Source organism: Ursus arctos, unplaced genomic scaffold (genome assembly GCF_023065955.2).
Source record: "Ursus arctos isolate Adak ecotype North America unplaced genomic scaffold, UrsArc2.0 scaffold_16, whole genome shotgun sequence".
In the NCBI taxonomy this organism is placed as follows: domain Eukaryota; kingdom Metazoa; phylum Chordata; class Mammalia; order Carnivora; family Ursidae; genus Ursus; species Ursus arctos.
In genome coordinates, this window is record NW_026622830.1 from 25,593,231 (window position 1) to 25,709,575 (window position 116,345).

Below are 116,345 nucleotides of genomic sequence, written 5' to 3' on the forward strand. Positions count from 1 at the left end.
TGACATATATACCATGGTCTCATTTTATATACATACATAGATGTGTAGTTCTTTTAAAAGGTGGGTATGGTAGTGGTGGGAAGAACACATTTGGGAGTGTTTCTGCTGAATAATACTGCAGCTCACACCTGCCACGGGACCCGCAGCAGGCTACCTCAAGCGTGGATACCTCAGTTACCTCCTCTGTAAAAGGGGGCTATTATCAGAACATGCCTTAGAAGATCATACTCAGGAGTAAACGGGCTAATACATGGGAAGTGGAACAGCGTCTGAGCACTGAAAGTATTCCATGAATGGCACCCAGCACCCTTCTCACCGCAGATGAGGAAATTGAGGCATGGAGTTGGAGGGTGCGGGGTTACAATAGGCAACTGCTGTTTTTGTTTGCTTTGCATCCCTTACTGTGGGAAATTGTTCTTTCCACACATTCCGAGGGATTTGGGTGAGGCTAAAACTCAGTATCCAATATCCTTGCAGTATGGAGCCTGTAAACAGAACTCTGTCTTCTTGGATATAGTGACTGGTCCAAGATGTGCGAACAGTAATCCAAGCTGGGTCCATCAGAACCGTCCTCTGGGATTTAGCTATATTACATATACTGAAGTAGGGAAAGAGAGATCTTTTTCCTCTAGGCTTTCCAAGCTGGCCAATGTAACGTGCCCTCACCCCCTCCTCATAAGGAAGATTTTTGACAATGGAACAGAATGGGCCAGAGAAAAGCACAGTGGAGAAAGGAAGAATCCTAAGACTACTCCTTGAGCTCCCAGATCTATCCAGACCCGAAACCAAACCACTCTTTTCCTTGACGACTTATGAACCAATCAATTTCCCTTGGGACATAAGCCAGTGTGACCTATGTTTCTATTTGAAGGAGTCTCAGATGACGAGAGAGGTGAAGAGAGTTGGCAGTAAAGTACTGGAGCTGGGAATCTAAAACCAGGTCTCACTGCTACCAAAGCTCACACCTGACCGCCCCTTCCTACCCGCGGGAGGGGCGCAGATGCTTGTGATTCAGGATGGAGGGACTGAGCGGATGGGAGAGGTTCTGGGCTTGTACCACACAGGGGAATAACAATGGCCGAGCCCTAGAAAGCCTGACAGAAGACTGAATTTTGAGGGAAACCCCTCGGCTCAACCCATTTGGGGAAGTTGTCTCACCTCAGGCTCCTCACCTTTGCAAGAGATTCTGGAGACATGACAACAGGACAATGGCATATTTATTTACAATTGGACCAAAAAAAGGCATACAGGCATCTTTTAATTAAAAATAATAACGATGATGATTAAAAAAGTCAGAAAAATCGATGATGTCTGAACCTTCGTGAGGAGTCCATCCCCTACTCCCCCCAAAGAGAATTTCTTAGGGAAAAAATCCGGGATTTGAGTGAAAGCCTGCAATATCATTCTCTACTGCTTGGGTTCCCTTTTCTCCAACCTGATTCTTGGTGGACACCGCCTGGCGATACGGAGTCACTGTGAGCAAGGTCGAAAAGTTCACTGGTTTGACTGGTGGAGCTGGTAGGGGCTGCTGGGGGGAATGTGGAGTTGGGGTGCAGGGTGTTAAGGGAGTGGGGTGTGTTCCTAGCTTAGCCAGCATCCTGAGCTTTGTCTTGTGGTGGGAGTCCCAAAGGGGCCGGAGCAAGGGTGAGTGGCTGTTACTTAAACCCTAATCCCAGGGTGGGTTTGGTCTCTTGCAACTTAAGAACAAATGTTTGGGACATGCATGGGGTGGGCAGGGACAGAGGAGCCAGGCCTGCCACGTTAGCTCCCTCTTTCTAACTTGGCTCCTTGTCTATTCCTGGGAATTGGGGACAGAGCGACAGACCTGACCTTCCATCTCCCTTCCCACAAGCAATATTCTGGTGTCTCCCAAAAGAGGCAAGAATCAGACGGGAAGCAGAGGGGATGGGACTGGCTAAAAGAGCTGGGTAGGAGCACTGGGGCTGGAGGATGTCAGGGAGAGAACGCCTCTCCCCAGCCATCTAAAGGAGGGCATGTGAGGTCCCCCAGCCTTGTTCTGCCCTGGAAGGGGGGGGGGGAGAGGGCCCACCACCAGCAGACTTTGCAAAGAGCAGCAACCCCCCGAGGAAAGTACTGGGGAGCAATCCTGAGGGGTGAGGACCCTCATTCCAGACAAACATGTGGATGCTTGGCTTGACTCTGTGAATACTTGGCCCTGGATCCAGGGTTTCTTGGCACGAATAGTTCACTGCAAGTCTCTTCTCTGGTCCAGCAAACTCCCACTGCTCTGAGCAGGGGTGAGTCCTGCTGTCCTGGGAAACGTGGCCCCGACTACTTCCAGGGGATTTTCCTTGGAGCAACCAAGACTTGGTTGACCTGGAGGCCTGGCTGGAAGCCCTGCATTGGGCCGCCCTGGGAGGGGGCTGGGGAGAGAGAAGAGCGAGGGGCAGGGCTGGCAGAGGCTGGTTGGCACTGAGGATGCGTGTCCGGGCTAGAGCTGTGCTTTGTCGTGACATCAATGGTGAGCACGGGCTGTGAGAGGCTCGGAAACCTCACCGAAGCCCCAGAAGGCCAGACATCTCCTCTTCCAGTTAACCGTGGGGTGGCTAACAGCCTGAGGAACCGAGGTGGAGACAGTGACCAAAACCCAGCGTCTTGGTGATTTATCCATCCTGGATCCGTATGTTAAAAAAACTAAGAAGAAAACCCCCAACCAAAAAAAATAAACCTGAATAAACAGGTCTGAGAGTTCCTGCTGGAGGGAACTTTCTTAGCACTGAAGAAAAAACAACCCACAAAAAACTCATCCCCCACAGAACTGGAATAAAATGATGAAGAAAAGTCCGAGAATTATCTACAGGCCCTCCCGCCCCCCACGCAGCCCCAGGATCCAGGAACACTGTGCCAGGAGTTACATTCCAAACGAGCAGGAGTTATTTTATTTGCGTGCCTGCAGTTCCCCACGCAGAGTGGCTTCCTGTCCGTGGACGGAGCGGGCCTGGCCATGGTCCACCCCCATCAGTCTATCTTCACAGCAGCGTAGATCTTGCGGACAAACATGTAGGCTGCATAGAAGCCGATGGTGCCCGTGAGAAGCCAGAAGGACAGGACCATGAGGGCCGTGTAGCCAAAGTACAGGAGAGAGGGAATGAACTCAACGATGTCCAGCTGGGGCACGAGTGGAGAGAGAAGGGGGGGACACTTAGTGTCAGCCTACTGTGGCCAATCGGGGGCCCCCCTGACCTTCTCACTGATCTTGTGGCAAAGCTGAAGCCTGGGAAGGGGAAGGGGCTCGCTCCTGGTGGGCAGTGAGGGGCAGGCAGAACTCATAGCCACGGCGAGCCTTCGTCGGCACCAGGGCCCGTGCATCGCCGTGAGTGCTCGTGACCCCCGTGGTAGCTTATTAATGGGACAAAGATGGGGCACAGAGCGGTCCAACCGCACCCACAGTTACCCAGCTAGGAAGCAGAAGGACATGGGATTTCAAACTGGGGCTGGAGGGCTGGGGGATCCACGACCCAATTCCACTGACTCGGGCCATTTCTTGAGGGGGGAGGAGCGGGCAGGAGTCTTCCTGGAGCTGGGCCTGGGAGCTCACTGGGAGACGGGGGGACTCCAGGGGCCAGGGCCAGAACGCCTTAGACAGGAAGGGCCACAGCTGTGTCACTTCTTCACCCTCCACAGTCCCCAGAACAGCACAGTGACATTCCTGGGTGGCTGGAGCGGCAGCCAGGGAGGGGAGTGAGAGAGGCACCCAAGGCTCCCAGCTTAAAGAGCAGAGAGCCACCATAAGCGAGCCTATGGTCCTCACCTCCTGAGAACGCATCTGCCACTTCCGTTAACGTCTCCCAGGGTTTCATCTGGGAGCACACTGGACTGTTCTGTAGAGCTTAGTGGCCTGGCAGGGATGCCTGGGACCTGTGCTGGGTCGGTGTTTGCTGGGTTAAGTGGAGCTAATCTGGAACCTTGCTATCAAGACCTGCTCGGCACACCAGGCCCCAAGGGAGGACTGTGCCAGGGCTCGTGGACACAAATGTCAGGAGCTCAGAGGAAATCAATAAAGACCTCTCCCTAAGGTCAAATAGCCTCCAACTGGGGGTGAAGGCCATGTTTTCAGGCTCAACCCCCCTCGTTTCACAAGCTTTCTCAGGGCTGGAGAGGGCGTGAGGGAGGTAGGGGACAGGGCAGTGGTGAGTCCAGTGGTGAAACCGGGAAAGGGACAAGGCAAAGAGGCATGGCCAGAAAGGCCCTTAGAATTCGACAGGCCACGGCCATCATTTTACAGACAGGCTCTGGGACTAGCGGTGGAGGTTTTTAGAACAGAGAGGAAAGACTGGGGCACAGGGAGGAAGGACCGGAGGTCGTGATATGACCCCGGGGGGTAGTACAGGAGACCGTGTAGCTAGGTTTTGTTTGCCCAACACTGTCTCCTGTCTTCCATCTTCTGGGGTTTTGGAATGCGCACTCCCTACTCTGTGGTCCTGCGGGGCTGTCAGTTTTAATATAATACCTAAGGTAGCTGGAGAGGGCACCGTCCCACCAGACCTGAGGCACAGTGAGGGATGGCATGTAACCTGGGCTGATAAGCAGCTTCCCTGGGACTGATCACTTGACAGGAGAGGAAAAGATGTTCTTTTAGCTCTAGAGCTGTGAGGCTGAAAAAAGAAGACTGGCTGCCACAGGCATCTTTCCACTCTGAGGCAAGATCCCGTGTGCAGATTAAAGCCAAGAAAACACGCAGAACTGAGGTATGGATATGGAGCCCCAACATCCTTTGAAATGCTGGATCGAACCATGCCTGAAGCTAGGACGCCAGCTTCTTAAACTTTCCAGCTATACCACTCAATACATTCTCTTTCTGCTCAAGCCAGTTGGAATTCAGTTTTAGTCACTTTCCACTCAAGAGTTCTGATGAATATGGTCTATAGAGGAGGGAAATTAGACTTGTTCTGGATGATTCTAGGACTAAGACTATGGCCTATATAGAGGAGGGAAATTAGACTTGTTCTGGATGATTCTAGGACTAAGACTATGGCCTATATAGAGGAGGGAAATTAGACTTGTTCTGGATGATTCTAGGACTAAGACTATGGCCTATATAGAGGAGGGAAATTAGACTTGTTCTGGATGATTCTAGGACTAAGACTATGGCCTATATAGAGGAGGGAAATTAGACTTGTTCTGGATGATTCTAGGACTAAGACTATGGCCTAAAGATGGAAGTGACACTGGGCTGGTTTCAGTGTGAATCAAGGAAGACCTTGATAATGACAGGAGCCAGCCAAAGAGCATGAGAATGCCAGGAGGGGGTGTCTTCTGTCACCGGATGTGCCAGAGCTGGGGTCAGCAAACTTTTTCTTAAAGGGCCAGATTATATACAGTTTAGCCATGTGGCCTCTGTCACAACTACGCTACGCTGCCACTACCGTGCGAGCCGAGCTACCGAGCAGCCGTAGATAATATGTAAATGCACGAGCATGGCTGTGTCGCAGTAACACTTTGTTTACAGAAACAGGCCCACCAGCACACGGGCTCGAGTTTGCTGAGCCCGGAGCCCCACGCTCACTTGCTGGGACGGCAGTCGGCAACCTGGCAGCAGGTGGAGCACCATCTTAGGGTGACCCACACCGTGCTTTCGAACCTGACCATCTTGCGGAAGGGCGTCCCAAGTTTCCGCCAAGTGGCTTGTGACTCTGCTTTGGGAACACGCCCTGGTTGCAAGGAGAGGACTTCCTGTCTCTGGGTTCTGGAGACCTGAAGCCCAGCGGGGGAGACCGACTCCAGTGGTAGCCTTGGCAGTACGGGTCCACCAGAGCGAGCCTGCACTCCCCCCAGGGCCCATCTGGCTTACGTGTCACGCGTGAACCTACCACAACTAGCGTGGCGAGTGGGGAGCTGCTTGTATTCTTCCTCATGCCACCCCGGGGGGCAGTGAGCTCTGTGCGTGTACCTGACTTCCTAAATTTGGCGCTAGAGGGGATTTCAGAATTTTCTGCTTGTATTCTTATTGACTCCTTCTCATCTTTCTTTATTCTTTCATGTTATTGCTCTCTTGTTCCTAGCTTGAGGTGAGCACTACATTTTCAGTCTCTCTTATTTCTTATGAACAGCACAGTTAAGGTGAGAAATTTCCTTTAAGCTCTACTCTGGCTGTTATCTCACAGGTTTTACATGCAATGCTCTGTCACTTATCCTAAAGGCTTTTGTCTCCCAAAACACACAGAACACAGATCCTCTCTGGCCTAAAAAGATGCATGTTCTAGAACAAAACGGCTTTGGTTCTCCCCGCTCTTGGCAGGAGAGACTCAGACACTTAGGTTTTTCCCCAGCACCCTCCTCTCCACCAACCTGCCCTGAAAGGGCTGGGGGGCTTCCTCACTTAGGGCAGTACCTTGTTAACAAAATAAAAGATGGCATAGACGAGGACGTAGAACGCAGATCCCCCGGAGACTAGGAAATTCCTCCACCACCAGCGGTAATCCTGAAGAGGAAACAGAGCAGAGTCACTATCTCCAGGCCTAACGTCTTCCCCAAGTTTCGTGGCCGCCTGAGGCACTAAAGACCATAGGCAAGAACAATAACATTTGGGGTGATGGGAATGTTTTATATCTGGACTGTGATACTGGTTACACAACTGCATGCGTTTCTAAAAACTCACTGAATTGGAGACTTAGAAAGGGTGAACTTTACTCTTTATAAATGAGATCTCAATTAAAACAAATCATCGAGGACCACAGCAAGAGAACAGCAATAACAACTACTAACATTTCTTGAGCAAATGCTCACCATGTGCCAGGCACCATTCTAAGTGCTACACATGAATCAGCCCATTCACTCCTTGTAGTAGGCCCGAGTCAGGCCCTACTGCTGCCCTGTCACGTGACGAGGGACGGGAGGCACAGACACGTTAAGCAACTGCCGACCAGAGCTACTAGCGGAGGAACTAGGGTTTCAGTCCCGGCTGTCTGTCCCAGAGTCCTTGTCAAGGAGCGCTGCCAAGAGCTAGTCCCCAGAGGGAGGGAAGGTCGCCCAATCTGCATCAGCTACTGGAGAAACCACTACTGGAGTGGACTCTGTACTGACAAATCTACTGTCCTTCTCTCACGTTGCTGTGACTACTTCACGTGACTATGCTGTGAGGTAGGGATCATTAACTCCAGTCTACGGCTGAATAAATGGAGGCTCAGCAAAGTGGTGTACTTGCCCAAGACCTCATAGCCAGAGGAGGGAGGCCCACATAGGAAACCCAGACAGCTTCAATGACCCATTCAATGCTGGACCCAGCTCTGCTCACCCCCAACTCCGGGCCCCATTCCCCTCACCTCTGCACAGAGCTGGAAGTACACCATGACGATGCTGATTTGTGAACACGACACCACCAGGATGATGAAGACAAGGAACAGGAAGCCAAAAAGGTAATAGAACTGATTCTCCCAGATGGCCTGTGGACACATCACAGCTGGCCTTCAGCAGGCCTGCCTCCACCCAGCATACACTGGCTGTTCTCAGAAAGCCATCCCGTAGTTACGACTGCCACACCACCGGCCACCAGGGCAGGAATGGAGACACCACCATGACACCACGGGGGCCTGACTGGCCCTTTCTCTCTGGGTGAGCCAGGCTGTTCTTAGGGAGGGGCTAGGGCATGGCTGACCCTGCAATGAGTGGGCCCCAGCCTGAACTCAACAGCTTGTGGGAAATAATGAATCCCATCCCAATCAAAATTACACAGAAGTCACCTCCAGTTAGGGGCAGCCGGCTACGTGCCAGGCACGGGCTTCAGGCTTTATGTGCACCTCCAAACGTAAGCCCATGAACATGCGGCCATTTACGGACGAGGAAGCCAAGGCTCAGAAAGACTGCTGACTGGCTCAGGGTCACACAGAGAAAGGCGGCCTCCTGTGCGTGGGGAGTGGGGGGGGGACAGCCAATCCATCCTCTGACCCTTTTCCTAGGCAGGACTGAGTGGGCAAGTGGGTCTCAGGAGGGAGGGCTGGACCGCTCAGAGCAGTGGGGCACCGAGCTGGGTCAGCCAGGCACAGATGGCTCTGAGGAGCCCTTCTGCCAACTTCCATCTTGGCACGGCTGGGACAGGAGTCATCATCATCACGACAGCCACTATTTAACAAATGCTGCCTGAAAGCCAAGCATGTGCCTTTTATAGACATTCTCACTCCAGCCTCACAGTGATCCTGAGGATTAGGAATCACTCCCCCCACTTTCCTGAGAGTTCTGAGTAGCAGGTCAAGATGGGGGGGGGGGGAACCTGCAACTCAAAGCGGAGACCGCCATATGAATAATGGTGGACTCTGGCCACAACGTCACTGAGGCAGCCCCTACTTCCTGAGCGCTTCCCACATACCAGACCCCATACACGTGGCCTACCTCATGTTTCCTTCCAAGCCGTCCCGAGGGGCGGGGCCGTTAGCCCCACTTCGGGGTGGGGAGTGGGGACCCAAAGGTGGAAGGCCCTGTCTGAAATCTCACGGGTGGTAAGAGGCAGAACACCAAGTGCAGGGATGTGGACCAGGCTAGTGGGGCGGGGGGGAGGCTGTGTGTGAAGGGGCAAGGGAGCACCCAGCCCCGGGGAGAAGCAGTACTCACGCTGAAGATGAAGAAAAGCTCGATGAACATGGCGCCAAAGGGCAGGATCCCGGCCATGAGAATGCTGCAGCAGAAGGGGAGCGTTAACGCCGCTAGGAGACCCAGGCCCCTCCCAGGCGGCGCGAAGGACAGTGCTCACGCAGCTGCGGTGGCTCTAGTTGTCTGGCATGCTTTCGTACCAATACAGCCTCCTGAGAGGGTGGCAAGATGGGCATCACTGTCCCCATTTTATTGACGGGGAAACTGAGGTACAGAGAGGTAGGGTGAGTTGCCTCGATCCAAGTGATGGTCTTAACCTGTCTCACCGGCACTTTTCCACCCGGCCCTTCCCTGTCCCGGATCCTAGGCCCACACCAAGTCTGGCTGCAACTTGGTCCTCTGGAGCCTGGAGTGCAGTTGAGCTTTCAAGAAGTTTACTAGAGCCTGCGGGAGCTGCGGAGCACCAGTCACAACGGCCCTGGGGGACGGGACCCGTTCCATGTCGTCCTAAGGAAATGGCTTAGGGCAATGTCCGCCTCGCCCACTCCAGAAGTCCTTGGCCTGCCCCTGCCGGAGACTTACCCGACAAATCGGTTCATGTACCACCGCTGCTCAGGGATCTGCCGGGGAATCTGGTTGGTGCGCACAGGGTTGTCATATGGCTGCTTGCGGAAGCCGAAGTAGTAGCCCAGGTAGACAAGGGGCAGGGAGATCCCGAACCACATGCACAGCAGGGCCACCATGGTGGGGAAGGGCACCTGTGGGCACAGCACCATGAGCTCCCCCGCACAAGGCCCAGGGGCTGTGCAGGGGAGAGGGGACCCACTGCGTCCCACAGAAGGAGGGCCACCATGGTGGGGAAGGTCCTGCAGACACACCCCCACAAGGCTCCTGGCCAGAACCTCCTGGGCCTGAGCCAGCCCCGGGGAAAAGCGGAGGGCAGATGGAGGACCATTCGGGCTGTGAAGTGGAGAAGGAACCAGGGCCTCTCAGAGGAGCTCGTCGGCCAGGGAGGAAGTGGGGAAAGAACGAAGAAGGACAGAGAACAAGAGGGGTAGATGAGGCCAGAATGAAGAAGAATTATGTGGTATGTGAACTGGAGGCAAAAGGGAAAAAACAAAAGAGCACAAATCGTGTGGTTCCGATTTTGTCAAAATAAAACACCATATATATACCACGAAGTAAAAAAAGCAGGTTATAAAATTGTATGTACAGGACTCCATTTTAAAAGAAGCATCCCAAAATTTATGTGCCTACAGGGGGCTGTGCCCAGAAGTTAACAGTACTTCCTCAGATGGGATGTAGGGGTTAGAACTGACTTTTCATTTTCTTCTTTATCCTGTTCTATTATTATGTTTTTAGAAGAATCATACAAACTGGAAGAGGCGAATTAATATATGCAAAGGGTTTAGAACAGTAGTTATTCCAATGTAAGCACAATATATATGTTTGCTATTTCATTATAATTTTAAAGTTACATCATTCTATTTTAAATATAGCTAAAAAGACCACAAAAATATACTAAAGATTACATCAACTTCTCTGTACTTTCCAAAATTTCTATGATGAATGTTTATCATGAGCGGTTGGTAACTGGGAGGAAAATGCTAAGAGAGAGAAGGAACACAGGTAGAAAAGAGGAAGTGAGAGGAAGAGCATGACTCTGTCTTTCCTGAGGGCGACTTCCCTGACTGCTGCAAAGAAGCCAGCCCGCCCGCACCCCAGACTCCCAGCCTCACCCGACGGCCTCTAACGAACGGCACCTGCAGTGAGGGGACGCAGCTCTATCCACTAAGGCTGAATGGTGAATGCCTGCCCCACCTCCACTGCAGCCCTGCGAGGGATCGAAACCCCATCTCTCCCCGCCCACCCCCCCGCCCCAGTTCACAGTCCTACTCAGTGAGTCCTGGGCAGCTACTAGCAATGACTGGGGCTGGCAGGATCCCCACGCTGAGGGCAGGACACCCTGCGGGGGCTGGTGCCAAGGGCCAGGGCCAGGACGAGGAGAGCCTTGTTTGGGATACTGACCCAATACACTCGCACCAGGCAGCCTTCCCTTGGCGGAGGCAAAGGGAGATTCCCCAGCTGGCCCCTGGACTGTGGAAATCTCCCTTTAGAGAAGTGAGCTTTGGCCAGCTGTCTGCAAGAGCCCACAGGAAGGCCAGGGCCGGGACATGGGCAGCTGGATGGGCAGGGAGGGGGAAACCCCGGGTAGCCCTCAGGCCCTGGGGCTGGGAACAGAACCCCGGGGATTCAGAAAAGGGAAGAGAACAGCAGGAAGTGACCTGCCGGAGTGGGACCGAGCACAGCTGGTTCCCCCCACCCCACCCCACCCCCCCCGCTGGCCCGTACTTACTGCTCCTGATGAGTGCTTTCCCCAGATGAAGCAATTCAAAACGAAGCAGATGCCAAAGACCACGCCAGGGTAGAGGGTTGCCGTCTGGAAGCAAGGGAGACCAGGCTAGGGAGCTGCCACCTCCTCCAGTGGGACCCCCAGACTAGAGGCTCTCAACCCTCCTTGTCCTTCAGGAGCCAGCTCCAGGATAATTCCTTCCAGAAAGCACTCCCTGAACTGCCCGTTGCCTGCCCTCATCCCAGTCTGTAATTATGTACTGTTAGCTGGTCAACGCCTGCCTACCCCCAGAGACTGTAAGCTCCTTGGGGGAGTGTGTCGTCGTGTGTCGCCCCCCCTCCGCCCTGTTCACTGATGTACACCCAGCATTTAGAACACAGTAGCTGCTCAATAAACATTTGTTGAACAGGAGTGAAAGAATAAAACTTTTACAAAACATGTATGGGCCCAACCCAAATTGCCTACAGTGGTGAGTAAGCTTTAAGTGAGTCTTTGGGGTGGCGGGTGCTGGCCTCCGCACACATCGGCTCACCTAATCCTCTACAGGCCTGGATAGAAAGGATTATCATTATCCCCTTTTAAAGAAGAGGACACTGGGGTGCCTGGGTGGCTCAGTCAGTTAAGTGTCTGCCTTTTACTCAGGTCATGAGCCCAGGGTCATGGGATCGAGCCCTGCATTGGGCTCCTTGCTCAGCGGGGAGTCTGCTTCTCCCTCTCCCTCTGTGCTCTCTCTCTCTCAAGTAAATAAAATCTTTAAAAAAAAAAGAAAAAAGAAAAAAAGAGGACACTGAGGCCCAGCAATGTTAAATACACACCCCAACTTCATACAGTTAAGGGGAGATCAGAGGTTCAAACACAAGCAGTCTGACCCCAGAGGCCAAGCCCCTGACCCAGTGCCCTGTATTCCATCCAATCACAGTCTCTCGGGCTGGGGCCCAGGCACATGGAGCCAAAGTCCCGGACCTACAGGAGCTTTCTTCGCTGCTGCGGCGGCCTGAGCACCCAGGGGGGCCGCTGAGCACAATGCCTGGGGCCCCCTGCAATCTGGCACTCAACCTCCGATGCCAATTTCACCTTTGGCCCATAGCTCTCCCACACCCAGTAACTGGTCGCTGCTCCTGCACGTCGCTGTCCCTGGGCTGGTATGTAGGCAGAGTGGTCAACACCTCAGGGTACCTGCTGCCTGAGTGCTCGTGCGGTGCCAAAGGCCTTCCCTGAAGTCTCTTTCCATCCACACAACAACCCTGAGACGCAGGTGTAACCATCCCCCACTGGACAGATGGGGAAACTGAGAAAGAACAGAGCCAGGACTGGGATCTGGGAGATTCCAGAACCCCAGGCCACCCCACTGGCTGCTTCGGTCCAACTTAAACCCTCCTCTGTAAAGCCCAGCTCAAACGTCATTTCCTCCCCGCCTGCATGTTTCTGTTTTTCTCTGCTGGATAGCAGGGCATTCATCTGCTCTCCCAGCAGAAATGTACAGACTAGACATAGTGCTAGATACCGGGAGTGAGAGCAGGAAGAATGTTCCAGTGCAGCAGACAGACCCACAAATGGAGAACCGCCTCCATGGCACCGCTTACAGGCACAAGGCTCTGCCTACCTCCTCCGGGCTGCCAAGGACACGGGGCTGGAAAGGGGGAAGAAGGGGAGGAGGCTTCTAGAGGGTGACGCTGGAGCTAAGAGGGAGTGGTGTGCCCGGGCAGAGGGGAAGACAGGGGCTGGAGGAGAGCGGGGCAGTGCAGTCTCCGCATCGCTGAGGGCCACAGCACACGCCCACCGTGGGCGGAGGCAGAGCACCAGGGAAGGGTCAGAATCTCACAGGGACACCAGGGACGCCTAGGACAGTCAAGGGTCTAGGTGAGGGACAAAAATGCCCAAAACCTGGGCAAGAGCTCTAGAGCCAGAGCTGGAGCTCGGAGGGAACTCATGGACTATTTGGTGGGAAAACCCTTAACACTTGCTGTCTGAAAGGAGGTGGGCAGAAGGGAATAGGCGGTAAGGAAGCAACCCAGCGGCCTGGCCTGGGGTCCAGGTGAATGATGCTGCCACCGGATGCAAGGAGCAGGTGCGGGGCAGAGAGGTGGCGTATGGCGTGGGGCCTGCAGAGGGAGGTCCTGGGGTATCTGTGGGAGGCCCCCCAGGGAAGAGTTGCACAAGGAGTTGCCTGGGTTCCACACCTCTGTAGGTCCCCGGCTCTCAGCACACAGTGGCCTGAGGAAAGTGCTCAATGCATCAACAATTCAGGACCTTTGATTCTTCCAGAATAGTCACCTTTGCAGCTCTTCTACAGCGAGGGCTTACTCTGTGCCAGGGGTGTGGCAGCCAGAGCTGAGAGAGCCTGGGCTGCCCTGGGGCTTTTGACAGTGAGAATGGTTTCAGAACGCTGGACTACAGGCTTCTTCGAGTCTGGCACCAGGGGTTTCCCGGGGCCTGAGGGGCCTCGCTTGTCTGGGAGAGGGGCTCAGGGCTCCCTGGGAGGTAGGGTCAAGTTCCAGGCATCCGCCAGTTTCTTTGGTCTGTTCTGCTGCCCAAAACTCTCCTGACCACCAGCAGGACAGAGAAGGGCAGGAGCTGTCCTTTCTGAAGAGGAAATGGAGGCACCAAAATCCAAAGACGGGCTGAAGGCAACATGGGCCTGGCCTCTTCTCCCCTGGCACGTAGTTCCCTCTACTCCACTGGGCAGGGTGTCCTCCCAGCAGCCCTGCTGATCAGTTTTTGGCCTTAAACTTGGACACCGGGGCTTGGTATCAAATCTTGTTATTCTGAATCTTCTATTTCTTCCCTTGTTTGAGCCGTCGGACAAGGTAGGCTAAAAATCACCTAAATTCAACCCCCTCTTCTTATGGATGCAGCAGCAGGGGCCCTCAGAGGTCCCAAGGTGCCTGTGGTGAGAACCCAGTGTTCCCTACGCTTGGGTGTGTGTTCCCCCCACTCTATCACACTGCTGCTCTGCCTCTGGTCCTAATCCCCACCACAGACTGCCTACGCTGCTGAGGAGCCCAGGAAGGAGCTTCTCAGCTCCACGCCATCACTGGGAGGAGGTGAGGACACTTACACAGAAGGCTCCTTTCTTCCACCGATGGCCTTTCAGAGTACGGTACAGACGGCCAGCAGAAAATCCACCAAACACCCTGTGGGGAAATGGTAGGGATCCAAATGGAGGGGACTTGTTAGCTGGAGGGCAGGCCGCCTGTGCCAGCCCCGGAGTCCACGCAGACACACCTACCCCATGAACATGAAGAGGAAGCAGGCTGTGGTCATGAGAGCTCCCCGGCTGGAGGGTGACAGCATCCCGAGCATGGCCACGACTGTGGAGGGCGGGGGAGAAGAGAAACAGTCAGGGCGGCTGACGGCCAGGGGCCCAGGGCAGATGAGGCTAGATGAGGCTTCCTTCTCCCTTGGCCTTCCTGACAGCATACTCCCTTGCTCTCTACAGAAGACTGGTCTTAGCTGGGGTTCACTGGGGAGCAGCCGCTGCTGGCCGCTGGCTGGCCCCATCTTCACGGCAGCTTCCAGCCCACAGGCCCCTTGCAACCAGCCTGGCCGAGCTGAGAGCATTATGAATGCCAGCTCACTGCATCTGCCTTATCAGCCCTACGACGTGGAGGCCGGTTATCCATTTCTCAAACGAGGAAACTGAGGTTCGCAGAGGTTAAGTCAGTTGTCCAAAGTCACAAAGCTTAGAGGCATGAACCTGAGATACAAACTTAGGCAGATCAGCTGCTAAGCGATTAGATCTTAATTATGTCACTATGTGCGGTGACGAATGCTAACTAAGCTTACTGTGGCAATCACTTCACAACGGATACATACAGCTGTACACCTTAAACTTACACAGTGTTATATGTCAATTAAAAAGTAGTTAATATGGTAAAAAAAATTTTTTTTAGGCAGACTGACTCAGAACGGTCTATAATGACTATATATTAGGATTTTGGGGGGTTGTTTTCTGAGAAAAGACCTGATTCCCCTCCCAATCCTGGTGTTGACTTGCATAAGTCACTTAACGCCTGACTGCTGCGGGAGGCCAACCTCACAGCACTGACGTGTGGCTTTGCTGACGGAGTGGACGTGGCAGGTGATCCATGGAGCCGGAGAGCTCTGAGGGGGCAGCAAACCACCAGAGCCCAGTGCTGAGAGGAGCCAGCCTTCCTGCTGCCATGGACGACCCTGTCTGGCTCAGTAATGCCGACTTGCCCCATTCTCCGGGGGCGGGGGGGGGGGGCGGCCACTCCTCTCTCAGACTCAGGCCTGTGCTCTCTGGTGACAGGACCCCACCCCCAGTCCCCCCAGGCCCACTCACAGATGACGATGAGGATCATACAGAAGAGCTGAATGCCTGAGCCCAGGAGGGAGCTGAGGATCATGGGATACTGGGGGGGCCTGAAGACATCACCGTGCACCAGCTTCCACCCAGACTCTTCCATGGTGTCTTCCTGCAGCAAAGGGTCAGAAGTGAGGCTGCTTCTTGGGGTTCAGAGGAGGCAGTCCGGCAGGGACCCACGCCCCCTGACCAGGGCTGAGGGTCCCTCAGCGGTCAAGCAGCCTCCACTCTGACAGGATTGTGAGTGACATGAGATAGTACTCCTCAGAGAAGTGTCGCATGGAAAAGGAGGGCACACGCACGAGGCTTACAGCTGCATAAAAGGCAAACCTCCTCCCCAGATTCCACAAGCCTCGTACATGGAAAAATAATGTAAACATCAACACACTGAAATGTTAACTCTGAGAGTTTTTGAGTGGTGAAATTTAGAAGCATTTTTTTTAACTGATTATGAAAGTAATATGTGCTCTTATGTAATAAAAAAGTGAAAAAAAATTTTTTAGCACATGGCATGCTATTCAAATGAATGAAAAGTAATAAATGTTTATAGTAGATAATTTCTTAAAAATCCGGAAAGACTGAACAAAAGTCTAAAACTCATAAGAAAACATTCAAAAAATTTTTAAAAACCCAGAAAAACATACAAAATACAATAATTTATACTCCTGGCATTTAATGATACCACTGTTTCGATGCATTTCCTTTACCACTTTATGTGTGTGTGTGTGTGTATGTGTGTGTGTGTGTATGTGTGTGTGTGTGTATATGTATATATAATTTTTAAACACTAAAACTGGAACCAGACCCTATTTACCGCGTACTTTGTTATTTTCAGGTGATGTTTGATCATGAGCATTTCCTCATCTCCAATAAGTACTCTTTGCAATTAGTATTTTAATGTCTGTGTAACTTTCCATTGTATAACTGCACCATAACACAACCAATCCATTATTATGGAATATTAAGCTACATCCAGTTCATTTAAATTATAAATAAAGCGATAATAAATATTTCTACACCAAGTCTTTGTGGTTTAGATGGCTTTCTTCAGAAAATTCTAGAAGAATTACTGGGTCAAGGCAAGTTAACTATTTTATAGTTCATGGTGTGTACAGCCAACACATAACTTTTCAGAAAACTACCAATTTATACTTGCATGGGTGGCATGGAAAAGTGCTTAGCTCACATCAACCTTGCTGCCAATGACTACTATATGAAAACACACTTGGACTGATGTGAAGGTCCAAAACTGTCTTCTCATAATTGTGTGAATCTGTATGGGGGGGGATAGCCATCCCTGAGGTAAAAATTGTTTTTCACACGTTTACTAGCCATGTATAGTTCCTAGTCAGTAAATTTTTTGTTCATTCTCAGATTAGAGATTTTGGGAGTTTTAAAAACCAATTCTTTTAACTATTGCCTCTTTTTTCAGGTTTGTTGCAAGTACTGTTTGGCACTTTTCTGTTTTGTCTATATATTCTGACACGCAGAACAGTTTTTAGATTTTTTTTTTTTAATAGGCCCCACACCCAAGATAGGGCTTGAACTCACAACCCTAAGATTAAGAGCTGCGTGCTCTACTTGACTGAGCCAGCCAGGCACCCCCAGTTTTCAGATTTCAAATGTCATATTCATTAAGTTTTCTTTCTGTGATTTCTCCCATTGCTTTTAAGCTTAGAACTCAGAACACTAATCCCTATCGTTTTGGGTCATTACACATTATTTTTTCCTTTTCAAACTACTCTATGAAACACACACACACACCTCACTCCCTGACCTTCAGTCTGGTAGGCCCAGAACGCGACTGCTAGTCTGCCCTCCCTCTCCAAGTCCACCCCCCAGCCAAGACCTCGTACAATGTCATCCTCCTTGTTGTAGTTGGCGATGTCCTTCCGGAGGGTCCGGATGATGATCATGCTGAGGATGCCTGAAACGAACAGCGTGGGGAGAGAGGCGTGAGCACTGCCAGCGGAGTCTCCTGGGCTGCGTGCCCTCCTGGGCCTCGTGCTTGGCTGAGTGACGGCTGGCAGGAGTGGCCTCCTCCAGTGGGCGGTGGCCAGGCAGCTGCCTCAGGCCCTCTGCCAAGCAGAGCTCCAGCCCGGCTATACAGAGAGGGGCACACAGAGGGTCACTCCCCTGGTAGGGGAAGGAAAAAGCCACCGGGATGCGTTTGGGCAATCAAGGGACACTACTTTGTACTCCAGGGAGAACAGCGTCCCGGCACCTCCATGTCTTGTCCTCCTGACCTCTGCAGCCTCGCTTCCTCCCGTGCTTACCTCCCCCGCTGCCCCTGCTTGCCTGTTATTCTGTCACCAGTTCACAGCCTCCGTGCCTCTACCAGGGCTGCTTCCTGTTCCCTTTGCCCTGACGCCCGCTCCCACTTCAAGACTTACCCCAGGCATATTCACCTTTCAACACCCCAGTGGTTCAGAGGCCCCCCCACTTGTACCTCCACAGCACCCTGTCTCCCCTCCAGGCAGATAGTAATAGTGGTTAAGACAATGGCTGTATGACCTCAAGCTAACTTAAACGTTTTAGGCTTGGCTCACAGAACTTGAAGGATCAAGAGATTTATAAAGTGCTTACTAAGACAGCAGCTGGCCCCTCAGTAAATGTCTAATAAAGAGCCGCTAGCATGAGCTCTACTTCCCATGATACTGCAATGATCGGTTTCATCCACCTCTGCCCACTACCCTCCCCCTGGCTCGCCAGCCGGTTTCTCACCAAGCTCGTCCCACTGCAGGGCCATGGCCTTTGCTGGACCAGTCTTTCCCTGGGTCTCTGAATGGTGGCTCCCCCCGATTCAGAGAGGTCTTCTCTCAAGCAGCCTTCATCCTTTCACGAGAGCTGTGTATCTGGTCACCCTGTTTATCTGCTCCACAGCACTTACCCTATCCGGACTCAACCACTTCTCTGCTTGTCTCTCCCACCACCAGAACAGACGGTGAGGGGCTGGGCTCGCTCAACACCACATCCCCAGCAGGTGGCCCAGCACTTGCACAGAACAGGCAACGACGAAATCGGGCTGAATGAGTCAGTGAAGGTGTGCACGGAGAGATGTATCTGTCTTTCCCTAGGGAGCTCTCCAGAGCAGAGACTAAATCTTGTTCACCTTTGCATACCTGATGCTAGCACAGACCCTGAGGTCTGTTTCTGACCTACACTTGGCCCCGAGGGCACCCTTAAGTCATGTGATGCCTCAGACCTTCATCTGTCACCCCTCCTCTCCACCTCCCATCCCACAGATGTCTCACCTGATAGGAAGAAGACCACCACGACAGAGTTAATGATAGAAAACCAGTGGATCTGCACGTCACTCATGGTCAGATAAGTATCCCAGCGAGAGGCCCACTTGATGTCACTTTCCTGGAGGGGGAGGAAGAAGGGTGGAACCGAAGCGCTTGGAGTCGGGCCTCTTGCTAGGTAACTCCTGCCCAGACTAGAACCCTCCTCCCCTGCCGTGGGCTCCAGCCCCTTCTCACCTCCCAGTGTACAGAGTAGGTGAAATACAGCTGATTCTCCTTGCTGGGGTCAATTTCTTGGGGCGAGGAGTTGGTACCCTCAGGCAGGGTGCACGAACTCTTCTCATCTGCTTTGATGTCTGTGAGAGACAGAGACTCAGTATGTTCCTGTGGGGACCCGTGCCACTACCCAGGGCTGTTCGGGGGGGGGGGGGTTTGCCCTCAGGGGTTGCCTGCTGCTGGGACCCAGGGTCTGAGTGCAGGCAACAGAGTTGTAAAACTTCCTCCCCAGAGCCCTGACCTTCCTAAGAGCCTTTGGGGCTGCTGGGTGTAGAGGAGGGGGTCCAAGTCCCTCATGTGATCTCTCTTCACTCAATTCAAGCATTCATGTATTTACTCAATCAGCCCCGCTGAACAGGAAGAACACCCCCGAGTCCTGCTATCATGTTTACTCATTCACCCGGTCCCCAAAGTCCCAGCACATCAGTTAACTCAATCACTCAGATGCTTCTTTCTTCATTTGCTCCTCCGTTCATCTTGTGATCTGTCCATCCATTCAACCAACCACCATATAAGAAGCACCTACTCTGTGCCCAGTACTCTGCTGGACAGAAAATGGTGAGAAAGGAGACAGAGTCTCTAAACTCGAGGAAATGGTCGAGGGGAGAGATGATGTCAAAATTATCACACAATAAACGTAAAGCTGTGCTCACAGCACTCACCAGGAGGAGAGGCAGTACAGTGCTCTGAAAGCACAGGATCTATGTCTTCTGTGAGATTTTTGGCTATGATTTTGTTTGAAAACTAGGTTCCACAGCTTTAAAAAGAAAAAAAAAAAAGCCAGAAACCCATCAACGCTGTGGACAAAGGCCAAGCTAAACTGCTAAACTGAAGTGTGCCCAGGGGTGAGCAAGGGTGGACAGGTGAGAAGCCAGACCAGCTCCTATCAGGGCTATCGGGCTGGGCTCTCAGATCCCCGCACAACTGTTGACCCTGGACCAATTTTCGTCTCTCCCAATCACTTACACAGAGGAAGACAAACACGGAAACCCACTGCCTGACCACTCTGTCTGCATCCCTGCCCCTTGTTCTTCAGCCCAGGGGAAGCTGGCTGGCTCTTCTGAGAGGCCCAGCCAAATCCTAGTCGCTGTTTGTTCTTGGCCAAGTCCCTAACCTCTCTGAGTCTCCAGTTCCTCATCTATAATCACCACACACTTCCAGGGGTTGCGGGGGGTGGTAAACGGGGAAGGTGCCAGGCCAGGACACAACAGATGTCAGCTCTCCCCTTGCTCCCCACCTTCTCTCATGGGAATGCAGTGATCCTACCCTGGTTGGGCCATTATGCCACACTGTGGCCTATCAGCCATCCCAGAATCAAGTGTGAGAAGACCCTGGGTGTGAAAGCCCAGGCCCATCCAGCCCTGCCCCTCTGGTCATACCTCCCCACTCACCCTCCAGCCTGATGCTCTGGGGAATCACCTCGAAGCGGACGACGCGGTACGTGTGCTCCTGGTCCTCTTCCAGGTCTTCCCGGTGGTAGTAAAGAATGAACGAGAGGTGATTGTGCAGGTAAATCTAAAACAGCAATGGAGAGAACAAAATACCTAGTAGTCAAGAAACAACCAGAAAATCATCCCAGTCCTTCCCCTCGTCCAGCAGACTCAGCTGTTTCAACCTGCCAAAAACACTCTCACAGCACTCCCCACTCAGAAACCCTCCAGGGCTCCCGGGAGCTTACTAGATAAAAGCCCAGATCCCTTAGGCCTGGCATTCACGGCCTTTTTGCATGTTGTCAGACATCGAGTTTACCTGGTCTCCCCCAGCCCTTCCTTGCCCCATGAACAGTTTCCATACTGCAGCTCTGTCCCTGGCATTCACTCTGGCTAGAATGCCACCCCTGACTCCACTCAACTCAAGCCTCCCTATTTTTCAAGGCCCACCTCCTCCATGACAACCCGAATGCACAACAAGCTCTTCTGAGCTCTGCTGGCATTGACTGTCACGGCACTAGCACATCAGTGATGGCAACTGGGACCTAGGATGCAGGGTCCTACATGGTCAGTTCTCTTCCCAGCTGGGACTGGAAGCCCTTTGAGGTCAGGGGCTATGCCTCAAAAGAAATGGTTTGTCCTTTATTTCCTACGTAGAAGGTGTTCAGTTTAGAAAATCAGAAAGACAGGAGAATCACTGTTACTGTCAGTGCCATTACTAGCATATCTCTCCGAGGCTGGCTATAAAATAGTAGACACACAAATCATCTCCTTTACTCTGCGTAACAAGCCCTAAGGGCCGCTGTGGACACTGCATACACGTTACAGATGAGGAATCAAAGCCTCGGAGAGGAAACAGGTAGGCTCAAGGTCACTCAACAACTAGTGGGTGGTGGAGGCAGGAACCAACCCCCAGGGGGCCAGCATACTCTTGACCACTAGCCTATCTAGCCCTCTCTCCTACGTACTGTTGACATTCCGTCTTTTTTTGTTTTTTGTTTTAATCTTATAAATATGGAATCTGACTTTTCAGGGACTGTGCCTTCCACTTCCTGTGTAGCATCTGCCAGTCTTGCCCGAAGAACAGACTCCCACAGACCACGCCCAGGGCCACCAGGAGAAACCTGCCTTGGCCAGCCCACCTTTTGTTATAAACCTAGAGCTAAATATTCCCCCCTTCCCCGTGGCCCCAAGGGCTGGTGACTTACCAGGGGAAACTCCCCCAGCCCTTCGAGCACGCCGAGACACTCTACCTTGTTGACATCCGTGAAGCCGAGCCGGTAGCCGTGTTCAAACTGCACATCTTTTTCCTTCTTCTTGTCATCTCCTTCGCGGTTGGAGTAGAGCTCCAGCCGGGTGGCCACAGGCAGGTTGTCGGCAATGCTGGAAACCCAAGGCCCCGCTCAGTCCCCCTGGACTGCCTCTCCCACCTGTGTCCCACCCCACACCAACTCGGGGGCCGGCAGGGAGCCGAGGACAACTTACAGGTGGACATAGTAGTCTTCCGTGATCCGCTCGGCCACAAGCCGGCTCTGTTCCACGGTCAGGGTCACGGGCTTGCTGGACTGACTGCACAGAACCTCACACTTCTTTTCGCTGTTCATTAGCACCTGGAAAGGGGTGTTGACAATCCGGTCCCCTCTCAGCACCTCTCCTGCCGTAAGAGAGACACATGGATCTCAGAGCTTCAGCCCTGAGGTTGCTGAGGTCAGCAGAATCGTGGAGACATTGCTGACTCGAAGGGCAGTTCTGCAGCCTGGCACTCAGTGCTCTACCCTACCTGGAGAGAGCTGGCCCCTCCGACTCCCACCTGTCACCCTCTCCGCCCCCTCTGTGACACCGCCACCAGACTCTACAGGGCCCATCAAATATGCCTCTGCGCCTCATGTGCCACTTCTCGCCCACGTTCCTGGGAAGCTCCCCCTCACCCTGCGAACCCAGCTTCACCCTCCGGGAAGCCCTTCCTGACCTCTTCGGCCGAGCCTGTCACTCTCTCCACTGGCTCCCCTCTGTGTAGAGGCAGTGCCATACAGCGGTGAAGACAGGACCGGCTACTGAGCCCTGGCTCTGCCGCTTACTATCTTAGCAGTCTTGGTAAGTTATGTAACCTCAGTGAGCCTCAATTTCTGTATCTGTAAAATGGGGATAATGACAGTAGCCATCTCACAGGCTCCCAGTAAATCAAGCGTGAGGCACAGAGCATGCCGGCAACAAATACGAGCTTTACTGTCAGCATCGCCTCTGCACCTTCTCACATGCTGACCATGTGACTTTGCACCGTGCGCTGCCGTATTAAGTGCTTGCCACCGTGACTATGAGCTCTTTAAGGACAGACAGTGGTTCCCATTGATTTCTGTGTTTTCAGATCCCACTTCAGGCAGGGAGGGAGGTGGGGTAAAATCCAGCGCCTGAGATTTTTAGCCAAAACAGGTTCTTACTTAATGAACTGGCACAGTCGCTGCAAGCCTACCGCCTCAGAGCGGCCGGGCGCCAGGCGTGTAGGCGCGGAGCTCAGGGCTGCCAACGACAGCCAACGGCACCGTCATCCTGAGCTCTTCCAACGACTCTACCGGGATGATGGGGAAGCCGGGGCAGGCTGAAGACTGACCAAAGCCAACAGGCGGGACTAGCACCTGCACACACACGGGGTCCCACACGGGCTTACCAGCAGGGACCTGCCTGGACACGGCGCTCTCTGCCTAGTCAGTCATCCCTTCATCTATTCACTCACTCCCAGCGTCTACCTGGTACTGCTTATGGGCTGGGCCCTGAGGATGCGATGCTGAACAAACTCACGGAGCTTATGGTCTAGGGAAGACAGACTTGGTGGAATCATCACGTAACAGGAGGAACCTGCTCTAGACCCGGGGAGCAGGTCTAGGAAAGTTTCTCTGAGGAAATGATGTCTGACGTGAGCTCTAAAGGAAGAGGGGCATTGACTACGTAAAGACACAGAGGAAGAACATTCTAGACAGAAGGAACAGGACGTGCAAAAACTCCTGGGGGGTGGGAGATGTGTGCCGAGCTGGAGAGGCCTGTGTGGTTGCGACGCAGAGAGCAAGGGGAAAGTGACTTAAGTTGAGCCCAAGAAATGGGCTGGAGCCGGACCTCGGGGCCTGTGGGCCGTGTTGGAAGTCTGATCTTTATCCAGAGAGCAAGAAAAGCCCGTGAAGGGTTTCTTTTTTTTTTTTTTTAAAGATTTTATTTATTTATTTGACAGAGATAGAGACAGCCAGTGAGAGAGGGAACACAAGCAGGGGGAGTGGGAGAGGAAGAAGCAGGCTCCCAGTGGACGAGCCTGACATGGGGCTCGATCCCACAACGCCGGGATCAGGCCCTGAGCCGAAGGCAGACGCCCAACCGCTGTGCCACCCAGCGCCCCCCGTGAAGGGTTTCTAACAGGGATGGAGGAAGACATGATCTGATTCTGATGACAGAAAGATCACTCTGGCTGTTTCGTGAAGAAAACACAGAAGATGCAAGGGACTGGCTGGGGCGATGCCACTCAGTCATGCAAGTGAGTGAGGACGGTGGCCGGACTGGGCGGTGCTGAGGGTGAAGCCAGCATGTGGATTCAGGAGCCACTGAGCGGGGGCAGGACGAGTGAGCAGTGGTGGGAGACTGAGGTTTCTACAATAGGGTGCTAGGTGGGAAAACAGAAAGAGGAGCAAATTTAGAGGAAGGCATTTTTTCGGTTTGGATACGTCAAGCAGGCAATTAGACACCCAAATTCCAGGCTCCAAGGACAGGTCAGGGCTGCGGACAGAAGTTGTGAGCTGCTGGCGTACGAGCAGTTAAGTGGCAGGGTGCTAACTGCACCCTTGGGCAAAGCAGCAGCCTTGGAAGGTGTGGACGAGGCACTCAGGGGAGAGGGAGAGGGAGACGAGGGGCTCCCCTTCCCCCCATTTTAGAAGCTGAGTAACGCAGCCGAGTCTACAAAACCCAGGGGCGGACTGGCCAGTGGAAAGCAAGGATGCCAGTAGGACATCTGCACGGTCTGCTGTGGAAACGATTCGGGTCCCCTTCTTCATTTCACGGAAGACGACACTAGAAGCAGAGAGGGATGGTGACTTGCCCATGACCACACGAGGGGACTGTCGTAGTGCTAAGCTCTTGGGCTCCTTCCTCCACACCAAGCCCTAATGCCCACTTCTTAGTCTACAAGGAGCTTACTTGAGGAAAGGAAGAACACACACAGAGAGGAACAAGGCTGTAGACCAAGTAAGCAGGTATCTCTCCTTGATATTTAGAAATTAAATTTACACCAAGAAACAAGGCATGCTGGTCTGGAACGGCTCATCTCTAATACGCAAACGTTCCTTTTAACTTTTTATAGCTGGAACAGATCGCCGGCCAGACTAAATGAGCAACAAGCTAGGAATGTGGACCCTGTAAGAGAGTCTGAGGCTGTGGCCCAGTATGTCTGCCTCAGACACTCCCACACACGCCATGGTACAGAGCTCCACGAGCTCTGCCCTCAGCCCAAATCAACCTCTGGAGAAGGCGGTCTGGACAACAGAAAGAATTCTGTCTTTAGAGTTAAGAAAAACCCTGGGTAATATGTCACTTTCTCTACCTACTAGCCATGTGACCTGTGGAGCAAGTCTTAAACCCCTGATGCTGCCGTTCCCGCTACTACGAAATGGGAGCAATCATATTGGTGAGTGACTGGGACAAGGAATTAGACCTTATACCTCCTTCGCCTCACTTCCCTTCCCGACGTTGAGGGGATGGTAAAAAGACCTACTTTGTAGAGCTGTTGTGAGAATTAACGAAGTTAAAGCACAGAAGTGCCTAGAACAGCACCTGGCTCACAACGAGAGCCCCGTAAGTATTAATGGTGGTGATGATGAGAACAGAGTACAAGGCTTGCCATCCATCAGGTATTTAACCAAGGAATTTTCTCTTCCATTTAAGTAGGACACTAACATTGACTGAATCCTACCGTGTCAGACACTGGGTCAGAAGTGGGAGAGAGAGAGGAATATAAAGCATGATCCCTCCACTCTAAGAACCTGCAGGCCATGAAGGGAGGCACTCCACAAAGACAGAATGAGATACAATACAGCAAGGTAACTTCTGTACATAAAAGTTTCCACTTCTGTGAGGCAGAACATTCCCCAGCTTCACGGAGGATGCAGCAGAGACTCAGAGAGGTTAAGGTCACCCAGGGTCACACCGAGGTGTGCCCAACTGTTGAGCCATGGGCTGCCAACGAGTCCACACCAGCTCCTGGGCAAGGGAGGAGATGTTCTGAGGGTCCTTTGACCAAGAGGACAAAGCAAGTCCAGTTTCTCAGGCAGAGACAAGGTGGTCAGAACACGGTGTGGTATGGAAAGGGAAAAGAAGGGTAAGTGACTGGCAGGAGGAACAGCCCAGTCAGTCAGGGGAAGTCAGCCCCGGCCCCGAGACAACATTACGGGGCAAGATGAAGAGACGGGAGGTGCTGCCTGCTTTCGGTTAAGCTGACTGCAAGCCTGCCTCCAGCTGGTCTGGGACACCCAATACCTGGTCATAGACACACTTGTCAGCTTAGGGGTTCTGGAAACATCTGAGCCAGGGGTAGCTCTGTCAGAGAAGGCAGACCTTTTGGAGGCCTGCTCAAGAACCAGTTCTCTCCTTCCTCCTTTCTAAGCTCTAAGAGGAAAGTCTCCTAAGTTCCTTGAGGTCAGGGACAGCATCTACCCACATTTTTATCTCCAGGACTCAACACCAAGATGGGCACAGGGTAAGTAGTAACAATCGTGTAGGGAATAGAGGCTTCCGAATGTCTTTTGCTTTAAGCCCGAAATTCTACCAAACGGAGAATTATCTGAATTAGAATAAAATGGCTACTATTTATGGAACACATATGCCAGACACCGCGCTGGGTGCTTCACACATTATTTGAGGCAAGTCTTGCACAGTCACTTAGCAAGAACCATGGTGATGTCTCTGCTTCCTTTAGGGCCAGAGGTAACCACTCGCTCTCCTAATTAAAAGCAGAGTAGGTTGCAGAAGCCATGAAAGAGAAATCAAGGGAGAGCTGGTCTGAGCAGTAGCCAAAGGCTGCAACGCTGAAGTTCGACTACGTGGACTCCACGCCCAAGTTAGCCGTCAATTAAAAATATAACCAGAGGCAAGTCACTGAACCTGTAAAATGGGTATAAAAACAGCAACTGCCTCCCAGGGCTGTTATGAGGCTTGAATAAGCTGCTATGTGTGCAGCACACAGTGACGTCAGGGTTAACTGCTGCCATCGCCATGTAAAGATGCGGCTTCCCCTCGGGGACAGGCTGACAGCGAGAGAGGAGAACTTACCCAGGTTCTCTGCCTTGTAGGTTATTTTACTGGGCTGGCAGAAGGGCAGCGAGTAGTATTCATAAGGTAGCTGGGTTCGAGAGCTGGTGAGCTTCACAGCCTGGTGGGAGAAGAGAGGCTGTTGTTCGTCAATCCGGAAAGCCCGACGGCTGTTTGCATAATCCTCCCCGGTACCCACACATTGTTGGTACACTTGGTAATGCTATCAAACTAACTCAGCAGACCACAGCTGCAGGATACGAGATACTACCCAGTCTACAATTCTGCATTATTTCATGTTTCATTCTGTTTCAGACTACGTTATAGATTTTGTTTAAAATCATAACCAAATTCAATATAGACTGAGAGTCTGATATCCCTTGACCCTATAATTTCATTTCTGGGCTTCTTTCCCAAGGAAATAACTCCAAACGAGGGTAAACTTTAGGAACAAAGAGGTTCACTCCTTCCTCATAACCACAGTGCTCTCCCGCCTGCAGTTCCTCAAGGTCGTCCCGCTCTCTTCCGCCTCGCTCCACGCCTGTCTGGCGCCTTTGCACATCCAGGTCCCAGCTTACGCCCCCTCGCCTGGAAGTCCTCCCTAACTAGCTCATCTAAGGGAATGCCCCATTTGCTCTATTCCAACACGCGCAGTTTCCTAGGTAACATGTCTGATAAAACATAATTATTTTGTTTACCTGTTGCTTTAAAAAAACAGTCTCCTCCTAGAATTTAAGATTTAGGCTCCATGAGGACAAGGACCTCTTACAGAGCCAGGCACACAGTAGTGCTCATTAAATGTTTGCTGAGTGACGGAAGAGAGGAAAAACGCCCCCACAATGGGAAACTGGTCAACAAACCATAATATACTCATTCAGTGAAATATTACGCAACCATTAAAAACAAGGTTTAAGAAGACCATGAAGGAGAATGTTCAGGAAGTGATACATGCATACAGAATACAGTTCTGGAAACGGTGACAGTCATAAGCAATGCCAAACCACAGATAAACAGAACTAATCAAAATGTTACAAAAAATAAATTCTGGTCCACATGCAAATACAATTATCTTTGCTATTTAGAAACTACCAACCGTTCCCATGCACCATCTAAAAAACTGTCAATAATTTTTAGAATGCAGGTCCACAATCCTTATTTAAAACTCATACTTTGGAATTTTTTTGGTTTTAAAAGGGGAGTATGGACAACACTCCCTAGCTGGGTCTGGGGCAGTACCCCATATTTAATGACTATTTGTGCAAAGAAATGCAAAAATATTCATTCTAAGTGGGACAAATAAAATCAAACATTTCAGGCCAAGTCTTGTCTATGAAAGCTTAGAAAACTGGGTTTCAGAGGTTTTTAGATGTTGGACTAAGGGACTGAGGACTACTATTAAGAATTTCATAAACCGCTTGAGCCAAAATGGCCAAAAAGTTACTGCCTATTATAGCAGCCTGTTATTTTGTGTTTCTTACATTCTCTCTTTCTGGATCATCAAAAAAGAATCCACGTTACAAAGAGACTGAGGTCCCACCTTTATGTTCCCTCCTCCCCTCCCGCACCTCCCCCACCCAAAGTGTACCCTCTCACACCCCCAGCCTGGCAGGCCTGGAAGCCAGAACCACCCTCTCCTCCTTGTGCCACAAGCTTTGCTCTGGAGGGGGCTTTCAGCAGAAGCACTGGGAGGAAGGGTACTGCAGTAGGTAAGAGATGGAGTAGTTAAGGACTACCCTATGCCTTCCTCACCACAGGACCCTGGGCAGTGGTTTCCTTATCTGCAAAATATACAGTAACTCTGTGACAAATACACAGTATCTGCTTCAGAGGGTTCTTGGGGGGCATCTGAGTTAAGTCACCCATAATGCCTGGTATGTAAATAACCCTCAATAAATGTTACCTTCAATACTCTTCCTGAAAGTTACAAGTCTGACTTGGGAGGAAGAGATATGCTCACAACAATGCAACACATGTAATGTTGCATTTACTCATTAATCATTGCTTAGTTCTAAATGAACTTTTACAAAAGATTTTATTCATTCATTCATTCAGAATGAACAGGGGGAAGGGGAGAGGGAGAGAGAATCTGAAGCAGACTCCATGCTGAGCACAGAGCACGACACAGGGCTCGATTGCACGACCCCAAGATCATGAACTCAGCCGAAATCAAGAGTTGGATACTCAACCAACAGAGCCACCCAGGCACCCCTAAATGCAGATGCTTTTTAACAGCCATTCATCACACATATTTATCCACCCTGCTATGTATTAGGAGTTCGTAACACAGCAATAATTGGGACAGAAAAGATCCTAGCTCTTTTAGAACTTGATTCCTAACAGTTTTCTTTTTCTTTCTTTCCTTTTTATTTTATTTTATTTTTATTTTTGTTTTTTTTTAAAGATTTTATTTATTTATTTAACAGAGATATAGACAGCCAACGAGCAAGGGAACACAAGCAGGGGAGTGGGAGAGGAAGAAGCAGGCTCCCAGGGGAGGAGCCTGATGTGGGGCTCGATCCCAGAACACCGGGATCATGCCCTGAGCCGAAGGCAGACGCTTAACTGCTGTGCCACCCAGGCGCCCCCCCCCCTTTTTTTAAACAAATGTATTATTTACATATTTATCCTCTTAACTGGTTAATTCCCCCTGGATAATCACAAGTTGCTTGTATGTGATGCCCCAAATAAGCATGACATGTAGCCATCTGTAATTTCACTAATACCTAACATGTGACGGCAAACGAAGGGGCGTGAGCATGATGGCACACCCTGAGGCTGGTCCTCTGTGACCCTGTCTTCTGCTTCTCCTTTTGAACACTGTGATGCTCAGGAAAAGACAAACACGTGATTTTCACGCACTCTTCCTGCTTTGCTTTTGCACAGACCAGTAAACACGTGGTTCAACACAATAATGAGGCAAGAAACGTATCTTTATTTTAGGAGAATTTATTTCCATAACCTTATAAGTTTTGTTAGCCCTTTTTACACACTCACTAGGGACTGAAGGACTACTTAGAAATTTCAACTACACATTACTTTGCCAAGGGAGGAACAGTGTGGTAGTCAAGTAGCGGGGGATTTACGGAGGTGAGAGAATGCCAAGTGTCCTACACTGTAAACACTGCACAGGAAAAAAACCCCAGAAAAACACCAAAGTATTAAAAGTGGTTATATTTGGGTGATGACAGAGGAGAGTCCCTTTGGCTGGGAGCCCTTGTACAAGGTTACGCCCCTGCCCTGGTGGTAGTCTATATCCAATGACTGGTTCACGGAGGGATACAGAGAACCAGTCCTCTGGCTTCAATCCGGAACAACTCCAAAGGGCCAGCCATTCCCGTTCCAGAGCTTCCCACAGGCCTATGCTATACCACAGCTCAGTGTCACCCTCTGCCCAGTCCTGCTTCCCTCACTCCCTCCCGAGTGCTGACCCTGAGGGCCTACCCAGCCAGCCTGCACCGTACCTCCCCTCTGGAGTTTGTGCCCTGGGAAACCAGGTCCGAGAAATCCACCACCAACCCCTATCCCTGCTTGGGGCTCTGAGAAGGCCACCAACACAGTGCACTGTTAAAGAGCCATTAATCAACATGCCAGCCTGCCTATTGTCCCCGATCAACCATAGTTTAAGTGACTCCTTCCCCACCTTTGCCAACTGATTGACCCACAGTGGGCATCTAGCTTGAAAAGGTGCCTGGTTAGATGGCTTCTCTCTAGACTTGAATCATTCGTGCACCAAATTGCCTCATCTACCTACCACTGATCTACTCTTTATCTGGATCTGATTCATTTTTAGGGAAATACATTTATTTAAGGAGCTAATACTCTATCACTATTAAAAACTGAAAACCAACAGCAGCCATAAAATCATGAGTTGAAGTAGCAGCTATATTTCTTAATACACATTAAAAGAAAACAGGTATTAAAATAAAATAAATTTGTCAACTACTTAAAATCATCTCCTATACCACCATCAGACAGGCAGGACGCAGTCTGGAAAACCCGAACTAGAGAATCCAGCTGGTGGCAGAAGCTGCGAGTGAAAACACAGAGGCCGTAATAGACTGTGTACGCACAGACAATCTGAGTCATGTGGACAGAAGCTGGGAATAGAGAGGAGGATGGAGCCAATGAAACAGGGAGGCAGGCTGAGAGAGACAGACAGACACACAGACATACACACCTAGAAAGAGAGACACATGTGAGGGTGAGAGTGAGAAACACAGATGTGGAAAGAACCAGAACCAGAGCCAGAGCCAGAGCTGAAGAGAAAGAGAGGGACACAGAGCGAGAACACACGCACACAGGCAAAGCTGCGGAGTGGGAGAGACAGCTGAGGAGGCAGAGCTCCTGGAACTGTGGGCTCCCTAGAGCACTCCCCTTCCAGCCACCCAGCAGGCTGCAAACCCACTTTTTGCCACGGTGACTGGCACTGGCTTTTGTTCTCTGTAAGCACGGGATGGACAGGACCATCTCGCCAGGGTCCTCCAGCCAGGCTGCCCAGCACAGAGGCTCCAACAGTCCAGCAATGCACCTACCTTGATTTCTACAGGGTCGTTCTGGTGGAAGTTGATTGGTGCAACCCCAGGGACGTAGAAGGCGCGTGTATCATATGTGAGAGAGAGAAGCAGCAGGGACCACGGCAACCAATCCTGCTTGGAAGAAGAGAGGTCGTAGTTGGAATGGGGTAAAGAAGTAAATGTCTCTCTAGGGCAGATCAAGTCATCGCACCCTCACATGTGCTTTAACTGACCCGGTCTATCCCCACTCTGTAAGTGCTGTCTTCCAAAGGCCCCCAAGAGTCCCGCAAGGCACTGATTCTGCACTTCCAGAAACAAGTCACAAAATGAGTGAAGTAATTAATGTGGGGGCAAAAGGGAAGACTGTAATACAGTAGCCACAGCTCCCCACTTCCAGATAGATGTTCTTTTCACCATTTCACACTGTGTCACTCTCCAGTATAGCTAGCAGGAAACAAAGCTCCATGATGGTCCCACCAATTCCCTCTTCTCTATATAGCAAGAAGCTCACTTGGTCAGGAAGCCCCTATGTGACCAGTATATTTTCCTACAAGCCCTCTCCAGATTGTACTGACCTCATCATCGGCCACTCTCCTCCTCACTCAGCCCCAGCTACACTGGCCTTCTTGTTGTCTCTTGTCAGCAAGCCCTTCTCTACCCCTCAGGGCCATCACCTTTACTGTTCCCTCCGCCAGAATGCCCTTCCCACAGATATCTCCGTGGCTAATCTCATTCCTTATTTCATTCAGGTCTCTCTCAAATGTCAGGTCCTCAGAGAAGCCTTCAGTGCCGATCCTAATATAGCACCCTCAGGGCTCCCGCTCCCCATCCCCCACCCCTGTACTCCATTTCTCTTCATGGGCTTATCGACGGACACGCACAGTATGCATGCACACGCTCGTATCATGTACAATATGCATTTGCTTATTTGTGCAGTCTGTCACCCTCCACTCGAATGTGATCTCTGTGGGAGCAGGGACTGTGTGTCCCCAGGGCCTGGCCCCCAGCGGGCACTCAGTAAATGACCTACGTGCAGGATAGTCACCTGGGAATTAAGGCAAGAAAGACCAATTACTGGCCTCAAGAAATGCACTCCATCAAAACATCTCTTTCCCTTAGTTAGCAACATGCTTCACCCCCTCAAGGAACTAGAAGAGCTTCCTGATTCTCTCTCCCCATCTGTGTGAACAAGGAACTCATATCCAGACACCTGGATCCCCGACTCACTAGCGCTCCTGCACCTGCCCTCTCTCCACCCCCTGCAGCCCTGCAGACCCTCGTTTCACCCACCCGTCACTGGCCACAGCTTCTGACCACCTTGCCTTCACAGCCCCTCCATCCTTCAAGTTACTGCACCCCCCCCACACACTCACTCTCTCTCTGTCTCACTCAGCTGATTCTTTCTGGAACTCAGTTTTATACGGAATCAGAATTACTCAAGGGGCTTGCCAAAAATGTAGACTCATCTGCATTTTTACCAGAAGCACAAGCTGGCTTTAATAGTCTAAGCTTCTTTTTTTTTTTTTTTAAAGATTTTATTTATTTATGTGACAGAGAGACAGGCAGCGAGAGAGGGAACACAAGCAGGGGGAGTGGGAGAGGAAGAAGCAGGCTCCCAGCGGAGGAGCCCGACGCGGGGCTCGATCCGGGAACACCGGGATCACGTCCTGAGCCGAAGGCAGACGCTTAACGACTGCACTACCCAGGCGCCCCAGTAGTCTAAGCTTCTAAGCTTGGTGCACTTTTTGTAGATACATAGCTCGGTCAGAGTCTTTTATTTATTTATTTATTTATTTATTTGAGAGAGAATAAGCATGAGCAGGGGAAGGGGCAGAGGAAGAAGCAGGTTTCCTGCTGACCCGAGAGCCCCATGTGAGGCTTGATGCCAGGACCCTGAGATCATGACCTGAGCCTAAGGCAGACGCTTAACCGACTGAGCCACCCAGGCGCCCCCCCCAAAAAAACTTTTAAGTTTAAAATAAATTTAGATTTACAGAAGAGATGCAAAGATACTGTGAGATTTCCCATATACCCTTCACTCAGCTTCGTCTAATGTTAACATCTTACATAACTACGAGCGGGCAAGGCTTTTAAAAAATAGCTTAAAATGTTTTGAAAAAGTAGCACATACACGGTAAATAATTCAAACACAGTACAAACGGGTATACCATGAAAAAGAACTCCTCCTCCCACTTGGGCTCCCCACAGACACCTGCTCTCACCAGTTCCTTGAAAATCCCTCTAGAGACATCTTACACATTCACAAAGGGAAGGGCTTAGTTGTAGTATGGGTTTGCCTTGAATACAACAACGAACAGCATTTCTTTCTGTGACGGAAAGCCTACTGACTGCGGGCTGGCTACAGCATCTGCATCTAATTTCCTCTCGATCCGATAATTTCCTCCAATTGACCTGCTGTCAGAAGATTCTGGCCCTCCCTCCTTGGAACCCTGTGCTAGGCCTCACTGGTCAGTCTTTAGAAATATGAGCGCTTCGAGTGACAGAAATAAGCCCTGTCCTCTTCATACATAAATTCCAGTTAACTGAAGTGCAAGGAAAACCAATCCGGCAGTATTGGCATAAACTGCTACACAAAGTTTGTTTAAATAACCACCACAACAATAACGCAACTCCGAATTTTTGAAAAATGATGCAGGAAACAGATAATCCTCTCACAAAGATACTATCAACAAACCACAAATCAATTGATTTTAGAGGAAGGATCAACAGATGAAAAATGGCAAAGGATATTTCATTAATGTGCTACATTCTTTGAATAATATAATTGGCAACCAAAAGCAATTCAGAAGTTCAGTTTAGAATTCATGACTGCATCACAATGACACTGTCAATTTTAGATATTAAAATGTCACTGTTTTGATATTCTCATATCGCTAGAGGGATAATTACAACACTTCTGGGGGGGGCAATTTGGCATTCTATCAACCCCCCCCCAAAGTGTATACTCTGACCCTGCAATTCTACTTTGAGACATGTTAAGAAAAATATGGCAAATATCCCAAAATGTACATAAAAGGGTGTTCACTACAGCATTATTTAAAATAGTGAAATCAGGGCACCTGGATGGCTCAGCAGGTTAAGCGTCAGACTCTTGGTTTTGGCTCAGGTCACGATCTCAGGGTCGTGAGATCAGGCCCCACGTCCAGCTCCGCTATCGGTGCACTCTGCTTGCGATTCTCTCTCTCCCTCCCTCTCCCTCTGTCCCTCCTCCCCCTTCACACATGTGTGTGCCCGCTTTCTTGACCTCTAAAAATAATAACAGTAAAATAAAAATTAATAAATAAACAAAATAGTGGAATCATTCACTACTTTTAATAGTAAAATATCCAATATTAGTGGAATGGGTTAAATTACCCATTTATGTACTAATTAAAAAGGAAATATTTCTAGAATAGGAATATTTAAGCTTTAGATTTAAGTAGAAAAAGCGGGGGATAGAACATTGCATAGCAGGATCCCCCCCCTTTTGAAAAAAAGTTATCTTTGAGAAAATGTTTAGCAGGCTAAATGGGTTATCTAAGTGACAGACTTTCTTTCTTTCTGTATATCTCTATTTTCTAATTTTTCTTAGGGGATTATAAAACATTTATATTACTTAAGAAAAACAATAGAATAAATCAGGCAAAAAAAAAAATCACCACTCTAAACACCTAGGTTACAGGAATTCTAGCTCAGTGGGGAAGGCCCTCCACCTGCCGGCCCCAAGATACCTTTCCATCAGCACCTTCCACATTTTCCTTCTAAGCCTTCAGGAAGATCCCAAGACTGTCTTGGCCTTTGGTGAGCACACTTGGTCAGGTGAGGCTGCCTTCAAGCTTCTGTTCAAGCTGGTTTTGAAACCTGCCCTCACCTTATTCAAGTTCTACCTAGCCTTGAAGGTCCAGTGGAAATGTTTCTTCCTTCAAGAAACCCCTCAGATCTCCACAAGGGGAATTATTTTTCTCCTTTCTTTCCAAGACACCTTGTAAATATCTTGATGATGTCACTAGAGGAAGAGAATGGAAACTACCCAATACCCAACTGAGTTTTCACAGCTATATATGTTCAAGGATTAGTGCTTAAGTTAGTTGACACATATTTAAATATGCACTTGTCTAAGGCACTGCTATAGTACTTTTTTTTTTTTTTAAGATTTTATTTATTTGACAGAGACAGCCAGCGAGAGAGGGAACACAAGCAGGGGGAGTGGGAGAGGAAGAAGCAGGCTCCTAGCAGAGAAGCCTGATGTGGGGCTCGATCCCAGAAAGCCGGGATCACACCCTGAGCCGAAGGCAGACGCTTAACGACTGCGCCACCCAGGCGCCCCAGCTATAGTACATTTTGTGTTGAATGATGGTCATCTAAGTTTCTGCCATCTCTCCACCTGCATTAATTGCTTGTCTAGCTTTGTTATGGGAGTACTCAAACAAATTAATAAGCAACAAACAACCCCCGATCTATAAAAATATAAAACCATCCACTCACATAGGACTGAGTGCTATGGTTTGTCTGTTTGTTTAGTAAGCACTACACCTAATGTGGGGCTGGAATTCATGACCCTACGATCAAGAGTCACACGTTACACAGACTAAGCCAGCCGGGCGCCCCTGAATACTTTGGTTCTTCATCTTCGCTGTATCCTCTTGAGAATGACTTTTTTTGCTTCTCAAATTCAAGGAGTTCTTGATACCTCCCACCTTTCCACCTCCAAGGACCTAGTTTGAGACTCCCTGAGAACATCTATTACCCCTATACCAGATCTGTACATCTAGATAGTGGTTCTCAACGCCGACGCATATTACAATAACCTGGAGAGTAAGTAGATTAAATTCCCAATCCAAATGCATAGAGTGGCTGAACGGATACAAAAATAAGATCCAGCAATACACTGTCTACAAGAAACTCACTTTAGATCTAAAGACACACATGGGCTGAAGATGAAGGGATAGAAAAAGAAATTCCACATAAGTGGTAACGAAAAGAAAGCAGGGGTGGCTAAACTTACATCAAACAAAATAGACTTTCAGTTAAAAACTGTGTCTACGGGACATCTGGGTGGCTCAGTCCATTTGGGTGTCTGCTCTTGGCTCAGGTCACGATCCCAGGGTCCTGGGACCATGCCCCACATGGGGCTCCCTGATCAGCAGGAAGCCTCCTTCTCCCTCTGCCTGCTGCCCTCCCTGCTGTGTGCACCCTCTCTCTCTGATAAATATTTTTTAAAAGATTTTATTCATTTGAGAGACAGAGAGCACAAGAGCAAGAGAGACTGAGAGAACAAGTTGGGGGAGAGGCAGAGAGAGAAGCAGACTCCCAGTGGAGCAGGGAGCCCAACGTGGGACTCGATCCCAGGACCCCGAGATCATGACCCAAGCCAAAGGCATCTGCCTTAACCAACTGAGCCACTTAGGCGCCCCAAATAAGTAAAATATTAAAAAAAAAAAAAACACAAAAAACAGTGTCTAGAAACAGAGAAGGCCATTATATAATGACAAAAGGGTCAACTCAACAGGAAGATATAAGAGATATAAATACATACATACCCAACATCAGAGTACCTAAATGTATAAAGCCAATATTGACAGATCTGAAGGGAGAAATTGAGAGCAACACAATAATAGTAGGGAACTTGAATATCCCACTTAAAATAATGGCTAGAACATCTGGACAGAAAATCAATAAACAGCTGACTCAAAAAAAACTGCAGACCAAATGAACTTAACAAACATATATAGAACCTTCCACCTGATAGCAGAAGAATATACATTCTTCTCAGGTACACACAGAACATTCTCCAGGACAGATCACATGGTAGGTTCACAAAATAAGTCTTAACAAATTTAAGAAGACCAAACCACTCCATCACTCTTTTCTGATTGCAATGGAATAAAACTAGAAATCAATAACAAAAAATGGGAACTAGGCAAATATGTGAAAATTAAACAACACACTCCTGGGCGCCTGGGTGGCTCAGTCACTGGGCGTCTGCCTTCAGCTCAGGTCATGATCCCAGCGTTCTGGGAGCCCCACATCGGGCTCCCTGCTCAGTTGGGAGCCTGCTTCTCCCTCTCCCACACCCCTGCTTGTGTTCCCTCTCTCGCTGCCTCTCTGCCAAACAAATAAATAAAAATCTTAAAAAAAAAAAACCAAAAACACACTCCTAAACAACCATTGGGTCAAAGAGGAAATCAAATGAGAATTTAAAAGTACCTCAGACAAAAGAAAATAAAAATGAAACATACCAAAACTTACAGAATGCAACAAAAGCAGTATCAGGAGTAAACTGCTACATTAAAAAAAAAAAAAAAATCCCAAAAAACCTAACTTAACACCTCAGGGATCCAGAAAAATAACAAATGAAGCCCAAAGTTTGCAGAAGAAGGAAATAATAAAGATTAAGCAGAAATAAATAAAAAGAAGAATTTTAAAAACAGAAAAAACCCTACAACAGAGGTGAGTTGGTTTTTTTTGAAAAGATAAAAATCAACAAACTAAGTGAAACGAAATGAAATTTAGCAGCACCAACGAGAGAAAAAGAGGGAAGGCTCAAATAAAATCAGAATTGAAAGAGGAGGCAGTATAACGGGCGCCAAAGAAATAAAAAGGATTATAAACAATCATACATCAACAAATTGGGTAACTTAGAAGAAATGGATAAATTCCTAGAAACACGTATAATCTCCTAAAACAGAATCAAGAAGAAACAGAAAACCAAAACAGACCGATAAATAAGGGGGACTGAATCAGTAATCTAAGACTACCATTCACAGGTGAATTCTCCCAAATGTTCAATAAAGAATTCTTCTTAAACTCTTCCAAAAATAAAAGAGGGAATACTTCCAAACTCATTTTATGAGGTGAGCATCACCCTGATACCAAAACCAGACAAAGGTACCAAGAGAAACCTATAGGCCAATATCCTTGATGAACGCAGATGCAAAACTTCTCAGTAAAATACTAGCAAGCTGAATTTAACAGCACATTACAAGAAGCGTACACCAAAATCAAGTGGGATTTATCCCTGGGACACAAGGATGGTTCAATACATGCAAATCAATCAGTGTGATACACCACATTAATAAAATGAAAGAAAAAACCACACGATCATCTCTATAGACACAGTGAAAGAGTATGACAAAGTTCAACATCCATTCATGATTTCAATTCTCAACATAAAAGGTATAGAAGGAATTTACCTCAACACAATAAAGGCCATATATGAAAAGCCCACAGTTGACATCATTATTTCTTGCTAATCAAAATTTTTCTCTCCCAGAAAGCCAGATACCAGGCCTTTTTGCCTTATCTAATATGTGATTTGAAGCCAGGGCAGAGGATTACAATCTGTAGTCATCAAGCCAATTAAATCTAAGAAGTTACTCCAATTCTACCTTCTTGTGAAACAGAATCCTCCAATCTTAGCAGAGAGAGGCTGCCCTGGACAGTTGAAGGGCTCCCTGACAGCTTAGACAGTTGAAAGACTCCAAGAGGCTTCTGTTCCAAACTCTCAAACCAATAGCATGAGTACACACACAAAAACCAAAAACAAACAAAAAGACACAAAAATGAGGATTATACTCACCCTGGTGGAAAACACCACAAAAAAGAAACAAGAAGCCATACAGTCATTGAGCACCGGCCAAGTAAGCACAAGGTACTGTGGCACACAGTCCTTTCCATTTACGAGTCCCTACTTTATGCTAAGCACTTACAAACGCTGACTTGCACCATTCCCACAACTACAGCTGCCTGGGGATTGCTGTCTCCATTTCACGGATGACTGCTAGTTAACTCGAGACCCAGAGATTAAATACCTTGCCCAAGGTCAGAAGGTAGAGGAACAGGTACGCTCTTTTCAGGCACGTGAGCTTCATTAAAAGATTATGAGCATGGAGCGATGATCCTGATAACAATGGCAGCCAACACTGAATGATGACTGCATTCTACTAAATATTAAAACACAGGGCTATCCAAAGACAGAAAAGACTTAAACATACAAACTGAAATAGAAGTGTTAGAAGCAAATACAGATATACTTTTAAATATTTTATTTTATTTTTTAGAGAAGGGGAAGAGAGAAAGGGAGAGAGAATCTCAAGCAGGCCCTACACCCAGTGCAGAGCCTGATGCAGGGCTCAATCTCACAATCCTGAGATCTGGACCTGAGCGAAAATCAAGAGTTGGATGCTTAACTGACTGAGCCACCCAGGCACCCCAATACAGATATACTTTTTTTTGGGGGGGGGATATTTTAAAATTTATTTGACAGAGAGAGACAGCCAGTGAGAGAGGGAACACACGCAGGGGGAGTGGGAGAGGAAGAAGCAGCCTCCTAGCAGAGGAGCCTGATGTGGGGCTCGATCCCAGAACGCTGGGATCACGCCCTGAGCCAAACGCAGACACTTAACGACTGCGCCACCCAGGCACCCCCAGATATACTTTTAAACAATCTTGACATGGAAAGTTTCCTAAGAATGAAACAAAACCCAGAAACTATGAAGAAAAAGGATACATAGGAAGAAGGAAGAAAATTTTAAAAATATATACATCACAGACAAAGAAAAACACAATTTGGGTAAAAATATTTACCACACACCACAGACAAAGGACTATTCCTTCAGTATACCAAAAGCTCTGATAAACCAATCAAAGACAACCCAAAAGTATATGAATGGGCAGTTAAAAAAAAAAAAAAGCACAAAAGGCCAAACACAAAAAGATGGTCAACATCATTCGTAACTTAAAAAATGCAAATCAAAATAATGGCATCTGATTTTTTTACCTATTAGAGTCATAAGGCTTTAAAAAATTTGAATATACTAAATACAGATAAACTGGTACAGTGTTTGGGGAGGGCAATTTAGCCCTCCATACTTAAATGGAAGGTAGAATCATTTTTGAAGGACTCCCAGCATAAGTTATAAATTATAAAATAAATAAGACGTACAGCAGTGAGTGTATAGTATAATCTCACTCATCTAAAAAAAAATTTTTTTAAACCTGTACCAAAGCCAAAGACATCACAAGAAAAGGAAACTTACATATAGTCCTCATGAAAACAGACGGAAAAAATCCTTAACAAAATATTAGCAAATCATATCCAGCAATATATAAAAAGGTTTATACATCATGACCAAGTGGGGTTTACCCCAAAAATGCAAGGTTGGCTCAATATCTGAGCCAATGTACCCATATAAATAAATGACAAAACCACACAATCTGGGGTGCCTAGATGGCTCAGCTGGTTGAGCATCTGCCATCGGCTCAGGTCATGATCTCAGGATCCTGGGATCAAGCCCCACATCGGGCTCCCTGCTCAGTGGGGAGCCTGCTTCTCCCTCTCCCACTCTCTCTGTCAAATAAATAAATAAATAAATAAATAAAATCTTAAAAAACAAAACCCCAAAACAAAACCCCAAAATCTTCACAAAGTAAAAGCACTTGACAAAATCGAACACATATTCATGGTAAAACCTCCCAACAAATTAAGAATAGAAAGGAACTTCCTCAATCAGATAAAGAGCAGCTATGAAAAACCCACAGCCAACATCATACTTAATGGTGAAAGACTGAATGCTTCTTCCTAAGATGACTGACAAGGCAAAGATGTCCACTCTTGTCATTTCTATTCAACACTGTGCTACATAAATGCAAATAATGTGCACTGAAGCAAATAATTAATTAATTAAAGGCATCCATATTGAAAAGAAGTAAAGGATCTTTTACTTGTAGATCACATATCTTGTATTTACAAAATCCTAAGGAACCCCCGAAACAAGTACTAGAACTAATAAAGTAGGGTCAGAAACTACAAGATCAACATATAAAAATTAACTGTATTTCCACATACTAGCAACAAACAACCCCAAGATTAAATTAAGAAAATAGCTCCATTTATGGGGCGCCTGGGTGGCTCAGCTGTTAAGTGTCTGCCTTTGGCTCAGGTCATGATCCCAGGGTCCTGGGATCGAGCCCCGCATCGGGCTCCCTGCTCAGTGGGAAGCCTGCTTCTCCCTCTCACACTCCCCTTGCTTGGGTTCCCTCTCTTGCTGTCTCTGTCAAATAAATAAATAAAATCTTAAAAAAAAAAAAAAAAGCTCCATTTATAATATCTTCAAAAAGAATAAAATATTTAGGAATAAATTTTTTTAAAAAACTTCTGTACTGAAAATTACAAAACATTCTAAGTAACTGGAGAGACATTCCATTTTCATGGATTGGAAGACTCAATATTGATTGGATGGCAATTGTTTCCAAACTGATCTACAGATTCAAGGCAATCTCTATCAAAATCCCAGCAGGCTTTTTTGTAGAAACTGGCAAGTCAACCCTAAAATTATTTGGAAACACAAAGGACCCAGAACATCCAAAACAACTTTTATTTTATTTTTATTTTTTTTAAAGATTTTATTTATTTATTTGACAGAGAGAGAGACAGCCAGTGAGAGAGGGAACACAAGCAGGGGGGAGTGGGAGAGGAAGAAGCAGGCTCCCAGTGGAGGAGCCTGATGTGGGGCTCGATCCCAGAACGCCGGGATCACGCCCTGAGCCAAAGGCAGACGCTTAACGACTTCGCCGCCCAGGCGCCCCCCCAAAACAACTTTTAAAAATAAACAAATTCTAAGCTTATTATATTCCTAAGTTTATTATAAAGCTACAGTAATCAAGATAGTGTGGTAAGGATATGCATAAAGATCAAAGGAACAGAATTAAAAGTTCAGAAATCAATGTATATGTTTATAGTAAATTGATTTTCAAAAAGTTGCCAAGGCAATTCAATAGGGAAAGGACAGTCTTCAATAAACGGTTCTTGGACACTTGGGTAGCCGCGTGCAAAAAGAATCTCATACCATACACAAAAATTAACTCAAAAGGTATCTTAGGGGCGCCTGGGTGGCTCAGTCGTTAAGCATCTGCCTTCGGCTCAGGGCGTGATCCTGGTGTTCTGGGATCGAGCCCCGCATCAGGCTCATCCACTGGGAGCCTGCTTCTTCCTCTCCCACTCCCCCTGCTTGTGTTCCCTCTCTCGCCATCTCTCTGTCAAATAAATAAATAAAATCTTAAAAAAAAAAAAAAAGTATCTTAGACCTGAATAGAAAAGCAAAAACTATAAAACTTCTAGAAGAACAGTTACAAGAAAATCTTTGTGACCTTGAGTGAGGCAAAGATGTCTTAGATACAACAGCAATAGCATAATCTATATTTTAAAAATTAATAAAATGGATTTCATCAAAATTTAAAACTTATATACTTCAAAAGATATATTTAAAAAATGAGGGGTGCCTGGGTGGCACAGCAGTTAAGCGTCTGCCTTCGGCTCAGGGCATAATCCCGGCGTTATGGGATCAAGCTCCACATCAGGCTCCTCCACTATGAGCCTGCTTCTTCCTCTCCCACTCCCCCTGCTTGTGTTCCCTCTCTCGCTGGCTGTCTCTATCTCTGTCGAATAAATAAATAAATCTTTAAAAAAAAAAAAAAAGAAAGATATGGACCTAGAGGGTATTATGCTAAGTGAAATAAGTCAAACAATGACAAATATCATATGATTTCATTTATATGTAGAATCTACAACAAAACAAACGAACAGACAAAACAGAAGCAGACTCATAAATACACAGAACAAACCAATGGTTGCCAGAGGAGGTGGGATGGGGGGATGGGCAAAACAGGTGAAGGGGATTAAGAGGTACAAATCTCCAGCTATATAAAATAAATAAGTCCAGTGGTGCCTGGATGGCTCAGTTGGTTAAGCACCTGCCTTCGGCTCAGGTCATGATCTCAGGGTCCTGGGATCAAGGCCTGCTTTGGGCGCTCTGCTCAGTGGGGAGCCTACTTCTCCCTCTCCCTCTGCCTGTCTCTCCCCCTGATCGTGCTCTCACTCTCTAATAAATAAACAAAATCTTAAAAAAATAAAATAAGTAAGTCATGAGGATGTGAAGTACAGCATAGGAAATACAGTCAAAAATACTGTAATATTGTAATATCTCTGCATGGTGACAGAGGGTAACTACACGTGCAATGGTATGCATTTTGTAATGTATATAAAATACATCATCATGTTGTACAACTGAAACTAGTAATACTGAATGTCAATTCTACTTCAATTTTTTAAAATTAAAAAAAAGAAAATGAAAGGCCACAGGCTAGAGGAAAAATCTTTGTAAATCACCTATCTGATAGAGGACTTGTATCCAGAATACATAAAAAAATTCTTACAACTTAATGATAAAACAAACAGCCCAATTTAAAAAATGGACAAAAGATCTGTACAAAAGATCTATACAACTGGCTTAATAAGCACATGCGATGACGTTCAATATCATTCATCATTAGGAAATGCAAACCAAACCCACAATAAGGCACACCACACACCCACGAGAATGGCTAACCTCAAAGACACAGACGATAACAAGCGTGGATGAAGATGGAGAAACTGGAATCCTCATATACTGATAGGAATATAAAATGGTAAAGCCATGGGAAAGTTTGGCAGTATCTTTAAAAAAGTGAAACATAGACTTACCATACTACCTGGCAATTCCCATCCTAGGCATTTACCCCAGAGAAGAGGAAATAGTTCTCCATACAAAGACTTGTACATGAATGTTCCTAATAGCTTTGCTCACAAAAGTCCAAAGCTGGAAACAATCCAAACACCCATCAACTGGTGAAGGGAGAAACAAAATGCAGTACAGTCATGCAATGGAATAGTATTCAGCAATAAAAAGAAGTGAACTACCAATTCCTGTTACAGCACTGACGAACCCCATAAACGTTATGCCAAGTTAATGAAGCCAGATGCAAAAGTCTATATGGTCTATGATAACACTTATGTGAAATGCCCAAGAAAGGCAAATCTAGAGACAGAGAGATCAGCGGTTGGCTGGTGTGGGAACAGGGACTGACTCCAAGTGTCAACCCCTTGGCTGAAAGGGAACCTGCTGGGGTGACAGAAATGGTCTAAATTTTGTGTCATTGTGATGAGCACAAGTCTATACATTCACTAAAACTGAATGAACTATATTCACTGAACTACACACTTAAAATAAGTCATTTGAATGATAAATGAACTATATTATTCATAATATTCAGTTCATAAAGTAAATGAACTATATTCATTGAACTATACACTTAAAATCAGTCATTTTATGGTGTTAAGTGACATCTTTATAAACCTGAAGAAGAAAAAAAACCAGCTCAAGGGAGTTCTTGCCACAGTTGAAACAAGTCTGGCAATACAATGGTAATTGTTGAATCTGGGTGATAGGTTATGGGGGTTCCTTATACTATTTCTTCTACTTCTGTAGATGTTGAACATTTTTTATAATAAAAAGTATTTTTTTTAATATACAGATTTTTTTTTAAAGATTTTATTTATTTATTTATTTGACAGAGATAGAGACAGCCAGCGAGAGAGGGAACACAAGCAGGGGGAGTGGGAGAGGAAGAGGCAGGCTCATAGCAGAGGAGCCTGATGTGGGGCTCGATCCCATAACGCCGGGATCACGCCCTGAGCCGAAGGCAGACGCTTAACCGCTGTGCCACCCAGGCGCCCCTAAAAAGTATTTTTTTAAACAGACATTTTTATGTGTACAAAAATGTTCTGGGAAAAAAAATTTTAATCAAAGACTTGATACCTTTGATGAATGAACTGGGAGTAGCTGGGTGACTTTCTTTTCTTTTATAGCTTTTTTATCTTAACTTTTTTCCATGTACATGGATCACCCATATTCAAAATAAAAATTTATATTTTAAGAAGGAGAAGGAAATGGGCTGCCTCTGAAAATACTTGGGCAAATTCCCCTGAAAATGTACAGAAAATGGGAGCTGTAAGGTAAGAACAATCCAGAGGGGATTCTGGCAACAGATATGTGAATAACCAGTGCTCGTTCCGGCAGCACATACACCAAAACTGGAACGATACAGAGAAGATTCGCATAGCCCCCAGGGAAAGACATGTGAGTAACCAGACCAGGTCAGTTCTTAACCGTAGGGAGAGTATTGTAGACCCCTCTGAGAATCTTGTAAATCACCAGACCTAAGGTAGGACACATGGAATACAGTCAAGGATACTGTAACAATGTTGTATGGTAGTTACACTGTAGTAAGCATAGGTTTAGAGTTGCTGAATCAAGTTGTTGAATCACTACGTCGTGTGCCTGAAACTAATACAACATGGTGTGTCAACTATACTTCAATTAAAAAAAAAAAAAAAAAAAAAGGTTACAGACCCTATTCCCAGAAAAAACACTCCAAACACAATCTGATGTATGATTCCAGGAGGATCAAGGTCCTAGAAGTTCATGGGCCCCAGATAAGACCCTTGTACTGGTTACCATTCAAACCTCTTGTGACTCTTTCACTTCATTACTTCTGCAGCCCAGGCAGCCTGATAGAGAATGTATGACCTGTAGTTTGTTTCTGTAAGGAAGCTGGGGAGTAGCAAAATACCTGCTTCTTGGGAAAGTCCTTTGTATCTTCCTTTAATTTTCAATTGATCATCATAGGAACTTCCATGTGAAGTTCAGTCTGAAAAAGCCAACTAAGTATTTAGCAAATGCCTGTTCAGAGCCAAGAAAGGAGTAGGAGTCCTAACCTGTGAACTAGCCCATTCAACATTATTTTGCTTCACTTGGTTTCCAAGTCACGAGACAGCAAAAGCAGCGTGTCAAGAAGCAAGGTGACAGCAATCTAGAAGCTCTTCATGCTGTAATCTAACACATCACTGTAGATATGGGTGATCTGGAAAGTTATAAAGCTCAAGAGACCCAAGAATCAAGGTCTTGCCCTCCCTATCTATTTTATTCTTGGGGGGCTGGGCATGTAGAAAAAACTCTCCCAAGGACCTGATGAAGAACTGCTAGGACTCGAAAGTACCCCCTCACCTCCTAAAATTTGCTCTACCCAGTTTGAAAGGTACGAACAATGAACTTCAAAAAAAAAAAGTTTCCTCCTGCGAACTAAAAATTAGTTCATTCACTCACATTTCTCTGTGGCCAGAAGTTCACCTTTTCTCTTCTGGAGCCCCCTGCCTTGCAGTCTTCTTTCCCATAAATAGCATCACCTAGCGATTGAGTCTGGCCTGTCTGAACAGCCTTTCTGGTTCCTGGTTCCTAGTCCATACATTTCCTGCCGCAAAAGCAGCACATTCCTGAACAGTAAGCTAGATTCTTGTATTTCCCTCTCAAAGATAGAGTTACCATTTTAAGATCATGTAGTAACTGCTCCCCAGATTAAGAAAAAAAGGGAAAAAAGAAAGAAAGAAAAAGGCTGTGGGGCACAGTTTGCCAACAGTTAGCTGAAATCAATTATCCAATCACAATCAGTTAAAGCTCCCCAAGAACTCAAACATACATGCAAGATGGCTAATGACAGCTCAGGACCACTTACCAAGCAGCCGCCATGGAGCTAAAGAACTCACAGAGGAAAAAAGAAAAAAAAAAAAAAAAAAAGAACCAAATTAGCCACAGGAGGCTCTGAAAATGTAGCCTTTATTTCAGAGCCCAGAGATACAGAGTTGCCGTTGAGCAGAGATACACAGAAAGACTCCAAGCTGTTCTCTGGAGTAGGGAAAAACCGGCAGGCAGCTGTGGAAGTCCAAGTGAAATTAGTAACTACCCTCACCAAGCAAGCAACAGACAACCAGACCTAAACCTTGAGGCCAAAAAGGGCAGAAATAAAACACAAGCACTGCACTGACCTTCCCTCTCCCCTTTGGGCATTTATAAAAGAACGCTCACTTAGTTGAAGCAACAGGCTTAAATGGTTCACCTCTGCAAGACTTCAAACTTTGGAATAGAAAAATTACAGAGAGCTCTCTTTGTGCCGGGCGCTCTCATCTCATATTTTATTTAATAATCACAATAATCCTTTGAGGACAGTGTCACCCCTCATTTTAAAAGTAAGGAAGCTGATTCAGTATGGGATAATAAAAAGTTCTGAAGATGGATCGTGGTGACGGTTGCACAACTATGTGAATGTAATTCATGCCACCGGACTGTATGCTTCAAAAACTTAAAATGATACTTTTTGATATATATATATTTTTTTTTTACCACACATGCACAAAGATTTTTAGAATGGTTAACTGTGGCTTAAAAAAAATAGTTTGTCCAAAGTTATGAAATCAATCACAGTGTCAAATTCTAGCCCAGGTCCTTAGACCAAGCCTTAGTTTCTTCATCTGTAAAATGGGCTTTCATAAGGATCACATGGAATATTGGATGGGCATATGGTTTATCAACTGAAATGTACTGTGTGAGCAGAATTTTTTTCCCCTTGAAATCAGGTCACATAGGGGATTACCACACACCTTTAACAGCTTTTGAATTAGAATGTGAGAGCAGGAAACACTTTATAGAGAGACTATCTTATAGCAAATTCAAACACTTAGTGGGACCATGCACGTGACCCACACGGTGAAACCAATCAGAGTGATACAGGAGGGCACCGAGAAGGAAGTGATGAACTGGGTCCTATGTGGGGAATGCCCCTGATAGGGAATCTGGGCCCAAATTCTCAAAACATAATGAAAACCTAGAAGCTTTTAAATGTGAAATCTCCCAATTAAATGTTGGCGACCAACTCAAAAACTTGTAAGTCTGGTGCCAGTCAAAAGCAAACCAAACCAAACTAAACCAAACTACCCCAAATCCAGTCCACGTGAACATGTGGTCCATGGACTGCCAAACTTACAGCATCTGGTGTACCATGAGGAGAAACTGAGGCTCAGAGACGGTAAGTGACTTTCCAGGGCACCCAAAGGCCCTTCTAAACTGGCTTAAGAATTCAGTTCCAACTTGTGTTTTGATTTTGTTTTTTAAGAACTGCTAGTAGCACCCAGCATATCCTCTGAACACAAAACCTGGGGATTTCAGACAGTGGGAGGCCTGTCAGTTTAATGTTCAGGCATAGGTGAGAAATCATGTTAGGAAGGCAGAGAAGGAAGCAATGAAGAGGACTGAGATGGAACTGAGAAGCCCTGGGTGTTCCCAACAGTGCCCCATTTGGGAAACACTAGTGTCAGCAAATGGTTCAGGGATCAAAGCAGGTTGGGGGTGGTAGGTGGCTATCATTCGTCTGTGGCCAGATGGCCCTGCTCATCGTGGGTCCTTCCCACCTTCCTGCCAGTGCCCAGAGATCAAAACTCGACCTTCTCCAACATTCTGCGACCCGCTTCTTTAATGCCAAGATCAAAGGGGAACTTTTGTCCAAGTTGTAAAAGAGAAACCAAGAGGCAACTTAATGTTGTCTCAGCCTCCTCTGAACTTCCTGAGAGGATGAAGGCACGCCTTTAAAGGGACTGCTCGGAGAAAAACATCTGACCCAGGGCCTGGTGTTGGCACCTTAGCTCCAAGGACACAGCGGCTCCAATTCATGCCAGGTAGGGCAACTGGAGAGATCAAAGAGACAGCACAACCAATAGACAGCAGCTTGGAAAGACTACAGAAACTAGGAGCATGGAAAACAAACAAACTTAAATTCGAGTATTTTAAACTGCAGAAGTTTCAACCTGAAATTTTGAAACCATCAAGTCCAAACCTTCATTTCATATATGTCATACGTGGCTACAGACCAAAAAATGCCAAAGTGATTCACCCCAGGTCACACGGTGGATCAGTGTCAGTGCTCGGACTAAGCCCTAGACTGCGGCCTCCCGCTCCAGGACTCCACCCTCCATGGGCTGATTCCAGTCCACACGAGGGGCCCAGACAAGATGGCAACTTCCCGCTCATGGGACCGGTGGCAGAGTGCAGGCCTCCTGCCTCCTGTTCCAGGCCTCTGCCATCCAGACTTCGCCACGAGAAACAGTGCCTGTGCTTCTGACCGGGGCTGCGGGGGTTGCCTAGCACTGTCTCCATCTGCTCAAATGAACCTTGTGGTCATTCAGTCCATTCCCCTGCCTCCAGACTGGATCAAACCCAAATAACCCCAGACCACTGTCAACTGACCTAGCAATTCTACTCCTAGAGAGCAGAAAACTGAAAATATGTGTTCCCACAGAAACACATATGTACACATAAATGTTCACAGTAACATTCACAACAGCCAAAAAGTAGAAAAAAAAATCCCAATGTCCATCAACAGAAGAAAGGCTAAACAAAATGTGGTGTATCCACACAGTGGAATATTATGCAGCCACAAAAAGGAAAGAAGTCCCAACACCTGCTGTAACACGAACTTTGAAAACATTATTTTGTCTTAAAAAAAACAACAAACCCAGATACAAAACACCACATATTCTATGACTGCAGTTATATGAAATGTCCAGAATAGGCAATTCTTATATAGACACAAAGTAGACTAGTGATTGCCAGGGACTGAGGAGAGTGGGGAGTGGGAAGTGACTGCTAATGGGTTTCTTTTTGGGTGATGAAATGTTCTAGAAGTAAATGGTGGTGAAGGTTGCACAACTTTGTGAATATATGAAAAACCACTATACTGTCTATTTCAAAAGGATAAATTTTAGGGTATATGAATTATATCCAATAAAGGAAAAAGAGAAAACCTGGACAGTATGGACAATGATAGATGTGAGAGAAGCACACAGTTTTATTCTCCAAATGCAGGTTTCCAGACTCCTGTGATGCCTACAAACGTACTCGGAGGACACTTTCCAAGTTTCACCAAAATAATATTCCCCAGAGCATATGCCATAAACTCAGTATTTCCATAAAGAATGAGATATGAGCCTGCCTCTCAGCTAAGACCCAGATGGATCAACTCGGTAACCTGTAACTTTATAAAGTTACCTAAATCCACAGTAGGAGGGAAGCAGAAAAACTAGAGAGAACTTCTGCAGATGTCAGCTAAATCTCTTGCTATGGTGGGAGAAGTCTCGTCCTGCAAGTTTAGGAAACACCCACTGTGCTAACACACCTGAGAGGTAGCAGCCCAAGCCCTGGGAAGAAGAGCCAATGACTAAGAAAAGCAAGGGAGGGAAAAGCCCATAAAATATCTCTAGAAACTTGTATCTATAACCCTTTTTCTTTTTTAAAGATTTTATTTATTTGAGAGAGAGAGAATGAGCCAGGGGGAGCAGCAGCCAGAGGGAGAAGTAGGATCCCCACTGAGCGGAGAGCCCAACCCAGGGCTCCAGACCCTGGGATCATGACCTGAGCTGAAGGCAGCTGCTTAACCGACGGAGCCACCCAGGCGCCCCCTAACTTTCCAAAAACCCAGCCTGTTCCCACGGGTCACTGCATCCACTAGCTTAGTTCTTGGGTTGTATGAATTGCTACAGAAACTCATATACCCCAAAGCAGGTCCACACCCCACCATCCCCACTGGTTGTGAAACAGTTAATGTATACAAGGGTGTGGGGACTGTTCTGACTTCCGTGTAATAAAGTGCTTGACATAGGCCAAACTCAAGTCTATCTGTGACCCCACTTTGCCTGTTACACAAACCCCTCTGTAATAAATTCACTTCCATGCATTTTCACTATTGCATCAAACATAAAGTTTCCCACGTGCACTCTTTAAACTGGCCTCTGTGGCTCACTGTATACATTACATCCTCAGTTCCTTAAAATCAGTTTCTGTATCCACCATGAAAGCACAGGACAATACTCCCAAGCAACACGACATACACTGAATCACTGTGCTTTCCACTGAGCTTATAATAAAATCCCAACTCCTTTTCATGGTTTTCTGCAGGCTGAAAGCAAGCCGGCTCCCCTAATGTCATGTTCTGGAGGGGTGGGAAGGGGAAACACCCTAATAGAACAGTCTATTTCAAAATGCAGCCCATAGACTGCAACTGTAGACTGCAATCCAGGGCAATCACAGGCGTGCTTTTAGAAACACAGCCGCTCCTGCCTCTCTCCAGTTCCATCTTGTATCAATCCCTCCCGCCCCCACCCCTCACCATGCTTCAGCCCCTCCAGCCTTCTGTGTTCCTCAAATATACCACACTCTTTCCCACATGGGTCCTTTACACTTGTGATTTCCTCTGCTAGGAACACTCTTTGCCTTGCCGGTTCCTTCTTGTCAGTCAGGTCTCAACTCAGGTCACCTCTGAAAAGACTTCTCTGACCATGTAATCCGAAGTAGTTGTGTCACCCCACTGCCCCCAGTCACTACCACTTCGCCTTGCTGTCTTCACAGCATGTACCACGATCGACCGCTACCTTGTTCATCTACTTGTTTCCTTGTTCACTGCCTGTCTCCTCAGACTAGAAAAGCTCCACAACACTGGGCATCTTAACCCTCTACTTCACAACTACACTCCTAGGTCTTGGCACAGAGCACGCAGTTGTATATTTGTTGATTAAGTCAACATGTCCTAGAAACACGTATTACTAACTTACTACCTCTTAAAAGCCTCTGAAAGGAGGAGGAATTACCCAGTGCAATGCTATAAATGCCACTTCATCGTCCTTCTTTGTTATGGCAAGGGAGGGTGTGACTCCTCCCCCGTCACATTCTTATACCATTCTTGTTCTGAATGTGGTCCAGAAAAAATTTGGTTTCGACATATCACTCATAGTTTAATTGAAATCTGAGACCACGGAAATCAGGCAAGGCTGGGAAATCTTTTACCTGACCTCAGGTTCTAAATAAGGAATCCCTCATTAAACAAAAAGGATGTTATCTGTTGGTTAACAGAAGGAGGGAAACTCATTGTTGGCCAGTAACCCGCCCTTGTTTGGAGAAAGCCAACACCAAAGAATTTAAACAAGAATCTGCCTTTGCTAAAGTCAAATGTCACCTCCTTTTTTTCTGTGTTCTCCTTTGCATTCACTCCTAGGATAAAATTATCTGCTGAGGAAGCAATATACAGGAAGACCTAGAAAATCACTCTGGACGAAGTGACTTCAATTCTGGTTCTGGTCTCTTGACAAGCAGAATGTGAGCTGAGCTTCTGGAAGAAAGGCCACTCCTTCATAGTTCTGTTTCCAGGGTTCTGTATAGGAGCCAGTAAGTTCTGATCCACTTTCCAGGCACAGCTCTTTCACCTGCACCCTTATCCACACACAGCCTTCATCCTAACGAGATCCATTCTAATGAACTTTTTCCCTAAAGAGTTGCGTGCCCCTACAGGGGGCAGGCAGCCAGACAAGGCTACTAGAGTGTTTTTCAAAACATAGTTCACAGATCACCTGCATCATAATCACTGGAGTGCTTATAAAAGTGCAGATTCCTGGGCATCACCTAGACCTCTGGAATTAGAACTTTGGGAGTGGGGCTCAGGAAACTGCATTTTTAACATGCCTCCCCCACACACCCCGAGAGTCTTATGCGCAGTGAAGTTTGAGAACCAATAGGATAAAAGCTTTCAAGGAGAGAGGCAGACAGTTGATTCAGAGAAGACCCGATAAATGTTTAGGAAGGGTCTGGAGACAGAAAATGGAGGAGAGGGGTGTAAGGTCATGCTCCGGGGTGGCGGCAGTCAAGACCTGTGCGCGGTGGGGACACTTGTCGAAGATGGAAATGAGGACAGGCCTCTGGAAAGAATCTGAGACGGGGCTTGGGCTGGGAGGCTGGTCAGAGGTGAGGTCGCATTCGCGGACTGGTCAGGACAGAGGGGAGGCGGAAGGCGGAGAGCAAAGTCTGGACGTAAGGAGGAGGAGCGAGGGTGGGAATAATAGGGGACTCTTCGGAGGGATCGGGGCTGGGAAGTGAAAATTAGAAAAAGGGGGTCACAGGAGGCGGAGACCAAAGCAGCAATAGGAACCGGCGGAGACAGTCCGAGACCTTTCCTCCGACCGAGTGCCTCCCCCAAAACTCCGGGCCTTGACAAGCCTGAGTGCGGGGCCAGGGTCGGGTAGGGGGAGTTTGGGCGGGACAAGCCCAGTCAGGTACGTCCCTCAAGCCTGAGCTAGGGGTCCCGGAGGTGGCTCGGGCCAGGCATGGGGAGCTGGAAGGTCCTGGGATCCCCCGGAGGGCCCAGCTCCAGCTCTGGCTCCCGGAGTCTCCTTCACTCACCATCACCGTCGCCATCTTGGATCCACGTGTCGCCGTAATGACGTCAGCGGAAGTGGTGTTTCCCTGGTTACGGAGTTTAACTCCGTTGGGTGCTGCCTGACTTCAAACTCTTCTGTAGTCGTGGTCAGCGGAGGGGCGAGAAGACTTCGCTCCTGATCTGCAGCCCGGTCTGAGCGGTGAGGTCGCTGATGAAGTGACGAGCGGATGGTGTAACTATGGGAGCCATATTAAGTCCTGGCAGAAACTGCTACTCCTCCTCCTCTTCGTCCTCCTCCTTCTCTTCCCCCCCCCACTGTATTGTGGGTAATGGGGGTGTGCGTAACGCGCCTGTACTCTGGACGCCATCTTTACTATTGGCAGGAGATCCGTTGCCAGGGTTACCTGAGGCCTTGATTGGATGAGTGGAATTGGTACCAGGACTTCAAAAACCGCCCAACTCCGGGAATAATTTGTAATTAAATATATAATTATTTGTTTGACTACTTTATATCCTCTCTAATAGATTGTAATCACTATGAGGGTAGGATCCTGTCTTTTATTTAACCTTACTCCACCTTATTGCCAAAATAGGTTCGGGAATATAATAAATTTATGATGAGGATTCAATGACATAATGTTACGTAGTATGTATACAATAAATAATTGTCATTATATACTTATGTATACTTCTTCGGGTAGATGGCAAGTGCCCAATACAATACACTACTTATTAAAGGAATGAATGAAAAGCAGTGTATTTAGTAGAGGAAGACATCTTTGAATGTGGACCTCACCATGGTCTGGTTAGCTAAGACTGTGACCGAAGTAAGTCACTCAATCTTCCTAAGCCTCAACTTCCAATATCTGGAAAGGGTCTCAAAGAGTCACAGTGTTAAAATTGGGAGAGGCCAGAAAGTTCATTTATTCCATGTATTACTGTAAAGTGGATACAGTACCAGCACTACCAGTGACTGTCTCAAAAAGTTGTTAAAAGAATAATAATGATTAAAAATAATCAGCACTTACTGAGCATTTGCTGTGTGCCACAGCCCTTAGCATTATCCTAACACCATTCATAAGACTCTCTTATCTAATCCTACCTCTTGGCAGGAGGACAGCTGAACTCTGATCCCCACCGTGGTGCTGGGTAGTGGATTGTCCACAAAGATGGCTGCCAACAAATCCTCCTGTCTTTGCCTGAGCATGCTGTTTCTTCCATCAGGAGGTAGATTCTATTTCTCTTCTCTTTGGATCTGGCTGGTCCTGTCACTTGCTTTGACCAAAGAATGTGGTATAAATGACTCTGCTGGTTCTGGTCTAAGCCTTAAGAGGCTTGGTGGCTTTGGCTTCCACTGTCTTCCACTGTCTGGCTACCCTGCTAGGGAGCCACATGGAGAGAGAGGGAGGCCCACCCAACTCCTCAAGATATTCTAGAAACTCCAGCGGAGCACGACACATGTGAATGAAGTCATCTTGGACATTTCACCCCCAGCTGAACTGCCGGCTGAATGCAGCCACATGCATACCCTCATCAACACCATGTGGAAGAGAAAAACTGCCCAGCGGAGCCAAGTTGTCTAAGATTTTGGAGTGGTTTCTCATGTGCAGTGGGTAATTGAAACACACATCCATTAACTCTTGTGACTCACACAACCATCCTGGAGAAGAGCAGAAAGATATCATCCCCAAGGGCGAGGAAAGATTAAGAGACTAGGAGGAATCTTCCTGGAGTCTCAAAGCTGGTAAGCCATAGATTCCAAACTTGCAACCAGTTCTCCTGGTGCTTGAATCCTGGGTGTTTCCCACCATTTCTGGATGCCTGAAGAGGAATGACTGATAAGGAGCAAATCTCCATGAATGGCATATTATTCCTCAGTATTTTCCATTTTCCCCCTCCTTGTACTTTCCATTTCCCCAGAGGGCTTTCATATCTCAATCTCTTTTGGTAACATACACTAGAATCCTAAAACTAGACTGTCAGTGTTCAGTTCCCATCTCCACCACCCACCAGCTCCATGACATATTCAAGTTTCTTCTTGAAAACTTTTTTTTTTAATTGCGGTAAAATCAACACATAAAATTTACCAGGCATGCAGTTCCAGGTACCTGGAAAAATGCTTCTCCAAGGAGAATGGGAAGGCAGAGCTGGGCTTAGGGGGAGCAAATCTGATCCTTAGGTGTCTCCAACGAGAAGGGTAGGATGAACTAATCTGTGTTTTTTCACACTGGTTTCAGTTATTTATTGCTAAATAACCCACCACCCTAAAACTCAGTGGCTCAAAACAACAATTTATTAATCCTCTTAACTCTGTGGGTTAGCAGTCTGGGCCATTCTGATAGGCTCACCTGGGATCTCTCATGCACTTTCAGCGGACAGCTGGGTGTTTGCTGCTGGCTGTCAGCAGGGCCTCTCTCTCATCCCCAGGGAGGGTAGTGAAGGCTCCTTCACATTATAGTCTCAGGTCCATGGCGGTGAGAGAAAGCTGCAAGGCCTCCTAAGGCCTAAGCTTCAGAACTCCTATAGCATCAGTTCTGCCACACTCTGTTGGCCAAAACAAGTCACAAGGTCAGTCCAGAGGTCAGAGTGGGAGGGGACCACACATGGGCATGAATTCAGGGGGGCATGATTTCTTGAAGGTCATTTTGTAACAATCCACTGTGCCATCCTTGCTTCACACCCCATGAGGCCTCTGTGGCAGCTTTCTATGTGGCCTCCTCCTGCTTGCTGCTCCTGTCACCTCTAATCTTGGTTCTCCATTTAACAGCCATTGTGACAACATAAAATCTCAAGTCCTCACCATGGCCTGCAAGGCCCTGCATGACCGGGCTCGTCTCCTACTGTTCTTCCCCTCACTCACCGGGCTCCAGCCACACAGATATTCCTGGAACTGGCCTTGCTCATCTGCACCTCAAGACCTTTGCACGTGCAGTTCCTTCTATCTGGAATATTCTTCTCTCAACGTTTTGTGTGGTTAGCTCCTTCTCATGTTTGGGTCTCAGCTCAACTGTCACCTCCTCAGAGAGGTGTTCCCTGGCCCGCATATAGATATAGATATAATTTGGTCATGTTATTCTCTATCTCCCATGAAGACCTGGGCTGGATTTATGTTGTTACCAACTGTATCCATATTAAGTACGTGCTCAAAAAAATTTTTTTTCCAATGTTTGCATTATAAATTAATCTCAAGCCTCACTCTATCAGTTGGGAAACGATCCAGCAGTAAGGAAGAACCCTCCCACACACCCCAAAATAACAGTGGCTTAACAAGTTGGAAGCTTACTTTCCTCTGTCTTCACTTGGTTTCCCCCAGCAGCCAACTCTGAGAAAGGATTCAAGCCAGAGTAGTTTACTTGGGAGGTGACGGGACACCAGAAGGCAATGCCGTGCAGGAGCTGACTTATACTGCTTGCAAGAGCCAAGAGTTAAATTTTGGGGAATTTTGTAAGCCAATTGTTGGCCGTAGGCATTATTGAAAATTAAGTTATGTAAATTTTAAATTAAATAAATAATATTAAAACCAAAAATATGAAATATGCAAAACTCCACTTCTTAATCACTTTACTATATTTTACTACTACCTATGCTCTTGAGGTTATTCATATCTATTTTATCTGTACAATAGAAATACTATGAAATGGTGGGCTAGTGCCCATCTTTCCCCAGTTCTGAGTTCAGTAGCTTTGAATTGGTAGCAGAGCCAACTTACCCATTAATTCAGTAGGCACAGTTCACAAGGCCCACTCCACTTTCAGAGGCCATGAGAAGAAATTAATTTCTTTTAAAATCAGAAGGAAAATACGAATTTTGGGGTCAAAGGGAAAGTTTTCATATGTCCTATTGGTATATTCATCTTTCTATCGATGCAGTTATCGACTAGATATTTAATGTTTAAATAAATATTTATGTATATTAAATATATAGAACTTAAAATATTCTTTTTTATATTTATAAATATAAAATATAATATATATTATAAAGAGGATGGGTCCTACAAAGGCAAAAGTGCCTAAGGCCCATGAAAGTCATAATGCAGTTCTGGCTGGTAGCTTGAAATTGGCAAGAGTGGGAATATTTATACCCCCCTAAATTAGCAAATGCTACAAATCAGGGCTTGAATTTTTGTTTTGCTAGCAAACATTTTCTGTAAAGGGCCAGGTAGTAAATACATTAGACTTTGTAGACTGTGTGATCGTGTCATAATTCTCAACCCTGCTTTGCAGTACGAAAGCCACTACAGACAACAAATAACGGGTGTCGCTGTGTTCCAATAAAACGTAGTCTGCCCTCGTTTGCCAAAGCCTGGTCTAGACTTCACGTGCTAAACCATAAGGCAATAGCGCAGGTAAAGCGTTAAGTGTGCTGTATCTGTAGCTGTTACAGTGTGATCAGCACAAAAATGTGACAGTATCTGAAGCTCTTACCTGAGTTGGCAAAGAAGTTGCTCATGTCATTGACTGAGTGAAGTTCCAATGTACATCTTCATTATTTCATTTTCATTTTATTCATGAATATAAATGAAACTATCAACCCACAGGCATGTCAGAACTATACTTGGAGAAGGTATGTTGTCAAGCAACTTACCTCTGTGAGTAACTGAAGCATAATCCTATGGGGAAACTCTGGGAAACAACCCAAAATACATCTCACAGTTACAGCACCAAGGGAGCAAGGGAGCTGGGGTATTTATACACCAACTCCCAAAAGTCATTAGTTGAGGATTTATCCCAGAGCGGCTAAATTCTTCAGCCCTTTGGGCCTTCTAGGAACACTGGCAGCTGAGGCTTTCTGCAACTTTAAGAAAAGAGCCCTCAGGCATACAGTGGTGCAGATAATGGCAGCTAAACGTCTAGCCCTAGCCCGCTTCAAGGGTTACTGACAGTGCATGCCACACCCTCTGAGGTAAAAGTCTGGAGGATCCTCCTAGTTGCTCTGGTGGCTGTGCTTAAAATATTTTCCGAGATCTAGGCCCCATCCAGCTTTGCCATCCTTTGAGTTAATTCATGTTCCTCAGGGTCCAAGATGGTAGCTAGAGCTCCAGCCTTCACATGCACGTTTTAGGCAGCAAGATAGAGGAAGAGATGAAAAATAAGTGGCAAAGAGTCCACATCAGTTGTCTTTTAAGGAAGGGTACCGAAAGGTGCTATAGCACGCTTCCACTTACAACCCATTCATCAGAACTCAATCACCTGGCCACACTTAGCTGCAAGAGAGAGTGGGAAGTGCAGCCTTCATTCTGGGCAGGCATCTGCCCCCTGATAAAAACGCTACTTCTCTGGAAGAAGGGGGATCATGGATATGGCGACAACTAGCAGTCATTGACAACTTCCAAAAGGCAAGAGATGCAAATGGAATGCAAACTGATATAGCCTTACATCAGAATATACGGTGATGAGGACAGACACTTGACAAAACTGAGGGCCCAGGTCAGGGAATAAGGAGGCAGTTTTATTTCAACTCACGGGGGGGAATGAAACAAGTACTTTCCCTGTGTTTAAACTCAAAGCCACAGCTAGACACTAGATTACAGCAAGTCATTGACATCTTAGAATGGGGCACCTTATCTATGCCTTCCTTTGACGCCTTCCAGAGGAGCGGTGCATGCAGTTTTCCCAAAGAATTGGTGGCACTAAATTTATCTCCATGTTTTTGTTTGCCTTTTTATTGAACAGACTTTATTTTTTTAGAGCAGTTTTAGGTTTACAGAAAAATGAGTAGAAAGCACAAAATTCCCATATACCCTCTCATCCAGCCCCCAGTTTCCTCTATTATTAACATGTTGCCTTAGTGTGCTACCCGTGTTACAGTTGATGAGCCTATTAACCTAGGTCCACAGTTTACATTAGGATTCACTCTTTCTGTTGTACATTGAGTTTTGACAGATGTACCTATCATTAAGAGCATCATACAGAACAGCTTCACTATCCTAAAAATCCCCTATGTTCCACTCTATTCATCCCTCCCTCTCTGCCAAACCCCTGGAAACCATTGATCTTAGGATCTCTGTAATTTTGTCTTTCCCAAAATGTCCTAGAGTTAGCATCATATAGTATGGAACCTTTTCAGATTGGCTTCTGTCACTCAGCTATGTGCGTGTAAGTTTCTTCCATGCCTTGATACCTCATTTCTTTTGATCACTGAACACTATTCCATTACATGGATATACCACTGTTTGTTTATCCATTCACCTGTTGAAGGACATCTCTGTTGCTTCCAAATTTTGACAATTATAAATAAAGCTACTACAAACATTAGTGTGTAGGTTTTTACATGGACAAAAGTTTTCAAATTGCTTCAGTAAATATCAAGGAGTGCAATTACTGGACTGTATGGTAAGAATATGTTTAGTTTTTTTTTTAAGATTTAATTTATTTAATCTGACAGAGGAACAGAGCACAAACAGGGGAGCAGCAGGCAGAGAGAGAGGGAGAAGCAGGCCCCCCACAGAGCAGGGAGCCCGACTCAGGCCTCAATCCCAGGACCTCAGGATCATAACCTGAGCCAAAGATAGACGCTTAACTGACTGAGCCACCTAGGTGCCCCAGGAATATGTTTAGTTTTGTAAGAAACTGTCAAATGTCTTCCAAAATGGCTGCAACATTTTGCATTCCTGCCAGCAATGAATGAGAGTTCCTGTTGCTCCCTGTTCTTGCCAGCCTTTGGTGTTGTCAGTGTTTGGATTTTGGCCATTCTAAGTAGTGTGCAGTGGTATCTCATTGTTGTTTTAATTTGTATTTCTCTAATGACATAAGATGTTGAGCATCTTTTCATAAGCTTATTTGCCTTCTGCATATCTTCTTTCATAAGGTGTCTATTTCAGGTCTTTGGCCATTTCTTTATTGGGTTGTTTGTTTTCCAATTGTTGGCTTTCAAGGGTTCTTTGTATATTTTGGATATTGGTCTTTTATTAGATAAGTGTTTTGCAAATATTTCCTCCCAGATTGGAGCTTGTCTTTTCATTTTCTTTTTAAAAAAAAATATTTTATTTATTTATTTGAGAGAGAGAGAGAGACAAGCAGGGGGAGCAGCAGGCAGAGGGAGAAGCAGGCTCCCTCATGCTCATCAGGGAGCCCGATATGGGGCTCGATCCCAGGACCCCGGGATCGTGACTGAGCTGAAGGCAGACACTTAACCAACTGAGCCATCCAGATGTCCCCATTTTCTTTTTTTTTTTTTTTAAGATTTTATTTATTTGACAGAGAGAGACAGCCAGCGAGAGAGGGAATACAAGCAGGGGGAGTGGGAGAGGAAGAAGCAGGCTCCCAGGAGAGGAGCCTGACGTGGGGCTCGATACCGGGATTCCGGGATCACGCCCTGAGCCGAAGGCAGACGCTTAACGACTGCACCACCCAGGCGCCCCAAGATGTCCCTGTTTTCTTGACAGTGTCTTTCTCAGAGCTGAGTTTTTCATTTTAATGGAGTCTAATTTATCAATATTTTCCTTCCTGGAATGTGCTTGGGTGTCATATCTGTCCCCATGTTTCAATCTGTCTTCCCTGTGACCAGAGGGATGAATCACAGTATAGACAGTGTAAACCGACAGAGCAGGAGGACGGGCGTGGACCCCTGGTCTTGTCTATGTAGCAATAGGCTCCCTCCTGTAGATTCCTGAACGGCAGTACAATGTACCACAAATCATGAGTGCAGATTGCTACTAACGGAGTCTGAGCTCTGCTTTCAGATACCCAAAGTCATATACCAAACGAGAAAGCAGGAGAGAAATTCAGTTACTAACTAGGTAAGTTGAAACACTGCTAGCTTCATTTTCCCTGCTTATCCCCAGTTCCTCTGTGCTACTCAGGGGTGCAGAACCAATTCCATATAGGGTTCCAGGGGACCCGGAAATGTGCTGTGATGTAAATCCTTCAGGAGATGCAATAATATAGAAAGGTGTCATTGGTTCCCCATCTCACTGTCCGCCTCTTCCCATCATTCCCCCTACAACAAAAGCTAATGCTTTCAACTGAAACAACATGCAGGAAGGGCCCACTGCCTCCTTGTCTTCTCTGCTTCCTTCCCACATCTCCCTCCCCTCCACTGACAGCTTCCCATGCAGCCTACCAGATACCTCTCAGGAACCACATCTCCAGACCCTGGTATTCCTACAATGGTGGATACCATCTCAACAACCATGATGGCTGCTTGGCCATGGGAAATGCCCAGGCTGTGGACAGCCGTGCAGCCCTAGGGAGACCCAGACGAATCAGCTTGTGTATCAGTGTGGGTTGTCAGGAAAGTCAGGACCCCAATCATGAAAAATTGTTCATATCATCTTGGCAAATTCAGCTCTTTGGAGACAAAAACCCAACCAGCATTCCCGTGCCAGTGTGATAAGCAGAATAATGTCCCTTGTCCACACACAAGATGTCACTGTCCTAATCCCTGGAACCTGTGAATGTGTTGCCTTACATGGCAAAAGGGCTCTGCAGATGTAATTAACGATCTTGAAATGGAAAAGTTAGTCTGGATTATCCAGGTGGGCCCAACATACCAACAGGTGTCCCTACAAGAGAAAGAGGGAGGCAGGAGACCGAGTCAGAGAAGGAGCTTTGATGACAAGCAATTTGGAGTGATGAGTGTAAGAGAAGCATGAGTCTGCGGACATGTCAGCCTCTAGAAGCCGGAAAAGCCAAGGAAATGAACTCTTCCCTAGAGGCTCCAAAAGGCACGTAGCCTTGCCAAACCCGTTTCAGACATCTGACTTCCGGAACTGTATGACAATGGGTTTGTGTTTTAAGCCACCAAGTTTGTGGTCATTTGTTATAGGGGCCATAGGAAACTAACACAGCCAGTGACTATTTGGGGGCAGTTAGAAACTGTGGGAGCCTTGCGAATCTCCAAGGAACTGTTGAAAAGGAAAAACAAAGCTGGGGGCATCACAATGCCGGATTTCGAGCTATACTACAAAGCTGTGATCACAAAGACAGCATGGTACTGGCACAAAAACAGACACATAGACCAATGGAACAGAATAGAGAGCCCAGAGATGGACCCTCGGCTCTTTGGGCAACTAATATTTGATAAAGCAGGAAAAAACATCCGGTGGGAAAAAGACAGTCTCTTCAATAAATGGTGCTGGGAAAATTGGACAGCTACATGCAAGAGAATGAAACTTGACCACCATCTCACACCATACACAAAAATAAACTCCAAATGGATGAAAGACCTCGATGTGAGACAGGAATCCATCAAAATTCTAGAGGAGAACATAGGCAACAACCTCTACGACATCGGCCAAAGCAACCTTTTTCATGACACATCCCCAAAGGCAAGAGAAACAAAAGATAAAATGAATTTATGGGACTTCATCAAGATTAAAAGTTTCTGCACAGCCAAGGAAACAGTCAGAAAAACTAAGAGGCAGCCCAGGGAATGGGAGAATATATTTGCAAATGACACTACAGATAAAGGACTGGTATCCAAGATCTACAAAGAACTTCTCAAACTCAATACACGAGAAACAAATAAACAAATCAAAAAATGGGCAGAAGATATGAACAGACACTTTTCCAATGAAGACATACAAATGGCTAACAGACACATGAAAAAATGTTCAAAATCATTAGCCATCAAGGAAATTCAAATCAAAACCACACTGAGATACCACCTTACGCCACTTAGAATGGCAAAAATAGACAAGGCAAGAAACAACAATTGTTGGAGAGGATGTGGAGAAAGGGGATCCCTCCTACATTGTTGGTGGGAATGCAAGTTGGTACAGCCACTCTGGAAAACAGTGTGGAGGTCCCTTAAAACGTTAAAAATTGAGCTACCCTATGATCCAGCCATTGCACTACTGGGTATTTACCCCAAAGATACAGACGTAGTGAAGAGAAGGGCCATATGCACCCCAATGTTCATAGCAGCAATGTCCACAATAGCTAAATCGTGGAAGGAGCCGAGATGCCCTTCAACAGATGACTGGATTAAGAAGTTGTGGTCCATATATACAATGAAATATTACTCAGCTATCAGAAAGAACGAGTTCTCAACATTTGCTACAACATGGACGGCACTGGAGGAGATAATGCTAAGTGAAATAAGTCAAGCAGAGAAAGACAACTATCATATGATTTCTCTCATCTATGGAACATAAGAACTAGGATGATCGGTAGGGGAACAAAGGGATAAAGAAGGGGGGGTAATCAGAAGGGGGAATGAAACAGGAGAGACTATGGACTATGAGAAACAAACAGGACTTCGGGGGGGGTGGGGGAATGGGATAGGCTGGTGATGGGTAGTAAGGAGGGCACGTATTGCATGGTGCACTGGGTGTTATACACAACTAATGAATCATCGAGCCTTACATCGGAAACCGGGGATGTACTGTATGGTGACTAACATAATATAATAAAAAATCATTAAAAAAAAAGAAAAAAAAAAAGAAACTGTGGGAGCCTTGGACCCCACTTCTCTTCATACTACTGGTCTTTGGAAGGGTCCTTCCCCCCTTTCTGACTTGTCATCCAGCAAAAAGGCAAATAGATGATTTTCAGGAACCAGCAGGACAAGACAAGCTGATCTGTCAGGAAAGCCTTTAGCATCTGTATCTTTTATTTAAATATTTATTTCATTATTTTTAAGGTTTCCCACCCAAAGCACAGCTGTCACAGGAATCCAGCTGTCCTACGCAACAGAAATATCAACTTGCAGTCTCCTGAGGCTGGTGGATTGTAGGTTGCTAGAGTCAAAAAGAGAGTGTCCAGTTCAGCCCACGCACCTGACAGATGAGGAACGGTGGCTGGAAGGGGGGGGGCGTCTGGGAACGGGAAGGGTGAGCGGGCACCGTGCAGGTGGGGCTGGAGCCACCTCTTAGGTGTCCTCTGGGTCCCTGGCCCCGCCCATCACGGCTGCTGTTGGTACTGGCTCTCCGTGGCCGTGTAGAAGTCGTCCAGCACGCTCTGGATGTATTCGAAGGTGGGCCGCTCCTCAGGGCGGTTCTTCCAGCAGCGCGTCATAATGTTGTAGAGCTCCTCGGGGCAGTGCTCGGGTCGAGGCATGCGGTACCCGCGCTCCAGCGCCCGGATCACCTCAGGGTTCGTCATCCCTGAGAAGGAGCCATGGAAGTAAAGAGCGAAGGATTGGGACAGGGAAGCCCGGGGTGGCAGACGCTGTTGCCTGCCCCGCACCCCTCAGTTCCCACCTGCCCTGGGAGCTGAGCCCCTCCCACTATGAAAGCCAGGGACCCCTTCCCCAGCCTCCCCTACAGCTAGGTCAGGGGCATGGCACCCGATGTTGGCCAATGGGAGCTGAGGAACTTTGTCCTGGAGACTGCCAGGAAAGGTGCTCCTCCCTTGGAAGATGCTCCCCTCCTCTTTCCACAACACTGAGAAACAACCCAGCCCCCAATCCGCTCTCCGTGCTGAACCAAAGCGTCACTTAAAGATGGAAATCAGATGATGCCACTTCCCTGGCCCAAACTCTCCAACGGCTTCCACACACTTCGACTAACATCCGCAATCCACGCTCTTCACCATGGCCATGGGCCCTCTGTGATCTGGCCCCTGCCAACCTTACCGTTCACCATCTGCTCTCATTCCTTGTCTCCAGCTGCCAGGCTCCCTTGCTCTTTCTTCAGACACACCTCAGGGCCTAAGAGCCAGCAGTGTCTTCTACCTGGAATCTTTCCCCTAGCTCTTCACTGAGCTGCCTTCCAACTCAAATAAGGACCCGCTCTGACAGGAAGATGGGGAGCACCACGGGCGCCCCACGTCACTCCTCTCCCTCGCCCTGCTTCATTTTTTCCTCAACAGTGTTCTCCAGCTCAGAGTGTGTGTCTGCTGTGTGTGTCCCCCAGGCTAGAATGTGCTTATCTCACCGTATCCTCAGTGCCTGACACACAGGAGGGATTTCATCAATACCGATGAATGAACCAACTGTTTACACCTTTTATCTCTAATCTTCACCACCACTTCTGCAACGTAGATATCATTACCTATATTTTTTAAAGGTGAAGACACTAGGGTAGGGGAAGTAAAGTGAATTTCTCCAAGTGTAATTGTTGATGGGGTGAGATTCAAATTCAGGATGATTTATATACAAAGTCAGAGACTCTTTATATCTGCCTTTCTCCATCTGCCCAGTGTTTTGGCCACAGATACCCCAGGAGGCATCCCAACCAGAAGGGAACAGAGAATAACATGGAGTCTCAGGCAATCTACATATTGGGTATGCCTTTGTAACTACGTGGTCTACTCAGCGTAGCGTGCTGCCCATAGGCATGGGGATAAATGTATCCATTCAACAAGTAGTTATTAAGCACCCACCATGTGCCAAACTCAGCGGTGGGCAGCTCACATACACTAGTGAGGAATACAGACATGATCTCTGGCCTCATGGAGCTCAGTGTCTGGTGGGGAAAATGTTAAACAAACATATAGTTATCAACTGCAATGAATGCTATGAATGAGACAGTACGGGTTATTATGAATGAGAAGTGGGGGCATGTATGATACTTTAGATGACTGGATGGTGGAGTACAGACTGAGATGAACCTGGAGAAATAGGCAGGGGGTAAAGGCCATATTTAGAAGTTTGAGATTTTGTCCCAATTAGGATGGGAGACCATTAAAGAGTTAGAGGTGGAGAAGGGACAAGATCTGTTTCACAATTCTAGAAGGATCCCTCTGGCCTCAGTGGAGAATGGCCTGTGGGGCAGAGGACAAATGTAGGGAGACTGCATAGGAGGCCACTGTCCCATCAAGGTGGGAGACGATGCTGGCCGGGATGTAGGTGGAGGCAGCGGAATTGGACATGAGCATGTATTTTGGAGACAAGTGGCCAGAACCTTGAGACTGCTTGGATGTGGTAAGAGGTGAAAGAAAAGGAAGAGCCAAGGAAGCCCCCAGATTTTCAGCTTAAGAAACTGGGTGGATGGTGATACCTTTAACTGAGATGAAGCAGGTGAGGGGAGGTTGGGGGCAAGGATCAAGAACTCTGTCCGAATGGATACGCTGACAAGAGAAGAGACCCAGGCTGGGCCGTGGAAGCAGCCGCAAGCTGATGCCCCTTTAGCTACCTGGGTAAGGGATCCGGCCGTAGGTGACGATCTCCATCAGCAGAATACCAAAGGACCAGACGTCTGACTTGATGGTGAAAGAGCCAAAGTTGATGGCTTCGGGAGCTGTCCACTTGATGGGGAACTTGGCCCCTGTGGGGTTGGACAGAGCAGAGTCAGGGAGAGTCTGGGAGCAGTCAGGGCTGGGTGTCTGCTAGGGAGAGGGGCAGGACAGGGGTACGGCTGCTAACATCTGCCCCTCTGTCCGGCCTCCGCAGAAGCAAGGGCCATCCATCCTAAGGACAGATGTCTAGAGTGGAGAGGAGTGGGCAGAGGGGTCTGGGGCGTGCCAGGGGAGCTGACACTCTGGGCCAACTCATTGATTCAGCCGTTACCCCAGTGAACTACAGCTCCTGAAGAGTACAGTCCTCAAGGACTCCTATAAATGGAATCATACGATATGCAGTCTTTGTCACTTAACATGATGTTCTGAAAGTCTATCCACGGTCAGCATCTATCAGTCCTTCCGTCCTTTATTGTGGCCGAATAATGTGCTCTTGTTGCTTCTACTTTTTGGCTGTCACAAACCATGTTGCTATTCATACACAAGTTTGCCTGTTTCTGAATTTTGTATAAATGGCGCTATCCAGCGTCTACTTTTTTTTTTTTTTGGTATGATTTCTTTCATTTCAATATTATGTCTGTGCGAGCCAACCATTTTGTTGCGTGGAGCATTGGTTTGTAACTTTTCATTGCTGCATAATATTGTATTACATGAATGTACCACAATTTATATATCCGTTCCACTATTCATGGATATTTGGATTCTTCCCAGTTTTTGTCCATTATGCATAAAGTTGCTCTCACCCTTAATTTCCGCATGCACTTGGCTGGCTCAGCCTAAATCTGATCAGAGTCACTGGGTGAGAGAGTCTACAGGCCAGGATACTCTATCTAGAAGGAGTCCAGCAAGCTTACTAACACACAGCTAATACGGAGACAAACACATGTCTCATCTCTCAACGCTCGCAACCCATCCAAGTGGGCCCGTGGGTCCCTTGGCTGCACTCCCTACCTTCCCGAGCCGTGTACTCGTTGTCCTCGATGACACGTGCCAGGCCAAAGTCGGCGATCTTACACACCAGGGACGCAGAGACCAGGATGTTGGCGGCTCGGAGGTCTCGGTGAATGTAGTTCCTCTGCTCGATGAACGCCATGCCTTCTGCAATCTCCACCCAAAACAGAGACATCCTCATCCTCACCTCTGGCCTGGCCCGAGGTGGGTCCCATCCCAAAACACAAGAGGCATGTCCAAGTTTGAGAAAATGGGAAAATGTGTGTGGCAGCTTCCCCTTTCTTGTGGAAGAGTCCTGAGCTCGGGTTGGCATTTCTCTATCTCCTCATCTATGTTGGGGGGAATCTCAGGACCTGGGTCTCTTTGGGGGCTTCTCTGGGGTTTCAAGACTTCCAGAGACTACTTTGAGGAAAGAGCAATGGCATTATTTCCCCAGGAACCACATACACACACACCAGAATACTATAAGGTCCTCTCATCTCCAACCTTCTTTCTGGGGGACGACCTAGGCTAATGTCATATTCTGCTCTATCTCTTATACCTTCCTCATCCTCAAGCCTGGGTAGGGACAATTCATCGATTCATTCAACAAATATCTACTGAGTGTCTCACAGGTGCCAGACATATTATTGGAACCACTGGTGAGCCAGGCAAGGGCCCTGCGGGTAGTAGTAAGTGCCATAAAGGATAAAGCAGGCTAGCAGGACATGAAGTGCAGAGGGCTGTTTTGGATTGAGTGGTCAGGGAAGGCTGTTTTGAAGGGGTGAAATTTTAGCAAAAATCTGAGTGGCGATAATAAGTGTGTCAAATAAGAGCATTCCTGCCAGAGAGAGCAACACATGCAAAGGCCCTGAGGTAGGAATGAATTTGGATGTTCATGGAACAGGTGACTAAGCAGAAGTTGCCACAGAGAGATGGGGGGTGGGGTGGGGGGAGGTGAGGTTGAGAGGGAGGCTGCTGACTTTGAAGAACCTTCTAGGTTTGGAGGGGTGTTTAGATTGTACACTGAGCATCATAGGAAGATGGTAGAAGTCCTCGAGCAGGAGTGTGACATGGTCTGATGTATATTTTAATGCCATCATGGCTGCTAAATGAATAATAGACTGTATGGAGAATTCTCATTCACAACGGGTCCCTGGAAGCCTCTGATGGAAAGAGGTGGGATTTTTCATTAGGGACCTTTTTCAAGGCTTGTGCATTTACCCTTATAAATAGGCTTATAATTAACACCCAGACACCCAAAAACAGCACTTATGGCTTACAAATTAGCCTTTGGGGGGCGCCTGGGTGGCACAGCGGTTGGGCGTCTGCCTTCGGCTCAGGGCGTGATCCCGGCGTTATGGGATCGAGCCCCACATCAGGCTCCTCTGCTATGAGCCTGCTTCTTCCTCTCCCACTCCCCCTGCTTGTGTTCCCTCTCTCGCTGGCTGTCTCTATCTCTGTCAAATGAATAAATAAAATCTTAAAAAAAAAACCAAATTAGCCTTTGGGCTCCTCGAGCCAGGTGTTACTACAATCTCTGTTTTACAGAGAGGGGGACACTTTTTCCAGATCATCCCATCAGGAAAATTCTCAACGTCAGACTCAAACCAGTCTTCAGATTTCCAACCCCTGTGCCCCATGTTGCCTCTAATTACTGCAGAACTCCAGTGCTCTGGAGGACTGCAGCTGGGCGCAATCTGGTGAGATTTGTGGGGTAGGGTGGGGTGGGGGAGCCTGACAAGACACACCAGACCAAGCCTTACAAGCCTGCTCAAGGTCAGAGGCAAGTCGATGGCGCACTTGTGGGAAGTGGCCAGCAGGGGGCACCCGATGGCTACCGGAAACGAGGTGTGAGGCTTCAGACTTTCTAACAAAAACTTGAGACAGATTTTTTTGGGGTCACAAGCCTGGGGTGAGATGAGACAAGGTCTTGCAGGGGCAGGAGGGGTGGGGGAGGGTCGAGGAGGGGGATTTATCAGGAATCCTGAGACACAGAACAGTTGATGAGGGCTGTTATGTTAATGGCAGGCATCGTAGCTTATTCATTTATTGTAAGATAACACTTGAGCTTCTATAGCATTTGCTCTGTGCTTTGGGGGAGGCGCAGAGAGCCGTATGTCACAGGCAAGAAAGCTGAATTCTGGAGAAATAAGTAACTGGTCCAAGCGGAGACCAGGAGTGGACCTCCAGCAGCCCTGCTCACAGCCTGTGCGCGGATCCATCCCTCTACCTGCAGTTTTGGCCTTGGATTTGGCAGAGCGGGCTCTAATGCTGCTAGTTACCATTTTTTCAGTACCCACAGGCAGACGTTCATGTTACTGATTTTCGCGTGCACTCAGTGGGGCAGGTGGGATTAACCCAATTTAGGAGACAGCAGACGATACTGCTAAGGAACTCTGGAGGTACTCTGGAGTTGGACCGGCTCAGCCTGAGCCCCACAGCTCTGGGAACTCAAGCAAGCTGCTGCACTCCTCAGTGCCTTCCTTTTCTTTGTAAAATGAGGACAAGGATAGAACCTGCTTCTGCGGGGTCAGGTGAGGATTAATCCTCTAAGCCTACGTCAAGGGTGTAGAACAGTGTCTGTCACCTAAGTATTCGCTCGGTCATGGCTCTTCATGCTCCCTGTTGAGGAAGGTGGTGTTCAGAGAGGTTAAGCAACTGGCTCAAAGCAACACAGGCAGAGCTGGGGTCAAAACCAAAACTCTGTGTGACTCCTAAGCCCAGATGCTTACACAGTGTTGCTTCTCAAGGGTTGAATGAATAATGGAGAGGTTCACTGGGCTCAGGGTTGGTCTAAGAACTAGGGGTTGATGAATTGGTGACATTTCATGACCACCAAGCAGGCCGCCATGATGTTGGGCATTAAAACTTAGGTTTGAAAAAAATAAAAACAAAAATTTGGGTTTCCTTCTGAGAGCATCAGGGAGCCACAGAATCAGAGCTGGATGGGCCTAATCTGGGCTCTTCAGACTGAATCCTACTGATTCCTAGGGGTTGCTGGCGGGGGTGGGGGGGGGTTGCAAAGCAAAGGGCACCCTCTTCGATCCGAGCAGCTCTGTTTTGACCTATTTTAAAATATTCAGCTACTGTATAAGATTTCATTTGACCAAAAGAATTAGGGCTTTCCAAAAGGCTTTTGCCTTTTTTTTTTTTTTTAAGATGTTATCTATTTATTTGACAGAGAGAGAGAGGCAGCGAGAGAGGGAACACAAGCAGGGGAAGTGGGGAGAGGGAGAAGCAGGCTTCCCGCTGAGCAGGGAGCCCGATGCGGGGCTTGATTCCAGAACGCTGGGATCATGACCTGAGCCAAAGGCAGACGCTTAATGACTGAGCCACCCAGGGGCCCCTCCAAAAGGCTTTTGAACTCGGAAAGCACAGATGTGGTCTAATTCCCTCCTTTGACAAATGAAGACACTGAGGCCTGTAGCAGGTCTGAGGCCCATACGACCAGGGGACGAGGCACGTTTTACTGCACTGTCTGACTTTCTAGGACTGGAGGTGAAGACCTGGTCCCAGGTTGTCTTCTTCCTTTCCCTGGGCTCTCTGCTCCTGGACACACAAGGGTCAGGAATCTCTTTCCCTCCCTGGGTTTCTGTTTTCCCATCTGTGAAGCAGGGAGGGTGGCATTTGCCCAGGCTGACTCTCCCCCAACAAGATTTCTGGCAGTTTGATGTTTATAAGTTAGTTATAGGCCAGACTATTGTTTCCCTAGGGACAGGGCCCATTAAAGTGAAAATGCCAGGCCTTGATTTCCATATGCCTCTGGCATTCCAGTCTCCAACATTTAAGGCCTTTTTTTTTTTTTTTTTTTAATATCTCTGGACATCCCCCCTCTCCTGGGATTTGCATACTCAAATGAGTTCTGCCTTAGGGAACTCCAGAAGGCCCGGCCCTAGGCCCTGGGCAGGTCTCCCTTAACACCCTTCAGGCTGCAAACCACACCTGCTTCGGCTTTGCCAGCCCCAGGTACCAGCTGACCAGGCCCAGATCTTTTGCTTTACGCCATGGGCTTTGGCACAGGCTGTTTCTTCCATCTAGAATATCCTCCTCTTTCCAATTCAGCTGCCTAACTTCCACTCATCCTTCCGGTTTCAGCCCAGAAGCCATTTCCTCCGGGAAGCCTTCTTGGGTTGCTTCTGGACCAGGCTAAATGCTCCAGCCACGTCCTCCCACAGCATCCCTTTCCTCCCCTGTTTTCCCACAGAGGAGGGAATGAGAGAGAGCAGAAGCAAAAAGCACTCAAGCTGGGGGTAGGAGGAGCTGCAGAGAGTGAAGGGAAGATAAGAGAGAAAATGGGATTTTCCGAAGTGTTGCTGTGGTTTGTGCACATTATTTATTTTGCTGGATACTGACTGCATCCTTCAGCTCTGAGCCAGGACCACTCGGGCAATGGCTCTCTTAGAAATTCAGTTGTCTAATGCCTATTGACTCTGGGAGGACAGAATTACTCTCTATTTCATTCACTGCTGTATCCCCCCCAAATCAACCCAGTAATTTAGGCAAGCTACTTCACCTCACTGGGCCTCAGTTTCCCCATCTGTACTCAACTGCTTCTCGATGCCTTACTTTCCTATTCTGTAAAATGGGATAACCTGTCTGTGGCCTGTGACATTGGTGGCCCCCAATGGACTGTGCCTCCTGGGATTCATGCCCTCGTTCAGCCCCCTCCCACACTGAGCCTGGGCTGGGCCATGGGCCATACTTTGGCCAATGAAAGTAGCAAGCATGATGGGAACAGAGGACTCACAAGTGCTGGCACATTAGGGCTTGGCCCCTTGGACACTCCCTCCTGGAACCTAGCCACCGTGCCATAAAGAAGCCCTGGCCGGACTCCTGAGTGATGAGGGGCCACGGGAGAGAGATCCCAGAGGATGAGCCCCCAGGGAGAGAGATCCCAGAGGATGAGTCCCCAGGCCGGATATTCTAGCCCCAGGCAAGCTCTCAGCGGAATGCCTCCACAAGACTGACCTCAGTCTCACCACGGGGAGCAGAAGGGCCACCCGGCCAACCCCAGTCAACGCACAGCATCACTAGAAATAATAAACGGTTGTTGTTTCAAGCTATTAAGCTTTGGAATAGATAATAAAGGAGCACCTGGGTGGTGCAGTCGTTAAGCGTCTGCCTTCGGCTCAGGGCGTGATCCCAGCGTTCTGGGATCGAGCCCCACATCAGGCTCCTCCACTGGGAGCCTGCTTCTTCCTCTCCCACTCCCCCTGCTTGTGTTCCTTCTCTCATTGGCTGTCTCTCTCTGTCAAATAAATAAATAGAGTCTTAAAAAAAAAAAAAAGCGTCTGCCTCCAGCTCAGGTCTGATCCTGGGGTCCTGGGACTGAGTCCCTGGTTGGTTGGCTCTGTGCTCAGTGGGGAGTTGGCTTCGTCCTCTCCCTCTCCCTCTGCCCCTTCCCCACCTCGTGTGCTCTCTCTCGTGTGCTCTCCCTCTCAAATAAATAAATAAAATAAAAGAATAGATAATAGAAATCCCACTCTCTAAAGTTGATGTGAGGACCGAATGAGTTAGTATCTGCAAGACACGTACAAAAAGTGTACAGCTGACTCTTAAACAAGGCTAGGGTTAGGACTCCTGCACAGCCAAAACCCGACATACAACCTCTGTCTCCCCCAAAACTGAACTACTAAGAGCCTACTGTTGACCCAAAGCCGCACCACTGCCGTAAACAATGGATTAATACGCGTTTTGTAGGTTATATGTATTACACCCTGTATTTTTACAATAGAGTCAGCTAGAGAAGAGAAAATGTTATTAAGGAAATCCTAAGAAAGAGAAAATACATTTACAGCACTGTACTCTATTTATGAAAAAGAATCTGCTTCTAAATGGACCCAGCACAGTCCAAACTCAGGTTGCTCGCGGGTCAACCGTAGGTTCACACGGAGCGCTGAGCGCATGTCAGCTACTATTGCTGGCACTATTAGGGCATGTGTCCAACAAACCGGTGTGAAAGAAGTCAATGAATTCCTGCCCCCGCCCCCGCCCGGCCCCCTTAGACTCTCACCTGAGCTGAGAAGTCGATGAGCTTGGGCAAAGGCTGCTTGCTGCCCTCCGCGCTCTTCAGGTAGTCCAGCAGGCTCCCTGTGGGGGAAGGGGAAGCAACCCGTGCTACTCAGTACTCAGTACTCGCGCTCCTTCGGTGTATGGTTGAAATTGCTCATAGTCGTGGATTTAAATAAAAATATTTATTTACCACTCCTAGTGTTTGCGAACTAGAATTTGAGTGTCTTAAAAATGACTTTGTGTTTACTGGGGGGTGGGGGGTGGTCAATCACAATTTCTTTGACTGAGAGAGTTTTCTGAGCCCGGATGATGGGACGGGACGGGACGGGACGGGACGGGACGGGACGGGGGTGGTGGTGGCGTGCTTTCCCCAAGCTGGCGTTATTGTGTATTTAGAAAATGAAAAGCGTTCTGAGATTTCAAAATCACTCCCAATGAGGTTGTGTGAGATGTTTCTGTTTATCGACAAAGGGGCAAGGATTGAAGACGGTGGTGAAGTGGTGGCCTAAAAAAAAAAGTCTCCGGGAAATCTTGGATCATGGGCAGGCGGGGTGGGGTCAGCCTGGAAGGAATGCTTTGCCAACTCTCTTTTCCAGAGCATTGGTCCAGACCGGGAAGACTGCCGGTGAAGCAGGGAGCTGCCCCCAGCCTCAAAGCCTCACCGTGAACCCATAAGCCTCTTCTACTATCACCCAGAGGGGTTCTGGCTCCACTCCCCTCTCCTGTAGCCCCCTGAGCTCCCCTTCTCCTGGCATCCCCTTGAATGGTTTCACCCCATTAACCAGGAGGGCTTGAGCCATTGCCTATCAAGTTCAGTGAGCACTTGTCAGAAGAGCTCCTGGCCAGACGGGGGCACCTGGAGGGCAAGAACCATGTCAGCGTCACCTTTGAGTGTGCAATTGACCAGTATGAGCGACGGCCTGCATCCCCAGCGCCCAGAGCGCAGCAAGCACCTTTGGCCATGAACTCGGTGATGATGTAGATGGGCTCCTCTGTGACCACCGCATGCAGCTTCACCAGCTTGTCATGCTGGAGAGTCTTCATGAGGTTGGCCTCCGCCAGGAAGGCCTCCACGGACATGCTCCCTGGCTTCATCGTCTTCACGGCCACCTTGGTGTGCTTGTTGTAGGTGGCTGGAGGAGGAGAGGGAACAGGAAAGGTGGTCAGAACCCACTACTCCTTCCCCACGGCCCTGGGAGGCCCGGCTGCAGAGCTGCCTCCTACAGAACGCCTTCCCTGCTCATCTCAGCCCACGGAGAGGGGGAGGGAGACATGGGCTTTGGTCTCAGAAAGATGTGAGTTAGAAGGCTGGCTCCCCGCTTCCTAGCTATGTGCCCTTGGGCAAGTCACTTAACCTCTCTGAACTGTGGTTTTCTCATCTGCAAAGTGGAAATGATCGGCTCTGCCTTTCAAGGACTGTCGGAGGGATTCAAGAATAACCTCAAAACATCACTCAGATGGCTACTTGCGTACACACATACACACCGCCTTTGCTTTGTCACTTACACACACACCCCATCTTCGCTTAAAAGGCTTTAATCACAACATTGCTCCCAATTAAATGACCAATCTCATCATGGTCCCCAAGCCCTGCAGGATTTGACCTCGCCCACCTTGCCAGCTTCCTCATCCACCAAACTCCCCCTTGCCTTTGGTGCACCAATCAATCTGCGTATCAATCAGTCTCAAGCCCCCAGCTCCCCCTCCCACCGCAGGGACTCAACCCTTCCCACCCCTGCCTCATCTTGTTGATCTTGTAAATCTCATCATTACTTGTGTTTCCATTTTTGCCTTGGCTCCCAGGAAGCTCGACTCTAGATTTGAGGTCTTTCTGTAGTGAGAGTCTAAGGCCTTATATAATATTTTTAGTTTTCCAACCTTCTCACTCAGATCCATTTTACATTCTTCTCTCTACTTTCTCTGCCACATTCTCTTATTCAATGCCTGGCACACAGCAGGGTCTCAGTAAATGTAGTTGAAATGTGTGGATTTTAAACTTACTTTTTCTGGCTGAATTGTTTGCATCTCTCTAAGTCGTCTTCGCTCCCACTTGGAACGTGGTGGAGTGCACCAGGCACGGGGCCAGGCATCGCATCTACCCCACATTGTGCAAAGCAGGCATTGCTGTTCTCAAGTTATTAGGGGCAGGAAGGTGGGGCGGCGCATGCCTCTTCGGTGCCCCACAGTGCCCTAGCATGGTGCTGGGCACATCATGGGTGCTCAGAGCAGCTTGCTTATCAGTTGCCAACATGGAACTTACCTGAAAATCTCTAAACTACATTTCCCCACTCTTAGTTTTCATCATCCTAAGAGGCCTCTGATGATCTCAACCCCGAACTGGTGGACTGTCCCAGCTCCATATGAGGAAGGGGGAAGAGATTCCTCATCCAGGACTGCTCCTTCCCAGAAGGGAGATTTGGACCCCAACAAGCCTGGCCTCAAAGGCAAATCAGTGTTTGCATAGCAGGACAATGTGGTTGCTATCAGAGGAATTGCTCCTTTACTGTTATTATTCAAATCTCCCCTTCCACCCTGGGTGGCATCCCCACTTTGCCTCCGGCTGTTCCTGGAAGCAGTGACCTCCCTCATTCCGCCCTCCCTCCACCCTCTGTCCTTGGGTCCTTACCCATCCAGACTTCCCCAAACTGCCCGGCTCCAAGTTTCTTCTCCAGCTTGAGGGATTCCCGGGGGATCTCCCAGGCATCTTTCTCCCATGGTTTCTGGGGCTTGGAGGACACGCAGGGCACTGTCAGCTTCTGGCAGAGTCCATCACTCCCCTCTGGAACAGAGCCCCTGGTCAGTGGAGGGCAGCCAGTCAGAGGCTTCCCCTCGGAAGCCTCCCTGCCCTGTCCACTGCCTGTGGCCCGTGTCCCAGTGGGTCACCACCACCAGGGACAAGAGCACAGAGCACGATGAGATGTTCCTTCCACTCTCCTTCTCAACAGGCCTGAGACTTCCCGAGAGTCAAAGCACCTGTTTGTCTGGGGAGGGTCAGGAAGAGCTCAGCAGGCCTTGAAGGCTGCAGCACACCCTTCACGAGGATTCCCGGGGGACGGGTCCACCTGGCTGGGATGCAGCCCCGGGCAGGACTCACTCTTGTAGTGGGCCACCAGCTCCTGCAGCGTGCCGAAGGTGCTCCGCGGGGAGATGTAGAAGCCGCCGCTGTCCAGGGTCCGAATCTTGTAATGTTTCACCGCGTCCCTGAGCTGGGGGTCATAGTCTCGCACAGACAAAGAGTAGCTTCCTGCGAGGGCCAGAGAAAAACCTCTCAGGAGTGGGATCTCGGAGCCCTGCCACCTCTTGTTAGCACCCTGACGCCCGCTCCTGGCACCGATGCAAGGTCACCGTGGGCACCGTGCGGGCACCAGGGCAGCAGAGTACCGGGGAAGAGTGGGCTGTGGGATCAGGCTGTCTCGGTTCTCGTCCAGCCTCCTCCATGTCCAGCTGTGAGACCCTGAACAAGGGACCATGTCCCTGCTCTGTGCCTCGGCTTCCTCATCTGTAAAATGGGACTGGTCATCACACCTCCGTACCTCGTCACATTGCCTGATGATTAAAAGAAGTAACGCTGTAAAGCACTCGGGATGTGAACACCTCATTGTCTTTATCATCTATCATCTATCACAGAAGCCAAGACACCACATCAGATTGGTAAATAGGGTACTCAGAAACAGCAAACAAAAAGATTCACAACATAAAAAATAAAAAAAATAAATAAAATAAAATGAAGCCAGAGGGGGGGAAAAAGGATTCACAACAACAATAAAAGGCAGTCTGACTCTTGAAATGTAGACATCGAAACGTAAATGTCAACATTAGGTGTCGTGGTAGCCTGAATAACAGCCCCCCAAGATGTCCATGTCCTAATCACTGGCACCTATGACTTTGTTAGGTTAAAGGGACTTGGGGGCTGTGATCCCGTTAAGGATCTGGAGATGGGGAGATTATCGTGGTTGTCCAGGTGGGCCTGATGGAATCACAGGGTCCTTATAAGAGGAGGTGGGAAGGTCAAAGTCAATAGTAGGATAGGTGAAGATGGAAACACAAGGTTGGAGGGGTGTGAGAAAGGGGCCATGAGCCAAGGAATGCTGGTGGCCTCTAGAAGCTGACAAAGGCAAGGAATCAGATTATTTCCGGAAGCCCCTAGAAGGAACCAGCCCTTCGGACACCTTCACTTGAGCCTAGAGAGACCAATTTCAGACTTCTGACCTCCAGAACTATAAGATGATACATTCGTCTTGTTCTAAGCCACGAAGTTTGTGGTAATCTGTGACAGCAGTGATAGGAACCTAACATGCATGACATCCCATAGACCAGAAACACGTTAAGTCTTTCAGTCCCTGACCATGCTTCTGCTGTCTGCAAGCTGTCCGCCCTTGGGCCCACTATTAGCCTCTCTGTCTCTCAGTCCGCTCTCCATGCATTGTGTGTACTATGTCATTGGATTTTGAGGAGGCTTAAACTGTTGCACGTATAACCAGTGACCAGATAATGCCAGCCACTGTTCTAAGAACTTCGTCCAAATAAACTGTGAGTGACTATGAATGACAGTCACGAAAATGGATTGTAATTATATGAATATAAGGCATTATGTTATTCCTGGCAGTGAATGAATAACCCCACAAGGTCAAGGTTTTAGATCACCATCAGTCTATAGGCAAGCAGACCGAGGCCCGGGCCCCGCTCTTTGCCACTCTGTGCGGCCAAGGTAAGGCTGGCTTGACTGATACTAGATGAGGGTGGGGTAGAATCCAAGAAGCAGCAGGATGGGATTCAGGGCTCTCATGGTGCCAGTTTTATTCAACTGTCTAAACCCGCCCCTAGGGTCCTCCGCCTGGGGGGAGCTGTGAGAGCGAACCAGACTTGCATTCATGCCCTGCAGGGCTGGGGTGGTTTCTTTGGCTTCCCTGCCCCTATCTGTGCGAGGGACCAGCTCAATCAATCCCCCAGATGTCCTGGGAGCAGCTGGAGAGGAGAAGCTGGGGACTGTGTACAGCTTTGCCTTTTTTGTCCTATTTCCCTTGCCCTGAGGCTTGAAGGGGACTTACTGGGTGGGAGGAAATAAAACCTAAATATTCACTGGCCTGAAACCATGATGGTGAGTGGCCTTATCCTACCATGGTTCGGGCTTGATCAATTCAGATATCTAGGGGTAGAGGAGAAGGCCACGCAGATGCCTTTGGTGGATATCCCCAAAACTGTCGGGTCACACTTTGAACGATTGAATTGCTTAATCTGAACCATGCAGCTTTGAGACTAAACATATTAGTAAAGGTGCACTCCACGTGTGAAGTCTGAAATCACGAGGCTCCTTGTTGACATCCATTCTTTTGGGGAAATTAGCCTCAACAGATGCCAGTTTGAGCTATGTGATGTTTTTGGGTACTGTTCTTCCTTCCCCGGCACCGACCCAGCAGAAAGCCCCCCTCACAGCACAGGAATTTCAAGCAGTTCACCAACATCAAAACTTCCAAAAACGTCAAAAGAGCCAATGTAAGGAGAGTCTCCGAGGCGGCTGGCTTGAGGCTCTTCCTGCGGCCTGGTCTACCCCTACCTTATGGAGGGAGGGGGAATCAGGGTTGTGGACAAGATGTATTGTGATGGGTATTTTAAGTAATGCAAGCTCGTGAAGGTCAAGCTTCAACAGAAAGATTGTTTTTCGGGGTCCACGACTGCTTGGACCTCCGTCCAGAGACCCACCCAGGAACTACAGAGGCTGAGAAGACCTGAACCAGGCTCAAGCAAAGGGCAGGAGAAAACTTGGCAGTCTGGTGGGCTGGGTGAGGCGCTCAGCCCTCCCGGGGCATTTGCAGAGGGAGAGTGGTGGCCAGTCATGCCTGCAGGGTGGGGCAGGGTGGGGAGGGCCGGCGTGTCACCTTTGGTGGTCTCGCTGTCCCGGATCATGAAGGAGCCCAGCACGTTGCCTGGGGCCAGGAGTTGACGCTCTGCATCCTTCCTGCTGATGCCCTTGAAGAACCACCTGGTGGAAAGGGGCGGGAGTGGTGTGTAAACTCTGGGGAAGGGGTCCTGTCCCTGGCTTCCTGCAGCATCAACTTTCGCACAAGATTCTTTTGGGAAGAAGAACCATTCTTTTGATATAAAAACAGACATTTGCCAGGAGTGAATCCAGTTTGCTGAGTTGGAAACTTACGCAGTTCGGGGAGCTTTCTTTAAGAAAAATAATACCAAAAGAAAGATTCCCCCAAAAAACTTTAAAAACAAAAAAAACCCCAAAGACACCCTTTTTTTTTTAAAGAAAAGAATACAGTATTACAAATACAAAATGCCCATGGGTCATTCCAATGCCACCCAATGTGCAGGATATGGTGATGGACAGAAACACTGACTGGGAAGACACAGCAGTCTTAACCAACTGTGGTCAAGTCTTGCTTTCACCAGTTTCACAGGTGCAAATGAGCATCTTCTCAGGGTCTCAAAGGTCCATGTGAGTGGGGGCCTGAGCTTTGTAAACTTTACAATGTATCTTCTTCTGTGTGTGCAAAGTTGAATATAAAGTCAACATGAATTTTCAAGTGAAAATGTGAGTTTCAAATAATTTTATACTTGGGGCCGTATCCTTCGATCTTTTCATTTTTCTCCCTGGATATTTGGGATATTGAGTGGAAAAGTCCAAGCAGCAGCAGCAGCAGCAGCCAAATCCATTCCTACCCTCAGCAGGGTGAGGAGTGGTTCGTGCACTGTAATGGAAAGCATCCCAGACTCGAGGTTAGCAGGCCTTGCACCTGCCACAAATCTGCTGTGTGACTTTGAGCAAGTCGCTTTCCCTCTCTGGGCCTCTGTTTCCTCTGCATCAACTGGGGGAGAAAGTCAGCTAACATTCATGAAATTCTCGTTATCCACCCAACAACTGTATGGAATCATAGCCCTTATTACCCCCATTTTATAGATGAGAAAACTGAGGAACGGAGAGAGCAAGTTACTTGACTGGCGTCATACAGCTGAGAAGTGGTGGAGGCAGGATTCAAGTCCAGGCGGTCTAACTCTGGAGCCCACACTCTTTGTCACCATGGGAAACTGACCGCCTGCTTTCTTTGCTTTCATTTGTGAACTGACTCGTGCTATGGTGAAACATTCAAGCGATGTAGCAGGGTGTATGGTAAGAGCTGTCTCCCTGGCAATCCCACCCCTGGGAACTTATGACAGATACACAAGGAGAGTCACTATAGCCCAGCACGGGAAGCGAACCAGTGACCACTAATAGGGGATGGTAGGGCATTTACGTGATGAACACTGCACCTGAACAAGGACTGTGTGGGACGGCGTGTGTGGTATTGGCCCCTGGTGTAAAGTAAAGGGAGGTATGTGTATTTTCTTACACAAGTAGAAAGCATTTGGGAAGACTCATAAGCAATGGGTTGCTTCTGGGGAGGGGAAGTTGCTGGTTGGGGACAGGGTGAAAGGAAGATTTTTCACTTTATTCTATCTCCTTCCCCACCATTTGCATTTTGAAACATTCAAAGTATTGTCTGTTTCAAGGACGGGGAGGAAGTAAGATTCCCCCCGTACTTCCCAATGCCTGGACTGCTCTCCCCAAACGCACCGTCCCTTGGCCGTTTCTTGATGCAGACGCAAGAACGCGGGAGTGCCCTCGGCAAGCCCGATGTGTCTATTTAGGTCAGTGGTTCTCAAGGTGAGTCCCCGAGCCAGCAGCATCAGCCTCACCTGAGACCTTGTTAGAAATGCAAATTCTGAATCAGACAGTTGAGGAGCAGGGCCCAGAAACCAGTAGTTTAGCCAGCCCTCCGGGTGATGCTGGTGCACTCAAGACCGAGATCCGCCATTTAGGGTATCCCCTTTGTTCACAAACGATAACCCGTCACATATGTTGTCTGCGCCCCGCCTTTTCCACTTGGCAGGTATGTTGCCCTCGAGGAGTACTGCCAGCCGGTGCCTCCTCTAGACGGCTGGGGGGGGAGGTGCAGGTGTGCTGTGAGTGTTCAGATCCCGGAGTCTGGGAGCAGAGCACTGGATGCCCCAAGAGAAAGCCTAGAAGGAGTGAGAAGGAACCGAGCCCTGCCTGCAGCAGTTAAGGGGTGTGCTGGGGGGTGGTCCAGGACAGGGGGTCAGCGGTAGGAGAAAGCCCTTCCTCACGGCCACAGAAGGGAGACTTCGCGCAGCAAAGAGGTTTCATGTGCACTGAGAAGGGCATGACTCTCAGATGGGGAAAGCCCAAACATTTTAATTTCTAATAGGTCAGCATTTCAAACCCTCAACACTATCAAGCCAGAGGGAGGCGGCAAAAGAGAGAAAACCAGAGGGACCGCCATTTCTTAACTTTCTGAATGGCTGGTTGTGATTGGGGTCTGTGGTCGCCCCATAGCATGGCCACCGTTTCACTCGCCAGTCTTGCCCACCACGCTGTGAACATCTCCAGGGAGGAGCCCTGTCTGAGGCACCCAGTGTCCCTGGAACGGGGTTGCCGGATGGCCACAAATGTCTGTTGGATGATGGCATGGATGCATGAATGCCGTGTAACTGTTTATGTTTTCAGAGTCAAGCCAGACACAGAGAAGAGCCTGCAGCCTAGCCCGCTGGGCTGCAGGGAGCTCTCTGAGGGGGGCTGTGTCTGATGCATCCTTGCAGGCCCCCGTCTGGGGCTTGGGGACGTGCAGGCACGTCATTCACTTACTGAATGAACCAAAGCGGGGATGGCCAGCCAGGTGCAGGCGGGCTCGCCTCGCCAGAGACCCTCTTCGGCACGGCCGCATACTTCAGTCCACAAATATGTATTGAGCACCTACTGCATGCCAGCCTGTGCTGAGGAGGCACTGGCAGATACACAAGCTCCCCGTCCTCAAATGCTCCCCACTAGTGGGGGAGGCAGGCCATGAACGTGAGAAACAAGATTGTTCCTGCTAGCCAGAAGTGTTCAGGAGGGAACAAAACAGGTCTCCATGAGAGACACAGTCCGGGAGGGGATCTGCCTTAGACAGGGCGGTGGAGGAAGGCCCCTAGGAGACGTGAAGGGCGGGAAGGAGCCAGGCAGGGACAGACCCCTAGGAAGAGTGTGTCATGCAAGGGAGACAGTGAGTGCAAAAGCCCGAGGCAGGAACAAACCCGATTTTGCTCGGACTTCCTTCGGTAGGGCAGGAAAAATGGAACACTTACTCCTCTGTCTCCAGAGAGTCAACTCGGGCGACGTAGTTGCTTGGGATGTAGCCTTCTTTCCGGGTGGCCAGGGATCGAGCCTTCCACCACTCCCCAGACCTGAGGACAGGAGGGAACAAAGGAGTCAGGAAGAATTGGGAATCCCCTGGTCCTCCTGGACCCCCCAGCCTTGGCCTAGAATACCCTCCCAACCCCAGGAAGCAGACAGGGTAAGGGGCAGGGTTACCACGGTCCTGGCCCCCAGCCTGCACTCTGTCGTTAGGGCATGGATCTTTACAACAGCCCCACTGTGCATCCAAGGGTCTAGAATCAAGCCCGGTCCCTGCATTCACAGCCCTGCAGCCCTAGGTCTCTGGCCCCACTCTTCCCCTGGCCTTGCAGGGGTCCATACTTAGGGTATGGGGCCCTGTGCCCGTGGTGGACTCATTGTGGGCCAAGAGCCACAGGGAGTGGTCTGACCAAGTAGAACCACTCCCATTCCTGAGGCCCAGCACACAGTGACACTACGCTGGTGGTGAAGACTATAGGGGACCAGAGGTGGCAAACTCAGAGATCCAGAGATTTCTGAATACAAAGGTACCTGTGCAGGGTCTGGTCCCTAGATAAACCCGTAGCTTAGTTACAGGAGCCCAAGGAAGACCTCCCTGAGAAAGCCCTTTCACCTGTTCATTGTTGCCTGCATGTGCACTGCTAGTAAGTACACGAGCGCCTTTGTTGTGGCTCTCGTCCAGGTTAACAGCAAATCGTTCCTCCTCTATTATGATTCTTATCAGCCATTTACCCCCTAGTATAAAATAGTCTATCAGGTTCTTTATTGAAACACAAAAGAGAGCATGATTGAGTACTGCAGGTAGCTATGTCTTAGGATTGGGATAGGGACTCACTCTTCCAGGACCACCATCTGATCTCCCTTCTGGAAACTGAGGTCTTCATGGTGAATGGCCTCATAATCATACAGGGCAATCACAATGATGTCATCAGGACCTGCTGGGAGAGAGACACACAGGATGGTGAGGCTTTATCTGAGCGCCACCACGGCCCTGGATGTTTCCCATCCCAACAACTGGCACCCAGCCCTGGACCCTTCGACATGTCTGTCTCACGGTATAAGGAAGGATCTTGCCATGCGGCATGCGATCTAGAGTTTAAAGCTAAAGGTGTATTGTTCACATTGGTAGACAGTGTAATAGAAATGAAATAGCCGTACAAAGTGCTTTGGGAGTGATGTAAAGGATTTGCAAGGGCAGTTTTGACAGTTTGGGATTTTTGCCTTAAGCTCTGACTGAGCCCCTAACCTAACCCTCTCCATGACACAAGACTCCACCACACGCGTTTGCCAAATACTTACCATCCGTGGACCCTGGTGGGATGTTGTTGCTGTTGTCAGGACGCTGTGGGGAAGAAAGGGGAGAAGGGGCTGAATCTGTGTGTGGGGAGCCCCAGAAGGTCTGTGTCAAAAAGGATACCCCAGAGTATCTCATCCCAGGCCTGTGTGCCATGGGAGGAGGATCTGAGAGGGCTGGGGACATACGTGAGGTCACACAGCACATGAGAGGCACCGCAAAGACCCAGGTCTCTTGGGTTGTGGCCTTGGCCTTGGACATACTGGGGGATCCTGGCTTGTTCCCCCCCCCCTTGACATATGGTGAGGGGGTTGGTCCAGATCAGTGTTTTCTAAGATATGCTTGAAGAAGCTGTAGGTCTACCAATGTGTCCCACGCATCAAGGCTCCATCACGTACAGGAAGGACCCTAAGTGTTCATCCAGAGGGGCTCTGACACCTACACGGTGGGGCTCGAAACCCCTCAGCGACACGGAACTTCATTCCTGGCTCAACTAGGCCTTAAAGACACACTGTTGAGTGAAAAAAGCTTGTTCTTCAGAATGAGAAACACAATCCATGTACAGAGAACACGTACACACATCCTAAGTATGAATGTGTGTGAGTGTAAATTCTTGGAAAAAGGTGTGCAAGGGTCCACACCAATTGACAACAGTTGATGCCTCTGGGGAGAGGTGGGATACCTCTGGGGAGGGGGACATCGGTCAGAAGAAACTGTAGATTTCACTGCCATTTGTGATTTTTCTTTTCAAGGGGAATGTGTTTGCGTGTCGCATGCTTAAGTAAACTTAGAGAAACAGGTGTGGGAAACAAGGAGAGGTGTATCTTTCCTTGGGGAGATCCACAAAGCCCGTGAAGAGTCATAAAGCTCTGAGGACCCCCACAGGGAAGGAGCCTGTTCTGCCCAGTGCTTTGTAAACTGATTTGGCTTGGGAACCCTCTCTCTGGAGGAACACTTACCAACTTACCACTGAACTAATGCCCTGCAGGAGAACGACACACGGCCAATAATAGCATCCCATAAACTTGATGCTCAGGAGACCAGAAACTGGTAGGAGAAAATCCTCTGCTTCCCACTGGTGCCAAGCTAGAGGGCCTCGGAGAACCTGGAGCCTGAACCGCAGAAAGGGCCCAGGGCCACACAGGTTAGGAGAGAGAACAGATCTAGGAGTGACTTAGGGTTTAGGATGTCAGTTCAGGACATCACTGGTGTGGGAAGATCATTAAATCTCAAGATCAGGATGTCAAGTGTCAGAGGGAGGGAGGTGTATTCCACTATCTCCACCCCCCTTGCCACATTCCCAGAATTAGCCCTGTTCTAGACATCAGGCCTGGAGAAGGGCAAGCAGAATGGAGAGAGGCCAGGAACCCATGCGTGAAAGATGATTTGGAAGGAATGGGTGGGTTGGGATAAGATGTTTGCTTTATTCTCTGCTAGTTGTCATGGGGCAAAGGGAATGGATGTATTTGGTGTGGGGCTAAGGGTTAGGTTTGGGAACAAGGAGTTAATTATGAGACAACAGGCCTCCCTTCAATCTGAGGAAGAACTTTCTAAGGGCCTGCCCCAGGAAAGAGAGAGCACCCCTGCCTCTGGAGGCAGCAAGCAGAGGCCGTGCTTCCCTAGATGACTTCAGATTACAGCACGGACTGCAGGATTCCAGAGTAGAGAGCACCCCAGCCTCAGGACTGGAAAGACCCAGCTCTGCTGTTCCCAGCTGTGTGGCCCCTGGGAGGCATTTCACCTCTTTGAGCCTTAGTCACAGGGGCTTTCAAGTGGCATAACTCCTGCCTCACAGCTTTTGGTGAGGACTAATAATGTGGAAGCACCTGACCCCAGTGCCTAGAACACAGTAGGTGTTCCAAGAACGGTAAGATCGGTACAGCCATTCCTGTAGCTATAGTACCGTCACCACCACTCCTGGTTCTGTTATTGTTGACAGCACTGTTACTGTTACAGCCACTCTTCCATCACTCTCATGACTACAGGAGTAGTGGCCCGACTGCCATGGCAACTATTGCTCCCATTACCACCACTAGTACTGCCCTGACTACTGCTCCTCGTTAGCATTTGGCTTCTGCCTGTTTCTCCTGCTCCAACCACTGGTACTTGGGAGCATGCATGGCCCAAGTTTGAATCCTGCCTCGACCCCCTATTACCCGTACGGCCTTCGGCAAGTTATTAAGCTCGGTGTCTCACCTGTATAGTAAAAATCAAGACCTAGGGTTACTGTGAGGCCACTAGGTATTGATAACCATACAGCACTTAGGACAGTGCAGGGTTCGTCATGAGCCCTGTATAAGCAGAGGATAAGTAAGCAAACACCTCTACGAGTATGACCACTTCTTTTATTTCCTGCATCTGCCCTTGCCATTAAACTCCACTGGTCTTGCTGTTACAATTGTTATTATGGTTATTGTTACAGCACTGATACTATCCTTACTATCACTACTTCAACTGCTGTTGTTACTGGTCAGGTCACTGGCTACTGTCAGCGCTGCTTGTGCTACTGCCCAGGCTTGGGGCCTCTGCCATGCCCACCAGGACCTGGTCCCTGGAGCCCGGGTGGAGGGGCCAAGGCCTGGGCAGCTGGACAAGGAGGAGTGACGTCATTGTCCCAGGTCCTTGGTGCAGGTGTATTCCAGAGAGTTAGGGCATTGCTGGTGACGGGTCAGCTCCGTGTCACCCCAAACACACCTTGCTGACCGTTGGAAAAACAGGAAGCTGTTAGGGCAATTTGGGACAGCATGGGGCAGCCCCTCAGGCTGCCGAAACCCCCTTTCTTCCCCCACTCACCCGCTTGCTGGTAGACGTGGGATCTGGCACATACACAGGGTTGTGTGGGTTGGTGCTGGGCTCATTTTTTGAGACCTTGCCTCTGTCCTGGAGGAATTTGGACTTCATGCACCCCATCCTGCATCACAGAGAAGGTAAGTGAGCCTGCTTGCCCCGAGCTCCACACAGAGGAGTCTTGGATGCTGGGTTCCAGGCCCCCTGCCCTCAGGCTGGCTCCCTCTCCCCTACCCTGTCTCCCCCCACCCCCTGACCCACTGCCCCTGCCAAGCCCACTCACTCCACCCTTGCCACCCCTGGGCTTCCCCACGTCCATGTCCGCCACATACCCACACAGAGTTGACAAGCTGTCATAGTCATGCTACCAAGGACCCCTGCAATGGGGAGTTTATTCAGAGAATAAATCATGAGGATCATCAAAACTCAACATGCAGAGCCTTGGAGCAGAATGGGTGGTAGGCACCACGGGTGCTGGGATCAGAAAGCCTTGAGCTGACGTTTGACCCCTCCACCCCACCAACACCTCACCCATCACTCGCCCTGCTCCCCAGTCTCAGTTCCTCATCAGCAAAGTGGGGATAATAATAATACAACACACTTGCAGGGTGTTGGAAGGATGAGAAAACATGTAGGCGGGGAAATACTTAGCACAGTGTGGGACTCAGAGCAAACAGTAAAGTGAAACTATACCATTATTATATAATAAATGACCATTTTATAGTCAACGACCAAGATGAGGTCACGTCATACGGCTCAAACAACCCAGCTACATAGTAGTCAAGGCATCGTCTTCCTTGTATCATTTATAACTGCCTTATAATAGTTTCCTTCCTCCCTTCCTCCCTCTCTTTCTTTCTTCCTTCTTTCTCTCATAAGTTTATTTGGTCATTCATTCTTTAGTTTACTCAGCAAATACTTATTGAGCACTCTTCTATTTTATTTCTTTCTTTTTTTTAAGGTTTTATTCATTTATCTGACAGAGAGAGCGAGCGAGCACAAGCAGGGTGAGTGGCAGCAGAGGGAGAAGCAGACTCTCTGCTAAGCAGGGAACCTGATGCGGGGCTCGATCCCAGGATCCTGGAACCTGACCTGAGCCAAAGGCAGGCGCTCAACTGACTGAGCCACCCAGGCGCCCCAGAGCCCCCTTCTAAACCATGAATAAGATAAGCGAGTTCATGCCGTTATGGAGCTCACCCTGGAGACGAACGGGAGACCCAGACAACAAACAGGTAAACAAATACATAACAAGATAAATTTAGTTAGTGAAAAGTGTGAGGACAATTATAAAGGATGTGATAGGAAACAACAGTGCAGGGCTTTTTTAGACAGGGTGATTAGGGAAGACTTCTCTGAGGAGGTGACGTCAGACCTGGGACCCCAGTGGCACAAAGGAGCCAGTCATGTAACACAGTGAGGGAAGAGCGTTCCAGGCAGAGGTAACAGCAAGTGCAAAGGCCCTGCGGCTGGAACGTGCTTGGAGAGAACAAGGTACTGAAAGGAGGCCGGTGTGGCTGGAGGTCACAGGCAGGCAAGAGGAGTGTGGCTTGGGACTAGGCTGCCATATCTTTTACAGCCAGTGGGGAATCTGGATTTGATTCTAAAGATGATGAGAAACCATGGAAAGTTTTAAGCAAGAAAATGATGGAATTCATTTGCATTTCAAATAATGGCTGCTGGGTGGAGTGTGGACTCTAGGAAGCAGGGCAGGGAACCCCATTCACTGCGGGAGTGAAGGCATGAGAAGATGGTGGCCAGGCCCCGGGGTGGTGGCCACCGGGGAGGTAAGCAACGGACAGATTCAGGAGGGACATTTTGGAGGTAAAGCTGACAGATATTACCGATGGGTTCACGAATTTTAAAGATACTTAAAGAAAACACATTTATCAGATCAGTCAAAACTTAATTGCAAAAGTGGCCGAAATGTTTTATTTCTTCTCTCAAAATGCTCATGTGTATTTGCTGAGATGAGCCCTAAGCAGCCCCATGAGAGAGTAATTGTCTTCCTCAGCTCTACACCATTGTAATTCTCCTCCAAAGCGGTTAGAACTCAGTTACACTTATCTTGTTAAAATAAACACATGTTTGTGGTTTAAGAAAAAAAATCCATATTCCTAGGCTTTGGGGAGTTACTTTGTTAAAAAAGATTCTTTTTATTCACAAGGATGTTTCTGTCCGTCTGTGTGGGAATTGGCAACAATTTACCACTTCAAGACTTAAGCGGTCTCTGCTTCATTTGCCTGTTGTGAATAAAATAAGGAACTGCTTCAGACCCCCAGAGTGCTGGCTCATTAATTTGAAAAATTATCACAATTAATCACGGCTTTATAATGTACTTGTATGTATTTAAAACACCTCTCTTTGACTTATGATAAATGTGTCTCACGGTTCTGGAAATAAGACAGCATATCGTGTGGTTCTGTATGGCATACAATCGTATTACATTTCGTATTTTTTGATTATAGAAGAGCATTCTGGGAAGAACACTGCTGTGTGATGCGGGGCAGCTCCTTCTGCTTCTCTGAGCTCCTACTGAGTATCATTTATACCAGCAATTTACATATTTGAGATGGCCTCGGGGTCCTGAGCAACGGGACTCTGCCACCCTCATGTTGATGCATGATCCGAGGCCACCTCTGAGAAAGGACGGTGGGGTTCTACCGCACAGGGTGGTGGTGAGCACTGAACGAGTTGATAAATGTAAAGGTTCCCGGCACAGCAAGCCCTACAGAAATGTTAACCATAACCAATTCTGCTAACTAGCAAACGTGGAGGATAAAGCAAACACAGATACAATTCCTCTGACCCACAAGCTTAGAGATAACAGCAACACTGCAGAAGTTAACTTTTAATTTTAATTTAATTTTATTTTATTTTAAGTAGGCCTAGAGCCCAATGGGGGCTTGAACTCCCAACCCTGACATCAAGACTTGAGCTGAGCTCAAGAGTAAGATGCTTAACCAACTGAGCCACCCAGGTGCCCCAAGAAGTTAATTTTTTAAAATAGGGAGTTCCCGTTAGTTCAATTTTTGCACAATAAAATATGATTTTTAAAAAGTTATGTACTGGCAGAAGTCAAATTTGCATAAAATGTGACTGTCCCCTTAAACCAGGAGAATTGTTCCACTGCTTGGCGTGACATGACCTCAGACATGCTCATTTTTGTGACCACCAGACCTGGAAACGTAATGAAAGCCATGTATGTAATTAAAAAATTTCTATAGCCGTATTTTTCCAGGTAAAAAGAAACAAGTGAATTAATTTTAAGATGCATTTATTTTCCTGAACATGTCAAAAATTATTAACATGGAATCAATATAAAAATTATCAATGAGGGTTGCCTGGTTGGCTCAGTCAGTAGAGTGTGTGACCCTTGATCTTGGGGTCAAGAGTTCAAGCCCCACATTGGACTGAGAGCCTACTTAAAAATAAAAATAGGGGCGCCTGGGTGGCACAGCGGTTAAACGACTGCCTTCGGCTCAGGGCGTGATGGGATCGAGCCCCACATCGGGCTCCTCCGCTGGGAGCCTGCTTCTTCCTCTCCCACTCCCCCTGCTTGTGTTCCCTCTCTCGCTGGCTGTCTCTATCTCCGTCAAATAAATAAATAAAATCTAAAAAAAATAAAATAAAATAAAAAATAAAAATTTAAAAAATAAATAAATAAATTTTAAAGTTTAAAAAAGTATCAATGAGACACCTTATACTTGTGTTTCGCACACTAAGTCTTCTAATCCCAATGTGTACGTTACAGGTATAGCTCATCTCCTCTAGGATTCGCCAGTTTCGGGTGCTCAATGGCCACCTGTGGCTCGAAGCTGTGGAATGCAACAGTGCAGACAGACAACCTTTCCATCATTGCAGCATAGCAGAGGCTGGTCCTACTCATGGCTGTGGCCCTCAGCACTTGGCTTAGCATCTCCCTGGCACATAGTAGGAGCATAAATTATAATTAGTGAATAAATGAATGCCCAGAGCCTGTAATCAGTCTACAGTAAAAGCATCAGGATGTGGTTCCGGCTCCAGGGACTGAGTTGAATAGGGAAGACTAAATATACAGAATTATGTTCCAAAGTCACATACAAAGAAGCTGTTACAGATTGGCAAAGACAGTCAAAGCCATGCAAAGATTGCCAAGATACTTATTGACTTAAAAAAAGCAAACTTCAAAAGATATATAATATCAAGCCATTTCTATAAAATGAATACATCGGGGTTCTGCCACTAACACATATATGTTAACATGTTCATAGAAAAAGCAACCTGTTTATAATAATCGAGCAGCAGGATAACAAGTTGGGTTTTGAAGAATGGGGAGGATTCCAATCAAGATTTGGGGAAAGTCAAGAATGTTCCAAAGGGGCGCCTGGGTGGCTCAGTTGGTTAAGTATCTGACTCTTGGTTTTAGCTCAGGTCATGATCTCAGGGTCGTGAGACTGAGCCCTGCATCAGGGTCATGCTCAGCAAAGAGTCTGCTTGAGATTCTTTCCCCCTTCCTTTCCCTCCCTCTCTGCTCCTCCTCCCGCTCTCTCACTCCCTCTCAAATAAATAAATAAAATCTTTATTTTTTTTTAGATTTTTATTTATTTATTTGAGAGAGAGAGAGAGCATGAGAGGGGAGAGGGTCAGAGGGAGAAGCAGACTCCCTGCTGAGCAGGGAGCCCGATGTGGGACTTGATCCTGGGACTCCAGGATTGTGACCTGAGCTGAAGGCAGTTGCTTAACCAACCGAGTCACCCAGGCACCCAATAAAGTCTTAAAAAAAAAAAAAAGAATGTTCCAAAGAAGTACTGACTTCCACAAAGAATTGAGGGAGTCTGTAATATTAGACCATATCCAGAGTGCTTCAAGACTCAAAAAGAGTTATGCTACCCCATTTAGAAAGGAAAGAGTATTGAACCAGAAGCCCAGGGTGCCACTGCTACTGCCTACTAGATTTCTCTCTCAGCTTCTTTATGGGCAAAGTAAAAATGGGAATTTGTACATTGTCACCATAAAATTCCAGGGAGCACAGCAATTTGTCAACAGAAACAAATATTTTGTGAGCACTAAATTCAAACGAGAATTTATTATGCAGCTCCGCCTATAAAGGTTCCCGAAGATCACAACGGACAGTGTCCCCAGGAATGACTTGGGACTTGGCAGCTGAGTCTGCAACACGTTGATGAGTTGGTTCCCTAATAGATGGCGCTGCTGTTTGGGTGGGTTTGGGGGCCATGGGATGGATGAGGGCAAGGAGAGGATGAGGGAGGAGGTTACACAGCCTAGGCCCTCTCTGCAGGAAGGGACTGAAGAGGCCTGGTGATCCAGTGGCTTGAAGTGAGCTTAGAAATGTAACAGAGCACGTGGCTACCGTGTGTGACAGTGTGAGACCAGCAGCAGCATCACAGAGGAGCTGTTGGACATGCAGAGTCAGCACACCTGGGTGGCTCAGTCGGTCAAGCGTCTGCCTTCGGCTCAGGTCATGATCTCAGCATCCTGGGATCGAGCCCCGCACTGGGCTCTCTGCTCAGGGGGGAGTCTGCCTCTCCCTCTGCCCCTCCCCTCCTTGTGCACACACGCCCTCTCTCCCAAATAAATAGATAAAATCTTTTTTAAAAAAGGAAATGCGGACTCACAGCCCACCCCCAGTCAAAATGTGCATTTCGACAAGGCCCAGATGATCTGTGCGATCCTCCTACTTGAGCAGAACACCTTTTGCTCTTGCTTCCTCAGCAGCCATCCCTCTTCTGATAAGAGCACCTGGATTTTCCCTGACCAGCCTTCTCCCACTCCATGCAGGGAGCTTCTGGAGGCTAACACATCCCTTGCCTTCGGGGATCGACAACTTGATACAGGTCTGGCCAACCGGAGAATTCCACATCCCCTGACAACCAACAGTGGTCGATTCAGCTATAGGTATGTATGTGGTCCTAACTGAGGCTATCAGAATCGGCCCTGGGATTTTGCTGGGAAAATTAGGGAAAAGGCACGCTCTTTCTCTAAGGGTAGCCGATGTAGGTGTAGGTGTAGGGAACTGGAACTCTTGGGAGTCATTCTGACCTCACAGGAGGGGCTGACTTAGTGTGAAGCCATCACAGAGGCCAGCAGAGCTGAGCGATGGAGACAGTGATTCCCGAAGACACGTATGAACACCTGGACCCAGCGATGCCTGAAATTTGCCAACCTCAGGATTTTTCCATTTTATGAGCAAATAAATTCTCAATTTGGTCTAAGACGGTTTGAATCGGATTTTTACTGCTCGCACCCAAATAGTCCTCACTGTTTCTTGCATATCCCCGAGCTACAATCTGGACTGAATGCAACAGAGTCTCTGGGAATGAGGGCCTGGAATCTGCATTTCTCGCAATTCTTCAGGAGATCCACCGAGGTAGTGGAGTGAGGGCTGAACTTGGGGTCAGAAGACTTGGGTTTGGATCCCGGTTCTGCCACTGCCTGGCTATGTGACCGTCAGTAGGTCGCTTCCCCTGAGCTTCATTTCCTGCCCTGTAAAATAGGAGGCCCTTGCTTCTCAGGCTTGGCCCGAGGTCCTGGGTGACAGGGATGTGAGAAGCTTATTAAAAACTTCTGAACACATGATTCTTGTCTAATGTGACTCAAAGCCAGGCTCTGAGAGCAGAAGTTGTTTGCCTGGTCCCAGACTAGCTTAGAACTCCTGACCCCTAGCCAAGACACTTCCTCAGGTCACTGCGAAGCTCCTGGAAACTGAAACTCGCTCCCCCTGAGCTTCTGCAAGCATTACACAAAGGGAAATGAGAAAGTTCAGCTTACTCACCGTGGGTGCTTCCCACGGTCACCAGGCAGGCCATGGAGCCACAGAGACTCCTCCTGCACGCTCGGAGTGAAGCCCGAGGCAGGGAGGCCAGGGTGCTGCCTGGGCTTCCTGTGGGGTGGGCAGGAGATGGTTTTTAAGGAGCTTTTAGGCTCAAGCAGAGGCCTGTGAGGGCTGGGGCTGAGGAGCCCTGGATTCTGGTTTCACCTCTGCCACGAGCTCTCCGTGTGAGCTCAGGCAAGTCCCAACATCTCTCTGGGCCTCAGTTTCTCCAAATATGGAGCGAGATGTTGGAGGATAGTTCTTTCCTGTATAGTCTCTGCTCCCCCTTCTTCTGAGAACCACTCCGCAGTCTTCCTTTGGGAACCACCTCTCCCCCATCCTCATTTCATGGATTGGGGTAGAGCTGACTTCAACCTCCAGCTGTAGATGTCAGTGGGGGGGGGGGTTGTGTCTGACCAAGTCTGGCCAATCAGAGTTGCAGTAACAGAAGCAAAGGTGGACACGTGAGTCCATCCTGGATATTAAGAGTCATGCATTGGCCTTTGGCTGGAAAAGAGTTGCAAAGCAGAGCCAAAAAATGGAGAAACACAGATTCCCAAGCCCTGGAATGCAGCCCTTCCTGAAGGAGATGTGTTCATGGACTTCCCAATAATCTCCCTCTCCTGCATGGGCCAGTTTAAGTTGGATTTCTGCCCCCCTTAAACCTCAAAGAGTGCTGCCCAGTGCAGAGGAAATTCTTACTAGGGATTGCAATTCATACTTAAGTGTAAATGGCTTATGGCGAAGACTTCACAGACAGTAGGTTTTGATGGATGAGAAGAGGGTTCTAGATCCATTAGCATAGGTGAGGCTGTGTGGAATATGGACCCCACGAAGCTGAAGGCATTGACACCATGCCTAGAATGTGCCTGGCATGTATTAGGCCCTCCATATATGTTTGTGGAGTAAATTTATTGTGTTCAACCTTCTACAGGCCTGACCATAGTTGGGTGAAGTCAGCAGGACCAGAGTTAAGAGCCTATTTTACAGATGGGGAAATGGAGATCCACAGCAGAAAGGTTTCCCGGGTGGTCGGTGGCAGGTAGCATGAGAACCAGCTCTCTTGCCTCTCACTGGGGTCGGCCCCAGAGGCTACAGTGGGGAACTGCAGCATGAGGACGAGGAACCCAAACAGGAAGTTCAGGCAGGCAGACCTCTACCGCCCCGCGCTCAAGACTGTCCAATTAGAGGAACCTTCTCGGTACAGCTCGCCATGGAGGTGGAGAAAAAGACTTCCCCCCACAGGGACAACTTCCGGAAGAGTTTCCAGGCATGCAGAGCCGTGCAGATCCCCTCCTCTAGTTCCCTGTTTTCTCAATGAACCACCTAAACCCCCAAGTGATTGTTATCCCCAGTGGACATGTTGGGCTCACCCCTGACTCCTCTTCACTCCCTTTTCTTGACCCTCAGTTTCTTTCTCATCAAAGAGCTCAAAACATGGACTTGGCAAACATGAAGGGGTTGGTGAGACCTTCCTTATGCAGGTGGAGCAGCGCCCCAGGGAGGGTGAGCGTGGTGCCTGGTTTACACAATAGCAAGGGACAGAGCAACACGCTGAAGAGGAACTCAAGGCCCGGGGTCATTCGCCTGACTCGGCCAGAGGGCTGGCTCTGAGATGCGTGTGTGTCAACTACTTGTCCTAAACATGGAGTAAATTCCTAGCATGTTCATTGTTACCTCCAGGTCACCTGTTCAAGTTCAGAATTCAAGGGCAATTGTGAACCTCCTTAGAATAATTTTATCTTTAAGGTAAGCAGGCGGCAAGCAAGTTTGTAAACTCCAGGATAGGATTTGATGTCACGAAGAGCTGGGTTTGAACCCCCATCCTGCCTCTTAGAGACAAGCAAGCTTTTTAAAATATTAATCAGTTCACGTGCCTCCTCTGCTCACCAACTCCTGGGGCTCCCATCTCACTTGGAATAAAAGCCCAAGTCCCCTCTGTGGCTAACAAGGCTCCATGATCTGGGCTCCCCCCAACCCTGTAGTCCTGCCTTCCTCCCTTGATACATCCTTTCCAGCCACACTAGCCTCTTGCTATTCCTCAATTCACCAACCATGTTTCCACCTCAGGGCCATCGCACATGCTACTTTCTGAAATGTTCTTCACCCAAAAAGCCTCTTTCACGTCACCCAAGTCTCTTTGCAGATCTCACTTGCTCAGAGAGGCCTTCCCTCATCACCCCCAACTCCCGTCACTTTTTAGCCCTTCCCAGCTGTATTCTTCGTGGCTTTACCCAGCAGCTGATGTGGTGGCCATGAAGATGGGCCTCTCAGATCTCCGACTGCAGAGAGTGGAATTGACCAATGGCCCAGCTGCCATGCTTTGAAGTCCATCATCACTATTGCTATGGGCTGTTTCCAGCCAATGATGGAGTGTGGCAGGGAAACTGAGGCAGGCCATGCCAGTGGGACCTCTGACAGGAGGTTGTGGCTAAGGGCTCCCCGAACAGCTTGCCAAGCTTTCCTTGAAACTGCACTAGAGTCTAAGACACTTCCACCTCTCCTTTCCTTCTTCCTTCCTGCCCTCCTTTCCTCCTTCCCTTTCTTCATTTGGAGTCCAACATGCCTTGCCATCTACTGACTCTCCTAGCCTCTCCTAGTTGCTCCCACACTCATTCCCGCTGAGGTATTTCTTGCATATTTAGTCTCTCTGAGATGAGAGTCTGCTTCTCAAAGAACCTGAACTAACACACTAATAAATTACCTAGGGATCTGTTTATGATCTGTCATCCTTGGAATGTAAGACACATGAGGGAAAGTGATTGTTTTGTGCACTGCTCTATCTCGGTGTGTAAAACGAGGACACAGCAGGTACTCAATAAATTCTTGAATAATTGAATGAAGTCTCCTTCAGCCTCCTGGGTGCCCTGGTTTTCCTCATTGAAACGAGTTATAAATGCGTGTCTAAACTGAAAAGGGATATCCATGTTTGTTCATCTGCGCTTGGAGAGGAATGAAGCCCCTCCTTGACTGGAACTGAGTGGAAGCTGCCCCCTTCGGACAGGACATGGGTGCCAGTTTGCCCCTGAGGGCCAACTTTGAACTCTAATTTCCCATCATGCTCCAAGGTCAGCTGCCCCCAAATCTGTCCCCCACAAATAGAAACCTTGAAGCCACAATAATGCACGCTCTGACCTTTCGACAGCTGCTTTTTTATAGTTGACAGAGTCTCAGTTTCTTTTCTGTTTTGGAGGGTATGTATTTTGTTTTTAAAATTATCTTTCATCACCTGGTAAGGCAGGACATCATCCTTATTAAAGAGGAAAACCTTACAGAGGAAGGGTCGCTGTGTCTCTGCACTGACGCACACGCGTATGGACGCACGCACGGTATCTGTCCGTGTGCTCCCCCACCACGCTGCCCTTCAGCGTTTCAGAGCACTCCTGCTGGTGGCACCTGTATTTCTTTGCCTGAGAGATTTCTGTGTGGCCATTAGCGCCTACTCTGCCTGTGAGCTTGGCAAGTGCAAATGCTAGAAAATATCACCCCCCAGGAGCAGCCCTCAACCAGGGACTGACAGAAGCAGACGGATAAATACGCCAGGTCCCTCACCGGCCGCGCATGCTCACTGGCTCCCAGGGCTCCTAGCGTAACTGGTTTCTTGGGGCCCACGGTAGTGACTGGCTTGATAACACACTGCTATTGGCTGCCTTCTCTTCTGGCTCGCTTCCCCACTCTCCTCCCAGGGGTTTCTGGGATCCTCTCCCAAATAGTAAATGCACATGGCTCCTTTTCTAGGGTCTGCTTCCAAAGAAACGTATGCCCACAGAAAATACGGAACATTGTTTTTGTGTGTGTTGCCATCAAAGGACTTCTGCTACGTGACTTGGGAGGTAGTATCTTTATTCCCATCTTTCAGACGAGGAATCTGAGACTCAGAGAGTGACGGATTTGCCGAACGCATCATAGCTTCTATGAGGCAATGTGGGCCCTCAGCCTCAGGTCTCCTGCCCTCCATCTACGGTTCTTCATTTCTCCGGCAGAGATGAGGAAAGGTCTCCTTTTTTTTTTTTTTAAAGATTATTTATTTATTTATTTATTTATTTGACAGAGACAGTCAGTCAGCGAGAGAGGGAACACAAGCAGGGGGAGAGGAAAGGTCTCCTATTCGCTTGGCTGCACCAAATCTCCTAGACCAAAGGCTTTCAGGGTGATGGTAGAGCTTGGGTGGGTGTCTTAGGGCAGTATCAGGAATGCAGACCCCAGTGTAGTGACATTCGGAGGGTGCAGCGACACGTAGAGGGCCACAGGCATCAGCCAAGAACAAGGGTGTGTTTTATGGTGGAGCAAGGGTTTCTTCAGCATCATTACCCAAGCCCTTAGAAGTACACTGAAACTCCCAGCCCTGGGGTGGAGGAAGCTGGAGACAGGGGGTGGGGACCAAAGTGCTGTGGGGGGTTGTTTATAAAGATGGAGGCTAAAAGAGATTGTATCACTCACATGCTGTGTAACTTTGGGAAAGCTACTTACCCTGTCTGGACCTGGTGTTCTTTTTCTATAAAAGGGGAGGCCTTATCATGACTGGGGGGCAGGACTTGAAAACTCAAATGGCCGTAGAGGCCCACGGGGACACCCACATGAGGAAAGTGATCCAAGAAAAGGCGGTGCAAACCGACAGCCCTGGGGGTAGTCCACAGGGGAGCTCCTGCGAAGCTTCACCTGCCATGAGTGGATAGCAGAGGGGGATGGGAGGCGGAGTCTCTAGTCCCACTACTGCCAACTTCCTTAGTTTTTCAAAAGACAGAAATCCAGATTTGTGTGAGTTCTCTTGGTGTTAAAACTTGGCAACCAATTATAAAGAATCAGTATGTGGGGCCAACTGACGTACACCTATGTGCTGAAGTCTCAGGAGGGGAGAGGTTGTCCAACATTCCTATGTTCAAAGTTTCTGAGGCCCTACTATGTGCCAGGCACCTACTATGTGTTAGTGATACAGGAGTTTAGGAGACCAACACGTCTTTGCCCTTACTTTCCAGAAAGAGTTTAAAGTGCGAGACCTGCCTGTTCCCTTGAATGCAGACAATTTACTCCTCACCCTCAGGGCTAAAGGCCCCCAGGGAGCAGCCAGGTTAGGGTGAGATTAAGATCTATGCTTCCCACACCCACTAGGGTGGCTACAATAATAGTAATTTTTAAAAAAGGAAAACGCCTTGCAAGTGTTGGCAAGGAAGCGGAGAAACTGGAACCCTTCTACGTGACTGACGGGAACGTAAAATGGTGCAAAACAGTCTGGCAATTTCTCAAAAAGTTCAACATGGAATTACCATTCGACTCAGTGATTCCACTCCTCGGTGTAAACCAAGAAACTGAAAACAGGTGCTCAAACAAATACCTGTAGGCGCATGCTCACGGCGGCACTATTCACAACAGTCAGAAGGTGGAAACAACCCAAATTTCCATCTGCCGACGAATGCGTAAGCAAATTGCGGTACATACATACAATGAAATATTGTTCAGCCGTAAAAAGAACTGAAATATCAATACATGCTACAACTTGGGTGAACCCTGCAAACATTATCTTATGTGGAAGAAGCCAGAATAAATTAATCCTAAAATACAAAAAGCAGGCTGGGGGTTGCCAAGGGCTGTGGGGAGGGAGGAGCGGGAGTGACTGCTTTAATGGGTTCAATGCTTCCTTTTGGGGAGATGAAAATATTTGGGGACCTTATGGAAGTGTTGGTTGCACAACACTGTGAATGTAGTAAATGCCACCAAATTTTTAGTTTTAAAATGGTTAAGTTTATAATGCTACGTGAATTTTGACTCAAAAGAATTTACGAATTGCAAACTACATTAAAGTGCTTTCCTAGGATGGTTAAACAAATTATAGTGCATCCAGACAGTGGAATACTATGTGGCCATTAAAATATCTAAGGGGGGCGCCTGGGTGGCTCAGTTGGTTAAATGTCTGCTTCCGGCTCAGGTCATGATCCCAGGGTCCTGGGATTGAGCCCCCCATCCGGCTCCCTGCTTCTCCTTCTCCCTCTGTGCGCTTGCTTGCTCTCTCTCAAATAAATACATCTTTTAAAAAATAAGAATAAAGTTTAAAAAATTCCAAGGATATTTGGGGGCACCTGTCTGGCTCATTTGGAGGAGCATGCTGGAGTTTGACGTGGAGTTCGACGTATATGACATACATCCAGGATGGTCCCAGCAGAATGGTTTGTTGTAGTAAACACCTTGTTCCACACCTGAATGTCCAGCAACAGGGGAATGAGAAATCAGGTAGGGTGGTCACCTGCTGGGGCACTCCACTGAGAAGGAAGGAGCTACTTACATCTCTGCTTCTCACCCTGGCTAGACCCTGACAACTTAATGATAAGGCAAGGAAAAGAAAAATGATATTGCAGAAGAATCTCACAGCTGGATAGCATTTTTGGAGATCTTTAAAACACAAAAAAACAATTGTATGCATTATTTATGCATCCATATCTATGTAATAAATTCTTGAAGGCACAGACTGGAAAGGACTATATTTCATGACAATGGTCGTCTCTGGGGAGGGAGAAAAACAGGACTGAGAGAGAGAAAAGGTGGAGAGGGTTCAATCTGATCTGCCACTTTTAATAATTTTATTTTTAAAAAATCAGAAGCAAACATAACAAAATGCTAACATTAAACTCTGGGTGGTGGGTTCATGGGTTATTAGTATATTATTCCCTTTACTTTATTTTAACATCTCTCCCCCACCCTCAAAAAAAAAAAAAAAAAGGATAGTGAAGACAAAGCCAGGGGATAAAGGATCCAATATCTGTTGAAGGCTTTCTCTGTGCTGGCCATTTCTCTGTGCTGGCCAAAGGCTACCGCAGTGGTTCTCAAAGCATGGTCCCTGGACCAGCAGCGACAGCATCACTTGGGAATGTAAATTCTCAGAGCCCTGGACTGAACATACTGACTCAGAAATCCGGGGTCAGGGCCCAGAAATCCGTGTTTTAACAAGCCTTCCAGGTGATTCTGGTATACTGCCAAAGTTTAAGAAGCACTGGGCTGGACCGTCATAGCTACGACAATAGTTCATCGAGCTCTAAGAGCTTTCCATCAGTAACAACCTAACCTTCAAAACGACCCTGTGAGGGAGTCATTATTAATAACCCCATCCTACAGGTGTAAAAACGGAGGCACAGGAAGGCCAAATCCCTTGCTCAAGGTCAACAGGCCGGTTGCTCCCGGAATCCCACTTCCCCTTGCATGACCCCCACACCTAGCTCACTGTAGCCTTGGAGAAAGAGTAAGAGCCCCATCTGATAGATGAGGAAACTGGAATTCGGAGAGAGAGAACGACTTGGCCCAAGGTCTGACGAAGAGGAAAATGATGGGGCAGACACTCTGTGGTCTGTCCAGGAGGTTTTGAGGTTTGACCCAGACCTGCTGGGGATCGGCGCGCAGCGCGGAAGGAGGAGGGAGCGCAGCGAGCGGGCCCAGCTGCAGCCCCGCCCGGGTGTGGTTCGCACGTCGCGCCTACGGCCAGCTGTCCCCTTCCCCACGGCGGCTGCCAACCCGCTGCCCACCCGCCGTGACCCGTCACCCACCCCCACCAGGAACCGTAAGGGCCTTCCCCTCCCGGTCTCCGTGAAGCCCCATCCCTTCCTTCTCGTTTTTCTTTTCTTTTGCAGAAAGGGAACCTGGACGGCTCCGAGAAGCTGAGCTGGATCGAAGTGACTCGGTGGCCAGAGCTCCCCTCCCCAGAGCTTCTCCAGGTTCGCAGCTGGGCCATCTCCTCCGCCGGCACCTCAACCCACCGCCGGTCCGCGGCTCCCCCCGACGGCCCCTTCCCGCCGCACCCCAGCCGGCCCTGCCCCCCACCCCGGGCTCCCCGGCAGCGAAGACCCTCAGGCGGCGCTCAGCGGCCCTGTGCGCTCCACTCACCTGGGCTCCCGCCTCTCGTCCTGCGGGCAGCCCGGATCTTCGCAGCTCGAGCGCCCCCCCAGCTCAGCGGCCCCCGGGGTCCCGGGGCGCCCGTGCCCAAAGGGAGACGGGCTAACTTTCGAGAAGAGGCAAGGGCGGTGCTCTGAGGGGCTTGGGCGCCCCGCGGCTTCTCCGGCTCCCCTGGCGCTGAACCGCCCGGGTCCTCTCCCGCTCGCCTCTAGGCCTCGGTGGTGCACCCCGGCTGGGACCAGGGACGCGGTGGCACCCAGAGGCCATCTGGGTTCCTTAGCCGCGCCCTGAGCGATGCTAACCCCACCCCCATGTATCCTAACTCCGCCCCTGAAGATTCTAACCCCATCGCAGGGACTGGAATCTCACACCCCACCTCCCAGCACCCTAATTCCACCGCCCAAGGATTTTTTTTTGAAGATTTTATTTATTTATTTATTTATTTATTTATTTATTTATTTATTTATTTGAGAGAGAACAAGAGAGAGAAAGAGAGAGAGAACAAGAGCAGGAGTAGAGGCCGAGGGAGAAGCAGATTCCCCGTTGAGCAGGGAGCCCGATGGGGAACTCTGATACCAGGACCTGGGACCATGACATGAGCCGAAGGCAGACGTTTAAGGAACTGAGCCACCCAGGCGCCTCCAAAGATTTTTTTTTTTAAACACCTCCCATTCAAGGCTTCGAACTCTGCCCCTAAGGATCCTAACCCTGTCAGGATAATAAACCCGCCCCTAAGAATTTTAATCCGTCCCCCACAGATCCTAACCCCATCCCCTCCTCCAAATAACCTTACACCTGCTCTAATGCATTATAATCCCCGCCCCCCCAAACCCTAATGCTGTCCTCAAAGGGATTAAATCCGTCCTCCCAAGACCTGCAACACCAACTCGTCCCAAAATCCTAATTCTGCCCCCAAAGGATTTTGAATCTCACATTTGAAGGATTTTTTTAGCCTCACCCAATCAGAGGTTTCTAATCCTGCCCCCAAGGATTCTAATCCAGCCAACTGGATTTTAACCCTTCTCTTCAAAGGATTCTGACCCAGCCCTCCAGATTCACAATCCTAACCCCAGGGATTCTAATCCTGCTCCTGGATAATCCCAATCTTGTTCCCAAAGGATTTTAATCCACCCCTCAGGATTCTAATCCGATCCATCCAAAAATTTCAACCGTACCCTCCAGGATTTTAACCCCTCGTCAAAGGATTCCAACTCAGCCCACAAGGATCCTAACCCGTGTCCTGGGCACTCTCACAGAATTCTAATTGCTTCCCTCCCTCCCCAGGCGTTCTGATCAGTTTTCCCTACCGTTCCAATCCCCTCTTACAAGCCCAGGCCCCTCCCCCACACCGTGTCCCAAGCCTTCCCGGTCCTTCTGTGGTCAGCGGTTTCCGCTCCACGGCCCCGCGCTATTCAAAGGGCATGCAAAGTTTCCTACCCGCAGGCACCGCCCTGGCTCATTCTTGGCCAGTTTCCGGCAGCTCAGAGGACTTTGAAAATTGAGGGGGCGGGATGCTGGAGGGCAATGGGAGGCCACACATGAATGAGATGTGCCCAGGACCAGGCAAGGACAGAGCACATCTGCTCCTGGAAAAAGAGAGGTATTGTCACACTAAACTCTGCCAGGTACACTTCCAAGATGTGTAAGAATCTTACAGCGTTTCTGTAGTCCCACGGCTAGCAGCCACTTCAGGCCACCATCGTCTCTTCATTCGCTCATTCACTCATTCCTTCAGCAATACTGTGCAGGGCTACACAGGGCTTCTCCCTCTCTCTCTCTCTCTCTCTCTCTCTCTTAAATATTTTATTTATTTATTTGACAGAGAGAGGCAGGCAGCGAAAGAGGGAACACAAGTAGGGGGAGTGGGAGAGGAAGCAGGCTCCCATCGGAGGAGCCTGACGTGGGGCTCAATCCCAGAAACGCTGGGATCACGCCCTGAGCCGAAGGCAGATTCTTAACGACTGAGCCACCCAGGTGCCCCTACACAGGGCTTCTCACCTTCAGTACTATTGGCATTTGGGCTGCATAATTCTTTGTTGGGGGGGCTGTCCTGGGCATGGTAAGATGATGAACAGCCTTCCTGGACTCCACCTATTAAGTGCCAGTAGCAACCTCCTTCTCCACTTGTGACAAACAAAAATGTCTCCAAACATGACTAAATGTGGGGGGGGGGGTGAGGGGGGCAGAACCATGAATTAAAAGATAATGACCTTGCTCTTGTGTGTTTGGTATCTGTGCTTAAATACACATATATGATTTTAAAAATAAAATTTGGGGCGCCTGGGTAGCGCAGTCGTTAAAGCGTCTGCCTTCGGCTCAGGGCGTGATCCCGGCGTAGCAGGATCGAGTCCCACATCAGGCTCCTCCGCTATGAGCCTGCTTCTTCCTCTCCCACTCCCCCTGCTTGTGTTCCCTCTCTCGCTGTCTCTCTGTCACATAAATAAATAAAATCTTTGAAAAAAAAAAATAAAAATAAAAATAAAAATAAAAATAAAATTTTTTAAGATTTATTTATTTATTTTAGAGGGGGGAGGGACAGAGGGAGAGAGAGAGAAAGTCTCAAGCAGACTCCATGCTGAGCATGGACCCCGACGTGGGGCTCGATCCCAGGACCCTGAGATCATGACCTGAGCCAAAACCAAGGGTTGGACACTCATCCGGCTGAGCCACCCAGGTACCCCTTTAAAAATAATTTTAGGGGCGCCTGGGTGGCACAGCGGTTAAGCGTCTGCCTTCGGCTCAGGGCGTGATCCCGGCGTTATGGGATCGAGCCCCACATCAGGCTTCTCCGCTAGGAGCCTGCTTCTTCCTCTCCCACACCCCCTGCTTGTGTTCCCTCTCTCGCTGGCTGTCTCTCTCTCTGTCGAATAAAAAAATAAAATATTTTTAAAAAATAAATAAAAAAATTTAAAAAATTTTAATTCTGTGTTTAATTTACTTGAATGGTACTTACTCAATTTTGTGCTTCCCCCCACCCACTCCATCACTGTTGTTATTATTTCGCCGTGTTGCTAAAGGTCATTGTCTGCATCCTCCACAGTTTATGTGTCCATCCGCCTGGTCATGGACACCTATATGGCACACAACTTTGGGCTACCATGTGCCCTATGGACCTGTGTAAGAATTTTGTAAAGACTTGCTTTGCCAAGAATGATGGTTGCTTGCAGAACGGCTGCTGCCAAAATTCTTCTCCTAACATTTCCCCACATCTCTTTAAAATTTAAATTCAATTAATTCAATCAGTCTTTTATAACACCCGGTGCTCATTACATCACATGCCCTCCTTAATGTCCATTGCCCAGTTACCCCATCCCCCCAGCCTCCTCCCCTCATTTCCCCACATCTTGACTGACTCTTGGTATCATCCAGTAGTCTTTAAAAAAAAGATTTTATTTATTTATTTGAGAGAGAGAGAGAGAGCGCAAGAGCAGTGGAGGCGCAGAGGAAGAGAAGCAGACTCCCCGCTGAGCAGGGAGCCCGACACGGGGCTGGATTCCAGGACTCTGGGATCATGACCTGAGCTGAAGGCAGACGCTCAACCAACTGAGCCACCCACGTGCCCCTAATCCATTAATCTTAATTTGAGCTCCCCAGAAGCAGACCCTAGACATGGATTCAGGTGAAACTGGGTTATTTGGGAGATGCAGAAAACACTGGTTGGGGAGTAGGTGGATAAGATAGGACGGGGAAGAAAGCCAATTAAGGGAGCATTGTCAACCAAGTTACTACTGTGGGCTCCTGGGACTCACTCCTGCTGGAGAGGGAATTCTGGAGACAGTGTAGTATTCCCACTTCATCGTTATCCTTCCTGGAAGGTGTGGCGGACATTGGATGAGGGATGATCCTGGGGGTATTAATCCCCCAGCACCTCTGGCCTGCCCCATGCTTGCTCCAGCCACCAGAGAGGGCCTCCCGGAAGAGCAATGCCTGTTTTGGGGACACGAGAGGTCATCATTAGCATCAGCTACACCTTCTTCCACAAGTTTGTCGTTCTGATGGCAAAGGACCACAGACAGCAGAAACCTTGTCCTGTTACCAGCCAATTCCACCTCCCCCTTTTTTTGCTATTGAAGTAATGCTGCAACAAAAATTTGTGTGTGTCTTTCCAATGCTTCTATCAACGTTACTGTGGCATAGTTTTAGACATAAAATGCACAAGTAAAATACTCAGCTTGATGAGGTTTGGTAAAGGTATATACGTGTGTAACCACCACCCCAAACAGGATATAGAACATTTCTATCACTCCAGAGAGTTCCGTTACACCCTGTTGCAGTCAACTTCTCCCTCCTCCATTGCCTTAGGTAACCACTGTTTTTGGCTTTTTGTCTATTATGGGTTAGCTTTGCCTTTTCTAGAATTTTATATAAACGCAATCATACAGTATGCTTCTTTTACGTCCGTCTTCTTTTACTTACATATTGCTTTTGAGATTTTCCGTGTTGTTACGTGTTGTGGTATTTTGTTCCTTTTCACTGCTGAGTAGTACTCCCTAGTAGCCACGTATCACTCTTTGTTTATCCATTTACTTGTTGACAAACATTTGGATTGTTTTCAGGTTTAGGTTACATGAATAAAGCTGCTATGAACATTCATGTACAAGCCTTAGTATGGACACGTTTTCATTTCTCTTGAGTAAATACTTAGGACTGGAATTGCTGGGTCAAATGGTAAGTGTATGATTTAACCTGATAATACACCACTATATTGATTTTCAAAGTGATTATACCATTTTGTATTCTGACCAGCGATGTATGGTTTCCAGTTTCTCCACATCCTTGCCAATTTGGTATTGTCATTCTTTTTAATTAAAAAAATATTTCCTGGCGCCTGGGTGGCGCAGTCATTAAGCGTCTGCCTTCGGCTCAGGGCGTGATCCCAGCGTTCTGGGATCGAGTCCCACATCAGGCTTCACCGCTGGGAGCCTGCTTCTTCCTCTCCCACTCCCCCTGCTTGTGTTCCCTCTCTCGCTGGCTGTCTCTGTCAAATAAATAAATAAAATCTTTAAAAAAAAATATTTCCCATCTAACTCATATTGGCATCAAAGAACATTTATACAATTACAAATTTATCCTAAAACACTGCGTTACCAGTACTTGGGGTGGCAAGCATTTCATTCATTCATTCATTCATTCATTGTCATGGGGAATGCAGCTGACGACAAGTAGTGCTAAATGCTGCATCTTGGTGTCAGTCTAGAGTTCAAACCCTGGCACTGCCATTTATCAAATCACCCCTCTGAGCCTCAGTTTCCTCATCTATCAAGTGGAAATAAAAATATTATTTATCTCAGTGAATCACTGTGAAAATCGATTGGCATCTTATGTACAAGGGTGATAGGATTACAAGAAAAATAAAGCAGGGAAAGAGGGTGGGATGTGACTTGAGACAGTGTGGTCAGGGAAGACCTCTCTGAGGAGGGAGCATACAGCAGAGACCTGCTGAATTGGGAGAGTAAGTCATGGGATAATCTGGGAGAAGTGGTTTCCAAACAGAAAGAACAGTAATGGTCAAGGTCCTGAGGTGCAACCACACTTGGTGTGTTCAAGGAATAGAGGAGGCCGTGTAGCTGGATCAGAGTGGGTGCAGGGGAGAGTGATGGAGATGATGTTGGAAAGGTAGTTAAATCAGATTGTGAGGCCAGAAAGTCTTGGTGTTGTTATGAAACTCTAATTGACACAAGATGAGAGCCATTGGAGGGTTCTGAGCAGAAGAGTAAGCCACACTGGCTTGTGTTGTAATGGGATCTGTGTGACTGCTGGGGGGAGAATGGAGTGGAGGGGCACGAGGAAAGCAGGGAACTCAGTGAGCAGGCTGAGGCAGTCAAGCAAGGATAATATGATGGCGGCAGGGGCCAGGGTGGTGGGAACTGACAGTCGTAAGAGCTCAGAGAGAGAAAAGATCAGAATACTTGAGACTTCATGGGTATGTACAAGGGAAGTCAATAAACCACCACTTTTACTAGGAAAGGGTTGGAAATAACCTAGATATCCATCACTGGGGACTGGGAAAATAAATAATACAATAATGGAGTACAAAGCTGTTGTCAAAAAGAATAAGGGTGTATAAAAACTAATGGCATTTTATTTATTATTTATTTATTTATTTATTGGGAGGGGCAAAGGGAGAAGAGGAGAGAGAATCATAAGCAGACTCCACACCCAGCACAGAGCCCAATGCGGGGCTTGATCTCATGACCCTGAAATCTCACGACCCTTGATCTCTTGATCTGAAGTCAAGAGTCAGACGCTCAACTGACTGAGCCACGCAGGTGCCCCAAAACTAATTGTATTTTTATACACTAGCAATGAACAATCTGAAAATAAGGTTAAGAAAACAATTTCAGGGGCGCCTGGGTGGCACAGCGGTTAAGCGTCTGCCTTCGGCTCAGGGCGTGATCCCGGCGTTATGGGATCGAGGCCCACATCAGGCTCTTCCACTGGGAGCCTGCTTCTTCCTCTCCCACTCCCCCTGCTTGTGTTCCCTCTCTCGCTGGCTGTCTCTATCTCTGTCAAATAAATAAATAAAATCTTAAAAAAAAAAAAAAGAAAAGAAAAAGAAAACAATTTCATTTACGATATCACCAAAAAGAATAAAATGCTTGGGAGTAATTTTAACTAAAGTAGTGCAAGATAATTCAAAAACTAAAAAATCACCCTTGAAAGAAACTGAAGAAGACTTAAACAAAGTCATCTCTTAGGATGGGAAAGATAGCTCATGGAAAAGACACTTCTTCATCGAATGGAAGACTTAATATTGTGAAGGTGACGATAGTCTTCAAATCAGCATAATTCCCACCTATCAAAAAAAAAATAGACAAGCTCATCCTAAAATGTATATGGAAATGTAAGGAATTCAGAACAGCCAAGCAATGTTGAAAAAGTAAAAGGAAGTTGGAGGACTCAAAAGTCCCAATTCCAAAACTTACTACAAAATTAAAGTGATCAAGACAATGGGGTACTGTCATAAGGAGAGAAATATATAACAATGGAACAGAATTGAGAGTCCAGAAGTCAACCCTCACATTATGGCCAAGTGATTTCCCACAAGGGTTCCAAGACAATTCAATGGGGGAAAGAATAGTCTTTTCAATAAATGGTGCTGCAACAACTAGATATCCCCATGCAAAATAAAGAGATTGGATCCCTATCTCACACCATCCACAAAAATAAGTCAAAATGGATCATAGACTTAAATGTCTGAGCTAAAACTATAAAAATCTTCATGACCTTGGGTTAAGCAAAGCCTCCTCAAATGTGACACAGGTAACAAAAACAACAAAAACTGATAAACTGGACTTCATCGAAACTAAAAACTCGTGCAGCAAATGAGACGATCAAGAAAATGAAAAGACAACTCACAGAATGGGGGCGAATACAAATCTCCTAAGGGACTGGGACCCCAAATATATATACACTTACAGCTCAACAATAAAAAGACAACATAATTGAAAAGTGGATAAAAGATTTGAATAGACATTTCTCCAAGGAAGTTATACAAAGAGCGAATAAGCACATGAAAAGATGCTTATTATCATTAGTCATTAGGGAAATACAAATTAAAGCCACAATGAGATGTCACTGCACAACATTAGAATGGCTATAATCAAAAAGACAGATAGTAACAAGTGTTGATGGGCTGGGTGACAGAGCAGAAAAGGAGACTTACTGGCCCTACCATACCCTTTGTAATCTTGAAATCTGCACTACTTGGATAAATTAACTACTCAAAATTAAAAGTCAATTTATTTTTTTTAAAGATTTTATTTATTTATTTGACAGAGATAGAGATAGCCAGCGAGAGAGGGAACACAAGCAGGGGGAGTGGGAGAGGAAGAAGCAGGCTCATAGTGGAAGAGCCTGATGTGGGGCTCGATCCCATAACGCCGGGATCACGCCCTGAGCTGAAGGCAGACGCTTAACCGCTGTGCCACCCAGGCGCCCCTAAAAGTCAATTTAAAAATCAGAGACTTCAGGGGCACCTGACGGGCTCAGTCTGCAGAGCAGGTGACTCTTGATCTTGGGGTTGTGAGTTTGAGTCCCACATTGAGTGTAGAGATTACTTATAAAAATAAAAAAAATCTTTAAAAAAAATATCAGAGACAGAGATAGAATTGAGGCTGGGTAGGATTTTTAGAGGGTGAAAAAGTCAAGAAAAGTTTTTGGTGTGTACTTGACAGTGGGTCAGGGATGGAGGAACGATGGAAACAAAGGCATTGAAGCTGGACCGATAACCTTTCACTAGCCGTGATTTCGTTTTCCCATCTGCAAAGTGGAATGATAAGAGTATGTACTTCACCGGGTCATTAAATTATTGCATTAAAAGCTCTTATTATTGTGCCCTCACTTTGTATTATCTCATTTAATCTCTTTGAGATAGGAATGATTATTAATGGATGGCCCAGAGAGGTAAAGACACCTGCCCATGTCACACAGCCAACAAGCGGCAGGGCTGGGATTCAAACCCAGGTCTGTGAGTCTCCAGTGTCCCTCCAAAACCAGTGCTTGTAATGAGTACACAAACTCAGTAAATGTGCCCTGGAGACTGAGGAGTAGAGAGAAAATTTGGACTAGAGGACACATCCCAGGGCTCAGTGCTGGAGGGAGGACAGGAGCTGGAGAACAACGTGGGCTTCACTTTACAGTGAGTCAGATGATGGCTCTTTCAAAAATATATTTTCCTATTTCCAGAGGGCATTTGCATTTCATATTCCAAATTCTTTGGGACCACTGTTGATTGTTTTGTATTCAAAACAGGATAGGGGATGGGGAAGAGAGCCACGATCATTATTTCAGGGCTCAGATATTTCCCCTTTTATTTGCAAAGTAGCCAATGTTCATTTCACAGCAATATCTTCCCAGGCAGGCCACTGCTGCCCTCATCTTCCAAGAGAGGCAAATGAAAATCTGAGAAAATCAGCCCCTGAGAAACTCACAACAACCCCAACAGGTCCTGGATGCCCCTTCCTAAAGTTCCTCTATTCTCCGTCACCTCTAGCTCCTTCCTCCATTGTGCCTTAGTTGTCTCCAGAGAACTTGTTCCCACCAGACACTATAATATTTATAATTAGTTAATCTGTTTATTGTCTGTTTCTTCTGCTTATTTGCAAGTTCCATGCAGGTACTATTCCTATGCCCATTTTACAGACGAAGAAACTGAAGTTCAAGATTTGCAAACAGCCAGTGAAGGATAGCACTGAGATCCAAGCTCTTCATTCTTCGATTAAGTCTATTAATATTTATTAAGGGCTTATTACGTGCATGTCTGCCAGGGGCTGGAAGAACAAAAAGATGAACAAGATAGTCTTGGCCTTCAAGCGACATCCAATCGAATTAGGGAGACAAAAACTTAAACCAGTAACTCAGATACAGAGTGGAGAATGCTGCGGTAGAGAGCGAGAGGCCCATGATATTGTAGGACCAGGTAGGAGGGACGCTGGTCCAGCGTGGGGTGCATCAAGGAGGACTTCTTGAAGGAGGTGATAGATTGGCACTTAAAGGATGCTGACAGAAGATCATGGCAAAGGGTATTTCAGACAGAAGAGACAGCCTGACAAAGACTGTTGTGAGGAACAGCCTGGCCTGACGGATGAACCACAAACACTTCTGTGTCCTCCGAGCCTGAAGCCCCTGGGCGCAGACAGGTGGAAAATCAGGCTGGAAATGGCCGCAGAAGCTGGTAAGGAGCTGGGGCTTTCTCCTGTGGGTGGGGGAGACTACGGGTGTCTTGGAAGCTCACCTACACCAGGTACCATCCTAGTGTCCGCTGACCTCCGACTCAAGGGTTATGGCGGGACTGGGCAGGAAAGGGGGTGCTGAGGGGAGCCCAAGAAGTTGTTTTTCTGCTTCCAGCTGCGTGGCCTCCTCCAGCTGACGGGTTTCCCCGTCCCCCCCAGGGGGGTTGGGGGACAGTTCGGTTTCACAACCCCCTGCCTTCCCCCAATGTCCCCGGAGGGTAAGAAAAGAGGAAGCACTCATCGGACTTCCTCCTGGGTCCGGGTTGCACGCAAGCTCAGGCAGGTCCCCTCTGCCAGCGGGGGTGCTAAGCCAGACCTGCCACCCCCCAACATTCCGCGAAATAACAGGGCCTGGGTCCCGGCCCCGCCCCCACTCAGCCAAGGCCACGCTCCCCGGGGTGCCCCCGGGCCCCAGAACAAGGAGAACGGGTTTCCGTCGCAGCAATTCTGATTTACTGTTCGCTCTTGGACAAGACGTCCTCTCTGAGCTTTGCATCCTGAACAAGGCAGATCCTATTGAGCCGTTTGAAACTGAGGCGACGTGCACGAAGTGACATAGAGAGGTCTCCAAGGCACACTTGCAGAGTAGTATGAAAAGACACTCATTTAGAAAGTGACGTGGTTTTGTATTTACCTCTATATGTCTGTAAACGCAAAGAGAAAGGTGTGGAAACTATACAGCCGACAAGAACAGAAGTTGTCACTGTAAGAAGATAGGAACGTTGGAACCAGGGGGAAGAGATGGTGACTGGTTCTCAGGGTTTTTGTTTTTTCCATTTTTAAACTAGACTGTGTTTTTATTAATGTAATTAAAGTAGAAATAATAAATGAGAGGACTGATATATGTGGTTATTGAAGGTCTTTTCCTCAAACATACAGCAAAATTGAAAGATTTACAACAAAACCCCTCCAGTACTTAACCATTTACATTCCAGCGTTAACATTCTACTTGCTTCATCACATGTCTGTCCATCTAGCTGTCCCTCGATTTATTTTGTTTTTTTATAGATTTTATTTATTTATTTATTTGAGAGAAAAAGAGAGCACAAGTGGGGGGGAGGGGCAGAGGGACAGCAGACGCCCCACTGAGCGCCCAGCAGGGTGGGTGGGCCCGGCAGACCCTTAACCGCTTAGCCACTTAACGGACTGAGCCACCCAGGTGCCCCAACACGAATGCATCTTTTTAAAATGCATTTCAAAGTAAATTACTTCAGCCCACATATTATTAACTAAGGTTCAATGTTTGTTTACAGTATTTTCTTAGAGGGGGAAGGGGCAGAGGGCGAGAGGGAGAGAGTCAAAAGCAGGCTCCACGGCCAGCGAGGAGCCCCCACGGGGGTCTCATATCAGGACTCTGAGATTATGACCTGAATGGAAATCAGGAGTCCGATGTTTAATCCATTGAGCCACCCAGGTGCCCCTGTTTGCGGTATTTTTAATGTAAAATTTACATATAACAAAGCGCATGAGATTAAGTATACATTTGCTGAGTTTTTACAAATGCGTGTACATCAATGAAACTTCAGCCCTCTAAGATATACATTTCTATCACTCTAGGAAGTTCCCTCTTGTCTTATAGTGTATTTTAATTGCCAACATTCTATGAGTCAGCATTCAACACAGGGCCAGGTATATAGTAAGTGCTTAATAAATGTTAGCCCAATAAATGAGGGGCGCCTGGCTGGCTCAGTCGGTGGAGTGTGTGTCTCTTGATCTCGGGCTTTTGAGTTCGAGCCCCACGTTGGGTATAGAGATTACTTAAAAATAAAATCTTTAAAAAAATAAAAGTAAATGTTAGCTGAAGGAATGAATGTGCACGTGGCCTGTTTCCCTGGAGGCAGAAGCATGCCTTTTTCTCTTGCACTCCCACAGAAGAGAAACTCAGTAAATGCTTAGTAAAGACTATTGATTGCTTTAGGTATCTATCACTGTGTAACAAACTACCCCAAATTTAGCAGCTTAAAACATTATAAAGGGTTACTATCTCACACAATTTCTGTGGGTCAGGAATTTGGGGGCAGCTTGGCTCCGTGGTTTGACTTGGGGTTTTTCATGAGGCTGTAGTCAAGAGCAGCCTGGAATCATCCGAAGGATTGGCAGGGGCTGAGGATCCATTTCCAAGATGCCTCACTCACAGCACTATTGGCAGGAGGCGCCCTTTCTTCACGGAGAGAACCTCTCCATAAGGCGTGAGTGTGCTCCTGATTCAGGGGCTGGCTCCCCCCAGAAAGAGTGATCCAGGGGAGCAAGCTGAAGTATCACATTGGTTACGTAGGTCCCCCATAGTCAATGTGGGAGTGGTCTACACCTGCGCAGGAATACTGTGAGTCTAGACTAACCGGGATCTTCTTGGAGAAGGTAGTCATTATGAACACGTATTCAAATTTTCTGAGCACTCGCTTTGTGCTGGGTGCGATGCTGGGCTCCAGGGAATGCAGGAATGAGTCAGAACTCACCGTCCCTCTTCCCCTGTGTGTGTGTGTGTGTGTGTGTGTGTGTGTGTGTGTGTGTTGGAGTGGAGGATGAGGGGGAGATCAGACAGACATGGAAACAGATGGTGTTACATACAATAAATATCACAATAGCGGTTTTCACAAAATTGCTTTTCTGTAATTCATATTTGTGGTACAACATTTAAGACACAGCATGCAAGTTTCCTTCTCTCATTATATAGCCATACACTCTTCCAGCTCAGAGGCAACACTGGAACCTGTTTCATTTATCCTTCCAGAACTATCCTGCGCATATACACAAAGACATTTCCCACCCTCTTTAAACAAAAAGACAGCCCTATTCAAAGTGCATTGCTCTGCACCCTGCTTTTCCCCCCTCACTTATTTTATCTTGGAAGTCATTTCCTATCAGTCCGTAGAAAGCTTCATCATTTTTATTAATGGCTGTATGGCATCCCACTGTCTGTGTGAGCCGTGGTTTATTCAACCACCTATCCCTGAACATTTGTTTATTTCTAATCTCAACGATTTTCCTTGCACACCCATCACCTCCACTTGTGTGAGTGCAAATGTAGAAGTTCCTGGCAGTGGAATTCCTGCATCAAGGGATCCATGCATTTAAGATATTGTTAAATAGGGTTTATAGCAACGTACCCTTCCACCAGCAACATGTGACAATGTCTGTGTCCGCACACCTTTACCCACATGGTAAGTGACCAGACTTCCAAACCAAGCCAATCCAGTGACTGAACAATGTTCTCTTGATGTGTGTTTCTCTTACTTGGGTGAGGCTGGCACTTGCCACATTTCAGAGTTACTTGTATTTTCTTTTCTGTGGACTGTACAATAATTTGCCTATTTTTCTATTGTTTATTATTTACTGGAACATCCTCTTTACACATCAAACGCATTATCCCTTTTGTCTACATGATAAGCCTCAAAAACGGGGGGTTTTTGGTTTGTTTTTTGGAACAAGTCGCTTTTAGACAGAAATGAGAAGTTTCTGCAGGTCGTGTCATTTTCTGGGCATCACCGCAGAGCTGCCCACGGTCTAAGGGAGTAGCTGTGCCCCGTAGGGTTCCCGTCGTGGGCTGGGAGATGGGGTGGGCAAGGAGGCAGTGGTTAACTCTTGCACTGGATGGAAAGGGCTGTCACAGGAGACAGTGAACTCACCATCACAGGAAGTGGGCAGGACAGGCTGGCCTGGCTCTAAGACCCTTTGCCCTTCATCTGAAATGTCTGAGGATAGACAAAAAATGGGAGGACACACCAGTAGGGCTGCCAATTTCTGATCATTGAAGCCTGAATGGGTGGAGACTATCGGGAAACTCCAAGCAACATTACTTAATAGTAATATAAACTTTCTAGAATGTAAACACCATGAGGCCAGGGTTCGAGTTCTGAAAAAACAGCTGCGGAATGAAGGAAGGAAGGAACGAACGAATGAATGAATCTAATCAAAGGATGTGAGAGTCAGCGTATCTGAGCTGGGGGGGAGCCCTCTTGCCCCTGCCCCTCCCTGAACGTGCTCTCTCCTCTTCCTTCCTCCTACCCCATCTGAGTCAGGTCTCAGCCTCAGTCATCAAGTCCTGCCCCAGCTCCCAGGGCCCAGACTCTCCTCTGCCCTCCAGTCAACCCTCTCCAAGCAGCCAGACCCACTTCAGCAAAACGCAAGCCCTTTCGGTCAATCCCCTTTACTTGCACTTCAAGGGCCTTCTTAATCGGCCCACTCTTCTGCTTTCCTCTCCTATAAGTCCGGCTTCTCACCCTCCACACCCCATGTTCCTCCAGCAATAGTTACGGTCACATTTATTGAGCACTTACTGTATGTACTTTCACACGGATCTTGCTGAAGTCTTGCAACAGTCTACGGGATCTATGAGGGTGATGCTATTATTATCCCCATTTTATAGATGAGGAAACCAAGACCAGAGTCACTGAGGAGCTTATCCAAGGTCACCCATCTAGCAGATGATAGAATTGGGATTCAAAACTCACTCAGTCTGAGCCCCGGGGCCGGGGTGCCTGACCACTGCGGTAGAGCGAACTGGCTACCAGTGTTGAAGTGTGCCGTGCTCCTTCGAGCTCCCTGCCCTTTGCTCATGATGGCCCCACCTGGAGGGCTCTCCTGTCTACCTTCCTCTACCTGCCAAAAGTCTTGCTCATCCTTCAAAGTCCTGTTTGTAAATCACCCCCTCTGCAAAGCCTTTTCTGTTTTCCCTAGGAAGAGCTAGGCTCACTCTTTGATTTCATAATTGAGAACTTTATCTTGTCATTATTTGGGGACCTGTCTCCCCCATCAAGCCGTGAGCTCCCCAGGGGACAGGGATTGTTCTGTGTCGCCCTCCTGTCTAGCACAATGCCTGGTACAGAGTGCACGTTCTCTAAACATTTGGTGGTGGAAGGACGGTGGCCCGAGGACTCCTCCCCAACATGCCGTTGTGAAGGTCAGCTAGGAGTCTCTGGTGGGACGCTGGGAGGGAGTAGGACGTTGCAGGGCCCCAAAGTGAAAGGAGCCACACTGTAAGGGGCAGCTGGAGACAATTTCACTAACGTCACCACTTGTCCCTGGATCAAAACTGTCCCCAGGAGATCTAGCCAGAAGGGAAGTCCCATCGTTACCCCACCCCTAGAGGTCTTTGGGAAGCAGCTGTCCCCCCGCCCAGGGTTTTCCCCCTCTTGCAGTGCCAGGAATGAAACCACAATGGGAAGTGATCCTGGAAGGGTCTCTGGATGCTACAGGAGGAAGTGGGGCCCGAGTCCTCATGCTCAGAGCCTGGACTGCCCCAGACAGGGCCCTTTGGACCTCAGAAACCAAGGGGTTACATGACTTTGGTAAGACGGTCGTTCCGGGATGGGTGGGGACTTCCTGGGGGTGTGAGGGAAATTGCTCCATCCCCGGAGCTATGGGGTAAGAACTGCCCAGGGACTCTCAGCAGCCCCGTCGCTGTGCTTCTCCCTCTGCGTCTGCCTCACACAGGAACTTATTAAAGTTCCCTATAGTTTCAGGACAAATGCTCAGCCTGTGGTCACTACACCCCAAAAGCTGGTGGACAGGATAGCAGAGCAGTTAGGACTATGGGCTCTGGGGTTGGCCAGATATGGGTCCAAATCCCAGTTTACCGTGTGACCTTGGGTCAGTCACTTCACCTCCTTAAGCTCCAGTTCGTTCCCTCATCCGTAAAATGAAGATAAATACATTGAAAACATCAAAATTAAGTGTTTGTTCAATGGAACAAATTCGTTCAAAGGAAGGCACAATGGGCCAGTGGTTTG

The 116,345-nt window shown here is 48.0% G+C and overlaps 2 protein-coding genes, 1 long non-coding RNA gene and 1 other non-coding gene across 6 annotated transcripts; 2 read left to right on the top strand and 2 right to left on the bottom strand.

The window, feature by feature from the left end:
• Nucleotides 1–1,199: 1,199 nt before the first annotated feature.
• Nucleotides 1,200–52,994, bottom strand: TM9SF4 (transmembrane 9 superfamily member 4). 2 transcript variants are annotated; one of them, XM_026503256.4, is made up of 18 exons: nucleotides 52,895–52,994; nucleotides 30,987–31,100; nucleotides 26,476–26,575; nucleotides 21,661–21,829; nucleotides 21,429–21,558; nucleotides 20,137–20,260; nucleotides 18,707–18,825; nucleotides 18,479–18,590; nucleotides 17,081–17,151; nucleotides 15,204–15,336; nucleotides 14,127–14,208; nucleotides 13,956–14,031; nucleotides 10,901–10,984; nucleotides 9,127–9,302; nucleotides 8,566–8,629; nucleotides 7,284–7,403; nucleotides 6,353–6,442; nucleotides 1,200–3,129 (listed from the first exon to the last, which is right to left on the bottom strand). In XM_026503256.4, exons 1-18 carry the CDS (start codon nucleotides 52,907–52,909, stop codon nucleotides 2,980–2,982), a joined length of 1,929 nt encoding a protein of 642 aa, XP_026359041.1. In that variant the 5' UTR covers nucleotides 52,910–52,994; the 3' UTR covers nucleotides 1,200–2,979. The 2 variants fall into 2 exon arrangements, with proteins under 2 accessions (XP_026359041.1, XP_057168584.1); XM_057312601.1 differs by lacking the exons at nucleotides 30,987–31,100; nucleotides 52,895–52,994 and having other exon boundaries at nucleotides 21,661–21,785; nucleotides 26,476–26,563.
• LOC113258848 (U6 spliceosomal RNA) lies at nucleotides 44,848–44,950 on the top strand. The gene has a single exon (XR_003317371.1). It is a non-coding gene; the product is annotated as a U6 spliceosomal RNA (small nuclear RNA).
• A 236-nt stretch (nucleotides 52,995–53,230) lies between the features above and the next one.
• LOC130543778 (uncharacterized) lies at nucleotides 53,231–56,405 on the top strand. Its single transcript, XR_008959382.1, has 2 exons — nucleotides 53,231–54,615; nucleotides 55,639–56,405. It is a non-coding gene; the product is annotated as an uncharacterized LOC130543778 (long non-coding RNA).
• Nucleotides 56,406–63,394: 6,989 nt separating this feature from the next.
• HCK (HCK proto-oncogene, Src family tyrosine kinase) lies at nucleotides 63,395–101,141 on the bottom strand. Of its 2 annotated transcripts, none has more exons than XM_026503255.4 (13): nucleotides 100,874–101,141; nucleotides 86,203–86,320; nucleotides 83,415–83,457; nucleotides 82,951–83,050; nucleotides 82,067–82,165; nucleotides 78,814–78,917; nucleotides 76,032–76,181; nucleotides 75,564–75,716; nucleotides 73,891–74,070; nucleotides 72,939–73,015; nucleotides 66,944–67,097; nucleotides 65,890–66,021; nucleotides 63,395–63,918 (listed from the first exon to the last, which is right to left on the bottom strand). In XM_026503255.4, exons 2-13 carry the CDS (start codon nucleotides 86,317–86,319, stop codon nucleotides 63,716–63,718), a joined length of 1,512 nt encoding a protein of 503 aa, XP_026359040.1. In that variant the 5' UTR covers nucleotide 86,320; nucleotides 100,874–101,141; the 3' UTR covers nucleotides 63,395–63,715. The 2 variants fall into 2 exon arrangements, with proteins under 2 accessions (XP_026359040.1, XP_026359039.1); XM_026503254.4 differs by having other exon boundaries at nucleotides 82,951–83,053.
• Between the last annotated feature and the right edge of the window lie 15,204 nt (nucleotides 101,142–116,345).

Excerpts from the sequence above, each read along its gene's own strand:
- TM9SF4 (XM_026503256.4), bottom strand. Across the intron at positions 14,032-14,126 it reads TTCCTCTTCATGTTCATGGG|GGTGTTTGGTGGATTTTCTG; the intron begins GTAGGTGTGTCT and ends ATTTCCCCACAG. Across the intron at positions 6,443-7,283 it reads ACTTCCAGCTCTGTGCAGAG|GATTACCGCTGGTGGTGGAG; the intron begins GTGAGGGGAATG and ends TTTCCTCTTCAG.
- HCK (XM_026503254.4), bottom strand. The coding sequence starts at position 86,319 with ATGGGGTGCATGAAGTCCAAATTCCTCCAGGACAGAGGCAAGGTCTCA. Across the intron at positions 78,918-82,066 it reads GACTCTCTGGAGACAGAGGA|GTGGTTCTTCAAGGGCATCA; the intron begins GTAAGTGTTCCA and ends CCTTTCCACCAG. Across the intron at positions 67,098-72,938 it reads TCATCGACTTCTCAGCTCAG|ATTGCAGAAGGCATGGCGTT; the intron begins GTGAGAGTCTAA and ends TTTTGGGTGGAG.